Genomic DNA, 124263 nt, shown 5'->3' with positions numbered 1-124263 from the left:
CCTCTCTCTCTCTCTCTCCTCATCCCTCCCTCTCTCTCTCTCTCCCATCCCTCTCTCTCTCCCCATCCCTCTCTCTCTCCCCATCCTTCTCTCTCTCCCCCATTCCTCCCTCTCTCTCTCTCTCTCTCTCTCTCTCTCTCTCTCTCTCCCCATCCCCTCTCTCTCCCCATCCCTCTCTCTCTCTCCCCTCTCTCTCTCTCTCTCTCTCTCTCTCTCTCTCTCTCTCTCTCTCCCTCTCTCTCTCCCCATCCCTCTCTCTCTCTCTCCATCCCCTCTCTCTCTCTCTCCATCCCCTCTCTCTCTCTCCATCCCTTTCTCTCTCTCTCCCCATCCCTCTCTCTCTCTCTCCCTATCCCTCTCTCTCTCTCTCCCCCTCTATCTCTCTCTCTCTCTCTCCCTATCCCTCTCTCTCTCTCCCTATCCCTCTCTCTCTCTCTCCCTATCCCTCTCTCTCTCTCTCCCTATCCCTCTCTCTCTCTCTCCCTATCCCTCTCTCTCTCTCTCTCCCTCCCTATCCCTCTCTCTCCCCACCCCTCTCTCTCTCTCCCCCCACTCTCTCCACTCTCCCCCCACTCTCTCCACTCTCCCCATCCCTCTCTCCACTCTCCCCCCACTCTCTCCACTCTCCCCATCCCTCTCTCTCCCCATCCCTCTCTCTCTCTCCCCATCCCCCTCTCTCTCCCCATCCCTCTCTCTCTCTCTCTCTCTACCCAACTCTCTCTCCCCCAGGTGTTTGAGAAGCTGAAGGACCACATGTTGATCCCAGTTTCCAACATGGAGAAGGTGAAGGTGGATGGAGCCCTCACCTGCTGCTCTGTTCTCATCAACATGAAAGCCAAAGTCTGATCTGAACATGCTCCTTTTGGGGTCTCTCAGGCAGACCTGGGTTCAAATACTAGTTGAAATCTTTCACATACTTTGATGTGCCAGGTTTGCCAGTTTTGGACTATACTATTGGGCCATTAATACGCCAGGCAAACTCAATCAAGCACAGACAAAGTATTTGACTTGATTTCGAAAAGTATTTTAACCCAGGTCTTCTATCAGGGCAGGGTCGGCCCACTGCTGCCACCTTGCCCGGTTGAGAACCCCAACTACCTAGCCTGGGTGCAAGTCTGTTTCTGGCCAGTCTGTTTCTGCTGTCATGCCCCCGAAAACAAATTGGCATCAAGGTTACCAACCCCCCTCCACCTTCTGAAAGTGCTCATGTGTCAATCAATCCCTCTGCTTACTGGTCAATGTTTACAACCCTTTAAAAACAACCACTTCTACTATAACACAGGAGAGATAAAAAGGACAGTCTGTTTCATAGAATGGTTTGAAGGTGGGGCTACATAATGTTACGGTATAGTTAGTACAGTATATGCATAGTGCAGTATCCAGTTTATAAAGAAGATAAAACACAAATATATTTACAATCAAATGCTGATTACTCTATACATATTTGTAATTATTTATTTTTAGATTCAATTCATCATGATTCATGCCACGTAACAAGTATGCGTTTTTATTGAGGGGGAGAAAGGAATTCAATCAAATCTACCTAGTTATGTTCAATTCCATGGTAACGGAATTACGCTGAGACTCTGATTTTTCACTTTTAAAATGTATATCAAACAAAAACCTGACTGAAAAGTGTAATGAACCACATAACTCTATACACAAGGACTACTTTTAACAATTTACACACAAAATCTTACAAAAACATATTTACAAGTTAAACTGTAGATACCGATCGGTATCGAACCAGGATGTGTCACAGCCGGCCGCGACCGGGAGACCCATGAGGCGGTGCACAATTGGCCCAGCGTCGTCTGGGTTAACTGAAGGGTTTGGCCGACTGGGTTGTCCTTGTCCCATCGTGCTCTAGCGACTCCTGTGGAAGACCAGGCTTAATGCACGCTGACACGGTCGTCGGGTGTACGGTGTTTTCTCTGACACATTGGTGCGGCTGGCTTCCGGGTTATGTGAGCATTGGGTTAAAGAGCAGTGCGGCTTGGCAGGGTCGTGTTTCAGGAAGGACGCACGGCTCTCGACCTTTACCTTACCCCTTTTTCTCCCCAAGTTTGTGATATTCAAAAATGTATAAAATATCTGTGTAATAATCTGTGCTGGTACAAAGTTTAGTAACCGTAATGCTGTCCCCAAACTTTGCATACGGATAGTTTTTCAAGGTAAATGTTTACTTTTTTACTGTGTAAATTGTTCAAAGTAGTCATTGTGCATAGAGTTGCATGGTTTGTTGAACTTTGAAATCCATGGTTTTTATTTGGCATACATTTTAAAGTGACAAATCAGAGTCTCAGTGTAATCCCCTAACTGTGGAATTACCCTTATCTTAATCATATATAAATAGTGAGCTTGTTCTCTCTGTCTGCCATGGAGACCTGAGTTCTCTTACTTTACATCATTGTTGATTGAAAATGTATTATTATTGATTATTGGACATGAATGTTGATTGATCCCTAGCAGTGGGGGGGGGGGGGGGGGGGGGGGGGTGCTAGTTATTCCACCTGGCTGATCAAGGGGTTATTTCTGTGATTCTGAAATGAACTACAAAATTCCCCTGAAAATAAACTGTCAAAGGATGCGAAGTAAAAGTGAATTTCCTTCCCTGTCTTAAACTAAGCTGTGCCCACTTTATAAAAGACTGAGCACACTGTGTGACGTATGTTTAATTATGACCAATTGGCTTGTCATTACTCATGATATACTCTCAGAACTTTTAACATGCCTCAATCTGCTGTGTGCCTCCATTGAAAACCAAGTGGCTTAAATAACTACTGCTCTATACTCTAGTCAAGAAGCCTTAATAGCAGATTTCAATGGTTTTTGTTGAGTTTTTTAAGCCCATTGTCACTGTGTTGACTACTGATACTGACCCTGGTACTTCCTTCCTGTTATGCTCTTTCTGTATGAGAGCATGTTGGGAAATCAACATGAGACTGTTCCTCCAGCTGGAGAGATGATACACACTTAGTAGGGTCTCGCCACTAACCACCTCTAATCTATCCTGCTGTGTTTACATTGCACAGATAGCCTTTAGTAAGATCTTTGAAGTCTGTTGACGACATAGAAATACATGTATAAATACTAAAACGGGATCTCCCATTCAAGTCAATGGACCGTGATCGTTGGACTGGTGGACATATGGAGTCTACATATGAGGGTGCAGACTTTTTCACCATTCTAGTAATTCTATTTCTATGGTTAAGGAGCTCTTCCCAACGGCCTCATCAGATATGAGCGTATACATCTCCAGCAGAGGTTTATGAACATACAGATGGCTACCAGCATCTACAACCAAAGCCTATTGCAGAGTGTGGCAGATGATGCTGAGCAAGAACCTGAAAATGTTTGCTTTCGTTTGACACTTTTTCTTTCTTAATAATCTGATGCAGATGAAAACTATTTCATCAAAGGAAGTGACGTCTTGCAGTAAGGAGCACAGCTAGAGACTCTCAGCTTGACGTCCAGTGCTCTGGCCTGGAGTGATGTATAGCCTAGTCTGTGGCCGTTCAGGAATGGGCGAGCAGAATCATTGTGATGAAACACACAGCCTGTAAATACTCACTCTCTCTTAAAATGTTCTCTCTATAATTCTCTCCCCCTCTTTATGTATATGTATATATCTGTATGTATACATGATCCCTTTCCCTGCTATTGCCTCATACAAATTTCTGGAGTAATTTATGACAATGATATCATACAGTCTGGCAAAAGGGTGCAATGGCCTGCAGTTAAAAAACATAATTTGTGACACTAGCAGTATATTTTACAGGAGGCCCTTGGCAGGTCCACTGATGATACCATAGTTGCTGTGTATCCAGCACAGACCAGAGCTGACGCAGTCAGTGGCTGTTTACATCCCAAATTGCACCCTATTCCCTACATAGTGCAATGCTTTTGACCAGAGCCCTATGGACCCTTGTCAAAAGTAGTGCATTTTATAGGGAATATGGTGCAATTTAGTATGTACAATTTTTATGGAGGCCAAAACACCTGCTGCAGTTGTAGCCAACTGCTGAAAGTTAGAATAATCACAATATCCCACCAATCACACTGGCTGTTGCTTGTGATAATCTGAATTTTAAATCAAGTCCCCAAAATACAAATCTATTCAATCTTCCTTCAATTTGAATATTTTTTTCTTGATCTATCATTTTTTCTATTGGTGGTGACAACTTTCATTAGTGATAAATGTACTGCTCCCACTGCCAGCAACATAATGTGCTGTTCCACATGAGAAAGTGTTCCACTGGTAGCCTAGGTTGAATTCCTCATAAACTACAATAACATTTTAAGATGGACCTTTTGAGTGACCCTGTGTATCCCATAGAAGTGCTGTGAATTGTCAATTTTGTCTCAGGTTTCTTGGTTTTAGTGTATTGTAGATGTTAAATTGTGTGGTAGCCTACACTGCATCTTGATTTGAGCTTTTCACCCACTTTCTACAATAAACTTCATTCTAACATCAAATTGAAGGGTTAATTTATTGTGCATTGTATGGGTTTATACTGCAGACTAACCAGGTTTCCATCCAACCATTTCATGCGGATGAATTACCTGACGCAGGAAAAAAGTCACAACTGTGCTAATGGAAACAAACAGGATATTCCGGTATCATTTTATATAAAGACACTGCTCGTTCGACATGGTGGGATGTTTTTGTTAATTATGCGAGAAATAGCGGTGGAAGCACCTTTAATGTGCAAATATTGATATAATAACCATCATATCGAAGTCAACTTGGAGTCACGCGAAGACATTTTGTGTGGTCCTCCCACTACAGGGTGGTGAAGGTGCAAGTTGATGAGCTTGATACACCTTTCCAATAAATATTGCGAGGGTCTTATTATGGTAACATGATGATCGGTGCTTGGCTGACGTTTGACAAATACAAAATAATATCATAATGTAGATAGCCTACCCGCACTGTATCTGCTAGCTGTTGGCTAGAGCGCATGTTTGCTATATATCCTAACCAACAGTTTTTGTGACAAAACCATCAGGAGTTGAGAATGTACGGAATGTAGTGTAACGACCCTGGGTTTATAAGCGCGGAAATCGACTCTGCCGCTTGAGCATGCTTTTGCGGCACAGTCGATAACGCGCCGGACCTCGGGCACGAAGATCGAGGGTTCGCTCCCTGCTGTTTCATTACACTGGTGTCAGAAGTGGGATGTACATGGGAATTTATCAGCAAAAGTATTTATGTGCACTATGTCATTACACATATACTTTTATCCGCAAAAAGTCAATTTGATGGAAACACAACTTTTTTTAAATGCACATATGGTTTTAAGCAGATTTTAGAATGTTCGATTCAAAATCTCGCAAATTGGATGGAAACCAAGCTAGTGATTGGGCTGCCCAATCAGTCAATTGCGTCACACATTCCAAATGAAGTGTTATATCGCCACATTGTGGTCGTATATGGGATAATAATTATAAAAGCCTTCCACAACTCAGGGTTGCAAAGAGGAACATGAGCACAAATTTTATGGAAAATCTGTTAGGTTTTAGTTATATATAAAAACACGTTGAGTATGATAAATAAATCATCAAGGACCTGAGCCACGGCCTAATCAGAAGGACGGGGTTCTACTAAGCTAAGCTAATATATGAAATTGTTTTAAGATGGTCATACCAAGGATCATTAAGCTAATTGATTATGAATTTTAGGACCCTTTTTTGTAGGTATAAAAGTGTATACTGAACAAAAATATAAACGCAACATGCGACAATTTCATTGCTTTTACTGAGTTACAGTTCATATAAGGAAATCAGTCCATTTAAATATTCATTAGGCCCTAATCAATTAATTTCACATGACTGGGAATACAGATATACATCTGTTGGTCACAGACACCTTAAAGAAATGGGTCTCGTAATGTATTTTTGTGCATTCAAATTGCCACCAATAAAATGCAATTGTGTTTGTTGTCTGTAGCTTATGCCTGCCCATACCGTAACCCCATCGCCACCATGGGGCACTCTGTTCACAACGTTGACATCAGCAAACCGCTCGCCCACACAACGCCATACACGTGGTCTGCGGTTGTGTGGCTGGTTGTATGTACTGCCAAATTCTCTCAAAACATTTTGGAGGTGGCTTATGGTAGAGAAATTAATGTTAAATTATCTGGCAACAGCGCTGGTGGACATTCCTGCAGTCAGCATGCACCCTCAAAACTTGACACATCTATGGCACTGTGTTTTGTTATGAAACTGCACATTTTAGAGTGTAATTTTATTATCTCCAGCACAAGGTGCACCTGTGTAGTGATCATGCTGTTTAATCAGCTTCTTGATATGCCACACCTGTCAGGTGGATGGATAACGTTGTCAAAGGAGAAATGCTCAATAACAGTGATGTAAACACATTTGCTCACAAAATTTGAGAGAAACAAGCTTTTTGTGCATATGGAACATTTCTGGGATATTTTATTTCAGCTCAGGAAAAATGGGACCAACACTTTAATTGTTGTGTTTATATTTTTGTTCAGTGTATACATAAAAAAATATTTGATGAAACATTGAATTTGGCGCTACTGCTATTAGCCCATAGAAATGCATTGAATAACAGATAGTAAAAGAAAAATCAGAAGGATTTGGTTTTGAAGTGTCTGTATCTGAGAGATATAAGAAAGATCAGGAAATTATTTTAAAACATGTTGGACACATATTTGACCCCTGTTTAAGGCACTGAGTCTTGTGGGTGTCCTCAGTTGCAGCCTCGGCATCCTAGATCAAAACAACTGACATGTACCGTCGTGGACAAAAGTTTTGAGAATGACAAATATTAATTTCCAAAGTTTGCTGCCTCAGTGTCTTTAGATATTTTTGTCAGATGTTACTATGGAATACTGAAGTATAATTACAAGCATTTCATAAGTGTCAAAGGCTTTTATTTACAATTACATGAAGTTGATGCAAAGAGTCAATATTTGCAGTGTTGACCCTTCTTTTTTAAGACCTCTGCAATCCGCCCCGGCATGCTGTCAATTAACTTCTGGGCCACATCCTGACTGATGGCAGCCCATTCTTGCATAATCAATGCTTGGAGTTTGTCAGAATTTGTGGGGTTTTGTTTGTCCACCCGCCTCTTGAGGATTGACCACAAGTTCTCAATGGGATTAAGGTCTGGGGAGTTTCCTGGCCACAGACCCAAAATATTGATGTTTTGTTCCCCAAGCCACAAGATGCTCCATCATGCTGGAAAAGGCATTGTTCGTCACTAAACTGTTCCTGGATGGTTGGGAGAAGTTGCTCTCGGAGGATGTGTTGGTACTATTCTTTATTCATGGCTGTGTTCTTAGGCAAAATTGTGAGTGAGCCCACTCCCTTGGCTGAGAAGCAACCCCACACATGAATGGTCTCAGGATGCTTTACTGTTGGCATGGCACAGGTCTGATGGTAGCGCTCACCTTGTCTTCTCTTGTCTTCCAATAGAAAAGGGGATTCATCAGTGAAAAGGACTTTATCCCAGTCCTCAGCAGTCCAATCCCTGTACCTTTTGCAGAATATCAGTCTGTCCCTGATGTTTTTCCTGGAGAAAATTGGCTTCTTTGCTGCCCTTCTTGACACCAGGCCATCCTCCAAAAGTATTTGCCTCACTGTGCATGCAGATGCACTCACACCTGCCTGCTGCCATTCCTGAGCAAGCTCTGTACTGGTGGTGCCCCGATCCCACAGCTGAATCAACTTTAGGAGACGGTCCTGGCGCTTGCTGGACTTTCTTGGGCGCCCTGAAGCCTTCTTCACAACAATTGAACCGCTCTCCTTGAAGTTCTTGATGATCCGATAAATGGTTGATTTAGGTGCAATCTTACTGGCAGCAATATCCTTGCCTGTGAAGCCCTTTTTGTGCAAAGCAATGATGACGGCACTAGTTTCCTTGCAGGTAACCATGGTTGACAGAGGAAGAACAATGATTCCAAGCACCACCCTCCTTTTGAAGCTTCCAGTCTGTTATTCGAACTCAATCAGCATTGCAGAGTGATCTCCAGCCTTGTACTCGTCAACACTCACACCTGTGTTAACGAGAGAATCGCTGACATGATGTCAGCTGGTCCTTTTGTGGCAGGGCTGAAATGCAGTGGAAAGGTTTTTTGGAGATTCAGTTCATTTGCATCGCAAAGAGGAACTTTGCAATTAATTGCAATTCATCTGATCACTCTTCATAACATGCTGGAGTATATTCAAATGTCCATCATACAAACTGAGGCAGCAGACTTTGTGAAAATGTATATTTGTGTCATTCTCAAAACTTTTGGCCATGACTGAACATGACTGGTCAAAAGTTTAAGTACACCTACTCATTCAAGGATTTTTATTTTTACTATTTTCTACGTTGTAGAATAATAGTGAAGACATCAAAACTATGAAATAACGCATATGGAATCATGTAGTAACCAAAAATAAGTGTTAAATAAATTAAAATATATTTTATTTTGGTATTCTTCAAATAGCTACCCTTTGCCTTGATGACAGCTTTGCACAGTCTTGGCATTCTCTCAACCACCTTCAGCTGGAATGCTTTTCCAACAGTCTTGAAAAAGTTCCCATATTCTGAGCACTTGTTGACTGCTTTTTCCACTCTGCAGTCCGACTCATCCCAAACCATCTCAATTTGGTTGAGGTCGGGGGATTGTGGAGGCCAGGTCATCTGATACAGCACTCCATCCCTCTCCTTCTGGTGGTTGAGAGAATGCCACGAGTGTGCAAAGCTGTCATCAAGGCAAAGCGTGGCTATTTGAAGAATCTCAAATATATTTTGATTTAAAAACTTTTTGGTTACTACGTGATTACATACTGTATGTGTTATTTCATAGTTTTGATGTCTTCACTATTATTCTACAATATAGAAAATAGTACAAATAAAGTAAAAGCCTTGAACAAATAGGTGTTCTAAAACTTCTGACCGGTAGTGTATGTGTTTGTGATAGTCACCTTTCCATAGGTGTGTAGCCCAAACTGTTCAGACGCTACAGGCAGAAGTTGGCAGACAGACAGTACCGATTTCAGACAAGTCCCGTGAAGCTTGTGGGGGTCGTAGAGCAAAACGGAAAAACACATTGTGTTTGTAAGTATCATCTTTCCATAGAGGGGTCATAGTTTCTAGGCCAAACCGTTTGGAAGCTACAGACATTTTCGGGATGTCACATGGTCTGACAAACACACTCTCTCTGTCACCTTTCACAGCAGATGCGGAAGACAGACATGGATTAATACGCAGCCCATGCAAAAAAAAAAATCCCAGATTACTCTCAAACAGAGCTATTATGCTGACTAGATTTCTGTGGTCACAGACATCGACTTTAGGGGGTTTAAATAGTTACCACTAGCCGGCCTCTGCCCAATACCCTGCCCTGAACCTTAGTCACTGTTACTAGCCGGCTACCACCCAGTACTCTACCCTGCACTTTAGAGACTGCTTTGCCCTATGTACATAGAGTAATTGAACATGGGTCACTTTATTAATGTTTACATACTATTTTATCCACTTTATATGTACACTGAGAATACAAAACATTAGGAACACCTGCTCTTTCCATGACATAGCTTTCACCTGATCAGTCTATGATCTCTTTTTCATGTCACTTGTTAAATCCACTTTATTCAGTGTAGATGAAGAGGAGGAGGTTAAAGAAGGATTTTTAAGCCTAGAGACAATTGAGACATGGATTGCGTATTTTCACACTCAAAAGTTTCCCATGTGTATCAAGAATGGTCCACCAGCCAACTTCACACAACTGTGGGAAGCATTGGAATCAACATGGGCCAGCATCCCTGTGGAACGCTTTCCACACCTTGTAGTGTTGTCCATGCACTGACAAATTGAGACTGTTGAGGGCAAATGGGGAAGCAAGTAAATATTAGGAAGTGGTTCCTAATGTTTTGTACACTTAGTATATGTACTGTATTCTAGTCATGGCTCATCCTTCTAGTCATGGCTCATCCTTCTAGTCATGGCTCATCTTATATAACTGCAAGTGCACGTCTGAACATTTTCATAACAACTCATTTTGAAATGCTTATTTTAAAATGATTGTAATTTGAAACCTAAGGGATCAAATTGATCAGTCTTTCATCACCTGTTTGTTAAAATGTCTTCACTATAGTGTCATAATGGTTATGATCCAGGCCTACAGTTATAACATGACAGACAGCTAGAGCTCAGTCAATTAACTTTTCACAGAGGTGATGAGAGCCTTCTCCTTTTGGGTTACTACTACTTTATAGAGTTAATCTGCACCTTGCCACTTGAGAATGGAGGAGAGGAGTACTGGGAGAGAAACGCAAGCAAGCAGAGTGATTGATTGCTCACAGTTTCAGGTAAGAGCTGTAAATAGATACAAATAGTCCTAAAGCCTAGAATAGATGTAATTCGATCCGCTGAAGATCTGCTTTATAGCTGCTTGACATTTAAAGGTAGCCTAATTGTTGATTGAGCCAACATATGCTGCATTTCGCATACTGTGTATGCGGGAACATTGCCTTTAAAATGTGCATCCCGGCCTAAATATGGAGGCATGGCAGGCGGGCTTGATAGGTCTATAACAAAATAGTCTACTCTAGTATCCTTTGGGCGGGGCAACTGCCAATAATGTTGCCAAGCACGCGCACCAGAGTGTGCCTTGCAGCCTACAGTTGTCCTCTTGACCCCGCCAGTTAAATGGCCTGTAGATGTAACATTTGTATTTATGAGACTAGTCTAGAGTAGACCTAAGAGACTACAGTGATATCATAAATATTCCCTATATAATTACAGTGATATCACAAATAGGGCCCTATATAATTGAGTCTCTCGAAAAATGCCTACCTATTCTGCGCAAGTTGCAACAAAGCAATTTGCAAGGTTGATTACCCCCGGACAACACCCTAAGTGCAATCAATCACCAAAATATGTCTGTGTCCCAAATGGCACACTATTCCCTAAATGGCACACTATTCCCTATAGGCCCTGGTCAAAGTAGTGCACTATATGGAATTGGGTGCCATTTGGGGAGCAGACATCATCATAAAATAAAGGCCTGAAAGTGAAAGGTCACCTAATTTCTGTTGTTGATTCAGTTATGAAGGGCAAGCTCATTCAAGCGGACCTAAAAACACTTTAGATGTGTCCTCACATCTTCAGTGTGTTCTCCCCTTTGTTTGTCCCGCGTTTCTCCAGTGTTTCCATTCCTATAGGTCGGTGGTAGTGTCAGTCGCACTGGTGTCACAGGGGCTCCTGTGACCTTGACAAAAGAGAGCCTGAACCAGGATGCTTCCGAGGCCACTGACCTCCACGGAGGTCAAGGATGTACCTGCTGAGGGAGTAGGTGGAGAAGGAGGGAAAGGAGGCCGAGGAAGAGTGGCAAAGAAAGATTAAGGAGGCCGAGCTCCGGCCCTCTGCAATGGAAAAGGACTTGGAAAGTGAGAAGACCAGGGCCTCCTTGCTTGAGAGGGAGCAAGAGGACACAAAGTACAGTCTTAAAAGAAGTGAGGTAAGCAGGGCCTTGCATTTGAGAGCCATTGAAGAGGGACAGAGGAAGGTGGACAAGGTGGAGGTCAGGGTATCTTGGAGGGAAAGAGGCCTGTAAGAAACATCTCTCCAACTGAAGAAAGAGCAGAGCTGGAGACAATGAAAGTTAAGAGTTAAGAGCAGTGAGGACTCTGAGGCCAGGCCCTAGAGATGGAGAATGTTAACACCAGAGTGCAGGGCTTCAAAGCTGGCCAATGCTCTGGAGGAGGAGAAAAGGGTCAGAGGTCAAGGGAAGGACCTCTGGCCGAAAGAGAAAAGGAAGATGGAGCTTGACATCAATCGAAAGATTGAGGCAATCGGGGAGGTTGAGGAGAACATTAAGAAGGCTAGCAAGGAGAGCGAGGAGGTGGTGAAGAAGAAGAAAAGGACAATTCAGAACCCGTGGGAGGTCCTAAGGAAGAAGACTGTCAAGGTTGAGGAGGACATTAAGAAGGCTAGCAAGGAGAGCGAGGAGGTGGTGAAGAAGAAGAAAAGGACAATTCAGAACCCGTGGGAGGTCCTAAGGAAGAAGACTGTCAAGGTTGAGGAGGATACCCGAACACTTGTGGCCAAGAAAGGGCGAATGACAATAAAATGTCAACAATGAATAAACAGCTAGAAAGGACTGAGGAAGAAAACAACGCCCTCAAGGACAACATTAAGGTCCTTCAGTCTAAGATTGAGAAGGATGAGGAAGACAGAGGGGCGGAAAGCACTGCCTACTGTAAGTTTAGGAGTGAGATAGGAAACATGGAGGAGAGAGGGGCAGAGAACATCACCTACGACCAGCTGAGGAGTGAGCTGGAGAAAATGGAGTAGGAGAGGCAGGAGGAGAAACTTTCCTTCAACCAGCTCAGGACTGAGCAGGAAAACAATCTGGCAAGAGAAAAGATTGTTTTGGAAAGGGCAACCCAGCTAGCACATTTGGTACCTCGGAAGTTCTGTGAACGTATGTTTTTGGTTTCCCATTGGTTCTGGGAACGAACCCATACGTTTCCTGACTGGTAAAACTAAACGTTTTTTAAACATTCTGAGAACAGAAGTGACCATTTTGCCTGTTCTGGGAATGTACATTTTTAGGTTGCAGGGAGGTTCTGATAATGTTTTACTATGGTTCCCTGAAAGCTTTCCTGGGAGGTTTAATTCATGCTCAGAGAATGGAAATTATTGGTTATTTTGAGTTTTTTTTTGTTATAACTTGCTTAACTTTCACTGAATGTTTCAATAATATTTTTAATCATGCAAACACATGCATTTTTATTGTGACACACCACCACCAGGATGGAGCTAGCATGCCATGTTTTTTTTACACATACAAAGCTGTTAATTTTAGTCTATTTAAACAGTCAAAGGAAACAAGCAGTTTTTTATCCTATCAGTATCGAAACATGGTCCAATGATGCACAACGACCATTCTCTCTGTGGGGTGTTTTGGGAAACACATGATACATATTTGACTGTTGTAGGAAAGATGCATTGTTAAAACATGTGTAAGCCTAAATTCCATCGCTATCGGGAAACCGGGCCCAGGTTAGGTGTACGTGTATCACCTTTTCAGTTCAAGAAACGGGTTTCTCTGTCCGAGTAGAAGAACGGAGAACTTCCAGCTCAGGGGGAAAGATGGCTGAAGCAGATGATGAAGTGGATTCTGAATACAATGGCTGTAAAATCAAGGAGAATTGGAGTATTGTCCAAAAGAATGGAAAACGGAGCAAAGTGGTGTGATGAGAATGACCCTTCGTATCTAGTAGTAGTACGGTTTGTTAATGAGGAGCAGCTGAGCAGAGTACCAATCTTTAGAAACCATTTGAGTTCTGAAAACTGGTGGAGGGATTGCTGGGTAAAGGGAAGGCTGTGAGGATCACGAGAAGCGGGCTTGTTTTGATTTTTGGTGCTTATGTGGATCAGAAGGAACATGCGTTGTGTCTTAACCAGTTTGAAGTGTTGTGTATGCCTCTCCGGAACAGGGCACCCCTCAAGGGGGCTATATCAGGCGTCTCGTGGGAAGTTGATTTTGAAGAGATGAAAAATATTCCTGGAGTAATTGAAGTACGTCGAATGAATTGTGCGGTGAATGCTGAAAAAGTTACATGTTGCAATTGCGGTGGGAACCATGAAGCCACATCTTCAAATCAAATCAAATCAAATCAAATTGTATTTGTCACATACACATGGTTAGCAGATGTTAATGCGAGTGTAGCGAAATGCTTGTGCTTCTAGTTCCAACAATGCAGTAATAACCAACAAGTAATCTAACTAACAATTCCAAAACTACTGTCTTGTACACAGTGTAAGGGGATAAAGAATATGTACATAAGGATATATGAATGAGTGATGGTACAGAGCAGCATAGGCAAGATACAGTAGATGGTATCGAGTACAGTATATACATATGAGATGAGTATGTAAACAAAGTGGCATAGTTACGGTGGCTAGTGATACATGTATTACATAAGGATACAGTCGATGATATAGAGTACAGTATATACGTATGCATATGAGATGAATAATGTAGGGTAAGTAACATTATATAAGGTAGCATTGTTTAAAGTGGCTAGTGATATATTTACATCATTTCCCATCAATTCCCATTATTAAAGTGGCTGGAGTTGAGTCAGTGTCAGTGTGTTGGCAGCAGCCACTCAGTGTTAGTGGTGGCTGTTTAACAGTCTGATGGCCTTGAGATAGAAGCTGTTTTTCAGTCTCTCGGTCCCAGCTTTGATGCACCTGTACTGACCTCGCCTTCTGGATGATAGCGGGGTGAACAGGCAGTGGCTCGGGTGGTTGATGTCCTTGATGATCTTTATGGCCTTCCTGTGACATCGGGTGGTGTAGGTGTCCTGGAGGGCAGGTAGTTTGCTCCCGGTGATGCGTTGTGCAGACCTCACTACCCTCTGGAGAGCCTTAAGGTTGAGGGCGGAGCAGTTGCCGTACCAGGCGGTGATACAGCCCGCCAGGATGCTCTCAATTGTGCATCTGTAGAAGTTTGTGAGTGCTTTTGGTGACAAGCCAAATTTCTTCAGCCTCCTGAGGTTGAAGAGGCGCTGCTGCGCCTTCTTCACAATGCTGTCTGTGTGAGTGGACCAATTCTGTTTGTCTGTGATGTGTATGCCGAGGAACTTAAAACTTGCTACCCTCTCCACTACTGTTCCATCGATGTGGATAGGGGGGTGTTCCCTCTGCTGTTTCCTGAAGTCCACAATCATCTCCTTAGTTTTGTTGATGTTGAGTGTGAGGTTCCGAATGCCCCACAGGGGTGAAAGAGAATGAGGTGGCCAAAGTCGGGGTTATAAAGGGCATTTCATATGCAGTAGCTGTGAAAAGGGTTGAGGGTTTGAATGGTGCACCAGAAGAGTCCTTGGTAGTGGATAGGCCTACACTGTATGATGCAGGGGTTGAAAGGCACCAGCAGGATCCTGAAATGTTAAAGGTTAAGAAGGTGGACTTTGTGGCATTTATAGCTATGGTAATTAATGGGACTGCCAAGGTGGAGAGAAGGTCCAGGAAGATATAAATCATAGTGATTGTGGTGTAGCGGTTCCTGGGGCTGAAAGATTTCACATCAGAGGAGTTACATGGAATATTGGCACAATTCATACCACCCTCTCAGGTCCTAGAGCCTGAGAAGGGAGACATGGAGAACTAAATGAAGGAAAAAGTGGGAGTTGTTTATTTTGGCTATGTAATATTTTTATTAGGATGGATTAAGTTACTATCAGTATTACGTATGGATTTATTTATTTTTTGGTTTCAAACCGTCCAGTTGGTGGCGGCAATACAACGTTTTGAGTGTAGTCCACCATAAAACCCACAGAAGAAGAAGCAGAAACAAGCACTTGTTAAGGTCAGGTGTGGCCAATTATTGGGTGCAGCAAACACATCTGAACACACTTAACAAGACAGATCATGTTGATGACGCATAGAACAGAATGGATGTTTTAAATAACATTCTTAGAACGTTCTCTGAACGTTACTAAAGTTTTATTGTGGTCTTTATGGAAAGTTTTCCCGTTCTTGGAAAACGATTGGAGAACATGACTTTAAATAAAACCCTGATGAAACCATGGGTCCGGGTTAGGGTTTGGCTGGGGTAGGCCGTCATTGTAAATAATCATTTATTCTTAACTGAGTTGCCTAGTTAAATCAAGTTCAAATAAAAAATTGAGCATGACGAAAATAACTGCTCATAAAAGTTGTCGCGTTTGAAAAAATGGACTACTGCTCCTTTAAGAAAATATTTTTACGACCATGTTTTTACGTCATTGTGTACTCTTTTACGGCAACAGTCAATCAAAATGGAGTAACCAGCAAAAACATCAAGCTTGCTTGCTAATTAATTAGGGGCGTCATCTTATCTCTAAAGTTAAATTCATCGTATTACTAGCTGAGGTAATAATTTTATCAGTATGGCTGATAAGAAGAAACCGGACTCTTTCCATTACTTCATGAGTTACGATGATTTGAGTGACAGTAGCGATAGTAACAGCAGCGATTCTGATGAAGCGGGCCAGAAGAAATCAAGGGGGAAGGGGGGGACCGATGCTACTGGAAGCGGTAGCAAATCCCCCCAACACGGGACCAAGCGGGCTGCCAGTGGAGCTCCTCTACCAAAACCCGACGAGCTCTTCAAATCGGTCTCTAAGCCGTCCTTTCTGTACAACCCGCTGAATAAACAGATCGATTGGGAGAGCCGCGCCGTGAAAGCTCCAGAAGAGGTACTGTGTTTAACCAGCCAGCTAGCGTTCGTCCATTAGCTAGCTGTTGTCGTAACTAGTTGTTGACCAAGCTAACTAACGTTAACTACCTACTTGCTATGTATACTGAACAAAAATATAAACACAACATGTAAAGTGTTGGTCCCATGTTTCATGCGCTGAAATTAAAGATCCCAGAAATTGTCCATAAGCCCAAAAAATTTGCTTTTCTTTCATATGTTGTGCACAAATGTGTTTACATCCCTGTTATTGAGCATTTCTCATTTGCCAAAATAATCCATCCACCTGACAATGTGGCATATCAAGAAGATGATTACACAGGTGCACCTTGTGCTGGGGACAATAAAAGGCCACTCTAAAATGTGCAGTTTTGTCACACAACACAGTGTGCAATTTGTATGCTGACTGCAGGAATGTCCACCCGAGCTGTTACGAGAGAATTTAAGTTATTGAATCATCAACACATGATACATCTTCGACTGTTGTAGTGTAACAGTATAACTTTAGACCGTCCCCTCGCCCATACCCGGGCGAGAACCAGGGACCCTCTGCACACATCAACAACAGTCACCCACGAAGCATCGTTACCCATCGCTCCACAAAAGCCAAGCAAAAGCAGAGCAAGGGGAACTACTACTTCAAGGTCTCAGAGCAAGTGATGTCACCGATTGAAACGCTATTTAGTGCGCACCACCGCTAACTAGCTAGCCGTTTCACATCCATTACAGTAGGAAAGATGCATTGTTAAAACATGTGTAAGCCTAAATTCCATCGGGAAACCGGGCCCAGGTTAGGTGTACGTGTATCACCTTTTCAGTTCAAGAAACGGGTTTCTCTGTCCGAGTAGAAGAACGGAGAACTTCCAGCTCAGGGGGAAAGATGGCTGAAGCAGATGATGAAGTGGATTCTGAATACAATGGCTGTAAAATCAAGGAGAATTGGAGTATTGTCCAAAAGAATGGAAAACAAGCCGTCATTTTAGAGAATTTGTCAATACGTCCAACCGGCCTCACAACCTCAGACCATGTGTAACCGTGCCAGCCCAGGACCTACACATCCTGCTTCTTCACCTGCAAGATAGTTTGAAACCAGCCACCCGGACAGTTGATGAAACTGTGGGTTTGAAATTTCAGCAGAAATGGTCAGAAACAGTCTCAGGAAGCTCATCTGCGTGCTCGTCGTCCTCACCAGGGTCTTGACCTGACTACAGTTCACGTTGGAACTGACTTCAGTGAACAAATGCTCATCTTCGATGGCCACTGGCATGCTGGAGTAGTGTGCTCTTCACGGATGAATCTCGGTTTCAACTAACGGGCAAATGGTGTCATGAGGGCAAGTGGTTTGCTGATGTCAATGGTGTGAACAGTGCGCACCATGGTGGCGTTGGGGTTATGGGCGAGCCAGAAATCTTGCTTGTTTGTAGGTGACCAAATACTTATATTCCACCATAATTTGCAAATAAATTCATTAAAAATCCTACAATGTGATTTTCTGTATTTTTTTTTTCTCATTTTGTCTGTCATAGTTGAAGTGTACCTATGATGAAAATTACAGGCCTCTCTCATCTTTTTAATTGGGAGAACTTGCACAATTGGTGGCTGACTAAATACTTTTTTGCCCCACTGTAAATAGGGGAAACCTATAATTTTTCAATTGAAAAGATGAGTTACTTATAATTAACTTTTCCTGCAGCCTGCAAAGGAGTTCAAGGTGTGGAAGACTAACGCGGTGCCCCCTCAGACCTACGCCGCGGAAGCGGAGAAGCTCAAGAAGGGAGCTCCCCCAGGGATGGACATGGCCATAAAGTGGTCCAACATCTATGAAGATAACGGAGAAGACGCTCCGCAGCCTCACACCGGCAATGCTGTCTTCCTGCCCACAGAGGAACAGCCATCAGATTCCGGTAGGGAGAAAAGTGTTACCCGTGTGACTGACCGCATTCTGCCTGCTTAGTATTACATCTTCCTCCCTACAAAGGGTAGTGGTACACTGTCCATACATCTGCTCGAACCAGAGCCCTCTGCCTCGCAAACACACATAACTGCCCGCTTGACGAGGTACTAGCCGCTTGCGCCACCGAAAAGCTAGCAGCTATGCGACGGGTGTGCAGACATTTCAAGCTGTTGTGTGGGCTTACGGTACCAGCTTTACCTCTATCTGCTTATGCCTGCACATCTCTCAATTATTTTCAGGCAGAAAATGATTGATCTCTCTCCTCTGACACACAGTAACTTGATATTTACAGCAGGGGGGGGGGTCGGTGCTGGTTAGGCAGGATACAGTACGCAGCTGTGCATTCCCAGTTCATTTCTGAATGATTATGACGTGTTGTTTTCTCCCTGGTGTAGACGAGGACGGAGACAAGGCCTCTGCGAAGAAGCGTAGGGTGGAGAGCTTCCAGCAGAAGGAGAAAAGGAAGAGGGATCTGGGCCAGGCCACATCTGACAAGAGTTTCGTAGAGGAAGAGAAGAGGATCCTCAGGCAGAATGCGGATTGAGGCCCAGATCTGGTGTGAAGCTCGGGTCTGGCTGCCCTAAGCCTCTGACTGTCCTGCAGCTTTACCCCAGACACCCAACACTTTCCCTTCTTCTCCTCTGTGTCCAGCCCCTGGTTATGTGAATGGTCCAGTACTCGTCTACCTAGGACACATGATATAGATGTTATTGTTCTGAAAACATTTGGACTGTTATTTTTAATCCCTTGTTATATCTTTGAGCATATTATCCAAACACTAGTGGAAAACGCACGTATTACTGAGTGTGTCTAGGTATTGATCAATGTTTCGTTGTAAATACACGACCACCTGATCTACATAATATAGTCTGGATTTGGATGAATGTCTCTGGACTGCGTTGGGCAAATCAATGTGTTCATCTGTTTGGATCATGAGCAGATTTATTTTTTTAAATGGCAACTTATTTTTGAAAAGCAAGAAATGTATGGTAAATACATTTAGATTATTACTGTCTCTACATGTCTCTGTTGGTGAGACATTAGGTCAAGAAAGACTGCATTTACTAGAGTAATAAACTGTTCCTCAACATGTAATATTCGCTAGATGGCAGCATTGGGCCACATTTGGTACACAACCTTTTCACTGGGGGGAGTAGTATCTTAAATGTTGCCATGTCTTTTAATGCGTCTTTACAATATGTATACAGTTAACCACACACTGACAGTTTTGTCTGTTTTGTAGTAAATTCCGTTGTCTTACACAACTGATGCAATAAATGGAATGTGAATATAAGGCTTGCTGATTGGCTCTGTCTTATCTTGAACTTAGAAATCAGCATTGATGTGAGAGTACTAGTAACACAAGCATAACTCTACTGAACAAAACAAAATGGTGTGTTTTGGATCTTAATGCTCAAAGTGCTATATTTAAGCAATAAGGCACGTGGGGGTGTGGCATATGGCCTATATACCACGGCTAAGGGCTGTTCCATTATAAACTGGTTACCAGCGTAATTAGAGCAGTTAAAATGTTGTCATACCCATGGTATATGGGCTTATATAGCATGGCTGTCAGCCAATCACCACTCAGGGCTGAAACCACCCAGTTTATAATGTGAAAAGTGTGTGGCTTTTGTTGTCGAGAGTAACTTAAAACTACTTTTGGTCATTCTGTTACGGCAGTGTACTTCAGATAAGTCAAGGATGTTTCTCATTACATGGAAACACCTGAGAAGTTATTCTGTCAAACATTAACCCATGTTCTGGATTTTTTTTTTAATGACTAAAAGTCCTTTTATAGCTACTCATTTAAAATGAAACTACACCTTGGTGATATGGGCATACTGTTAATGAATACAGTGTTCCTTTGGTCTTACATTGACTTTGTTCATATTAAATTCATTGACTTGTTTTTATAACCTGGATTTCTGAGAATGTGCTCTGATTGACATGCATGAAATGTGAATTCCCTATTTAAATTTCTTTAGTAGTAAATGGAGCAAATATGTTTTTTTAGCCCAAGAAAAAAAAGCTGTGTTTCCGCAACGCTTCTGTGATCTGAGGAATTCCTACCATATCAGTCATCGACCGCTGACATGAAATACTGGCAAATATGCTTTTGATAACATTCCACCTCCAGGTATGTGCCTGGCCTTGCCTGAAATGCATACCTAATCCAGTTTTGGAAGAAGAAACGTTGTTATTCCACAATACTAACTTAATTAACAGAGTGAAAACAAATACCTGCCTGCTTTCCACCAGTGGAGGCTGCTGAGGGAGGACAGCTCATAGTAATGGCTGGATTTATCAAATCATTTGGCCTTTATTTAACTAGGCAAGTCAGTTAAGAACAAAATCTTATTTACATAGGAAAGGTGGGTTAACTGCCTTGTTCATGGGCAGAATGACAGATTTTTTACCTTGGGGATTTGATCTTGCAACCTTTCGGTTAGTAGTCCAACACTCTAACCACTAGGCTACCTGCCGCCCCAGAATGGAGTCAATGGAATGGTATCAACCACAAACACATGGTTTCCATATGGTTGATACCATTCCATTGACTCCATTCCAGCCTTTATTCTGAGCCGTTCTCCCCTCAACAGCCTCCACTGCTTTCCACCAGACACTGGGAAATTAATTCACCTTTCAGCAGGACAAAAAACACAAGGCCAAATCTACACTGGAGTTGCTTACCAATTTGACAGAGCTTGAAAAAATGTGAAATTAATAATGGGCACATGTTGCACAATCCAGGTGTGGAAAGCTCTTAGAGACTTACCCAGAAAGACACACTGTAATTGCTGCCAAATGTGATTCTAACATGTATTGACTCAGGGGTGTGAATACTTATGTCACTGAGAGGTTTCTGTATTTAATTTGCAATACATTTGCAAAAATGTTTTTAAAAAAGGGTTTTGAGTGCCTTAGACCATGTGTCTTTCCACCGCTCTGCTCTGGTTCAGAACTGGTTTCAGCAACATCCACATTTCACCTGTTCTATATCTTCCACCATACTCTCCATTCCTCAACCCTATAGAATATTTTTTTCTCGGCATGGCGGTGGAAGGTATATGATCTCCGTTCCAGGCTAAGGTAACCCTCATCCAAGCCATGGAGGAGGGCTGTGACCATATGGAGGTAGCAGCAATGCAAGGATGGATTCGTCATTCAAGACGTTTCTTTCCAAGGTGTCTTGCTAATGACAACATTGCCTGCGATGTTGATGAAATTCTCTGGCCAGATCCAGCTAGGCGAAGAGACAATGTCTAGTTATTTTTTTATTTATTTTTTTGAACTTACAATATGTAAAGTGACGTTTGGTTACAGTATTATGAATCTCCATGTCAACATTTTGGGCGTGTTGAGAAATAAATTAGTTTCTTCAGTCTGCAACATTGGTCTTGTGTAGTGTTTGGTGAATTTACATTATATTTGGACTTTGTTGATAGTAGCCTACTCTGCTCCACCCAGGAGGCATGTCCAAACTTTTGACTGGTACTGTAATCTCTATTAAACAAAACAAACAAAACAAAAACAGATCATTCTGGAGTTCTATTTTGACAGTAAAATATAGCAACTGTTGTCTAATTAGCAACCCCAAATTCATGACAATCACTGGAATAGGTTGCACAAAATATCTTGAGTCATGCATTCCTGCTTGGACGTGTTAGATGAAACAAGTTATTTCTTGAATACGTCAGTAGTCTATTTATTACACTTCCTATAGAGCACTAATAGAGCAATCTTACTTTATAAGATGATTACTCATTATCTGACCAAATCATGGACTGGTGCCACCAACTGTAAAAGTTAGTTGCAGCAGTGATACCAGAGGAAAATGTTAGTCTGGAGCCCTGTAATAATAGTAATTAACACTTAGGGTAGGGTGTTGATTCAGGGGTACAGATATGCCAATTTGCCACTGATTTGCAATATATCTTAATTCTTTGGCTTGGCTTTTATAACTTATAAGGCTTAAGCAGACAGGCAGACAGACAGACAGACAGGCAGTGCAGCAGATAACATGCTGATAGAGATGGACAGGCAGACAGACAGACAGACCGTGACAGCAGAGAAGATGCTCAGACAGACAGACAGACAGACAGACACAGACAGACAGACAGGCTGACAGGCAGAGAAGATGCTGAGACAGGCAGTGCAGCAGAGAAGATGCTGATAGAGATGGACAGACAGACCGTGACAGCAGAGAAGATGCTGAGACAGACAGACAACGACAGCAGAGAAGATGCTGAGACAGACAGACAACGACAGCAGAGAAGATGCTGAGACAGACAGTGCAGCAGAGAAGATGCTGAGACAGACAGTGCAGCAGAGAAGATGCTGAGACAGGCAGACAGACAGACAGGCAGAGAAGATGCTGAGCCAGACAGACAATGACAGCAGAGAAGATGCTGAGACAGATAGACAACGACAGCAGAGAAGATGCTGAAACAGATAGTGCAGCAGAGAAGATGCTGAGCCAGACAGACAACGACAGCAGAGAAGATGCTGAGACAGACAGTGCAGCAGAGAAGATGCTGAGACAAGCAGACAGACAGACAGGCAGAGAAGATGCTGAGACAGACAGACAACGACAGCAGAGAAGATGCTGAGACAGATAGTGCAACAGAGAAGATGCTGAGACAGATAGTGCAGCAGAGAAGATGCTGAGACAGACAGTGCAGCAGAGAAGATGCTGAGACAAGCAGACAGACAGACAGGCAGAGAAGATGCTGAGACAGACAGACAACGACAGCAGAGAAGATGCTGAGACACATAGACAGCACAACAGGGAGGCTAACAAAATGGCTAGAGCAGAGGCATAGTTATAGTGGTACCTCCAGTAGAGTGGTACATCCTCTGAATGTAGTTTGTATTTGTACATCATTACGAGTGAACTACTTCAAGTGTAGGAAACCTATTACATACAGGTTTGATAACAGGCATGAGTTGATACGTTTACTGTAAGGTCAAATGTATGTCCTTTATAAATGTCATGCATAAGCGGGGTTGGGTAGGTTACTTTCTAAATGAAATCCATTACAGTTACTATTGACTTCTCCAAAATTGTAATCAGTAACATAACTTTTGGATTACCCAAACTCAGTAATGTAATCTGGTTACTTTTAGATTACTTTCCCCTTAAGAGGCATTAGAAGAAGACAAAAATATATGTTACCAACTGATCGACATCTATTGCAGGATAAATCAATGTTAAAGTTTACATAGCTGGCCTTATATGGATGTTACATTTTACTTTATGGGTTGGTTATGTAGGCTTCTTCAAACCCATCGCTTTCTACTCCATATAATAATATGATTCAATTATATCTTTACATTAAAAACCAAAGTCTATCAGAATTCCAGTCATTCCAATAAATGTTACACCCCTTGATCTTCAAGAACAGGACTTGGAAATATTGAAGTACAGATTAGCCAAATTGTTTTACCTGAGCATGACCCCAAAACTAAGGATTTATTAGCCAGCCCTACTCTGTTGGTTTTGATTTTGTTGTCATGGAGAACTGATTGAGCTCATTGAGTTGAGTTGAAAAATAAATGCTGCGCTCATGGAATTGCATGCTTTGAGCACTACTGAAAAGTGTTATTTACACGTAAAAAATGAATGTCATATTTGCTATAGGCCTATTGTTTACCTTTTTGTTGGTGGCACTTTGATATGCTAATAATATGCAGCTGTTTAAAGAGAAAATCCACAGATGAAACAATAACAAAACGGTTTTGATAAAAAGCTGAGGGATGGGCCTGGAGAAATGTAACCACTCTCAGATTAATACACAGAGCTACGGATGCAAGGACTGACCCTCCATGATAGCCACATATGTGTTTTAACCATGTTATGAGGCTATACAGTGTTTGTTTACAAACATTGGAGAAAACAAGCTTATATTTAGTGTTCTGATGGAGTGTGACAGTTGAACTAAGCTCATGAAGCATTTATAAGTTATATTCTTCAAGAATCAATGGATAAACATAATTTATAAGTCCAAAAATGGATGTAGCATAAAGCCCAGCTCTGTGGAGTGTACTGCTTAAAGTGGTCCTATGGACAGATCCTCCAATCTCCTCTGTGGAGCTTTGCAGCACCTTCAGGGTTATCTTTGGTCTCTTTGTTGCCTCTCTGATTAGTGCCCTCCTTGCCTGGTCTGTGAGTTTTGGTGGGCGGCCCTCTCTTGGCAGGTTTGTTGGGGTGCCATATTCTTTCCATTCTTAGATAATGGATTTAATGGTGCTCCGTGGGATGTTCAAAGTTTCTGATATTTTAGGGGCTTCATAGCAAAGGGGTGAATACACATGCACGTACCACTTTCTTCTTTGTTTTATTTAAACAAGTCATTTGTTTAATTTCACTTCACCAATTTGGACTATTTTGTGTATGTCCATTACATGAAATCCAAATAAAAATCTATTTAAATTACAGGTTGTAATGCAGCAAAATAGGAAAAACGCAAAGGGGGAGAATACTTTTGCAAGGCACTGTATATGCCTGATAAGTGAACTACTCCATGCGTGATGTATCATATGCTCATGAAATGGGTTGTTCCACGAAAAGAGTGTCTTTTGCATCCCTTTGATATTTTAAGTAGGACTTGGGCACCAATATTGAATTTTAAATAATAAATTCAGCATTTTGACATGTCCCTCCATGCACCCTCTGTGACTTCTAGGAAGATTTTAACTTCGCGAAATGTTGGGGTTAAGTGGGATTTCACTATCATTGTAAAGCCCTAGTTATTTTGTTGCTTTGGCAAATTCCTTTCTGAAGATGATTATTTATTTTATGTGATTAGTGATTCATTTAAGTCTGTCCCTGTTACATTCCCTTTAAAATATTGGAACATCTAGAAGTCAAATCATAGTGTAAAAGCAGGTGAGTTGGTTCTACTCTTTGGCCATTTTCTGGTGTTTTGTGTTGGAAAACTGAGTTGGTCGAACATAACAAGTCAACCCTGTTGTCAATAGATAGACAGGCTAGACATTTTTTAAAGAACCTGTGCAATCGAAATTCAGTTTATCCTGTTTTATCATATTGTAGAACAGCTGATGAAACTAACACTGTAAATGTTTTTATTTTATTTTGTCAGTGTTATTTCCTGATAGTTGCTGGTTGAAAATACAATCTACACAGGACCTAATCAGCAGGTTCGCGTCGGCGGAAGTTTCGGCTTGCAATGGTGACATCACCATTCAGTAAATTGGTTAATAGACCAATATCAAAAAATTCCAAACCTCTCTGCCAATAATAGCTAGTTTTTTTCCCCCTTCCCACTCAGACCACTCCCAGACATCCTTTTTATCCACGCCAAACTTGATGCAAAACCACGCCCAAGAGTAACCTAACAACATTCAAAGCCATGCTGATTGGTCAGAGTTTGGATGTTCTCTGTGATGAATTAAATGCGTATGAGAGAGTAAGAACTCTAGAGAGGGAATCCCCGTGAACGTGGAGTTTGCTCATGCCTGCCATGCCACAAACCTTAGGAGATGTGCAGTTTCGTGGCCTCATTTAAAATGAGCTAAACGAAAGGCAAGCAACATGTGACTCTGTAGATCAGTGGTTCCCCAATGCTGGAAGTGGGGCCCCGATTAAAAAACTGTGATTGTCAGTTCCCCAATGCTGGAAGTGGGGCCCCAATTGAAAAACAGTGATTGTCAGTAATAGTGAATCAATGGAGCTAGCTTTGCCCATTCAGCTAGAGTTATCTATGCAGCATCTCTTTTAGTTGCCAACTAGCACAAATGTCAAGTATCTCAATAGTCCTTTAGTAAACAACCTAAGCTAACACTAGATGATGCACACTGCTAGACAGCTTCAGTCCAATCGGCGTTTTCAATTAGCGATAACACTTTATATAATTCACAGCTTACTTACCTCTAAAGACAATGCAATTATCCATGATGTCGATGCTATCCATCTGGTCAGGCTGGCTGCAATCACTCAATAAAAAGCTACATAATTTAACTCAATTTCATATACAAATTCGGGAAAATGCTAAATATGGATGGCAGTGTTTTGTTTTGGTGGGGATTCCGTCTCTAGCGTTCTTCCCAGTGTTGTCAACTCCTCAGTAAGGAAAGTAGCTATTGGCTGTCCTAAAAGTTGCTAGAAGTCGCTAAATGACAGCATCACCTAATTTACATAATTGGCCATGTGCATGTAATTGTGATGGACGCTGTAGGAGAGAGGAATAACATCGTGGGAGTGACAAAAAGTGAGTAAAAAACACCCTAAATATGTTTAGAACTACAAATGAGCAAGCTGCAGAGAGCGGCACACACAGCGAATAAGAACCAGATATTTGAGGCCATACTCCTCCTTCAGTACTTTGTGGACCCCATTGTTAATCCCCGTCATAACAGAGGCATTGTCAGTTCCTATCCCCAGGAGTTTCTCTTTTTTAAGACAACACTTCTCGAGGAAAGCCACAACAGCACGGGCTATAGATTTGGCATCTCCTCCCTCCAACTCAACAAGTCCCAGAAATGTTGATACAATTGTCTGCTTGGTGTCACTAAAGTACCTCATCTCAACCCCCAGGTACTTAGAAACACTTACATTCGTGGACTCATCGAGGAGGAGGCTGAAACGTTGGTCACCCACATCTGCAACCAACTCAGAAAGTATGGTGCTAGAACACCATTAATCATTTCTGTACACTTTGTCCTGTGCATTTTGAAGTGGGTAGCAGCTGAGAAGTGGTTAGCAGCTGAGAATGCTTCTCCAATGGGATCACATGCCAACATGGAACAGTGTTCAGCGATAGCTAATGCCATGGTGGCCTCAGCCTTTTTTGCAGAGTCAATTATTTTAACCATGAATGGCAGCTCAAAAGGCTTAGCCTTTCAGAGTATGTTTTTGAGTTTACGTGTTTTTTTACATCACTAAAAACTAGAAATCAGCCTTACAATACAGGCAGTATGCCCATGTATCATCTCCAATAAACGGCTTCAACCAGCCTTTGAATTCAGGGTTTGATTCCTACTCCTTTCTGTATTTTTGAGTGTACAGTTTAGACTGAGACATGATGAGCTAACCAGCTAGATGTTTAGCTTATGTCACAAAGAGGCACACACACAGTGTACAAGCCGAGTAAGTGACTGAGGCTGTGTGAGTCAAATGCAGTGATTTATTTTAGACAAAGAACATTTTACATTTACATCCCGCCCTGAATGTAAGCCAGGGCGGGATTAGCCAGCAGAGGCTTCCCTCATGCGCAATTCATTTGCAGTCTGGACGGGGAGGGGTGAACATCTCCTGCTCTGACTGCAGCTGGGAGGGACTGCTGCGCGAGGACTGGGCCGCCTGTGAGTGCTTTGGAACGGGGTGGGGCCCACGGCAGCACCTGCTGCTCGTTGAGAAGAGTAAGAACGATACCTGCTTTCATGTCAGAGTCTCCAAAAGTCTCTAATAACACCAGAAAAAGTCACTAAATTTGTCGCTAGTAGATTTTTTGAAAATGTGTCGCTAGACGGGTCTGAATACTCGCTAAATATAGCAACAGGGTCGCTAAGTTGGCAACAACGCTCTTCCTTCTCTCTCGCGCCTTAACTTCTCACAGGGAACAACAGAACTCTGACCAATCAGCGCGGCTTTAAATGTTGCTAGGTTTCTCATGGACGTGGTTTTGCATCAAGTTTGGCATGGATATAAAGGACACCTCCCAGACAGTCCTAGCAAAATTCTTGCTTGAGAAATAGTTGTGTGCTAAAAAGCTATTTTTGGCCATTTTAATGGAAATCTATTACAGTACTTAATCTATTAAGGTACTTCATTCAGAAATTATTTGATATTGATATAAAAATGGCTGCATTGGGCCTTTAACAAAGCACTTTGTTTTGTGAAGCTTGCATTCAATTGATTTAAGTTGAAATCATCATATCTGTTACTTTATTTGACACTTAACAGGCACTAGCTATAGTATTATTATTAATTTTTTTATCTATTGAGATGGGAAATCATGTTTTTTTTAGGTTGAAAATTAGCTCTTTATGACAGAATGTTAGCAGTTGGTGAAATCAAAGGTTTTCTTTTGACAAAGTTACACTTGGTGGAAGTTACACTTGGTCCACAGTTGGTGGAACGACCACATTTTGTACTGTATTTTATGTGTCATATAACTAGTAAAAACAAGCCTTTAATGATGATGTCCAAGCATGACAAACAGAGTGCACTCTGGGACAAGACCTATTTAATCCATAGCTCTGGCTGCTACTGCTCTGCTCTTAAAAATCCTTAACTACTCATTTCCAGTGAAACTGTACCTGTGTTATGGACATACAGTTAAAGTCGGAAGTTTAGGTTGGAGTCATTGAAACTCGTTTTTCAACCACTCCACAAATTTCTTGTAAACAAACTATAGTTTTGGCAATTTGGTTAGGACATGTACTTTGTGCATGACACAAGTAATGTTTCCAACAATTGTTTGCAGACAGATTATTTCACTTATAATTCACTGTATCACAATTCCAGTGGGTCAGAAGTTTACATACACTAAGTTGACTGTGCCTTTAAACAGCTTGGAAAATTCCAGAAAATGATGTCATGGCTTTAGAAGCTTCTGATAGGCTAATTGACATCATTCGAGTCAATTGGAGGTGTACCTGTGGATGTATTTCAAGGCCTACCTTCAAACTCAGTGCCTCTTTGCTTGACATCATGGGAAAATCAAAAGAAATCAGCCAAGACCTCAGAAAAAAAATTGTAGACCTCCACAAGTCTCGTTCATCCTTGGGAGCAATTTCCAAACGCCTGAAGGTACCACGTTCATCTGTACAAACGCAAGTACAAACACCATGGGACAACGCAGCCGTCATACTGCGTCATACCGTCATACTGCTCAGGAAGGAGACGTGTTCTATCTCCTAGAGATGAACGTACTTGGGTGCAAAAAGTGCAAATCAATCCCAGAACAACAGCAAAGGACCTTGTGAAGATGCTGGAGGAAACAGGTACAAAAGTATCTATATCTACAGTAAATCGAGTCCTATATCGACATAACTTGAAAGGCCGCTCAGCAAGGAAGAAGCCACTGCTCCAAAACCGCCAAAAAAAGCCAGACTATGGTTTGCAACTGCACATGGGGACAAAGATTGAACCTTTTGGAGAAATGTCCTCTGGTCTGATGGAAAAAAATATAACTGTTTGGCCATAATGACCATCGTTATGTTTGGAGGAAAAAGGGGGAGGCTTGCAAGCCGGAGAACACCATCCCAACCGTGAAGTATAGGGGTGGCAGCATCATGTTGTGGGGGTGCTTCGCTGCAGGAGGGACTGGTGCACTTCACAAAATAAATGACATCAGTTAAAGCTCAGTCGCAAATGGGTCTTCCAAATGGACAATGACCCCAAGCATACTTCCAAAGTTGTGGGAAAATGGCTTAAGGACAACAAAGTCATGGTATTGGAGTGGCCATCACAAAGCCCTGACCTCAATCCCATCAAAAATTTGTGGGCAGAACTGAATAAGCGTGTGTGAGCAAGGAGGCCTACAAACCTGACTCAGTTACACCAGATCTGTCAGGAGGAATGGGCCAAAATTCACCCAAATTATTGTGGGAAGTTTGTGGAAGGCTCCCTGTAATGCTACCAAATACTAATTGAGTGTATGTAAATTTCTGACCCACTGGGAATGTGAAGAAAAAAAAAAAAAAGCTGAAATTAAATAATTCTCTACTATTATTCTGACATTTCACATTCTTAAAATAAAGTGGTGATCCTAACTGACCTAAGACAGGGAATTTTTACTAGGATTAAATGTCAGGAATTGTGAAAAACTGAGTTTAAATGTATTTGGTTAAGGTGTATGTAACCTTCCGACTTCATCTGTAGTTAATGAAGACATTTTTTTCCATAATGTGCTAGTTGCAGTATCAAACCCAAATTATGATGGTACATCCACTTATAATTTCATCCCATGACTCTGGCCACGGCTATTATCTAACTGCTGGTGAGCTGTGTGGTGGTCTGTATTTACACCCTGAGGACTGCTAAGTGCCAGAAAAAAGGGCTGTCAGGCTGTCACCAAGGCTCGCTGGGAATGCTAGGTGGTGGGTGCTGTGTAGAGGAGCAGACCTGGGTTCAAATACTATTTCAAATTTCAATTACATTATCTGTCCTTGATTGAGCTTGCCTGGCCAATAGAATTGTCCAAAACCTGCAAACACTGCCCATCTGACAACTCCAGACAGGCAAGAGCAAGAGCACAAAGTATTTGAAAGATGACGAGTAGTATTTAAACCCAGTCTCCTGAGTGCAGAGAGACGTGTCTTGTGTTGTCTCTCTCTTCCCACTGCCAGCAGGGGCCACAGGCAGATATTTCTTAGAAGTTACTTTTCACACCACTGGCCGGCCCATACTGACAAACAGATGTTGCACAGTGGAAAACACGGAATAACAGCTAGTAGGGACAAATCCTTTCTTAAATCTGTCATTAAATGCTTAATGTAAGGCAACATAAGCAGTGGTAGAAAAAGGCCCCAAATCCTGGTAACCTCACATAGGTCTTATTTCAGACTAAAGGGGAATATTAACTTGTGTAAATCAATTGTATCTGCTGTGTAAGTACAGGTAGTAACATACGGAATATATATGTAATGTACGTAATGTATGTATGTATATGTATGTATGTAATATAGAATGAAAATACAGAAATTGTAAGGCATAAATGATAAGAACTCATTCAAAATCAATTGTTTTACTGTTGATTGATGCAGGCACGCAATAGGCTACTTTGTAGACATTAGAGTTTATTCATTCATCCTTCTCTGTGCTTTTACTCAGTGGTGGAAAAAGTACTTTATTGTCATACTTTAGTAAAAGGAATGATAGTGTACCTTAATAGAAAATGACGGAGGCGGCTTAGGGTAGAGAAATTAACATTAAATTCTCTGGCAACAGCTCTGGTGGACATTCCTGCAGTCAGCATGCCAATTGCACGCTCCCTCAAAACTTGAGACATCTATGGCATTGTGTTGTGTGACAAAACTGCACATTTTAGAAAACTGCACATTTTATTTCAGCTCATGTAACATGGGATCTGCACTTTACATATTGTACAATTTTCTTGTTTTTTTAAGTTACGGATAAAGGGCACACTCCAACACTCATAATTTACAAATAAAGCTTTTGTGTTTAGTGAGTCCGCCAAATCAGCGGCAGTAGGGATGACCACATGTTTTCTTGATAAGTACGTAACTGGACCGTTTTCCTGTTCTGCTAAGCATTAAAAATGTAATGAGTACTATTGGGTGTCAGGGCAAATGTATCGGACTAAAAAGTAAATATTTTCTTTAGGAATGTAGTGGAGTAAAAGTAAAAGTTGTAAAAGAAATATAAGTAGTAAAGTACAGATAACCAAAAAATTACTTAAGTAGTACTTCAAAATATTTTTACTTAGTTACTTTACACCACTGAACGTAAGGCAACACGTTGCTGTTGCAGATGTACATCAGACGTGTGTTAGTGAGATGTGTGTGTGTGTTTTCATTACATTTCTTTACAGGTAGTGTTATAAACCTACACTGAGGTTACAAAACAATAAGAAAATCTTCCTAATATTGAGTCAACAGCCTCAATTTGTCGGGCATGGACTTTACAAGGTGTCGAAAGCATTCCACGGGGACGCTTTGCCCATGTTGACTCTAATGCTTCCAACAGTTTTGTCAAGTTGGCTGGATGTCCTTTGGGTGGGGGACCATTCTTGATAAACACGGGAAACTATTGAGCATGAAAAATCCAGTAGCGTTGCAGTTCTTGACACAAACCAGTGCGCCTGGCACCTATTACCAGACCCGTTCAAAGGCACTTAAATATTTTGTCTTGCCCATTCACCCTCTGAATGGCGCACACATGCACAATTCATGTCTCAAGGCTTAAAAACCCTCCTTGAACTGGTTTCCTCCCCTTAATCTACACTGATTGGAGTGGTTTTAACAGGTGACATCAATAAGAGATCAGAGCTTTGACCTGGATTCACCCGGTCAGTCTGTCATGGAAAGAACAAGTGTTCCCAATGCTTTGTGCACAGTGTATAGTAGACCAGAGCATTTCGTTGAGTGGTATTGTGAGTGATTTTAAAGAGGAAAGACAAACACACACACACAGGCCATGGCCCCATTCACTTAATAGAACCTGGACAGGCCTGAGATCAATGATGTATGGCAGTAAAGTGGAGCCAAACCCAGAGAGGAGAGATTGGTGATGAATGGTGAACAGAAGCAAAGAGGTAGACAGGAGACAAAGAGTCTGACTGTGATGATAAACATGTCAGTGGCTGTCTGTTGATAAAGCCAAGCAGAGGGAAAGGCAGGGCAGGAGGGCTAGCCCCAACCCACTGAGCCCAGCCAGGCCCTAAGTGGCTAACGGTAGCTAATAGGCTAATAGGAAAGATGTGTATCTCTACATCTCTGTAAAGGTCTTGTCCTGCATCAAGAGGCTTAAGTGGCCGGAGCAGGTCGAGTAGCAAACACATGCACTGGATTGGAGGCTTAGAGATAACACTGCCCTGGTCTGGGTGTGTCAATTTGTTGGTGAGTGTGTTGTCTAGATGCTTAACAGTGTGTACTACTAATAAAGCTGTGTCAAGATTTTAGGGAAGGGGTTGTGATGTGATGTCAACATATTGTTTGGCAGTGGTTGGAGTACAGATTAATGTCTGCATTTCAATGTATAAACAAATAAAACATGTTCACTTTAGGGACAATATCACAATAAACTGTCAGTTTGACTGCTACTGTATTTTCCCAGCCTCACCAAAAAAAAAAAAAAAAGTATTATTCACCTCAAATCTGAAATCCACAATAGAAGCTAGCCAGTTTACTGGCTAACGTTTGTATTCAGCTAACCAAGGTTGGTGGTCATCAGCTATCCTTTAGCTCGAAAAGCTATCGCCAGTTTTGTACAACGTGACTCAGACCAGAGCCTACCGGACCTAATTTCTCTCCATATCCCCGGCTTTCAACCGCAAGCTCTGGACATTTACACCTGGATCTTGCAGCTAGATAGCTGCTATCCAAGTGACTATTGGCTTACATTGGTCCCGGAGCAAACATCAATTATTCCGGAGTTAGCCAGCTGAAGAGTTCCATCAGCCACTCCTGGGCTACAAACACCTATCCGGACCCGTTTTACTGCCGATGCGGAGCCCCACAGGGCCTTCACGACGGTACTACCGACGTTATCTGCCCGAGGGAGTTATCCAAATGGCCTCTCCGTCGCGACGTTACCTGAACACCCATCTGCGGCTGTCTTATCGGCTGCTATCTGAATAGGTCTATCGGACAATTTTCTTGGGTCACTATAACTATATCTATTTTGCCAATTGGATTGGTCCCCTCTACCACACGGAACCCCACTAATCTACCGACGGAAACGCACGAGGTGGCTAAAATAAGACCTCCATCCTATGCTAGCTTGCTACCGAAGGCCCGGCTAGCCGTCTGAATCGCTGTGACCCCAACCAACCTCACTACTCACTGGACCCTTATGATCACTCGACTAAGCATGCCTCTCTTGATGTCAATATGCCTTGTCCATTGCTGTTCTGGTTAGTGTTTATTGGCTTATTTCACTGTAGAGCCTCTAGCCCTGCTCATTATACCTTATCCAACCTTTCAGTTCCACCACCCACACATGCGATTACACCTGGACCTGGTTTCAATGATGTTTCTAGAGACAATATCTCTCTCATCATCACTCAATGCCTATGTTTACCTCCACTGTATTCACATCCTACCATACCTTTGTCTGTACATTATACCTTGAAGCTATTTTATTGCCCCCAGAAACCTCCTTTTACTCTCTGTTCCAGACGTCCTAGACGACCAATTCTCATAGCTTTTAGCTTTTAGCCGTACCCTTATCCTACTCCTCCCCTGTTCCTCTGGTGATTTAGAGGTGAATCCAGGCCCTGCAGTGCCTAGCTCCACTCCTATTCCCCAGGCGCTCTCTTTTGATGACTTCTGTAACCGTAATAGCCTTGGTTTCATGCATGTTAACATTAGAAGCCTCCTCCCTAAGTTTGTTTTATTCACTGCTTTAGCACACTCTGCCAACCCGGATGTCCTAGCCGTGTCTGAATCCTGGCTTAGGAAGACTACCAAAAACTCTGAAATCTCCGTCCCTAACTACAACATTTTCACACAAGATAGAACGGCCAAAGGGGGCGGTGTTGCAATCTACTGCAGGCTATTCTGTTCAGTTCTGTCCTACTATCAAGGTCTGTACCCAAACAATTTGAACTTCTACTTTAAGAAATCCACCTCTCTAAAAACAAGTCTCTCACTGTTGCCGCCTGCTATAGACCACCCTCTGCCCCCAGCTGTGCTCTGGACACCATATGTGAACTGATTGCCCCCCATCTATCTTCAGAGCTCGTGCTGCTAGGTGACCTAAACTGGAACATGCTTAACACCCCAGCCATCCTACAAACTAAGCTTGATGCCCTCAATCACACACAACTGATCAATGAACCTACCTGGTACCACCCGAAAGCCGTAAACACGGGCACCCTCATAGATATCATCCTAACCAACTTGCCCTCTAAATACACCTCTGCTGTTTTCAACCAAGATCTCAGCGATCACTGCCTCATTGCCTGCATCCGTAATGGGTCAGCGGTTAAACGACCTCCACTCATCACTGTCAAACGCTCCCTGAAACACTTCCGCGAGCAGGCCTTTCTAATCAACCTGGCCCGGGTATCCTGGAAGGATATTGACCTCATCCCGTCAGTAGAGGATGCCTGGTTATTCTTTAAAAATACCTTCCTCACCATCTTAAATAAGCATGCCCCATTCAAGAAATTTAGAACCAGGAACAGATATAGCCCTTGGTTCTCTCCAGACCTGACTACCCTTAATAACCAACACAAAAACATCCTATGGCGTTCTGCATTAGCATCGAACAGCCCCAGTGATATGCAACTTTTCAGTGAAGCTAGAAACCAATATACACAGGCAGTTAGAAAAGCCAAGGATAGCTTTTTCAAGCAGAAATTTGCTTCCTGCAACACAAACTCAAAAAAGTTCTGGGACACTGTAAAGTCCATGGAGAATAAGAACACCTCCTCCCAGCTGCCCACTGCACTGAGGATAGGAAACTCTGTCACCATGCTTTCCACCTGGCTACCCCTACCCCGGTCAACAGCACTGCACTCCCCACAGCAACTTGCCCAAGCCTTCCCCATTTCTCCTTCTCCCAAATCCAGTCAGCTGATGTTCTGAAAGAGCTGCAAAATCTGGACCCCTACAAATCATCTGGGCTAGACAATCTGGACCCTTTCTTTCTAAAATGATCTGCCGAAATAGTTGCAACCCCTATTACTAGCCTGTTCAACCTCTCTTTCGTGATTCCCAAAGATTGGAAAGCAGCTGCGGTCATCCCCCTCTTCAAAGGGGGGGGGGACACTCTTGACCCAAACTGCTACAGACCTATATCTATCCTACCCTGCCTTTCTAAGGTCTTCGAAAGCCAAGTCAACAAACAGATTACCGACCATTTCGAATCCCACCACACCTTCTCCGCTAGGCAATCTGGTTTCAGAGCTGGTCAAGGGTGCACGTCAGCCACGCTCAAGGTCCTAAACGATATCTTAACCGCCATCGATAAGAAACAATACTGTGCAGCCGTATTCATTGACCTGGCCAAGGCTTTCGACTCTGTCAATCACCACATCCTCATTGACAGACTCGATAGCCTTGGTTTCTCAAATGATTGCGGCAGGGGTAGCCTAGTGGTTAGAGCGTTGGACTAGTAACCGGAAGGTTGCAAGTTCAAACCCCCGAGCTGACAAGGTACAAATCTGTCATTCTGCCCCTGAACGGGCAGTTAACCCACTGTTCCTAGGCCGTCATTGAAAATAAGAATTTGTTCTTAACTGACTTGCCTAGTTAAATAAAGGTAAAATAAAATAAAAATTGCCTAGAGTGGTTTACCAACTACTTCTCTGATAGAGTTCAGTGTGTCAAATCGGAGGGCCTGTTGTCCGGCTGTCTCTATGGGGGTGCCACAGGGCTCAATTCTTTGTCCGACTCTCTTCTCTGCATACATCAATGATGTCGCTCTTGCTGCTGGTGAGTCTCTAATCCACTACGCAGACGACACCATTCTGGCCCTTCTTTGGACCCTCCAGATGAGCTTCAATGCCATACAACTCTCCTTCCGTGCCCTTCAACTGCTCTTAAGTACAAGTAAAACTAAATGCATGCTCTTCAACCGATCGCTGCCTGCACCTGCCCGCCCATCCAGCATCACTACTCTGGACGGTTCTGACTTAGAATATGTGGACAACTACAAATACCTAGGTGTCTGGTTAGACTGTAAACTCTCCTTCCAGACTCACATCAAACATCTCCAATCCAAAGTTAAATCTAGAATTGGCTTCCTATTTCACAACAAAGCATCTCTCACTCATGCTGCCAAACATACCCTCGTAAAACTGACCATCCTACCGATCCTCGGCTTCGGCGATGTCATTTACAAAATAACCTCCAATACCCTACTCAATAAATTGGATGCAGTCTATCACAGTGCCATCCGTTTTGTCACCAAAGCCCCATATACTACCCACCACTGTGACCTGTACGCTCTCGTTGGCTGGCCCTTGCTTCATACTCGTCGCCAAACCCACTGGCTCCAAGTAATCTACAAGACCCAGCTAGGTAAAGTCCCCCCTTCTGTCAGCTCGCTGGCCACCTGTGGCATGCGGTCCAGCAGGTATATCTCTCTGGTCACCCCCAAAACCAATTATTCCTTTGGCCGCCTCTCCTTCCAGCTCTCTACTGCCAATGACTGGAACGAACTACAAAAATCTCTGAAACTGGAAACACTTATCTCCATCACTAGCTTTAAGCACCAGCTGTCAGAGCAGCTCACAGATTAATGCACCTATACATAGCCCATCTATAATTTAGCCCAAACAACTACCTCTTCCCTTACTGTATTTATTTATTTAGCTCCTTTGCACCCCATTATTTCTATCTCTACTTTGGACATTCTTCCACTGCAAATCTACCATTCCAGTGTTTTACTTGCTATATTGTATTTACTTCGCCACCATGTCCTTTTTTGCCTTTACCTCCCTTATCTCACCTCATTTGCTCACATTGTATATAGACTTATTTTTCTACTGTATTATTGACTGTATGTTTGTTTTACTCCATGTGTAACTCTGTGTTGTTGTATGTGTCGAACTGCTTTGCTTTAACTTGGCCAGGTCGCAATTGTAAATGAGAACTTGTTCTCAACTTGCCTACCTGGTTAAATAAAGGTAAAATAAAATTCCAGATAGCGGGAGGATACAGCGGAAAACATGCAAAAAGAATAGTCACTCTTGATCATAGAGGAGGCCCTTGGCAACGCTGCAGTTCTGATAGTTAGGGATCCAGTCTAATTTATACCCAGAGAAAGACTCAGTGTCATGGACATACATTTAGTTGTGGTGCACACTGAGAAAGGGAAAGGCCCATAAAATAAGCTAGGGGGAGAGACTGGGAACAATGGTCAGCCATCAGGACAAGCGCTCCAGCAGCTGCAAAGCCCTCTTTCCAACACACACAAACACACACTCCCTGACCAGGCTGGCCTGAATGGGGGCCAGCCAAGCAGATGTTCTGCTTTTCCATCTCAAAGAGGAAAGCGAGTGATTGAAAAAAGAAAAAGAAACGTCCCGTTCTTTGTTCTTTCCCTGCTGTATCAGGGAGTTGTAGAAAAAGCTTGCAGAGTAAATTGCAATGTGCTCTTACATGTCCAAGGCACTTGGAACAGGCTAAGATGCTCTCACTACTTGGCAACGCTGGTTGTTGCACAACTTTAATGTTACTAAGATACTAGCATTCTACTAGAGAATGTAAGGAATGTTGCTTTGCCATGTGACTTCACTGACAATGTTGTGCTTTAGGACGTAAAACTAAACTGACATGTCTGTGTTTTATAGGTTAATCTATGATAGCCTTGAGTAGTTATCCTGTAATGTTGATGGTATAAAACAGATCTATTACACAGTAGTAACACTGTATTTCTCTCTTCACTATTTCAGATCATTTGAGTCATCCACTGCTCACTTCTGTGATTATTGTTCATAGTTGTTTAAGTAGCTATCCTCTTTTACTAGTATAAACATGTAGCCTATATCAATCAATCAAATGTATTTATAAAGCCCTTTTTACATCAGCAGATGTCACAAAGTGCTTATACAGAAACCCAGCCTAAAACCCTTAACAAGCAGTGCAGATGTAAAAGCACGGTGGCTGGGCAAAACTCCTTAGAAAGGCAGGAACCTAGGAAGAAACATCCTCTTCTGGCTGTGCTGGTGGAGATTATAAGAGTACAGTGCCTTCGGGAAAGTATTCAGACCCCTTGACTTTTTCCACATTTTGTTACGTTACTGCCTCATTCTAAAATTCATTCAATTTTATTTTTTTCCTCATCAATCTACACACCCCATAATGACAAAGCAAAAACATATTTAAAATAACCCCCAGAAATATCACAGAATTCAGACCCTTTACTCAGTACTTTGTTGAAGCACCTTTGGCAGCAATTACAGCATCAGGATTTCTTGGGTATGACGCTACAAGCTTGGCACACCTGTATTTGGGGAGTTTCTCCCATTCTTCTCTGCAGATCATCTCAAGCTCTTTCAGGTTGGATGGGGAGCGTTGCTGCACAGCTATTTTCGGGTCTATCCAGAGATGTTCGATCGGGTTCAAGTTCGGACTCTAGCTGGGCCACACAAAGACATTCAGAGACTTGTCCTAAAGCCACTCCTGCATTGTTTTGGCTGTATGCTTAGCTGTCCTGTTAGAAGGTGAACCTTCGCCCCAAGGAACTCTCTATACTTTGCCCTGTTCATCTTTGCCTCGATCCTGACTAGTCTCCCAGTCCCTGACGCTGAAAAAGATCCCCACAGCATGATGCTGCCACCACCATGCTTCACCGTAGAGATGGTGCCAGGTTTCCTCCAGACGTGACGCTTAGCATTCAGGCCGAAGAGTTCAATCTTAGTTTCATCAGACCAGAGAATCATGTATTTCATGGTCTGAGAGTCTTTTAGGTGCCTTTTGGCAAGCTGCAAGTGGGCTGCCATGTGCCTTTTACTGAGGAGTGGCTTCCGTCTAGCCACTCTACCATCAAGGCCTGATTGGTGGAGTGCTGCAGAGATGGTTGTCCTTCCAGAAGGTTATCCCATCTCCACAGAGAAACTAGAGCTCTATCAGAGTGACCATCGGGTTCTTGGTCACCTCCCTGACCAAGGCCTTTCTCCCTCGATTGCTCAGTTTGGCCCTAATGGCCAGCTCTAGGAGGAGTCTTGGTGGTTTCAAACTTCTTCCATTTAAAAATAATGGGGGTTACTATGTTCTTGGGGACCTTCCATGCTGCAGAAATGTTTTGGTACCCTTCCCCAGATCTGTGCCTCAACACAATCATGTCTCGGAGCTCTCCAGACAATTCCTTTGACCTCAAGGCTTGGTTTTTGCTCTGACATGCACTGTCAACTGTGGGACCATATATAGACAGGTGTGTGCCTTTCCAAATTATGCCAATTAATTGAATTTACCGCAGGTGGACTCCGATCAAGTTGTAGAAACAGCTCAAGGATAAGCAATGGAAGCAGGATGCACCTGAACAAAATGTAGAGTGTCCTAGCAAAATATCTGAATACTTATATAAATAAGGTATTTCTGTTTTTTATTTGTAATAAATTAGCAAAAATGTTTTAAAAAACTGTTTAGCAATAGTAATAACCTGAACCTGGTTATGGCAATAACCCATGGTCCCATTTCCAGGCTCCTGCTTTCCATGTTGCAAGTAGTTGTGCAATGAGACATCTTTCACATACAAAAATGTTCACTTATGCCGTGTGCCATAAGTTATGCACAGTTGTTGTTGTGGTGGTCTGCATATAGAATAAAATTACCTCTCTTTCTCTCTCTCTCTCTGTCTCTCTCTCCCCCTCTTTCTCTACCTCCCTCTCTCTCTACCACTCTCTCCTCCCCCATCTATCTCTCTCCCTCTGTCACTCTCTTCCTTTCCATCTCTCCCTCGTCTCTGTGCCTGCCTGTAAGCTTTGACCTGTAAATATCAAATCAAATCAAAGTTTATTTGTCACATGCTCCAGATACAACAGGTGTAGTAGACCTTACAGTGAAATGCTTACTTACAAGCCATAACCAACAGTGCAGCTTTTAAACAAAAAATAAGAGTAAATAGCTGCCCAGACAAGGTCTAATCTATCAGTGAGGCACGTAAAGGTGACAGGTCTGCATGGCTCTGCAGCAATAACAGATGCTTATCATAGTGTTTTACTTGGGGGTGCATGCGATCATTACAGACATTGTACTCTGTTTTATTCTCCTAAAGCTGGATTCCCCAACTGGAAGCACGCAGACCGAATATGTCCCGCGAGTGATTTAAAAAAATTTTTTTTATTGTTGAACAGACAAGACTGTAAAACACCAGCAAATCAGCTCCAAGTAATTTACATTTTGGAAATCTGTTCCAAAGTATTCCCACGCATAATAGAGAGATATACACCTGCGTGTACAAAACATTAAGAACACCTGCTCTTTCCATGACATAGACTGACCAGGTGATTCCAGGTGAAAGCTATGATCCCTTATTGATGTCACTTGTTAAATCCACTTCAATCAGTGTAGATGAAGACAGGTTCAATAAGGATTTTAAGCCTTGAGACAATTGAGACATGGATTGTGTATGTGTGACATTCAGAGGGTGAAGGGGCAAAACAAAATATTTAAGTGACTTTGAACGGGGTATGGTAGTAGGTGCCAGGCGAACCGGTTTGTGTCAAGAACTGCAGCTGGATTTTTCACGCTCAACAGTTTCCCGTGTGTATCAAGAATAGTCCACCACCCAAAGGACATCCAAACAACTTGGCACAACTGTGGGAAGCACATTGGAGTCAACATGGACCAGCATCCCTGTGGAAAGCTTTCGACACCTTGTAGTCTATGCCCCGACGAATTGAGGCTGTTCCCGAGGGCAAAAGGGGGTAGGTGCAACTCAATATTAGGAACGCGTTCCTAATGTTTTGTATACTCAGTGTATATGATCATATACAAATGTAAGCCGTGCCTGACTTGGACTGAAATTGGTGCCGGTACTGGTTATATTTAGGTGCAGGAGCTCCACAATACTTTTGAGCTAATATTCTACAAGAGGAACTGGAGCTCCTAAAAATCTGCCCCTTTTGCCTGTGGTCAAGTGAGTTTTGGATGACGTTTTTGGCTGATGTTAGCATGATGAGAAATCCTCTTTAACATAGAAAGGATAGAGAGACTGTGTTGTTATTCCTCTAAATATGGAGTCATACTGAGGAGGAGATGTCTCCTGAATGGTTCCGTACACACCCACCATGATTATCCAGACTTTGTTCAGGGCTACTTGCATAGAGGTAGGGGTGCTAAGGATTCTGCAGCACCCCCTGAAAAATCTAAATAGTTGTGCACAGTTAATGTTGTGGTGGTCTGCATACAGAGTCAAATGCCCTCTCTTTCTCTCACTCCCTCTCTCCTGAAAATTCATCAGACCAATATAGCTGTCTGTAGCGCAGGCAAAAAATAAGTTAATCATATTTATCTGTATGGACACTCTGTCCAACATGATTCCCTCTGTGGCAGGCAGAAGACAGATGTGTCTCTCTCTGCTGAAATGCTTCACAGCTATCTACCAGTGAAGGTGTTGATTTAAAACCTGATCAGAGGCTATTTACTGCTCATGGTCCTGTACTTTCATTAAACATGTCAGGACTGTGATTTGAATGTGAAAAAGGATTTTCACTTAGAAAGAAGGAATTCCATAGGGTGGCGCACAATTGGACCAGCGTCGTCCAGGTTAGGGTTTGGCCGATGTAGGCCGTCATTGTAAATAAGAATTTGTTCTTAACTGACTTGCCTAGTTAAATAAAGGTTAAATAAAAAATCAAATTAAATCCTGGCAACCTCACATAGGTTTTATTCCAGACTAAAGGGGAATATTAACTTGTGTAAATACATTGTATCTGCTGTGTAAGTACAGGTAGTAACATACAAATATATGTAATGTAGACTGAAAATACAGAAATTGTAAGGCATAAATGATGAGAACTCCATAAGAAATCAAGTGTTATACAGTTGATTGATGCAGGCACGCAATAGGCTACTTTGTAGACATTAGCGTTTATTCATTCATCCTTCTCTGTGCTTTGGTGGAAAAAGTACTTTATTGTCATTTGAGTAAACGTAAATATACCTTAATAGAAAATGTCAAGAACAGATCTTGAGATTGACAAACAAGTTGCTAATAAACACTTATAAATAATCACAGTTTAAAATATTATAGCTATCAGTTGTTATAGATTCTGGACTGGCTTATTACTTAATATTATCATGTATTATTATTATTATTATTATTATGCCTATTTTGACTAGACCTATATGGACTCAGTGGGGATTTATTCATGCGTTTATAGCTTCACTGGAATGTAACCAGTGATTTGCTAATCTGTCACATGTTGCCTCTAGGATACAATGGCACATGTTGTGTCAGTGGCATACTAGGCTGCGTTTACACAGGCAGCCCAATTCTGATATTTGTCCCACTAATTGGTCTTTTGACCAATCACATCAGATCTTTTCACAGCACAAGCTCTTATTCAAAGCTGATCTGATTGGAGAAAAGACCAAATAGTGAGAAAAAAATATCAGAATTGGGCTGCCTGTGTAAACGCAGCCAAATGTTGACAAATTCTTAACATATTGTCGTGAAGTTCTACAATGTAGCAGGTAGCTAAATATTATACTGCTTGCGTACGAGTTTGCGCAATGCGCCTATCACCCCCGCCAGAAAATATTCCAAATATTTGAACAGCAAGCGCAGAGAGGAAGGGGGGTCGGAGAGAGCAGAGAGGAAGGGGCCGGAGAGCGGAGAGAGAAGAGAGAGAGGCGCAGTTGAGCAAGTGAGCTAAGTAGCTAAAGCCAGTCAGTGAGGCCGAGGCAGACCGTTTTGAGGTGACAGTGGAGAATGGGGAGGACTTTGCACGCCCGGCGAATTTTGTCCGCAGAAAGGGTGCTCAAACTCGATCTCTACCCATCTGAGAGCGTGTGCTGAAACTGGAGAAACACCGGTGGACAGGAAGGAATGGCTGATCCTCTGAGGAGGAATTTATTAGCAAAACTTCGGGGGAAGAAATCTAAGAAAGGGACGCCGGCTGGTGGATACGGCGCTGCGACTAATGGGGGCAGAGCAGGTAAAGGAAAAGTTTCTCAAAACCCAGACGGCCAAACTCGTCCAGTAGTAATGTTCGCAGAGTTGCATTGTCTGACAGACAACATCATGAGAGGTAACGATAGTTACGTTAACGACATTGTAGTAAACAAGGTTGGATTAGATCAAGAGCAGAGCACGGTAGGAGTTGTTGAGACGAGTGAGTTTCCCCAGCAGTACGAGGCTTCAGCTAACATGCACATAAACACTAGCCGGGGGCCGGGGGACAATCAGGGTAGCGGGTGCTCCGGGATTAGGGGTCGAGTAAATGAGGAACTCTTGGGGGTCTCACTTCAAAGAGCAACTCAGTACGAGGGGAACGATAGAGACGAGATGATCAGAATCCATAAACAAGGGCCCGGCTACTTCTCTGGACAATTACAACAAGGACACATAGGTAGAGCGCACGAACAGAGAAAACACTTTGTCCCCATTCCGCGACAGTATAGCGCAGGGGATTCAATAGGGTTTGGGAGCAATAGTCCTAATAATCACATTATATACCACAGAAGGCCTGATGGGGTAGTTAAAATGACAAATGGCCACTATCCTGCTTCAAAGAGTAATGGAACAAATGTCTGCTTTGACAAAGATCTAAAGACTCGAGTAAGCCACGGGCAGACAGACGACTCCTGCCATCAAACTGTGTACAACTACAAGGCAGACAACGGGCAGAGGTCTATAAATGATTTCAAAGTTACTGCAAACGTGCATCCTGGCCACAACCAAATATTAAAAACCAATGTTACAAATAACGGGACGCAAATGTGTCCGCCGGGTATCCCGTGTGCGCATCATCCGGACCGTAATTACACCGAGGAAAACATTGTGATTAGAAACATAGAGAGTTACGGGAGCTCGCCTGAATTTACAGGGGACAACATTAGGGTGACCCATTTGCAGAGCCCGACATTTTTCCCCACTGAATTAGAGATATGCGACGTTAATGTGGCCTCCCACTTCATATGCGCAAGAGAAGGAGCACTCCGACACTACTCTCTAGATAGCGAGGATGATGATTATTATGATAATGTAATTCTTCCCTTTTATGTATCTGAGTCGTTAGGTCCAAATGATAGAAAAAGCTCAGATAAAATAGAAGCCATAGAGTCGGGAAAAGATGTTCCCAAAGGACAAGTCATTAGCGACAGTGTGCAGGAGACAGACAGACTGCGGAGCCAGTTGAAAGAGGCCTATTACCTTCTTATAAACACCATGCATGATATTAGTTTTGATGGTCAGGTCAGTGTCAACGGTTTTATAGATCAGGCAAGTTCCTCCAGTCACTCTCGGGACAGCATGTGCTCACGGTTGTCCATCAAGCACGTGGACAGTGATGCTTGGTCGTCGGGAGAGCACAGTGTCCAACAGGTGTCTGACACAGACTCCATCCTGTTGTGCCTGCTGAGTGAAAAACGAGTGGATCCAAGTCTCAAAAAAAATGTCATTAGCAAGAGCCTCGTGAATCTATCTGCTAGCAGGATTGGGCCTCCCTTACTGCGTTCCACTAGTGACAGAGCTATCAAATACCGCAGTGGTGCGCACAATGCGCCCTGCATCCAGGCCCTCGGTTCCCAAAGCCCTGCCTGTGAGAATGGGGATGGAGCAAGTAGGCCACAGGCTGTTGGAGCCTCTGACCCGTTTGAGAAACAGGCCAGCTACAATGGTGACACGAGCAGCGACGACCTGCTTCAAGACACCGGTGAAGACTTCAAGTTGAACGAGAGTAGTGGCTCGGTCAACAGCCTCACTGGATCGTCCGACAACGCAGACACCCAGCAGGGTGGTAACAGCAAGCGAGATGGAGAGATGAGCGCATGGGACCGGGGAGGCTCTGCCAAGCCCCATGGAGTCACCGTCAACAAGATGCAGGAGTGGATGCACAAAGGCCGTCTGTTGTCTTCGGAGATGAAGCAGCGCATCGCGGGGTCTACGCCCCAAGCCCATGCCACCCACGGTGGCCTGGATAGTGCACCACGGCCCAGCCAGGGCCAGGCCAGCTCAGTTCCAGGTGGATCTAAACCAGCAGCCCTGACGACCAGAGTTCACGGGGCCATACCCGCCGCTGTGGTCCCATGCCAGAGCCAGGCTTTGCATCAGTCAGGTAGGAAGGGAGGTGGTGGCCCCCCCTGGTGGAGCCACTCTCCGGTCCAGGGAATCTCCCCCCTGTCGTCCTCCTCCATCCTCCTTCACCCATATTAAACTACTCCGTCTGGTCTGGTGGTGGTGGTCTCACTTTCTCTCCCTCTGGATGCAAAGCAAAGGGACGGAATGAATAAATGCCTGTCTGACCGGCCCCTTTGCTTTCCTAGTAGGATTCTCTAGTCTAACTGGTGGCGGGTTCTGGTTCTTCTTCTTCACACACTAATGTAGGTTCCATTTTAACACTGAATAGCACATTGGTTATAGTGGGCCACACTGTAGTAGTAACAATAACCACTAACTCACTCTGTAGTCTCATGGTGTTGATAACAGTGATCATGGTTGTGGTGGGTATGAACATTACTCTTGAACAATGAAATGTATAATGTGTATTAATGTTTGTTTGAGACCATAATTTGAGATGAAAACATCTGTATCATGAAACACAAATGGATATCCTGTTTTGATATTACCATGTTATTATGGTATTACCATAAAACCTGTCCTTTCATCTGCTGACCTATTTTTTAAGGAAATGGGATACATATCTACTTTTGCAGGTTGTAAGGTTTAGCTGGTGAGGTGACATCTCTTTCTTGTCGTTTCCCTGTGATATTTTCTATGGTTGGTATGGATGTGTGTGTGTGTCAGGTTGGTGTTCCATGGTATGTGTATGACTGGTGGGTTGAGCCTCATCCAGGGTAAATAGGGTGATAGGCCACATGTACCGGGTGCTGTTGTTGACTCTCTGGTGCAGGGCTAGAAATAGAGTGTTATCTCCAGACTGCAGTGGAGAGGGAGAGAAATAAAGAGGGTGAGAGAGGAGGAGGGAGAGGGGGAGCATGGGGAGGGAGAGGGGGAGAGAGTGAGGGGGAGGGAGGGAGATGGAGGGCAGCTGTTGGCTCTTCCGAAGATGGTTTGGCTGCTAACTTTCTACTTTCTCTCTTTTTCTCTCTCTATCTCATATCTTTGTCTCTGTTTCTCTCTCTCTGTCTTCATCTCTCATGTCTCTGTCTCTCTTTCTCTCTATCCCTCTCTTCATCTCTCATGTCGCTGTCTCTCTTTCTCTCTATCCCTCTCCATCTCTCATGTCGCTGTCTCTCTTTCTCTCTATCCCTCTCCATCTCTCATGTCGCTGTCTCTCTTTCTCTCTATCCCTCTCTTCATCTCTCATGTCGCTGTCTCTCTTTCTCTCTAGCCCTCTCTTCATCTCCCATGTCTCTGTCTTTGTTTCTCTCTCCCTCTCTTCATCTCGCTCTGTCTTTCCCTCTCTGTCTCTCTATTCATCTTTGTCTACTCTACTCTCTTCTTCTCTCATCAAAGAAAAGTTCAGCCTCTTCTGCACTTTTCCACTGTCTAACCATACCTGTTGAAGTCGACAAACAGGAGAAGACAGGGAAAGAGGGGACAGAGAGACATAGAAGCCACTAGGTGTATGAAAAGGGATGTACAGTGGGGCAAAAAAGTATTTAGTCAGCCACCAATTGTGCAAGTTCTCCCACTTAAAAAGATGAGAGAGGCCTGTAATTTTCATCATAGGTACACTTCAACTATGACAGACAAAATGAGGAAAGAATATCCAGAAAATTACATTGTAGGATTTTTAATGAATTTATTTGCAAATCATGGTGGAAAATAAGTATTTGGTCACCTACAAACAAGCAAGATTCCCCCCCCCCCATAAGTTCCATGGTAACTTGCATTTTAAAAGGACCCTTGGAGTGAATATTTAGAATGCCAATCCTGTTGTTTAACTTGTTTGCTCCCTGTTAATTCCTTAGTATGAATGAACAAAATGGGCAGCGATGAAGTATTTATTAAGGTCAGCCCCAGAGCTTATCTTACCCCTGTGGATCTCTCTCTCTCTAGATCTCTCTCTTTCCCCTCTCCCTCTCTCTCTCTCTCCTCTCTCTCTCAAGATCTCTCTCTAGATCTCTCTCTCTCCTCTCTCTCTAGATCTCTCTCTCTCCTCTCTCTCTCTCTAGATCTCTCTCTCTCCCCTCTCTCTCTCTCTCTAGATCTCTCCCTCTCTAGATATCTCTCTCTCTCCTCTCTCTAGATCTCTCTCTCTCTCTAGATCTCTCCCTCTAGATCTCTCTCTCTTCTCTCTCTCTCTAGATCTCTCTCTCTCCCCTCTCTCTCTCTCTAGATCTCTCCCTCTCTAGATATCTCTCTCTCTCCTCTCTCTCTCTCCCTAGATCTCTCTCTCCTCTCTCTCTCTGTAGATCTCTCTCGCCTCTCTATCTCTCTCTCTCCTCTCTCTCTCTCTCTAGATCTCTCTCTCTCTCCTCTCTCTCTAGATCTCTCCTCTCTCCCTCTCTAGATCTCTCTCTCTCCTCTCTCTCTAGATCTCTCTCTCTCTAGATCTCTCCCTCTAGATCTCTCTCTCCTCTCTCTCCTCTCTCTCTCTCCTCTCTCTCTCTCACCTCTCTCTAGATCTGTCTCCTCTCTCTCTCTAGAGCTCTCTCTCTCTCTCTCTCTCTCTCTCTCCTCTCTCCCTCTCTAGATCTCTCTCTCCTCTCTATCTAGACTCTCTCTCTCTCTCTCTCTCTCTCTCTCTAGATCTCTCTCCTCTCTCTTTCTGCTCCACAAAGAGCCATTTAAAAAAAGTAATACCAAAACCTCTCAAAGCGTGACTATAAACTTAGACTATAAACGTTCCTTTTATAAGCGCTCTTTTAATTTATGCAGATGTTTATATGTGTCTTGGCTGACACGCTAAAAGTGATCCCCATTTATCCCCCTCCTGGTTTATTTATTGGAAATTAGAACTCACTTTGAAGTCATAAATATAATGCAGTTGATTAGGAGTGTAAAATAGATTTGACGACAGTCCTTTTAAAGTGTCTGTATGGCATCTTTGTACTTTTATAATTAGTGTGAAATCCCCCTGCATATTCATCACCCACAATGTGCTATTCACAGTGATGTGTGTGTGACTGAGTGTCTTGGGAAGTAGGTTAAAATAGAGTAGTGAGAAGTTGTTAGATGGCTCATCGTGTTTGTGCGTGTGCATATGTGCATATGTGTGTGTGTGTGTGTGTGTGTGTGTGTGTGTGTGTGTGTGTGTGTGTGTGTGTGTGTGTGTGTGTGTGTGTGTGTGTGTGTGTGTGTGTGTGTGAAGTGGGACCACCACGATATTGTTGATGGTTAAGAAAGATAGGGAAGATCTAGAATGGTACGCTGGGACAAACACTGGCTGAGTTGTGTTGAGTTCAGTTATCTCCCGGTGTCTACTACCATGCAGGCAGTAGGTCTCTACTCAGTATTTTTGTTTTCGTCAGTTTGGGGCTCAAAGGAATGGGGATAAATCAAACCTACTGTAGACCAATAGCCATGCCAGCCAGTAGGGTGAAAGGCCCACCAGACTGCTGTTTGAACTTTGAAGATTTGATTTTCTCTTTTTCTCAGTACCTGTAATGGCTCAGTCTGATCCCCTCGTGAGAGAATAATAACCAGCCTCTGTCTGCATGCTTTGGATATTAACCTTATTGGAAGTCACACACCTGAATTGGGATTATGGGTAATATTTGTCAGAGGTCACAATATATAATTTACAAGGCGTAAAGGCTTCATAAACCCGTAAATGGCTGACATATATGCTTCACAAATCATTTATATGCAAATGTCATACTTTCTGCAGGTGATATATCTGGTCTTATAGGGACATTTTAAAACATGTCTACTCTTTATTCATGATGTCCAGCACCACGCCAACATCAACATACTGTGAAAATGGCACATTTCTGTGTAAAAAAAGACACAGGAAGATAAGTGATTCCAGTGACATCAAACAATTAGTAGTCAATGCCTCCTCATCATTGGTTAAAATCACTGATGCTTTCCAAAATTGTGGCGTAACCCTTTTGCTGTAACATATAACCCAAGGTAAAGTGATCTCCCCTGCTCTTGTTAATGTATTAAAGTGGCTACAATATCAAATAGGCAGGAAATATTCAATCTGATCCTCTTTGCCAGCTTCCCTCCACTGTTAAGACTGTGTCGCTCTCTGTGTCTGCATCAAGCCAAGTCTTGTTACTGAGCTGCACTGTTTTCTCTAATAAACACACGTAGCACCAGTTCCAGATTACCAGGTACAATGCTTCCTCCTGTCTGCTGTTTGTGATACTAAAGACAGATCAGATGATGAATGAGATAGAGGAAGCAGCATCATGGTAGTAGAGCCAGACATCTTTATGTAGAGGGTGAGTCAAATACTAATCATAATACGATATTCTCTCCGAGTTTGTCTGTTGACTCTGCCAAGTCAAAGTCAAGCACCAGCATCTTCATTTTCATGTGATGTCTCAGGCAGGAAGTTATGTTTTTTTATGTGTTTTTCTAGTTTAAGATTCCAAAGAAAAGGAGATAGCAGTATGAATGAATAGGTCGGAGAGAATAGGAACAATGATAAGGTGGAATTCTTGTTGTTTTTTCTGTTGGTATTCTATGTGACCGGGAGAGTGACACCATTTCCAATTCTCACCCCTGCAACAGGGCGGCAAGGAAGAGGACTGACTGACACACTCACACAAACACACACACTGCATTATTTGCCCAGGCCATCTGTTACCCCTAAGGTCTTGGGTGTTCATTGGGCAGGCATGCCACTCTCACAGGTCTCAGTCTGCATTACTTTTAATTGGCTGTGTGTGTGTGTGTGTGTGTGCGTGTGATGACCACTGTGGACACTATTGGTGAAGGTTACCGGACTCTCATGCCAACTAGAAGCCAAGGGCGAAGCAAGGCTCAGGTCTTGACAAGCTGTGTCAATCAGCGCAGAGTGCACTAAAGTTATCTCAGGGTCGGGCTAGGGCACGCACAAACACAGCGCACACACACATTGCGTTCCCACAGATTAGGTTTATAAGGGCAAAGTCATATGTCTCTATCAAGGAAGTGTTGACCCAGTTTAAGTGTTTTTCACCACTGCTTTAGTTCTCACACAGTTTACTATGAATTAACATGTTTAACTGGAATCCCAGGACATTCCTGGGAACTCTTCACATCTCATCAATAAAATGACCTGAGAAATTACATTTTCCCCCAATATGGCACTAATGCAATTCCTCAAAATGCACAACATGTCAGCAGTAGATTAGCACAAAAAACCCACTAGAAAGTGACCATTCTGGATTATTTAGGACCAATGCCGATTTTTGGGTGTCAAGGAGGCTGAAGGCCACTAATACATAACAACAAAATGGCAATCATTTAATTTGAATGGTAGATGTCTTGATAAACTGGGTAAATGAAGATGGCATAGGCCTATTCACAATACAGGTGAATGCATATTAAATAGGAGTGTGTGCATGCATTGAGTTATTGAGCTTGTTTTGGGTGATCAGTGGAGTCTATGGTGCTACAGATGACAAACAATCTGTTTGTCTTCCATTTGGGACTTAATATTATCCTACTGATCAACAACATTTGCAAAGAAGCACCACTCCTGCATGTCACGCCTATATGGAAGGACATTATACAGGCACTGCTGTTAGTTTGAAGAACATCTATGGGTCCAAAGTCATTTCATGATTTGATTTGTGATCGTGATGTGTGATCACTAGGGATGCACGCTATATCGGTGAAGATATCGGAATCGGACGATATTAGATAAAAATGCCAACATCAACATCAGCCCGATGTCTAGTTTAACGCCAATGTGCAAAAACCGATGTCAAAGCTGACGTGCATACATACTTAGGTAAAGGACGTAATGACGCCACGTAAAATCTGGCACTGAGGAAAGTCGTATTTCATGCTCATGAATGTGCTGGTTATGCTGGTTTCAATGGCATTTGAGAACATGTTGGAAACTTGTAAACATGAACACACTAGCTAGCTCCTTTCGAACAACTGACTCGAGAAATAAGCTCATAATTTGCGCCTGCAGCAGACGTGATACCCTCTTATGGCATTGAAACGCCTGCTCAACAAAACTGCCGACCCAGGCTGTGAACAAGCGGTTCGGTGGCATTCTCTCTTTACTGTGTCACCACCATGCTCAATGCGATGTACAAGGACCACTACTTTGATGCAGACAAGAAACAGGGCTTACGTGACATGTTACATACACAGTTGGACAAGATGGAAACAGACACAGTGACAGTGCGCACCGAGGAAAAGAGGCCATGGACAGACAGAGCTGAAACTTCACTGCTTGACATGTATGGTGAAATCCTGGTTGAGAATGAAACGACTGAACAAATGAACAACAAAACAGCACAGCAAATAAGTGAAAGAAATAGGTTTTGGTTATGTTTTACTGGTAATGGGGACATACGTAAATGCTAACAAAATAACTTTTTGGTCAGTGTGGTGTGTCTGTGTATAACCTTTATTTAACTAGGGAAGTCAATTAAGAACAAATTCTTATTTACAATGACGGTCTACCCCGGACAACGCTGGGCCAATTGTGCGCCACCCTATGGGACGCCCAATCTTGGCCAGATTTGATACAGCCTGGATTCGACCCAGACCCTGTAGTGATGCCTCTTGCACTGAGATGCAGTGCCTTAGACTGCTGCGTCCATGTGTGTGTTAACTATTTAACTGTACTAGAATGCTTAAAAGGCCGCAAAAATGTTAAATATCGGTTATTGGTATCGTTTTTTTTTTTTGGTAAGGAAAATAGCAGATATCGGTATTGGCCAAAAATGTCATTTTGGTGCATCACTAGTGATCACAAATGCTTATGAAACTAGTATTTTCTTCTCATTATCTTTGACTAGGATTTTTTATATTTTTTTCAGCTGTCAGGACGCATCTCTTAACAGCTCAGCTGCCAGGACGAAATTCTAAACAATTCAATTGGCTAGTTCAGCTGTCAAGAAATTGCACGTTGTAACTTGATCCTACTGCTACGATGGGATAGAGCTAAACTGTAACTCCCTTTCACATCTCCTCACATCTCTCATATCACTTACTGCTGTTTATTGCTACTATGAGAACTAGTTCAATAGCGATGGCATTTTCTTATCAAGCTATAAATGGGCATAATATCTAACAAGGAGAGCGATGGTAGAAAAAAAAGATGACACAATGATGCAAGTTCTGTCTGAACGACTCAAATATTCCCATAGTTTGCAAAGTGAGAAGGTACACACACGTGCTGACCTACAGCTTTTTTGGTCCATAAGCATGCAGGAAGATTCTTAGGTAGCTACACCCATTTCCAACCTTTATTTAGGCATTTTAAAACAGTTCCTTCTTTCTCTATTATGACAATCATCTAATCCAACTATTAACTGTCAATTTACTGATACGATTGTGGTTGGTCAGGTCAGCACACCAGTAAATAGCTAACATTACACCGCAAGTCAGATGGCTCCTTGCCGGAAATGGTGCATGTTCAAAATGATAACCCGCTAACTATGTTGGCTATTAGCTCCTATCTGATATATTAGCACCATGTTTATCTAGCCAGCATAGTAGCTAATATAGATAGCTATCTAACCCCACAGATGAAAGGGTTAGTTCTCGTAATCTGTGCTAACAGGTCGCTTAGCTAGCTAGCATATTGCATGCATGTGCGGGCACGTCAACACAAGCCTTATTATTAGTGAATTAACTAAACTAATATTTGCAACAGGAGTTGCAACAGGATTTTGGCCACTGTGTCAATTCATGCATTTCTCAATACTGCAACTTTCTGTTGGAGAATGATTTATCTTGCTGCTGCTGATTTTCCCAGTTAGACATTCCTCCGCATTGTGCAGTGCTCGTGGCTCAGGCGGTAAATTGCGGCTGGCCTAGCAGCAGTTTTGCTATGTAGAGGGACTATCCGCAAAGCCGATAAAGAAGGACCCAATATTTTGGCTCGGCCGATTATCGCTTGTTCTCTAAATAGCACATTATCCAAATAGGCTGTCGCATGGTAGCCTTTAGCCTAGAGTATTTACTTCATACAAAATCGGCATACATTCAAAGTACACGCATAATTGACACTGCCGGACTGCACACGTGACCTGAATGCAGTTAATAAACCCTACAGGAAACCATATAGCCTATAAAATAACGTATGCCTCTTTGAGCTGCTATTGTGACTGCAGACAGTCACAAATTTGATAAGCCTATGCAGAGTTCACTACATAGGCGTCTCTGTCACAGACAATTAAGTCGGTTAACAATTCATAGAGGCATGAGGGAAAATTCTATATGTTCCTGTCCTAAAGCCTGGGCTATTTTCCTATCCAGTCCCAATTCCACTGAAACCCAAAATCCTGTCGTGCATGACAATTCCTCATTTTATTCTGCAATCAATAGGTTGCATTATCAAAGCATGTCTCTTGCCAATGCATGTCAAAATAGCGATATAACATTTCCCCCGCTTCTCTGCGCTGTCTCGTACTTGCTGCCCATATGAGAGCTTCGGTAGAGAATATGTGATCGATAAACGGTATGAGAGTAGATATGGATATTTTTTAAACAGGTTAAGATACCTTGATATTTAAACTATTTCCACTATTTAAACTGGTCTGCTATATGTATAACCATCAACCCGATTTTGCCAAATATAGGAGATATTCTGTCATTATTTGATGGAAGTTATTTAGCAAGTTTAGCAACTTTGGTCATTTGACTTTTGTTACTGCCGTTACAAAATGTGTATGATTCGACAACGATATACTCGAGGGACGCTCTGTGCTTCTTGAGCGCGCTCTGTGTCGGGATAGCCTACTGCTGAAATGCACTGAATTGAGGAACATAACGTTCCAAATTGATGAATTGTCTGTTTCGCAATTCACAACAGTGTCATTGGCGATCAAAGACAGTTACTCTATCATTACTAAATATCAGTTTAATTTGCTCTGAAATCTTTACATAGTGGCACAGCACCCCTCTTATTTAGGGAGAATCCTGGCATAGTGACCATACAGAATCTTGGTTCCAAACACTTTAAATGGACTTCAGATTTTCGCGGTATTTCCCGGGACAATGTGGATAAATATGAATTATTCCCGGTATTGAAATTTGGGTGATTTTCTGAAGAATATTAATCCCTACAGTTTACCTAGTTGATGTGTGATTGGAGTAACTTTTTCATATGTCACTGGTGTTCTAGAACCCGCACAAGTTATTTTTCAGTTGGTTCTTTCCACTACTTGAGGCTCCATGGCAAAGGTTGTGACCTACATCAAGAATATTTTTTGTTTTCAGGGCATTGATATGAATGGCATATGCGCCCTACCTGACACCCTAGACCCACTCCAATTTGCTTACCGCCCAAATAGGTCCACAGACGATGCAATCTCAACCACACTGCACACTGCCCTAACCCATCTGGACAAGAGGAATACCTATGTGAGAATGCTGTTCATCGACTACAGCTCGGCATTCAACACCATAGTACCCTCCAAGCTCGTCATCAAGCTCGAGACCCTGGGTCTCGACCCCGCCCTGTGCAACTGGGTACTGGACTTCCTGACGGGCCGCCCCCAGGTGGTGAGGGTAGGCAACAACATCTCCTCCCCGCTGATCCTCAACACTGGGGCCCCACAAGGTTGCGTTCTGAGCCCTCTCCTGTACTCCCTGTTCACCCACGACTGCGTGGCCACGCACGCCTCCAACTCAATCATCAAGTTTGCGGACGACACAACAGTGGTAGGCTTGATTACCAACAACGATGAGACGGCCTACAGGGAGGAGGTGAGGGCCCTCGGAGTGTGGTGTCAGGAAAACAACCTCACACTCAACGTCAACAAAACTAAGGAGATGATTGTGGACTTCAGGAAACAGCAGAGGGAACACCCCCCTATCCACATCGATGGAACAGTAGTGGAGAGGGTAGCAAGTTTTAAGTTCCTCGGCATACACATCACAGACAAACTGAATTGGTCCACTCACACAGACAGCATCGTGAAGAAGGCCCAGCAGCGCCTCTTCAACCTCAGGAGGCTGAAGAAATTCGGCTTGTCACCAAAAGCACTCACAAACTTCTACAGATGCACAATCGAGAGCATCCTGGCGGGCTGTATCACCGCCTGGTATGGCAACTGCACCGCCCTCAACCGTAAGGCTCTCCAGAGGGTAGTGAGGTCTGCACAACGCATCACCGGGGGCAAACTACCTGCCCTCCAGGACACCTACACCACCCGATGTCACAGGAAGGCCATAAAGATCATCAAGGACATCAACCACCCGAGCCACTGCCTGTTCACCCCGCTATCATCCAGAAGGCGAGGTTTACAGTTTGAATGTGATGGTAGAGCTACCTTATATAAAGATACGCATACGGAAATTGATGGATGTAATACATGTATCACTAGGTGTTGGAGGATCTAGGCCTATGGTGTACCATCACTCATTCATATATCCTTATGTACCATGCATGATGAAGGTGTGAGAGGTGTTGAAGAGAAAACTGTCAATCTAGAGGAGCTGTGGTCTGGAATGTCCTACATGTGGGAACACGCTACCTCTGTTATGGAAGACCCCTTAAAGGAGGCAGCTCTGCAGTGACCAGCTCAATTCACGCTAGGCTATACGACAGCAGCCTCTAATTCAACTTGAGCTAAGGCTAGCACTAATGCTAACATGCCATCCCCATGCTAAGAGCCTATTCTCATTGACGAAAGTTTAAGCAGAGGCACTACGACAAGATTTAATTTGACATAATATGTACATCAACTGTTTCAATATACATGACATGCTTGCCTTACATTTCGTTGAGGCTGGCAACGTGGCATTCTTGCTCTGCAGCTCCAATTTACCGTAAACATCACAGTAGCCATTAGCAATGCAAACTATTCAACAATGCGAGTTTATGGTAGGTAGCAAGCTAAACAAAATTATTTCTGCATTCTCCGTAGTAACATCATAATAGCTGCATTAGCTAGTTAGCCGAATGCGGATGTTTGCTAAAACTGGAATTGCTTTGAGGTCGTCCCTAAAAAATTATAATAATGTACAATAAATTAAGATTACAGATTATTGAATGGGATAATATACATTTTTTTTTGAGAATGATAATTTGAAACATACAGTTTTAATGAGTAAATGTATTTATACATGTTTTCATTTTGATAAGAGATTAAACAAAGTTATTTGTTGATGTAAAAATCTAAATGTACCGATTTTAAGGTTGTGCCATTAGATTTGGGGTGAGGTGGGGTCACGGAAAATGTTTGGGGGAAAAAATGGGGTCTCCAGTAATTGTCTGAAAAAATGGGGTACCCACTGAAAAAGTTTGAATACCACTGCCAGGCTTAATTTTATCAATATCATAGAGCTTTTTATATGAGGTAAAAAGCTAATGTGCACGTACGCACGCACGCACACACACACTCACACACACACACACACACACACACACACACACACACACACACACACACACACTGTGCCTTTAGGGCCCATGTCAATAAAATCAGCCAAGCAAAAAAGAAACTTAGTTTCAATCTAGTGAACTCGGAATAGCTTCCTTACACAACTTTACAGGCCATGTTCCACTAATTTGATTGCACTAGTTAAAAATAAACTATTTATTCTGACACGCTGGTACTTTTTAATAGTACACTTCTTCAACCCTGCACACACACCAACACCCAACTCTGGACCCTATGTATTTTGTTTTATAAGTGAAAACATTCTCGGTATCCAGTCTGTAATTTGGTGGTTGTAGCGCAGCTTGCAGGAAATCTGTTTCCTTAAGAAAAAGAGAGCTTGTCATTAGCGTCTACTGTGGAGGGGCTCGTCTGGGCTGAGAGGAGAATTTACGTATCAAAACAGTCTTTACAGAGAAAAGACTGCCATGCGATGCGTGTTGCAACAGAACCCAGCCCTCATCACTCAGATCCAGCCTGTCTGTTTCCCTCTCTCTTTCCCAGCAGGCAGCATCTGCTCATCAGTCCATGGCTTGTCAACACTGCCTGCGGAAAAACAAGACCTGTCAGACAAACAATCTTTGCATGATTTGCAGGGTTACTTGCTTTGCGATTTGTAAGAGATTTGGCTTCTCTTTTTATTATCTGTTAGGTAAACTGTACACACAGAGCTGCGAACTGTACAGACACACAGAGACATCTCTTGTTGCGTTGAATGGGGATGGTACTTTCTGAACCCTTTGAAAAATGTCAAGCCAGAAGCTGCCTCATCACCACATTTTTTATCTGCCCCTATTGATGCTCATATCGCCACTGGTTTTACTTATGTCAACTGACCAAACCATCCTCCTCACCCTCCATCCCATTTGCCTCATCCCTTCATCCCATCATCCTCACCTTCCATCCCCTCCTCGTCCTCCTGATCCCTGGCACCTCTATTTTCACTGCTGTCACGATGGCTGTGATTTTTCAGATTTTTCCCCTGCTTTGTTTAAGGGAGCTCTGACTCTATCCCGTCTCTCTCTATGTGTGATTTTCCGTTAGGTCTGAGCTCGCACATTCCCCAAGCTGACATTCCAGAGATGGGAAGTCATTGGAGGAGATGTGCCAGTGTTGCGAGGTGTTTGTGTTACAAGGGGCCTGAGTGGCCTGCCACGTAGTAATGACGGTTTGTGTTTTAGTCAAAATATAGCAGAACCAGCAGTGGAGAAAAATACCAAAAAACACATTTCTCATTCTGTCTATCAGAGGTGAAATACAGACGTGAAGAAAGATGATGTGTTTGGATTTTGAGTAGCGTGTGTGGTTGTATGTGAGCGTGAGAAGAGAGGGGGAAGTCCCTCCACATTTCACCATCCCAAGGCCGGGTAAGTCACTGTTGGTAAGTCACCTATGGTTTCATGATACAGATGTTTTCATTTAAAGTAACGAAGGCACAACGTTATCCTTGCAAGGCAAATATAATCAGGTAATCAAATGTTGGGTTTAGAAAACAAGTGGGAGGCTATGATTCAACAGGTTATAAAACATCCCCCACTGTTTCCATGGTGATAGTTGCCAGAAGATCTCTTTGTGTCTTAAGGCTCCTGTATGATGGGATACAGGTGAGCAGATGGTGGCAGTGAGATATCAGTACAAGAATGCGTCCAAAATGGCACCCTATTCCCTACATAGTAGTGCTTTACTTTTGACCAGATAATAGGATGCCATTTCAGATACAGCCTCAGTCTCTCCTGCTCTGCAGTCTGACACGTCTCTCTTTCTCACACTCTCTCTCCTGCAGCTCTGATAGAGAATGTCCACTCCTCCGACAGGCACGAGGTTGGCGAGGGCAAGGCCAGCGAGCTGTCATTATGGAGACCCCCACTCAACACCATCACCGTTTCCAAGAAACGCAACTGGCTCCAGCAGAGCTCTGGGAGGCCGCATCACACCACCCAGGATGACTCCCAGTGCATTCTGGGAGCAGAGGAGGACAATGGACATGGACATACACCCCGACCCCCTCCTAGCCCCTCCCCGGAGTACCTAAAACCCCCCGGACCGCCGCCCTCCCGGCCCCTCCGCCTGCACCTAGCCCAGGTGAGCATGTGCCACGCCCGCGTTGGACCCCAGCCCAGGTGTGTGGACCCGGCCGAGGAGAATGATGCGGATGACGAGGGGGAGATCTGGTACAACCCCATCCCTGAGGATGAAGAACCAGAGCTACCTCACATTTACAGACCCACCGCCATCCCCCAGGTCAGACTGATGGTCCCTACACGGCCCCAGGAGCCCCAAGCCCCCCAGATCCAGAGGAGGCCCAGCCGGGAAGGGGTGGCCGGGCGGACCCTGGAAGGCTGCAGCCCTGACCTGGAGGGTGTGGAGGAGAGCCTGGGTGGCGGAGGTGGAGGTGGAGAGGGGAGTCAGCAGGGGAATGCTGTACATTCCATGGAGCCGTCGGTACAGCTGCACAGACAGATGCTGCACACATGCAAACCTCAGGAGGAGGGGCCAGCCAGTTCCAGCAGAGCCACAGCTGCAGGTAAATAACCTTTAGAACTACGTCTATCCATCTCCCTCCTCCTAGTCTTACACTCTTTCTAATCTACTCTCACTCACTCTCTCCTTTTCTTTTCTTTTACTATCCCTTTCTCCTCTTTCTCTGTACTCACCTCTTTCCCTTCCTCAACTTAGTGCCGGCGGCTGTCTGTCTGTCTCTCAGTCAATCAGTCTTTCAATCAGTCTTGAGACACCACGCACACACACATACCTCTCCTCTCTCTAATCATATCTCTACATAGTGGTGTCAGTCATTAGGTTAGCTAAACCCAGCCAGACATTAGTTAACCAGGTGGAATTAGTTGGCATTCCTGAAGGGAATAAATAATGTTTTCTTTGTGATTGAAGCTCATTCCCGGGATTAAGCAACGCTGTAGACTAGGGCTGTCTGTCTGACTAGGGCTGTCTGTCTTTTTGTAATTTCAGTGCACAATTTGTTTATTTATTGCGATTAATTGCAATGTCTGAAAGCATTCAAAATACACTGGGTGTGTGTGGGTGGGTGGCAGGCCTGGAATTTTTTGATTTTAGTGGTAAGGCCATTTGGCCTTAAGAGGGTCCCAATCTACCAGGGTACCAAGGCCATCTGCTAGGGCACCAAGGCCATCTGCTAGGGCACCAAGGCCATCTGCTAGGGCACCAAGGCCATCTGCTAGGGCACCAAGGCCATCTGCCAGGGCACCAAGGCCATTAACCAAAATAGCCAATTAAAATGCTTTGAAAACAGAAAAACAGTAGCCATTCTTTAAAAAAAAACACGTCTATGTAAATGTACATAAATAATTAGCCTACAGTACATCTAAAGTGTGCCCCCCTCATGTCAGCACCAGACCGATGCTGACATGAGGGAGGCGCCAGAAAATGTAGCCACACTTTAATGAGACTTTAAATTACATGTACTGTATATACACTGCTCCAAAAAAATAAAGGGAACACTAAAATAACACATCCTAGATCTGAATGAATGAAATATTCTTATTAAATACTTTTTTCTTTACATAGTTGAATGTGCTGACAACAAAATCACACAAAAATTATCAATGGAAATCAAATTTATCAACCCATGGAGGTCTGGATTTGGAGTCACACTCAAAATTAAAGTGGAAAACCACACTACAGGCTGATCCAACTTTGATGTAATGTCCTTAAAACAAGTCAAAATTAGGCTCAGTAGTGTGTGTGTGGCCTCCACGTGCCTATATGACCTCCCTACAACACCTGGGCATGCTCCTGATGAGGTGGCAGATGGTCTCCTGAGGGATCTCCTCCCAGACCTGGACTAAAGCATCCGCCAACTCCTGGACAGTCTGTGGTGCAACGTGGCGTTGGTGGATGGAGCGAGACCTGATGTCCCAGATGTGCTCAATTGGATTCAGGTCTGGGGAACGGGCGGGCTAGTCCATAGCATCAATGCCTTCCTCTTGCAGGAACTGCTGACACGCTCCAGCCACATGAGGTCTAGCATTGTCTTGCATTAGGAGGAACCCAGGGTCAACCGCACCAGCATATGGTCTCACAAGGGGTCTGAGGATCTCATCTCGGTACCTAATGGCAGTCAGGCAACCTCTGGCGAGCACATGGAGGGCTGTGCGGCCCCCCAAAGAAATGCCACCCCACATCATGACTGACCCACCGCCAAACCGGTCATGCTGGAGGATGTTGCAGACAGCAGAACGTTCTCAACGGCGTCTCCAGACTCTGTCACGTCTGTCACATATGCTCAGTGTGAACCTGCTTTCATCTGTGAAGAGCACAGGGCGCCAGTGGCGAATTTGCCAATCTTGGTGTTCTCTGGCAAATGCCAAACGTCCTGCACGGTGTTGGGCTGTAAGCACAACCCTCACCTGTGGACGTCGGGTCCTCATACCACCATGGAGTCTGTTTCTGACCTTTTGAGCAGACACATGCACATTTGTGGCCTGCTGGAGGTCATTTTGCAGGGCTCTGGCAGTGCTCCTCCTGCTCCTCCTTGCACAAAGGCGGAGGTAGCGGTCCTGCTGCTGGGTTGTTGCCCTCCTATGGCCTCCTCCACGTCTCCTGATGTACTGGCCTGTCTCCTGGTAGCGCCTCCATGCTCTGGACACTACGCTGACAGACACAGCAAACCTTCTTGCCACAGCTCACATTGATGTGTCATCCTGGATGAGCTGCACTACCTGAGCCACTTGTGTGGGTTGTAGACTCCGTCTCATGCTACCACTAGAGTGAAAGCACCGCCAGCATTCAAAAGTGACCAAAACATCAGCCAGGAAGCATAGGAACTGAGAAGTGGTCCGTGCTCACCACCTGCAGAACCACTCCTTTATTGGGGGTGTCTTGCTAATTGCCTATATTTTCCAACTGTTGTCTATTCCATTTGCACAACAGCATGTGCAATTTATTGTCAATCAGTGTTTCTTCCTAAGTGGGCAGTTTGATTTCAAAGAAGTGTGATTGACTTGGAGTTACATTGTGTTGTTTAAGTGTTCCCTTTATTTTTTTGAGCAGTGTATATAGGCTAAACACCAGTTATGTTTGTCAAATATAATCTAGGATAATTTTTAATAAAGGCTTGATTCTGTCGACATACAGTGCATTCGGAAAGTATTCAGACCCCTTGATTTTTTACACATTTTGTTATGTTACAGCCTTATTCTAAAATATATTATAACATGATTCCTCATCAATCTACACACAATGCCCCATAATGATGAAGCAAAAACAGGCTTTTAGAATTTGTTGCTGTCCCGTTTTTTTCCTCCATTTTATGAGCCATGTTCCGACCATAGGAATGTTAAGGGGATTATTTTATAAACACTTCCTCCTATGTCATTGAAACCAGTATTTCTTTCATGTTGTCAACTTTCTTTCATTGTCCAGCAGCCAAAGGCACAATCCTAGTCATATTACCAACCCATGCTAGTTTTTGAGTCTTGTCCCGAAGCCGCTCCTGCGTTGTCTTGGCTGTGTGCTTCGGTCGATGTCCTGTTGAAATAGTTTATCAACATTTTAAGCTTAAACCTTCTGATCTGTTGCATCAGCCTCATTGCTTTTAAAAGTTTTTATTTTATGTGCAGGGGTTGTATTAATTTGGGATCTATCGCGTCCCAGAACTGTCCCAGAGTATGTTTAGAATATTTTTTTCTCGCACAGAAGGACAAGCTGACCAATAGAATATGTCAATGTTTGTACATTGACATAGACTAGTGCTTTTGCTGTTCGTTATTCTTCTTGTTGGCTGACGAAAAGTAAATGTGGACAATAACATCTTCAATATGCGCCTCGGATTTGGATAAGAAGGATGCGCACCTTTGCATCCCCGGTGTGTCTTCACTTGTAACCTACTTCTGAGTGGGGATGCCTGTGAGAAGGACCCGATCATGTGACGGGCATTGGCTAATAAGAATTTAGATGTTTGAGAGACCCATGTGAGTGAGAGGTGCTTCGGAGCATGGCGATTGGCAGCCGGGAGAAAGGAAAGGAATTATTATATTCAGCCCAAGGGCACAACAGCCACTTTGGCCACAAGACATGAATTATTTTAGGCTTCATTGCTGGGAAATTTGAGGCCTGGTGTGTGTGTGTGTGTGTTTCAGTGTTGAGACTGCGCAGCACGATTTTAGCTATTATGTAGGGTGTCCAATCAAAAATGCATATTGTGACCAACTTCTTATCTCTATCATAATCTGTCCAAACTGTTTTGAAGTTTTTACCCTTGTAGCATGGGCCAGAATTAGGGTGACTAAATCAATGGAGGAAAGAGACAAAAGTGGTAAAAAAAATCAGGAAAATTGCTTTGCGTCAGTAAGGCTGGATTCTGTACAATAATGGCTACCTGACAGGCTCATCTTTCTTCTCGAATCCTCAGGACATAAAACAATATAGAGGTAAGAGGGATATCGATTTAGAGACATGACATGTAGTATTTTCATATTTTAGTATACGTTTCATTTGACATTTCTGTTCTTTTTCGAAGATTGAAAAACCCCACTGAACGATTCAGAACATAAAAAATTATATTTGTCTTCACATAAGGATTTAAAATTTCATCACCAAAGTGCGTTTCACCCACTCTGGGCAGAGAGGGTGTACCCCCTATATTGTGATGACAGCCCCTACACAACTCTCTTAGTACGTTGTATTTTTAATTTTTTTACTTCTTCTTTTGACTGCTCTGATGTGGCAACACGGTTGTTTGGACATTTTGACAAATCTTGAAGTGAACCCATAATTATGACTTTTAACTACTGTCTTCTATGGCACGCAAAAGAGCTTTCTGGTTGTTGAACACAAAGCGAAGCTGAATAGCAAGGATATACTTATCCCTTCCGCATAATTGGCAGCAGCCATAGCAACAGAAGTTCTTTATGAAAGTCATAATAAGCCTGACATGTGCACTGGTGTTGCTCACTTCACTTTGACTAAATGTATTAGTGAAAAGAGAAAACTACCAGATATCTATTGGTAATACTAGTTGGTTAGAAGTTTTAAAAGTATTAAAACACTTTTTACATTTGTCTGAGTGAACAACAGCAAATGTTTTGGAACCTCCTTCATCCTACATCTCCAGTCTTGTCTTGGGGACATTCCCTCCAAAACAATGTGTTCTGAGGGGACATTCTCTCTCTGAACCTTTTTTGTGAGAGTGAGTGACATAACACAAGCGTGATTGACAGGTAGCAGCCAACAGCTAGAGCTCGGCCAATGGGTAACAACAAAGCCCCGGCTCACAGTGACATCACATGCTGAGTGGCCAAAGTCTCAGTCATGAAAGACTTTACATGCAGGATCAGGATTAGCCTTAGGCCAGCGCCTGAGTGGGGTCTCAGTGTTCCAGCACATGAATGCTGGAATAGCCACAGACACTGATTATAACCAATTAAAACTAAGCTATTTTCTGCTCTTGTCATTTGATATGGTACAGTGTGAAATTCCAGATATTTCCCACAGTCTTTCATGGTTAAACGATGAAAGGGGAAAGCACGTAGAAAGACTCCTCTGTGTAGAGAGAAGTTGCATGATTATTATGTTGGTTTATCAATCTGTTCTTATTCTGTGAACTGTGTGTGAATTATGTGTGATTGATCTGTGACTGAGACAGAAAGGCATTTACAGGAACTTGTGTCATAAATGAGTCAGTATGTTGTTGTGTTGTGTGGAATGTGGAGTCCTTGTGATAGTGTAGGTTGCCTAGTTATCTGGGAGGTGTTCTGTGTTGTGCATGGTGGGGAGTGTTCAGTGAGTGTTTTGTGTTCCAGTGTTCCACTCCGGAACTCCCTGCTCGTTGTTGACTTTGCGGTCGGCTCCTGTGGGTTAGCCGACGCCACTCCACACTTCAACCCGTGTCTCAACAAAAAAGAACCTACCGCATTACGTGTCCTCAAAGAGAAAGTGTGTGTGTGTGTGTTACTACGTTGTGTGTGTGCCAGCTAGGCACCCAGTGAGAGGTGACGTTACCTATTTATCCGTCAGTCACAGTGGTTGTGAACGGTGGTGAGCCCTATAATAATAATAATGATGATGATGACGATGATGATGTATGTGTCCAGGTCTCTGTAATGTGGTAAAAATACTCCCATAATCCTTTGGGATGTATCAGGAGCTGAGTGCTACGTCTAAATGAGACGCTGTCACGGCAGGAAGTGGCAGGGTGACAGGCCGTGTTTTGGGTTTGCAGGAGGACAATGTATCAGACATGTCCCTGACTTAACCCTTGTGTATTCTTAACATTCTGTATACTCCCCTTGACCTAAGGGTCCAAAATGCCCCGCCTTCACTAAACCCCTAAAATAAAGCAGCTTAATTGAATTTTAAACCCCAAATCTATTTTGCATGAAGAAACAACCTGCCATTCATCACAAACTTTGTGAATATCTGGGTTTTCCCTCTTCACAATGCAGAAAGACTGCATTTAATCAGTGGACACCACTCATTTTTATTACAACACACCTGTCATAATTGTTTTCTTTACTTAAGTAGAGGTTTATTATTATTTTTGCTAAAGATACTGTATAGGTGTAAACATATTTGTTTTAGCAAGAGATAGCACTTGTATAGCCTAAGAAAGTATAGCCTAAGAAAGTATCAGAAATGTGCAGAAAGTAGTTTTGAATGCATTTTATTGAAGGGAAGCAATAACAGTCTTGAACTTTTGTGGCAACATAGTGATATATTCTTATATACTGTACAATGTGGAATTCAACTACAAAATACTAGTTGTCTCCCATTTTTTGAGCCATTGCCCCCACCCACAAGGTGTATAAACATCAACAATAAATACGAATAAAATAAGATAATACATACAAAACAAAAACGTGAAGAACATAAATCAGTCAATTCTAATTAGCACATGTAGGACAGTGTGCAAGTGTGTGTGCATGGACTTTGCAGATATTCTCACATGTGCAGCACATAGTATTTATTTTACAGTCCTTCTTTGGGGGGCAGAGTTGGCATCTCCCCCTCTTGCCTGCCCCAGCTGCAGCCTCATGTGGATCAGGACAAGATTCAGCCCCCTGAACAGCTTTCACAAGCGCTGCAGAGGCTGCTGTGCGGGGAGGCGCTCACTTCTTTAAATGTGTGGGGTTACAAGTGCCTTTCCCAGCTGCTCCAGGAACACCCTCCTCTTGTTCTGCTTATCAGGCAACCAGGTAGGGTTGATCTTGTTCCATATCACAAAGGCATTGTATGAGGACACATCAATCATGTTATGGAAGATGACCAGGGGCCAGCGGGCAGTCATCCTCCTGCAGCTGTAAGTCCCAATCACATTGTCAACATTGTCCACGCCTCACGTTGTCCACGCCTGTGGTTGTAGTCCAGGATGATGGCTGGCTTCCTGTCCTCACGATCACTGATCTCAGCCGTTTTGTGCAGTGTGCTCAGGAGGACCACATTCTTGTTCCTCTTTGGAAGGTAAGAAACTAGAGTGGTGGTGGGGGTGAAGGCAAACTTTGATGAGAAGGCCTCTCTCCCTCTTGTTGCAATGAGTGCAGGTGGGGAGCTCAGGCTTGTTCTTTCTAACTGTGCCAACCATGGTGATCTTCCTCTTCAGGAGGTGCTGGCTGAGTTCATAAGAGGTGAAGAAATTGTCACGTGACATTGTGCTCCCTTAGTCCATCTGGTTCTTCACCGGGCCTCCACTGGTCGGCTTCCCTGTGTAGACTTGCATCTTCCAAGCGTAGCTGGATTGTGCATCACAGACCACCCATATCTTAATGCCATACTTTGCTGGCTTGCTGGGCATATACTGCCGGAAAGGACAGCGACCTTTTGACAAAAGAGATTACTATCAGTAAATAGTATCAGTGTCACAGAAAACAATCACATAAATCACTGATATTACAGAAATACATAATAAAATGAACAGTGACAATCACTTACATTACAGATATGAAAATAAAAATGTACCTCTGAGTGGAACTAGTTGCTCAACACTGTTACTTCAGGGTCGTAGAGGTACGGCTCCACCCACTTCTCCCAGACCTCTCTTGTCAAATCGTAGCATTCTTGAGAAAGTGTGAAAGACTTTCAGTGGCATTGTGGCACGGAAAATCGACCTTCCACTCCCTGCATCTCAGAGACTACATGTAGCCTCGCCTCGGGACCTATACACACCCGCTAAGATTGTCTCCATATTTACGGAAACCCTCCAAGTTTGTCATCTCCAGGATTATTTTTTTCTATGACTGGTGTGATGAACATGTAGAATGTTGAGGTGATGTCCTAGGCATGGGCAACTGCATGTCTTGTGGGTCATGGGGTCATCCTTATGACTTTTTGTGCTGCCATCCTGCCCTGGTTGTCATATGGTGACAAGGACCATGTTATTTTGCTGTTCTTTGACAAAAATGTCTCTCTTTCAGCTTGGGGGATTTCTTCTTCATCTGACCCCATCCTCTTCTTCAGATACCTCCTCCTCTTCTAAATCATTGTTCTCTTGTTCCCCCTGGACATCTGAAAAAATCTGATCTACGACCTGTTGTGCACTGAGAATCATGGCTTCAGCTTAGAGAGAACTGGGGGGACTGTCATCTGCAGCACCTTTATAGCCTCTGACTACATTCCCCATTAGTAAACAATGCTTTCAAGAAATTTTTATTTTGTCTGAAATTTTGTTAATTTTGCCTGTGAACTTGAGTCATGTGTGGGGTCGAGGAGGGGAGATGCTGCACATGCACAAAAAAGTTGTAGTTTTGTCTGAGTTCATCAGTAGCACGTATAATCTCAATTTCTCATTGTGTGTGTGTGTGTGTGTGTGTGTGTGTGTGTGTGTGTGTGTGTGTGTGTGTGTGTGTGTGTGTGTGTGTGTGTGTGTGTGTGTGTGTGTGTGTGTGTGTGTGTGTGTCTTTGTTGTTTTTGTGGTGTGTAAATTATTTTATAACTGCTGGGTCAAAAATGACCCTAAGACAATCTTTGTACCCTGGTGGTGTACAGCTTTCACGGAAATATGAACAAAGGCGATGTTTCACTTTTTCTAATGTTGGGGTCACTCTAGGAAAAGTAATCAAATTTCAAGCTGAAAAAATATCATTTAGAGGTTTTTATCTGCTGTTAAACATAGTGGGGGGGTCATTTTTGACCCTTAAGTTAAGCAGGGTGTACTATTAGCTGGTTGGTGGGGTTATTGGGAGGGGAGGTAAGGTTGATAACTTAAGTTTAATGGACAAATGTCTGCTGTGCTGTGTGATTTGGCCTTCTAGTCGTGAGTGACTAACTGACTGACTGACTGGTCATGGAATTGTTTCACCCCTCTCCCCACAGGGAGTAATTGAGACCTGTCACTCAATCTGCTTTCCACAGACTACAGGGAGGAACAGACATGGGGGTAGTATGGTCACTGCTTTCAGTAATGCCATATTGTCTACATGCAGCCTGTAAAAGAAGGCCCTAGATTAGAATAAAAGGGGGATAGTAGAATGGAGAGGGGAACTATAGTGTCCTACTCCTTTTTCAGGTTTTTGTGATGCCTACATCCTATCACCCTCCTCCTCTTCTCTTCTCCTTTATAAAGTCTCAATCCCCTCTTCACTACGAGCCAAACCCGCTAGCACAGAGGGCTACTTTATTACAAGTGGCTAAAAATGGATAACACTTTGTTACTGGCTTTGAATAATAAGAGTGTCTGTTGAATAATAATTAATTTATGCACGTTAGATTAGAATGCCCCAGTCCAACACTAGACCTTCTATCTCTGTCTGTCTGTCCGGCTGGTTGGTTGGTTCTTTTTCCTAACCGGATACACCCTAGACTCCTCATAGGGATGTCATTGACTGCTCCTTTGTCTGGCTGAATGCTGTGTTTGTATGGAGGATAATGACGGATGGACTATAGAGAGCATGTAGAGGCAGGTGTGTGTTCCCATAGCGCCTGGACAGGAAATCTGGAAGTTGGGCCGTTGGGGTCAAATGTGGTCAGAGCTATTTTTATGGTTGTTTGGATCGGATCAGCCTGCGAAAGTGAAGCGCTGCAGTAAATGAAGGATCACTTCATTAATTTTGACTCTGGGGATCACAAGAGTGAAAATACACACACACACAGACACACACACACACACACACACACACACACACACACACACACACACACACACACACACACACACACACACACACACACACACACACACACACACACACGCACGCACGCACGCACGCACGCACACACCCACCCACACACACACACACACACACACACACACACACACACACACACACTGTTGTTGGAGATACAGAGGATCTCTGGGCTGAGTTGGAATGCCTGTGGCAGTAGCCTTAGTCTACATAGAGAGCAAGACAGACTGCGTTGGCAGGTAGCCATGTTGTTGTGCTATTGGGAGTATAGAAAGCATAGGGCCTGCCATGCCTGGCTATGTGTGCATCCCAAATGGCACCCTGTTTCCTATTTAGTACACTATAAAGGCCATAGGGTACTGGTCAAAAGTAGTGCAGTAGTGCACTGTAGGGAATAGGGGACGTATACTATATTTGGTCACCATTGTAATGAAACACCTCCCGTGGCTGCTGTGGCCTCTGAAAGGATTCCAGCACTGAATGATTTAGGCCCCAAGGAGAGGAGAGCCACCAATACAGTGTCTCTGTCTGTGTCCCAAATTGCAGCCTATTCCCTATACAGTGCACTACTTTGATCAGAGTCCTATGGGCCCTGGTCAAAAGCAGTGCACTAGAGAATAGGGTGCCAGAGAACAGTGCACTAGAGAACTCTCTTTCCTTCTCTGTTTGTGTCTATAATGAGTGTGTGAGTTTGCAAGGGAGAGGGCAGTTTTTCACTTTAAAATGTATGCCCCCAAAAAAACAATGATTGCAAAGTTAAAGGGATATTTTGGGATTTTGGCAATGAAAGCCATTATCTACTTCCCCAGAGTCAGATTAATCCGTGGATACCATTTTTATGTCTCTGCGTGCAGTTTGAAGGAAGTTGCTAACTAGCGTTAGCGCAATTGCGGGCTGTTAGCATTGGCTCGCAAAACTACCTCTAACTTCTTTCAAACTGGATACAGAGACATAGAAATGGTATCCATGTAGCAACAGTCATCAAAATTGTTAAAATGTTTTAAAAACAATTGTAATAAATGCAACAGTTGGACAATATATGGAGATACTGTCGTTCTGTCCCTGAACAAGACCCACTGTTCCTAGGCCGTCATTGCAAATAAGAATTTGTTCTTAACTGACTTGCCTAGTTAAATAAAGGTTAAATAAAAAAGTAAAAAATGAAATCCATCAGATATTGACAGAATTATAGCATATTCAACATTTTACTGGCATGGATAGATAATAAATGTTCAGGAATTTTGTTGGGAATTCAGGTATTCAATATAATGTCAAATATCACTTTTTCTTCTTAGAATGCACTCATATTTACATTTTCTAATGCTATCAGGTATTTTTTTATATATATTTTGTGTTAAAATAAAGTAATATGTGCAGCATTTGCATAAATACACTGCACAATACATTTGCATGTATTAATACATTAACATAAAGGGGTGGAACAGGGTTGCAACACCAACAATGTGCTGTCTGCATTGCCCCACACACACACACACACAGTCTCTCTTTATGCCCACACATATACACACACACACACACACACACATACACACACTCCTTCCACACACATACACATACATATACTCTCTCGCTTAGCACCTGTCTGGGCCCAGAATTTTTTTAAAGGCAATCAAGGGCCATAAATTCCTTTTCTTTGTTAGAGGGGTGTCAGTGACAGTCTGCCCGGGGTGGGCCTTGGGGGTCATAAGGGAGAGGGGGGTGTATGGGGGCGACACTGGTCACCCAGCTCCGGTTCCAACGTGCGGAATGCTACCCTTTGCCCTTTGACCCTATGAACATCCCCTGTGGGTTAAGTATCAAACAGTTCCCCTGATCCTCAGGTAGAGGGTGTCGAGTGTCTGTCCCTCTCTTTCTCTCTGACGTTGCTGTAGATGTTGCCACAGGGTAAATGGCTACAGAATAGTGAGGGAACTATGGAGAACAGCACAGTAGTCATTGGTAATGTTATTCTCCTTGGTAAATGTTATATCCACCAGATTTAACTCAGTTGGATGTTGTTGTGGATGAGGGTTCTGTTCATACCATTAGATTTAGGATGATTGCCAAATACATTTCCACATCATGTACTCATCTGAAAACGGACATACATTTGCTTTACAAGTAATTTACCTTTATTATAGGAGATTTTGAAAGTTGATTGGTCAAAAATGTGTTCCAGTGGTTTCAGTTCCTTCTGAAGGCATGTGAGTTTGGCCAAACCTAAACCTCAGTATCTGGGACCCACCGTAGATGTTGTTTGGCACTTCTTCCAGAGGTATTTTGCACTTTTGGTCCGGCTCTCTTCCCCTTTCCCCCTCTGTGTGCTGGTATTTGTTATTGTCAGGAACCACTAGCTAACAGGGATTTATATTCAGCAGCCTAAAGGAAAGAGAATGGAGGCTAAACATGGTTTATTATGGAATGTCAGATAACACCCCCTTTCACTGGCCAGGCCTCTGATTCGCAGTACAAGGAGTGCCTTTGTCCCCCCCATACCCCCTTCTCCCCCCCTCTCGTCTTTTCTCTGCCCCACTTCTCTTCTCTCTGCCCCACTCAACCCACTCTGCCCTACTGCTGCCTCCATCTTACCCCTTCGCTACACCCTCCAACACCTCCTCTACCCCCTCCCTGCCTCCCTCTTACCCCCTTGCTAAACCCTCCGACACCTCCTCTACCCCCTCCCTGCCTCCCTCTTACCCCCTTGCTAAACCCTCCGACACCTCCTCTACCCCCTCCCTGCCTTCCTCTTACCCCTCTCTCCAGAATAGCACAGCAGGCCCCTCTGAAAATAGAGCAGGGGATGTTGGCAGGTCATGCTACCCTCTTCTGTGCTCTCTCTCTCTTTCTCTTTGCTTTCTTTTTCTCTTCCTCTCACTCTTTAACTCTCTTTCCCTCTATCTCTCTTTCTTCTACTTTCTCTTTCCTCTCTTTTCCTCTCCTTCTCCCCCTTTCCCTCTCCTTTTCTCTCTTCACAATGAATAGCCAACAGAATCACTCCTTTGTTTCAGCAGTGTGGAGGAACTTGCAGTTTGAAAACAGAAAACTGAAAATGATACGCAAGTGATAACTGTAAAGAGAGAATAAGCACATTGTAGTGTGTTTTGGAGTGATTTAATGTCTTATATTCAACTGTGTGTTTTTTTCCTTGAATTCTGATTGGCTGAAAGTCATGGTATATCAGACCAAATACCACGGGTATAACAAAAGTTTTAGTTTTACTGATCTAATTACGTTGGTAACCAGTTTATAATAGCAATAAGACTCCTCTGGGGTTTGTGATATGTGGTCAATATACTCAGCGTTATGTCGTGCATAAGAACAGCCCTTAGCCGTGGTATATTGGCCATATACCACACCTTCTCTGGCCTTATTGTTGAAATATTCAACTGTGACAGAATTGTGCTCAAAAAGTAACTGAATGTTGAAGAAATTAAATCAAGTTTTTGTTGTACTAGTTACTGACTTATTGTCTTGGAAGGCCATGAATGTAGATACTACTAGTACTGCAGTGCACCAAATCATAAAGTTCTCTTAAAATGGTGGTGATGCAGACTGGTTCTGTACAATATATAAATGAGTTACCTCAGCCATGTTACATGTTTTGGACATTCTGTCCCTTGAAGCTGATGGTATTTCCCTGTGATGTGTGAAAAGGGGAGAGGATAGAAAAAGGGAAAGGTTAGCAAAAGAGGAAATCCTATTAGGAAAGGGAAAAGTGCTCTTCTCTGTTTGAAACGGGCTCAAGAATCCCATCGGGGGACCAGCGGGACACTTCAGTCATCTAAACTGTAGCTGGCCTGGCCTGAGGCTGGAGGGTGAGGGCTGTCCTGTCCATGTCCTCTCTGTCCACCGCACCTGGTGCTGGCTCGCTGCTGGGGCAGGCCAGATGGATTTGGTTAACCTGACAAACTTCTACTGAAACAAACTAATAGAATAGTTTGTCGCAAGAGGGGTGGGTTGTTGTTGTAGAAACAGAGTATGGCTGGATGGATGGATGGATGGATCATGGAAGCAGGCAGAGCCCACTGAAGGACAGTGCCTTGGGGGAAAGATTCTGAGAAGGAGCTCCCAAATTCAGTCCCACTTCATAGGCTTTCTTTCGACTAGACTCTCACTCTGGCCCCAGGCTACTGGTTCAGAGGCTTTCGACTCTCACTCTAGACATAAGACTACTGGTTAGGAGCTTCTCTCCAGGCTCTAACATTCCTGAGTGTAATTTAGGCAACTTGTAGATGCATACCATTGAATGGATGTGTTAGTAATGGGTTCTCCCTTCAGTAACGTTAGCCCTGAGCCCTGAAGCAGAAGTGTCTAATTCCTCTTTGTGTAACAATTTGCTTCAGAGACCTGGCTCGCTCACACCTTTGCTAATAAGATCTACCGTAATCTAGAATTTACCTAGCATTTCATTTAGTTAACCACATCACAGGAGTTCATTCTTAGTTAACAACTGACCTATTTTTTCAGTGGTGAAGTTTGTTACGGTCTGGTCTTCAATGCAAGCTGTTGCTGATGGTGTAAAGCAATTGAATTTAGTCCCATATTAGTCTCATGTCAACCCCTGTCTAACTGTCAGCCGTCTAAAAACTATGACATATACATAACTAAATTTAGATTTGTCTAGCCTTCAACAAATCTTCCCAGTGCCCTTCTTTAGTATCTAAATGTTGAGTGTTGTGTCTATCTTTGTGTATTTTCTCTGGTGACCTCTGTGAGTTTCAACATGGTCTCTCTCTCTCTCTTTCTCTCTCTCTCTGTCTGTCCTTGTTGTTCTCACTGCAGCAGAAGGCCCTGACCTGGCCACCCCCGGCTTCTCGCCTCCCTCCAGCCCCAACCCTGCTAAGAAGGGAAGCTCCCTCAACTGGTCATTCCCGGACAAGATCAAGTCCCCGCGCACCGTCAGGAAACTCTCCATGAAGATGAAGAAGCTTCCGGAACTCAGCCGCAAGCTCAGCGTCAAAGGGATCCCTAGCAACAACAACAACACCAGCGGTAACGGAGCCAGCGTGAGCAGCCAATCAGAGACAAGGACCCAGTGTCCCAAAACCAATAGTGGGTCAGAACCAGGCTCAGCTCCTCCCAGGTTGTCCCCAGGGGGCGGGCAGGGGGCGGCCGCCAGCCATAATGTGATCTCGAGATATCACTTGGACAGCAGTGTGTCGACACAGCAAAGTTACAGCAAGAAGAAGAGCAGCGGGACCTCCATGTCGGCTAGCAAGGGGGGCTACCTCAGTGACGGGGACTCCCCAGAACTGGTGGCCAAGTCTGGGAAGCACAGGTCCTCAGAGGGCAAGGGAGGCAAGGGGAAGGAGAAAGAGAAAGACCCAGCCACTGGAGGAGGAGAGAGAACAGGAGCAGGAGGAGTAACAGGAGGAGGTGGCAGCTCCAAGCTGCACGGCACAGAACTAGACATTGACGCGTTCCGTCACTACGCCTTCACAGAACAGCCCAAGTGCACCCAGTACATCTCAGGCCTGATGAGCCTGCACTTCTACGGCGCCGAGGACCTCAAGCCGCCACGTGTCGACTCCCGGGACGTCTACTGCGCCATCCAGGTGGACTCGGTCAACAAGGCGCGCACTGCCCTGCTCACCTGCCGGACCACCTTCCTAGACATGGACCACACCTTCAACATCGAGCTGGAGAACGCCCAGCACCTGAAGCTAGTGGTGTTCAGCTGGGACCCCACACCCAAGAAGAACCGGGTGTGCTGTCATGGCACTGTGGTGCTACCGGCTCTCTTCAGGGTGACCAGGAGTCATCAGCTGGCTGTGAAGCTGGAGCCACGAGGCCTGATCTACGTGAAGCTGAACCTTATGGAGCAGTGGCAGAACTCCCTGGACGGAGGCTACGATGGGGACCGGGAGCGACAGATGTTTGGGGTGGAGGCCTGGAGGGTTGTGGAGAGAGAGAACTCAGGACTCATGGTGCCCCTGCTCATCGAAAAGTGCATCACGGAAATTGAGAAGAGAGGCTGCCAGGTGAGTTCAGCTCATGAGAGTTCATGTTTAATGTTTGTTTAGATTTAGCGGATTCATCTCTATGGTGGTAGACTTGTGTGAATTTGATGAAATGTCATATTCTTAAAAAATGTAGTTATTGTAGTTATACAGTACTAGTTGTATGTTGCAGAAAACCATGTGAAAGTTATTAGTTTGGCATGATACTTGAAACTAGCTAACTTAACATACTGGATAGACTTGCTGAAATCAGACATAATGCCCTCTACCTCCTCCAACTCCTCTTCTTCTTCAAAGGAGAGAGACTCCAGCTTTGGTTTATTTTAATTAGTTGAGACTCCGCCCAGCAGTAAAATTGTCTGGCTACAGCCAGGGGGAGGGGGGGGTGCCCTGAGAGGCTACGCCTTGGTGGGGGGGCAACCTCCTTGGGTCTTTCGCCATTACTTTCTCCGGTCCTCTCCACAGCTAATCTATCAAATGGGGGAGTACAAAGAAAACAAGTGGCCTGAGGTAAGGTCTGGCCAAAGTGCTAATGGTTTTAGCCACTGGCCAAGTACATTTATTAGTTGCGTTTTCTTTGTACTCCTCCATTTCTCTCTCTCTCCCCTCTCTCTCCCCCCTCTCTCTATTTCTCAATTTCTCTCTCCCTTTCTCTGTTGATTCAAGAGACAAACATAACTCACAGACTTGGTAGAGTTTGTGTGGGGGAGATGATTATCACTAGATGCATAGATGCAGTTTGGAGCCATCTTTACCTGGGTCCCCCAGGGGCCCCGTTTGAGAGGGGTTAGGGGGATCTACATCAGATTACACAGGAATGTATAGGACGTGTCACAGAGGCATGCAGAGAGAGCCAGACACACAGCATAGCATGTCTTTAGAAATAATTATGTGTATCCCTAGATGGAGACTACTCTCATTTCAGTGTCTCCATAAATGCATGGCCTTTGGGGCTGTAAAGCCTTTAAGGTACTGGATGAATGTGGCTATTCTGAAACAACTGCTGATTGGTGTCCCAGAAGCGAGTTATGTGTGTGGGGTTGCTGTAAGGCGTGTTTTTGTATTTGTAAGAGACAGATGCCTTTTCAGAAAATGTATCTGTCTGATATAGTCCGGTGTGGTTCAGTTGGTAGAGCATGAGGCTTGAGGAGAAAATGAAAGTATGAAATGAATGCACTCACTACTGCAAGTTGCTCTGTGTAAGAGTGCCTGCTAAGTGATGAAAATGACATATGTTGAGACAAATAACTATCTGATATCAGCTCCACTAGTTCTATTATCTTTAGTAAAAAGTCAGTGAATTTTAGTGCATTGTTTTCCTAGAAGGGGGTCAGAAGTTTGTGAATGGTGCAGGTGCATCCATCTATTTGCTATCTGTCAAGATCGCCTAATCTCATCCCTACTGATTGGCTTAGTTAGGGGTCCAACAAGCCTGTGTGTGTGGCTGGGTGTGTGGGTGGGTGGGGGTGCATGGGTGCCTGCCTGTCCTCATGCTCACTCATTCAGGAAGTCTCTGACTCACCACAGGAAACCATTCTGCTGTTTTTAATTAAGGCAAGGACAGACCATTGTTTCCTATTGGTGTATGTGTGTTGCTCAGCAGCAGATAAGGCCAAGGCCTCTTCACCATCAGCTGTCACACTACTGCCTGTCTGTGTGCTCTCTGCTCTCTCCTCTCAGAGCTGCTACTCACCCTAAACTAAAGAAAGAGCTTTTTCTCAATAGGCTTGTTGTTCATTGTGCCCAGTGACTTCTGTTTACTCTTGCACTAAGCTAAATCCCTGCCTAATCTGCCCATTTTTTACCCTCTCGTGTGAGTGAGTGGGGTTTAGAAATGTTAGACAGAACAGAGAGCTCTCAGTCACAAACAGTGTGGCTAGTGGCCTGTGTAGACATTAGTGGCTGTAGTCTGGAGGCCTGTTAAAAGTAATAGATAACCAGCTATGTACCAAGCTAGGGTCTGGAGCCTAGAGGCCTGTTAAAAATATATGGTGCATTTGGAAAGTATTCAGACCCCTTTACTTTTTCCACATTTTGTTACGTTACAGCCTTATTCTAAAATTGATTATATGACATTTTTTCCTCATCCCTCTACACAAAATACCCCATAATGACAAAGCAAAAACAGGTTTTTGGAAGTTTTTGCAAATGTATTAAAAATAATAAAACATAAATACCTTATTTAAATAAGTATTACCCTTTGCTATGAGACTTTGCTATGAGACTCGAAATTGATCTCAGGTGCATCCTGTTTCCATTGATCATCCTTGAGATGTTTCTACAACTTGATTGGATTCCACCTGTGGTAAATTTAATTGATTGAGCATGATTTGGAAAGGCACATACCTCCCTATATAAGGTCCCACAGTTGACTGTACATGTCAGCGCAAAAACCTTAGAGCTCAGAGACAGGATTGTATTGAGGCACAGGTCTGGGGAAGGGCACAGAAACATTTCTGCAGCATCGAAGGTCCCCAAGAACACAGTGGCCTCTGTCATTCTTAAATGGAAGAAGTTTAGAACCACCAAGGCTCTTCCTAGAGCTGGCCGCCCGGCCAAACTGAGCAATCGGGGGAGGTGAGTCTTGGTCAGGGAGGTAACCAAGAACCGGATGGTCACTTTGACAGAGCTCCAGAGTTCCTCTGTGGAGATGGGAGGGCCTTCCAGAAGGACAACCATCTCTGCAGCACTCCGGCAATCAGCCCTTTATGGTAGAGGGGCCAGATGGAAGCCACTCCTCAGTAAAAGGCACATGACAGCCTGCTTGGAGTTTGCCAAAAGGCATCTAAAGGACTCATTTAATCCATTTTAGAATAAGGCTGTAATGTAACAAAATGTGGAAAAAGTCAAGGGATCTGCATACTTTCCGAATGCGCTGTAGATTTCCAGCTATGTGTCCCGAGCTAAGGGCTGGAGCCAGGAGGCCTGTAAACACCATAGATATCCAGCGATGTGCCGAGCTAAGGGCTGGAGCCAGGAGGCCTGTAAACACCATAGATATCCAGCTATGTGCCGAGCTAAGGGCTGGAGCCAGGAGGCCTGTAAACACCATAGATATCCAGCGATGTGCCGAGCTAAGGGCTGGAGCCAGGAGGCCTGTAAACACCATAGATATCCAGCGATGTGCCGAGCTAGGGGCTGGAGCCAGGAGGTCTGTAAACACCATAGATATCCAGCTATGTGCCGAGCTAGGGGCTGGAGCCAGGAGGCCTGTAAACACCATAGATATCCAGCTATGTGCCGAGCTAGGGGCTGGAGCCAGGAGGCCTGTAAACACCATAGATATCCAGCTATGTGCCGAGCTAGGGGCTTGAGCCAGGAGGTCTGTAAACACCATAGATATCCAGCGATGTGCCAAGCTAGGGGCTTGAGCCAGGAGGCCTGTAAACACCATAGATATCCAGCTATGTGCCGAGCTAGGGTCTGGAGCCAGGAGGCCTGTAAACACCATAGATATCCAGCTATGTGCCGAGCTAGGGGCTGGAGCCAGGAGGCCTGTAAACACCATAGATATCCAGCTATGTGCCGAGCTAGGGGCTGGAGCCAGGAGGCCTGTAAACACCATAGATATCCAGCTATGTGCCGAGCTAGGGGCTGGAGCCAGGAGGCCTGTAAACACCATAGATATCCAGCTATGTGCCGAGCTAGGGGCTGGAGCCAGGAGGCCTGTAAACACCATAGATATCCAGCTATGTGCCGAGCTAGGGGCTGGAGCCAGGAGGCCTGTAAACACCATAGATATCCAGCTATGTGCCGAGCTAGGGGCTGGAGCCAGGAGGCCTGTAAACACCATAGATATCCAGCTATGTACCGAGCTAGGGGCTGGAGCCAGGAGGCCTGTAAACACCATAGATATCCAGCTATGTACCGAGCTAGGGGCTGGAGCCAGGAGGCCTGTAAACACCATAGATATCCAGCTATGTGCCAAGCTAGGGGCTGGAGCCAGGAGGCCTGTAAACACCATAGATATCCAGCTATGTGCCGAGCTAGGGGCTGGAGCCAGGAGGCCTGTAAACACCATAGATATCCAGCTATGTACCGAGCTAGGGGCTGGAGCCAGGAGGCCTGTAAACACCATAGATATCCAGCTATGTTCCGAGCTAGGGGCTGGAGCCAGGAGGCCTGTAAACACCATAGATATCCAGCTATGTACCGAGCTAGGGGCTGGAGCCAGGAGGCCTGTAAACACCATAGATATCCAGCTATGTACCGAGCTAGGGGCTGGAGCCAGGAGGCCTGTAAACACCATAGATATCCAGCTATGTGCCGAGCTAGGGGCTGGAGCCAGGAGGCCTGTAAACACCATAGATATCCAGCTATGTGCCGAGCTAGGGGCTGGAGCCAGGAGGCCTGTAAACACCATAGATATCCAGCTATGTGCCGAGCTTGGGGCTGGAGCCAGGAGGCCTGTAAACACCATAGATATCCAGCTATGTGCCGAGCTAGGGGCTGGAGCCAGGAGGCCTGTAAACACCATAGATATCCAGCTATGTACCGAGCTAGGGGCTGGAGCCAGGAGGCCTGTAAACACCATAGATATCCAGCTATGTACCGAGCTAGGGGCTGGAGCCAGGAGGCCTGTAAACACCATAGATATCCAGCTATGTACCGAGCTAGGGGCTGGAGCCAGGAGGCCTGTAAACACCATAGATATCCAGCTATGTACCGAGCTAGGGGCTTCAGAATGTATTCCTACCCCTTGGCTTATTCCACATTATGTTGTTTTACAGGCTGAATTCAAAATGGATTAAATCGATTTTTGGCACTCATCTACACATATATACCCCATAATGACAAAGTGAAAACATGTTTGTAGAGATTTTTGCACATTTATTGAAATGAAATACATATATATCTAATTTACATACAGTACCACTCAAAGGTTTGGACACACCTTCTCATAAAAAGTTATTTTTTTTTTCCTTTTTTTTCCTATATTGTAGAATTATAGTGAAGACATCAAAACTATGAACTAACTCATATAGTAACCAAAAAAGTGTTAAACAAACCAAATATATTTTATATTTGAGATTCTTCAAAGTAGTCACCCTTTTCGTTGATGACAGCTTTGCACACTCTTGGCATTCTCTCAACCAGCTTAGTGAGGAATGCTTTTCCAACAGTCTTAAAGGACTATGCTGAGCACTTGTTGGCTGCTTATCCTTCTCTCTGCAGTCCAACTCACCCCAAACCATCTCAATTGGGTTGAGGTCAGGTGATTATGGAGGCCAGGTCATTTGATGCAGCACCATCACTCTTCTTCTTGGTCAAATAGCCCTTACATAGCCTGGAGGTTTGTTTTGGGTCATTGTCCTGTTGAAAAAACAAATTATAGTCTAACTAACTGCAAACCAGATGCGATGGCGTATCGCTGCAGAATGCTGTAGTAGCCATTCTGGTTAGGTGTGCCTTGAATTCTAAATAAATCACTGACAGTGTCACCAGCAAAGCACCCACACACCAGCACACCTCCTCCTTCATGCTTTTTGGTGGGAACCACACATGCAGAGATCATCCGTTCACCTACTCTGCGTCTCACAAAGACACGGTGGTTGGAATCAAAAATCTCCAATTTGGACTCATCAGACCAAAGGACAGATTGCTCGTGTTTCTTTGCCCAAGCAAGTCTCTTCTTCTTATTAGTGTCATTTTGTAGTAGTTTCTTTTCAGCAAATCGACCATGAAGGCCTGATTCACACAGTCTCCTCTGAACAGTTGATGTTGAGATGTGTCTGTTACTTGTTGCAATCTGAAGAGCAGTTAACTCAAATGAACTTATCCTCTGTGGCGGTCCTCATGAGAGCCAGTTTCATCATAGCACTTGAAGGTTTTTGGTCTTTTACCAAGTAGGGCAATCTTTTGTATACCACTCCTACCTTGTTACAACAAAACTGATTGGCACAAATGCATTAAGAAGGAAAGAAATTCCACAAATGAACTTTTAACAAGGCACACTTGTTAACTGAAATGCATTCCAGGTGACTACCAGTTTCCTACCTTTTCCAACTGCCACCTGCATCCTCCGTTTTTGGGGTAATGCTGTAATCAATTAGTTGTAATCTTGGATTGAGCAGACCTTGCCATACAATTCGGATTACTCCATGAAAGACAAAACTCTACCATTTCAATTTACAATATCATTTATAAACAGAATACCCTTTTCAAACATATTTTCCATAAATACAGGTATTTTATGCTTGTTGGTGTTTAGCTAGCTTCCAATTCCAGTTGTGAGGAGTCCAGTCAGTGCAGTACCCCTCTGGGTTATGCAAGAGAACGTGGTTTCTGCATTGTACTCATTAAACCTATTGTTTAGTAAGAAACAAAGCAAAGAGGCTTCGTACCACCCAGAACCATAGATAGGTGCTGCACTACCTGGAACATGGCAGTTCCCTGGCCGGAGATTAGGGAGCTGTATCATTGAGCTATTCATAACAGTTCCAAACAGTTCATAACAGTGTAATTAAGTGTATATTGTGATCAGCCAGTACACACAGGCTCCGTGTTCCCATGGGTTTTCCATGGTGGTTTCACTGGTCATGTAACTACTCTGTTGCTACTCTAAGAGGTTGTTTACAGTGTGTGACTGCCATGGTTTGAACTGACAGCTGTGGGATCCTTGCTAGTCATTAGTGCTGAGCAATTAACTGACATTTCGGTTTTCAAACAACTAATTGACAGACATCGGTTAAATTATTTGAATTCCGTTTTGTAAAAAATTATTCTGTCAGCTCAATGCACACGTTGTGCAGTTTCTGTAGAGATAAATCAGATCATGCCCGAAGTCTGTGATGTAGTAGGGAGATGTAGTTTCCAACAGGCCAATATTCTACATAGTTTAGCGCAGAAATAATGTTAATTAACTACAAAGACCATAATCCATTGCACGCCTACTTGTCCGATCTGTTTTTTTTACACCTGTTTTGTAAAAGAGACAGAAGAATGTGCCATAGCACGATTTGAGAGGGATGGAATACATGATCTAAGCCAAGGTTTCTCAAATTCAGTCAAGTGTTTATTTATATTTGACACTTTTAAAGGAATAGTGCCAGATTGTGGCAATTAAGCCCTTTTTATACTTTCAGAGTTGTTTAACCCATGGATACAATTTGTATTTGAAGTGCCAAAATCTTATACTATCCCTTTAAGATCAGAGTGACAAATTACAACATATATTTGTAGCAAACATAGCAAGCAGTGGCGTGAATGAGAGCCACGAGCGTCCAGTCACAGCTTGCTCCTCATCATTTCTACAGTGCAGTGGTGCACATCAGTTATATTTCAGATGTTGTCAACCTCATATCATTTTTATGCATTTTGGAATAGAATGTATTTTTAAAAGTCACCAGAAGTGCCTCCCTCCGCCCGTCCACTATCTGCTGAAAATCCTAGGGGAAACGCTGTTGTATATAGATAATGGTATAACCCTAATGGTATAATGACTCATGTTAGAGGGTCTGCACTCTGTATTGGGGACGGTGAGTATTTAACCTAGTCATGTGAGTGATTTTAGCAGGTTTTGTCTTTGTGTTTGACCTAGTTGTGTGTTTCTGCAGGTTGTGTGTTTCTGCAGGTTGTGTGTATTTAACATGGTTGTGTGTATTTAACCTGGTTGTGTGTATTTAACCTGGTTGTGTGTTTCTGCAGGTTGTGTGTATTTAACCTGGTTGTGTGTTTCTGCAGGTTGTGTGTATTTAACCTGGTTGTGTGTATTTAACCTGGTTGTGTGTTTCTGCAGGTTGTGTGTATTTAACCTGGTTGTGTATATTTAACCTGGTTGTGTGTTTCTGCAGGTTGTGTGTATTTAACCCTGCAGGTTGTGTGTATTTAACCTGGTTGTCTATGTGTTTCTGCAGGTTGTGTGTATTTAACCTGGTTGTGTATGTGTTTCTGCAGGTTGTGTGTATTTAACCTGGTTGTGTATGTGATTTTACAGGTTGTGTGTATTTAACCTGGTTGTGTGTATTTAACCTGGTTGTCTATGTGTGTTTGCAGGTTGTGTGTATTTAACCTGGTTGTGTGTATTTAACCTGGTTGTCTATGTGTGTTTGCAGGTTGTGTGTATTTAACCTGGTTGTGTATGTGTTTCTGCAGGTTGTGTGTATTTAACCTGGTTATGTGTGTTTTTGCAGGTTGTGTGTATTTAACCTGGTTGTGTGTGTTTCTGCAGGTTGTGTGTATTTAACCTGGTTGTGTATGTGTTTCTGCAGGTTGTGTGTATTTAACCTGGTTGTGTGTGTTTTTGCAGGTTGTGTGTATTTAACCTGGTTGTCTATGTGTTTTTGCAGGTTGTGGGCCTCTACCGTCTGTGTGGTTCAGCGGCAGTAAAGAAGGAGCTTCGGGAGGCCTTTGAAAGGGACAGCCTGGGTGTGGAGCTCTGTGAAAACACCTACCCTGACATCAACGTCATCACAGGTAACATTACACTGCAAATAGCATCAGAACCTCTGTCCTGTAACACCTATTAAAACTATTGCTGTGTGTGTGACATGTACAGTGCCTTTAGAAAGTTGTTTCCAACAAGGCACTAAATTAATACTGCAAACAATGTGGCAAAACAATTCACTTTTTGTCCTGAATACAAAGTGCTATGTTTGGGGCAAATCCAAATTCAATACAACACATTACTGAGTACCACTTTCTATATTTTCAAGCATAGTGGTGGATGCATCATATTATGGGTATGCTTGTGATCGATAAGGAGTTTTTGAAGAAAAAAGAATGGAGCTAAGCACAGCAAAAATCCTAGAGGAAAACCTGGTCCAGTCTGTTTTCCACCAGACACTGGGAGATGAATTCACCTTCCAGCAGAACAATAACCTAAAACAGAGTTGCTTACCAAGAAGACAGTGAATGTTCCTGAGTGACCAAGTTACAGTTTTGATTAAATCTGCTTGAAAATCTATTGCAGGACCTGAAAATTGTTGACTAGCAATGATCAACAACCAATTTGACAGAGCTTGAAGAATTTTGAAAAGAATAATGGCCAAATGTTGTACAATCCAGGTGGGCTAAGCTCTTAATCGCTGATAAGATGTAATCGCTGCTAAAGGTAATTCTAACATGTATTGACTCAGGGGGTTGAATAGTTATCTAATCAAGATATATTACTGTTTTATTTTTCATATATTTTTTACAAATGTTATAATTTTTCTTCCACTTTGACATTACAGAGTATTTTGTGTAGATCTTTGACCAAAAACGACAATTCAATCCATTTTAATCCCACTTTGTAACAAAACAAAATGTGGAAAAAGTCAAGGGGTGTGAATGCTCTCTGAGGGCACTGTACACACATGTGTCTGTGCATGTGTGTGTGCGTTTGCATTTACAGTGCCTTGCGAAAGTATTCGGCCCCCTTGAACTTTGCGACCTTTTGCCACATTTCAGGCTTCAAACATAAAGATATAAAACTGTATTTGTTTGTGAAGAATCAACAACAAGTGGGACACAATCATGAAGTGGAACGACATTTATTGAATATTTCAAACTTTTTTAACAAATCAAAAACTGAAAAATTGGGCGTGCAAAATTATTCAGCCCCCTTAAGTTAATACTTTGTAGCGCCACCTTTTGCTGCGATTACAGCTGTAAGTCACTTGGGGTATGTCTCTATCAGTTTTGCACATCGAGAGACTGAAATTTTTTCCCATTCCTCCTTGCAAAACAGCTCGAGCTCAGTGAGGTTGGATGGAGAGCATTTGTGAACAGCAGTTTTCAGTTCTTTCCACAGATTCTCGATTGGATTCAGGTCTGGACTTTGACTTGGCCATTCTAACACCTGGATATGTTTATTTTTGAACCATTCCATTGTAGATTTTGCTTTATGTTTTGGATCATTGTCTTGTTGGAAGACAAATCTCCGTCCCAGTCTCAGGTCTTTTGCAGACTCCATCAGGTTTTCTTCCAGAATGGTCCTGTATTTGGCTCCATCCATCTTCCCATCAATTTTAACCATCTTCCCTGTCCCTGCTGAAGAAAAGCAGGCCCAAACCATGATGCTGCCACCACCATATTTGACAGTGGGGATGGTGTGTTCAGCTGTGTTGCTTTTACGCCAAACATAACGTTTTGCATTGTTGCCAAAAAGTTCCATTTTGGTTTCATCTGACCAGAGCACCTTCTTCCACATGTTTGGTGTGTCTCCCAGGTGGCTTGTGGCAAACTTTAAACGACACTTTTTATGGATATCTTTAAGAAATGGCTTTCTTCTTGCCACTCTTCCATAAAGGCCAGATTGTTGTCCTATGGACAGAGTCTCCCACCTCAGCTGTAGATCTCTGCAGTTCATCCAGAGTGATCATGGGCCTCTTGGCTGCATCTCTGATCAGTCTTCTCCTTGTATGAGCTGAAAGTTTAGAGGGACGGCCAGGTCTTGGTAGATTTGCAGTGGTCTGATACTCCTTATTATATATATTATCGCTTGCACAGTGCTCCTTGGGATGTTTAAAGCTTGGGAAATCTTTTTGTATCCAAATCCGGCTTTAAACTTCTTCACAACAGTATCTCGGACCTGCCTGGTGTGTTCCTTGTTCTTCATGATGCTCTCTGCGCTTTTAACGGACCTCTGAGACTATCACAGTGCAGGTGCATTTATACGGAGACTTGATTACACACAGGTGGATTGTATTTATCATCATTAGTCATTTAGGTCAACATTGGATCATTCAGAGATCCTCACTGAACTTCTGGAGAAAGTTTGCTGCACTGAAAGTAAAGGGGCTGAATAATTTTGCACGCCCAATTTTTCAGTTTTTGATTTGTTAAAAAAGTTTGAAATATCCAATAAATGTAGTTCCACTTCATGATTGTGTCCCACTTGTTGTTGATTCTTCACAGTTTTATATCTTTGTGTTTGAAGCCTGAAATGTGGCAAAAGGTCGCAAAGTTCAAGGGGGCCGAATACTTTCGCAAGGCACTGTACGTGTGTGTGTGTACGTGTGTGTGTGTGTGTGTGTGTGTACATGTGTGTGTGCGTGCATGCTTACTTGCATGTTTTTGTTTGTTGTAAAAGCATTCCAGTCAGCATACCACCAGCATGTGAGTGTATCTGAGAGGAGAGCCCTCACATCAGCCAGCCAACCATCCAGACCAATGTGCATTTAGGTCATTCCTTCATTTCCCTTCCCCAGGTTTAGACATGCCACTCGCTCTGACCACCCCCGCTCTGACACACACACACACACACACACACACACACACACACACACACACACACACACACACACACACACACACACACACACACAGACCCCTGAACATAATTCACGCACTGAGGGTTACCATTATTTACACATTAAATAGAGGACAATAACCCAGTTTCACTACACTTGAAGTAATGTAATTCCTCACTGGTTTCTATCATTATCAATGACAAACTAGGACTAAACTGTTCTGCTTGGCCATGTTGGGACTGGAGTGAATGTCCAATATTCTCCTTCGCTGCAGCCTGCAGAAGGATGTTAGCCTGATCAAAATAGCTAAACAACACCAATGATCTGTTAACTTCCAGAGTATGTCTGCCATGTCACTTGTTAACCAATAAGTACAGATTCCGGGAATAGACAGGGGAGGGGCAACAGTTAAGAGAAAAATAATAAATAAAAATACTTGCTCACAGATTATTATTTTCTTCCCACCGAAAAAGAGGAAGACCATGGAAGCCCCTTGGCATTGTGGGAGCTGCTGTTGGTTTTGGAAAGAGGCCCATATAGGCGTCCTCGTATCATGCCTGCTTTGATCCAAATGCATTAGCATGGCAGGGCAAAGAACACAGTTAACAGTTGAGCGGGTTAGAAAAAAAGGGCCAGCACCAGTGTGGATTGTTGGTTTTTGCTTGCTGTCTAAATTTACTCTGCCGAGCGTGTGGCTGTTGCAGATGGGCTGAGGGAGTGAGAGGGAGAGCGCGGGGGAAGGGTGGCTGGGCTGAGAGCAGTGATAGATAGAGGGGGGTGGGGTATGGGGGTTGGTGGTTTGAGTGTAGTCAGGTCAGCCAGAGAGAGAGACAGAGAGACTAGCTAATAAGCAGGCCAAATGGATGAGCTAAGAGGTGGCGGCGAGGTCTGGGTTGTCACCCGGCTCATTTAAAAGGCAGAGGTATTGAAAGGGATTACCCCGTGTCAAAGTTCAATCCAAAGCTTGCAAAACATGTGAACTGCCTAGCCTTACTTTGTTTCAAACCATGATCCCAGACAAAGGAAACAACTCATCATGATTGTCATGCTCTGAATAGAGAATAGTTATGGTAACATACATGAACTGAATTTAGCCAATGGCTCTTTTTTGTCTCAGGCAGCGGAATTTCTGGGTTAGATTTTTTTATTGCGATACAGTATTTTTAGGTACAGACTTTTTTGGTATTAACATTAAAACTTGTCAGTACATTCAGAAGTTGTATGTAGGTTAACATGGATGACAACAGGAGTCTAGATGGTGTAGGTCTCTACTGTAATTGAATTAGTGTTGACAGCTGGGATGTGACTTAAATCAAGAAGGGTGGTGGAGGGGGCAGGAGCTCTCTCTCTCTTTAGCCCCCTTTGACTCAGAGACATTCCTCCGGGGCTGTGAGGGCTTTGGCAGGACCCCGTGTCCACAGACCCGCCCCCCCCAGCCCCTTCAGTCAGGAGCACAGATGGAAGGACAAGCTGCTCATTTTAGTTTTAGTCATGGTGGTGTGCTTCGGTCACCGGCCAGGCATTACTTCAGACTTCTCTGGTTCTGATCTCAGAGAACGCCATGCTTTACACAAGGAGGCTTCTGAGAGGCCGACTAGGTCAGTCACAACATCTGCCATTTTTAAGTTATTATTGAAGTATTGTATATTTCTAGTCTATGTAACACAGCAATGAGACTGTACGAGGATCATTTTAGATGTAACTGATGTTGTTTCTCCACCTGGTAGCTAATGCATGGACAGTTATCTGAGAGTCCCATCTATCAACCTTTTCTTGGCAGGAAGCCAACACAACAAGAAGCCTCAGTGATGCGTTCTAAATGAAATAGAGCAAGGGTTGATGGTGAATCAGTGTAATTTCCCTCTTCTCAGTGAAAGGGAAGATAGTGGTTTGGGCTTAGTTAGAGTCTGTATGTGTGATGAGCTGCTAGTTGCTCCGACAAAGGTCATTACAAACCGAAAGTTTGAATCGGAAATTGCATCTGATTTAAGAGACTCCCTTTGTTAACAAGGATAAAGAGTCTAGTTTGTAGTCCAGCTAGCTGCCCTTCCAGTCCTCCAGTCCAGCCCTCCCCATGCAGTGAATACATGGAAAGTCATTAATAGTGCTCTCTTTGATGCAGAACACACAGATGGTATTTGGTTAAGTGGAGGCATGGTGGCTTAGCTGAACTCTAGGCCGAACAGGAGGCAGGAAGGGCCCGTCATACAAACACCTACAGTCCTTGTCCAGTGTGAGTGGGTGGGTGTCAGAGAGAGAAGCGGGCAGGGCAAGGCAAGGCCCCGCCCCCTGTCCTCTACAGCCCCTCTGACTCTCTCTCTACTGGTCTGGGAGTGTGAGGAGAAGGCAGGTGTTGGAAGGGGAGAACAAGCCCCTATTTGTTTCTTTAGGGCAGCATCGACCAACGGCAGCAGTGACCTGTAGTTTTGTTTGAAAAAGGTGTTGGACCATTGCCATATGGGTCTTGTAGTGTTTCTTGTAGATATTCTGCACAAGTCTACAATTTCAGTTGTGAGAAACCGTATGTATAAGATTTGCCTGTCAATGACTAAACTTTGGACCAAAAACACAACACATTTCTCTATCAACTCAAAGCTCATTTCTGCCACCAATTCCCCTATAGGAAAATCCCAAAACAACTTCCCTGAAAAACACAAACACCTTCCCTGAACAACAACATTCCTCATCTCCATGATATGTTTGTTGCCTAACACATCACAGGCTGTGAAAATAAAGGCAACACCTGAAGAGGAAGGCCACCTGTTCCAAACTGAGCATGACCTTGCCTGGTGTGTGTGTGTGTGTGTGTGTGTGTGTGTGTGTGTGTGTGTGTGTGTGTGTGTGTGTGTGTGTGTGTGTGTGTGTGTGTGTGTGTGTGTGTGTGCTTGTGTGTGTGGCAAGCCCCAAAAGGGGTTAAGGTACTCCAACGGCAGAGTAAACACAGAGCTGTGTCATAGCAGGCTAATCATTTACCCCACACATAATGGCTGCATTCTCTCTGCTCTGAGTCACTACACACGCACACACACACACACACACAAACACACACACACACACACACACACACAAACACACACACACACACACACACAAAACACACACACACACACACACACACAACACACAAACACAAACACACACACACACACACACACACACACAAACACACACACACACACACACACACACACACACACACACACAAACAGGGGGACCAGTGTTTATATCAAAACTACTGCGGAAGGGAACATAGAATCTTGGTGTGTATTGAGTTATAGGTGTGTTGTGTTCACACAGAGGTCATTAAGGTGGTATAAGTGAGAACCTATAATCTATAATTATTTGCTCAGTAGTAAAAATAAAAAAAAAAGGTTATTTTCATTGTCACATTGCATTTCAAACTTGGTAATAGTACAGCCCTATGTTAGTTGGCGATGGAATAACTAGATTAAACTGAAGTTGATGAATCTATTTGTTTCTGTGAGGACTGATAGAACACTGTGTTTTGGTTTTGCTGGAGGATGTTCACAAACACTGCTTCTATCTGTCTGGGAAATCAGCATGTCTGAGGAAGTATCCAGAGAGCTAGAAGTAAAACCCTGTTACATTTATCTCTCCTTTATCTGTACTTATCTAACACTGTACATTCTGAACATCTCTTTAATACCTGGTACCTCTGAGTCAAATGGGGAAAAAAATCATCAATGAAAAAGCAAACAACATTGTAGCTGTTTGTCAAATGTTTCAAAAGCTCAATAGTAAACCAGGTAGAGTCTCTGCCCAGACTGTTGTTAAAGAGGGGCAGGTTGACTGACTGGCAGGCTGGTTGGAGTGCTATCTATCACCAGGCTCCCTGAACAAAAATTTCCTTTTCATATCTGCTGTTTTCATCTAGGCATGCAGTCCTCCAGTCTGAACAGAGACCTGTCATCATTGTAGATCTACCTAAGCGAAAGGGGGAGAATGGTGGGGGGCTGGGAGAGGGGAGAGAGAGAGAAGAGAGAAATCACAAAATGTGACAAACACCAAATTGAGACTGCATGCATAATTCTGCAAAAATATCCTCTGTGTACAATTTAAAGCTCCAAATAATGCCTGCAGAGCAGAATTAGGCCGATACCCGCTAATTATCAAAATCCAGAAAAGAGACCTTACATTTCTACATTTCTTCCTAAAAGGAAGCGATTCCCAAACCTTACATAACAAAGCCATTATCTACAGAGAAATGAACCTGGAGAAGAGTCCCCTAAGTATGCTGATCCTGGGGCTCTGTTCACAAACACAAACAGACCCCACAGAGCCCCAGGACAGCAACACAATTAGACCCAACCAAACCATGAGCAAACAAAAAGATAATTACTTGACACATTGGAAAGAATTAACAAAAAAACTGAGCAAACTAGAATGCTATTTGGCCCTAAACAGAGAGTACACAGTGGCAGAATACCTGACCACTGTGACTGACCCAAACTTAAGGAAAGCTTTGACTATGTACAGACTCAGTGAGCATAGCCTTGCTATTGAGAAAGGTCACTGTAGGCATACCTGGCTCTCTAGAGAAGACAGGCTATGTGTCACGCCCTGACCTCAAAGAGCCGTTTTATTTCTCTATTTGGTTAGGTCAGGGTGTGATGTGGGGTGGGCATTCTATGTTTTGTTTTCTATGTTTCTTTATTTCTATGTTTTGGCCGGGTATGGTTCTCAATCAGGGACAGCTGTCTATCGTTGTCTCTGATTGGGAACCATACTTAGGTAGCCCTTTTTCCCAGCCCTTAAGCTTCACGGTTGTTTGTATTGTGTATTGTTTTTTGTCGGTGTCGTCATCCTAAATAAAAGGAATATGTGCACTCACCAAGCTGCGCTTTGGTCCTCTTCATTCGCCGCCCGTGACACTATGTGCTCACTGCCCACAAAATGAGGTGGAAACTGAGCTGCACTTGCTAACCTCCTGCCAAATGTATGACCATATTAGAGACACATATTTCCCTCAGATTACACAGACCCACAAAGAATTAGAAAACAAATCCAATTTTGATGAACTCCCATATCTATTGGATGAAATACCGCAGTATGCAATCACAGCAGCAAGATGTGTGCCACAAGAAAGGTCAACCAGTGAAGAACAAACACCATTGTAAATTGAACCCATATTTATGTTTATTTATTTTCAGTTTTGTACTTTAACTATTTGCACATTGTTACAACACTGTATATGGACATAATATGACATTTGAAATGTCTTTATTCTTTTGGAACTTGCGTTATTGTAATATTTACTGTTCACTTTTGTTTATCCATTTCACTTGCTTTGGCAATGTAAACATATGTTTCCCATGCCAATGAAGTCACTTGAATTGAATTGAATTGAGAGAGAGACAGGATGATGCTTTAAGTGCCTACCATGATGGCTTGACACAGCAAACGTAGTTGTTTTTTAGTAGAATTAAATCTGCAGCACCACCATGGCTATGTGGTGTAGGAATGCACAAACGGCAGACTGTCCTCTGCACTGCTATGTTGAGGCATGTTGGGTCTTGAGTACAGTTATGGAGGGGGCTCAGATTCTGACTCCTGATGTGAAAAACAGACCTGAGTTAGGGACAGAGGAAGGGAAAGAAACGGTCACACCCCTGAGTTTTATGTACTGTAGGTCAGGAGCGATATATAGGAGGGAAATCCTTTCTTACACAGCAACAACTTTAAAGAGCATACAGTATGTATAAATCTTTAACATAGGGTCCTACTATATATATTTTCTTTAGATTTGATTTGTAATCAGTCTTACCACTAGACTATGCTCTTGACAGTGTGTTTGAAGCTAGAATCCTTAATGTTGAAAAGGCCATGTTGGTTTGTGATATTACAACAACAAACAAGTTACTGAAAACAATGGACACTGTCACCTCGGACATCATTGCACTCGCGACTGAAGAGCACAATATGTACTGCAACAACAACAAAATCTCAGCTCGACAACAAAACCTATAACAGCTGTAGTGGGACAGCCAGTGGCGCTGTTTCCCCTACTGCAGATCCCATCCTTAAACTGCAGGAGTCTGGTGATGAGTAAAACACAACTCAGCCTGATGGGCATCTGGGAGTTTTCAACAGTGGACTAAATCTACATCACTCTGTCAACAGAAGTCCACCTACTGCATTCCCGCCAGACTACATGTTCTGGATGTAGAATAGAATAGTACTTTATTAGTCCATCTCTGGGGAGGAAATGCTGGTTATTCCACATACTAAAAAGCAGCCTAATCCCAGATTCCCAGTATGATTTCGGTCTGCTCTTTGTTTCATGCTTGTTTCTATCTGGACTAGAGGGTAGCATTGATAGAGATTATACCAGGCAGTCTGAAAAAGACGGGACAGCATTAAGTTAATGACTCCCTCTTCCTTAAGTGAACAACGGGATTGGACAGGATTAAAAAGTGAACATTGATTCATGCTCTTATTTCTCCTATAAAGCTGTTAGGCAAGACGACTAGACCGTGAGTTGTAATGTAGTATGTTAGAAATAAAATATGGGTAACAATTTACATAAAGTTCTTCTTATACCGTTGTAGTTATACTCTGGAGAACTGTTGTGAAAAAAGCCAAAACCCAATTAAGTGTACTGATTGTACTGGTTATATGCCATGCTTAATTGATTAAGCAGCTCTATTTACAGCGGCTTAATCTGGATGTTATTGTCAATCTAGTCACGTACATGCGTCTGAACTGAAGTTGTCTTTGTATGGTAATGGACCTGTAGTAGTTACTAACTGAAACAGCCTCAGTCTCTGTCTCCAAATCACTGAGGACCCACTGACTGCCCAACTCAAAGTTCTGCTCTGAAAAGCGATAGCTAGTTACGCACAGAAAAAAATATAAAAATATTAATCCATTCCACCGCTGAAAATTGACACGCTGCCAAGACGTCTTTCTTTATTTCCATATTTGTCTGTTATTTTTTCTCCTCGCCTTTGAGGAAAATAAAATACTTTTAAGGGGGCTTAGTGGAGACAGACAGTGTGGGTTTCATGTTTGCTCGCCTCTTTTGTCTGGGCCTGTTGGAGGCTGAATGTGGCTGGAGTTACAGGTTTAAAAGTCTCCACCATCACAGAATCGAGTCCCCCCCACCCCCTCTTCAACATTCTCAGGCTGCCATGTCACGCCCGATTCCAATCAGGCATTGCCCTAGATGCCCCCAGAACAGAGCCCACCACAACAATGGGTCCTAAAATCCTTGGCAGCCAGCAGAGTGTGTACCAGGCCCAGCCTGCTGTGTAAAAGTAAGGGAGAAGAAAAGCCTTTGATTTCTCAATAACGTCTCTTCATAAAGATTATATTGTTAGCAATTTGTCAGGTATTTAAGCTGTCTTGTGAAGTACATAAGAGGTAGTGTGTTTCACTCGATTGAGCTGTGAAAAAAGCATCTAAAGCCCAGCTGATCGAGCCTGAATCAGGTCCAGATGGCACAGACAGACAGTGGTGTTCTTCATGGTCTTCTTTCTGGTGAAAATCTTTTCTGCCCTCTGAAGTAACATCTGGTTGCTGTCATCATCGTTGCCAGAGTTGTTATAATCAAAGTTTATTATTCTGTTCATTCCATAAAGGGTTTCTCATGTTCTCCTTCTCCCCCCACCCCTCTCTCGCCCCCTCTCTCTCTTGCCTCTGTCTCTCTCTCCCTCCCTCTTTCTCTCTGTCCATCCCTTCCTCTCTCCAGGTGTGCTGAAGGACTACCTGCGTGAGTTGCCGTACCCCCTCATCACTAAGCACCTGTATGAGGCTGTGTTAGACTCCATGGCTAAGAGGCCTCTGCGTATTGGAGCAGGAGGATGTGAGAACGACCTGGCGGACACAGAGCAGACTGTCAGCCTGCTGGAGAACCTGCCAGAGGTGGAGAGGGTAAGGAGAAGATCCTTTTAAGGGCTTTTCACACTACTGAGCCGTACCTGAGCCAAACCAAGCTGTACTGAGCTGGCCTGATTACGAATCCTCCCTGTAGTTTCTGGAACCATGCTGTAAAAAGAGAAAATATCTGAGGCAGCGCAGTACAGTTGTGTTAGCCTGCCCTGACCCAGCATGCTCTCTGTCTGTGTGATCCCAGTTGACCCTGCGGAGGCTGCTGGACCACCTGAAGCTGGTGGCGTCGCACCACGACGTCAACAAGATGACGTGTCAGAACCTGGCAGTGTGCTTTGGCCCCGTGCTGCTCAGCCAACGCCAGGAGGCCAGCTGCCATAGCAACCGCGTCTTCATCGACTCAGAAGAGCTGGCCAGTGCCCTGCACTTTAAGAAGCACATCGAGGTGCTGCACTACCTTCTGCAGCTATGGCCAGGTAACCTCCACCATAGAAATGCAATATTACTAGAGTGACCTATGTCATAAACCTTCATAACTCTAGAATGTAGCAGATAAAGGAAGCCATCTTGGTCAGGGATAAATGAAAATCTAGTCAACTTCATCCTTCATCCATTTTTTATAGTTCATTAATGACTAGCTTAATTACTAGGTACTTTATCTTGCAGTGGATGTATGAGGCTTTAAGATCAGGCAATCTGTGATTATGAACATCCTGGGCATTGTGAATCACTGAGCCAACAACTTAATAAACAACTAATTACATTTACTGACTTTAAAAAGCACTCACCCAAAAGCAAGACATTTCCTAGAAGGGCACTATGTTGGTGGAACTGCTTTCTAGTGCAAATTGCTCCTAGCTCTGTGGTTCTGTTCCAAACCTGACTTTAAAAGGCTGGGCTGGCGCTTTGATCTCTGGTGGTTTGGCTTGGCTGACACACACACACACACACAGCAATTAGCCATTCGCTGCCATCTGTTCGATCGTCATAGATGAAATGCTCCACAGAGTGCTTCATCATATTGGGAGGGCCAAAGCCTTGTTGTTGTTATGGTGAGTGAATGAGGACCCAAAAGCGAACTAACTTAAACAGAGCTTCTTTAATAACCAAACATAGGTAGGCTCAGATAGACCGGCAGATTCCGACAGGACAGGACAAGGTTACAGCAAACATGACGATAGTCTGGCTCAGGCATGAAACACAAACAAGAATCCGACAAGGACAGGAACAGAAACAGAGAGAGATATAGGGACCTAATCAGAGGGAAAAAGGGAACAGGTGGGAAACGGGGTGAATGGGTAGTTAGAGGAGACAAGGAACAGCTGGGAGAAAGCGGGGGAGAAAAGGTAACCTAACAACGACCAGCAGAGGGAGACAGGGTGAAGGGAAAGGACAGAGACAAGACACAACATGACAGTACCCCCCCACTCACCGAGCGCCTCCTGGCGCACTCGAGGAGGAAACCTGGCGGCAACGGAGGAAATCCTCGATCAGCGCACGGTCCAGCACGTCCCGAGAGGGAACCCAACTCCTCTCCTCAGGACCGTACCCCTCCCAATCGACAAGGTACTGGTGACCACGGCCCCGAGGACGCATGTCCAAAATCCTGCGGACCCTGTAGATGGGTGCGCCCTCGACAAGGATGGGGGGGGGGGGGGGGGAAGACGAGCGGGGGCGCGAAGAACGGGCTTAATACAGGAGACATGGAAGACCGGGTGGACGCGACGAAGGTATCGCGGAAGAAGAAGTCGAACTGCGACAGGATTAATGACCCGAGAAATACGGAACGGACCAATGAACCGCGGGGTCAACTTGCGAGAAGCCGTCTTAAGGGGAAGGTTCTGAGTGGAGAGCCAAACTCTCTGACCGCGACAATATCTAGGACTCTTAGTTCTACGCTTATTAGCAGCCCTCACAGTCTGCGTCCTATAACGGCAAAGTGCAGACCTGACCCTCTTCCAGGTGCGCTCGCAACGTTGGACAAAAGCCTGAGCGGAGGGGACGCTGGACTCGGCGAACTGAGATGAGAACAGCGGAGGCTGGTACCCGAGGCTACTCTGAAAAGGAGATAGCCCGGTCGCAGACGAAGGAAGCGAGTTGTGGGCGTATTCTGCCCAGGGGAGCTGTTCTGACCAAGACGCAGGGTTGCGAAAAGAAAGACTGCGTAAGATGCGACCAATAGTCTGATTGGCCCGTTCTGCTTGACCGTTAGACTGGGGGTGAAAGCCGGAAGAGAGACTGACGGAAGCCCCAATCAAACGGCAAAACTCCCTCCAAAATTGAGACGTGAATTGCGGACCTCTGTCCGAAACGACGTCTGACGGAAGGCCATGAATTCTGAAAACATTCTCGATGATGATTTGTGCCGTCTCTTTAGCAGAAGGAAGCTTAGCAAGGGGAATGAAATGGGCCGCCTTAGAGAACCTATCGACAACCGTAAGAATAACAGTCTTCCCCGCTGACGAAGGCAGTCCGGTGACAAAATCTAAGGCGATGTGAGACCACGGTCGAGAGGGAATAGGAAGCGGCCTGAGACGGCCGGCAGGAGGAGAGTTACCGGACTTAGTCTGCGCGCAGACCGAACAAGCAGCCACGAAACGACGCGTGTCATGCTCCCGGGTGGGCCACCAAAAACGCTGGCGAATGGAAGCAAGCGTACCCCGAACGCCAGGGTGGCCGGCTAACTTGGCAGAGTGAGCCCACTGAAGAACGGCCAGACGAGTAGGAACGGGAACGAAAAGAAGGTTCCTAGGACAAGCGCGCGGCGACGGAGTGTGAGTGAGCGCTTGTTTTACCTGCCTCTCAATTCCCCAGACAGTCAACCCGACAACACGCCCCTCAGGGAGAATCCCCTCGGGGTCAGTGGAGGCTACTGAAGAACTGAAGAGACGAGACAAAGCATCAGGCTTGGTGTTCTTAGAGCCCGGACGATAAGAAATCACGAACTCGAAACGAGCGAAAAACAGCGCCCAACGCGCCTGACGCGCATTAAGTCGTTTGGCAGAACGGATGTACTCAAGGTTCCTATGGTCAGTCCAAACGACAAAAGGAACGGTCGCCCCCTCCAACCACTGTCGCCATTCGCCTAGGGCTAACCGGATGGCGAGCAGTTCGCGGTTACCCACATCATAGTTACGTTCCGACGGCGACAGGCGATGAGAAAAATACGCGCATGGGTGGACCTTGTCGTCAGAGAGGGAGCGCTGAGAAAGAATGGCTCCCACGCCCACCTCTGACGCGTCAACCTCGACAACGAACTGTCTAGAGACGTCAGGTGTAACAAGGATAGGAGCGGATGTAAAACGATTCTTGAGGAGATCAAAAGCTCCCTGGGCGGAAACGGACCACTTAAAGCACGTCTTGACAGAAGTAAGGGCTGTGAGAGGAGCGGCCACCTGACCGAAATTACGGATGAAACGACGATAGAAGTTCGCGAAGCCGAGAAAGCGCTGCAGCTCGACGCGTGACTTAGGGACGGGCCAATCAATGACGGCTTGGACCTTAGCGGGATCCATCTTAATGCCTTCAGCGGAAATAACAGAACCGAGAAATGTGACGGAGGAGGCATGAAAAGTGCACTTCTCAGCCTTCACAAAAAGACAATTCTCTAAAAGGCGCTGGAGGACACGTCGAACGTGCTGAACATGAATCTGGAGTGACGGTGAAAAAATCAGGATATCGTCAAGGTAAACGAAAACAAAGATGTTCAGCATGTCTCTCAGGACATCATTGACTAATGCCTGAAAGACAGCTGGAGCGTTAGCGAGGCCGAAAGGAAGAACCCGGTATTCAAAGTGCCCTAACGGAGTGTTAAACGCCGTCTTCCACTCGTCCCCCTCCCTGATGCGCACGAGATGGTAAGCGTTACGAAGGTCCAACTTAGTGAAAAACCTGGCTCCCTGCAGGATCTCGAAGGCTGAAGACATAAGAGGAAGCGGATAACGATTCTTAACTGTTATGTCATTCAGCCCTCGATAATCTATGCAGGGGCGCAGAGACCCGTCCTTCTTCTTGACAAAAAAAAACCCCGCTCCGGCGGGAGAGGAGGAGGGGACTATGGTACCGGCGTCAAGAGCTACAGACAAATAATCCTCGAGAGCCTTACGTTCGGGAGCCGACAGAGAGTATAGTCTACCCCGGGGGGGAGTGGTTCCCGGAAGGAGATCAATACTACAATCATACGACCGGTGTGGAGGAAGAGAGGTGGCCCTGGACCGACTGAACACCGTGCGCAGATCGTGATATTCCTCCGGCACCCCTGTCAAATCACCAGGCTCCTCCTGTGAAGAAGAGACAGAGGAAACAGGAGGGATAGCAGACATTAAACATTTCACATGACAAGAGACGTTCCAGGAGAGGATAGAATTACTAGACCAATTAATGGAAGGATTATGACAAACTAGCCAGGGATGGCCCAAAACAACAGGTGTAAAAGGTGAACGAAAAATCAAAAAAGAAATGGTTTCGCTATGATTACCAGAAACAGTGAGGGTTAAAGGTAGCGTCTCACGCTGAATCCTGGGGAGAGGACTACCATCCAGGGCGAACAAGGCCGTGGACTCCCTTAACTGTCTGAGAGGAATGTCATGTTCCCGAGCCCAGGTCTCGTCCATAAAACAGCCCTCCGCCCCAGAGTCTATTAAGGCACTGCAGGAAGCTGACGAACCGGTCCAGCGTAGATGGACCGACAAGGTAGTGCAGGATCTTGAAGGAGAGACAGGAGTAGTAGCGCTCACCAGTAGCCCTCCGCTTACTGATGAGCTCTGGCTTTTACTGGACATGAAGTGACAAAATGACCAGCAGAACCGCAATAGAGACAGAGGCGGTTGGTGATTCTCCGTTCCCTCTCCTTAGTCGAGATGCGGATACCTCCCAGCTGCATAGGCTCAGCTCCCGAGCCGGCAGAGGAAGATGGTAGTGATGCGGAGAGGGGGGCAACGGAGAACGCGAGCTCCTTTCCACGAGCTCGGTGACGCAGATCAACCCGTCGCTCAATGCGAATAGCGAGTTCAATCAGGGAATCCACGCTGGAAGGGACCTCCCGGGAGAGAATCTCATCCTTTACCTCTGCGCGGAGACCCTCCAGAAAACGAGCGAGCAAAGCCGGCTCGTTCCAGCCACTGGAGGCAGCAAGAGTGCGAAACTCAATAGAGTAGTCTGTTATGGATCGATTACCTTGACATAGGGAAGACAGGGCCCTGGAAGCCTCCTCCCCAAAAACAGATCGATCAAAAACCCGTATCATCTCCTCCTTAAAGTCCTGATACTGGTTAGTACACTCAGCCCTTGCCTCCCAGATTGCCGTGCCCCACTCACGAGCCCGTCCAATAAGGAGAGATATGACGTAGGCGACACGAGCAGTGCTCCTGGAGTAAGTGTTGGGCTGGAGAGAAAACACAATATCACACTGGGTGAGGAACGAGCGGCATTCAGTGGGCTCCCCAGAGTAACACGGCGGGTTATTGATTCTGGGCTCCGGAGATTCGAAAGCCCTGGAAGTGGCCGGTGGATCGAGGCGGAGATGGTGAACCTGTTCTGTGAGGTTGGAGACTTGGGTGGCCAGGGTCTCAACGGCATGTCGAGCAGCAGACACTTCCTGCTCGTGTCTGCCTAGCATCGCTCCCTGGATCCCGACGGCTGAGTGGAGAGGATCCGAAGTCGCTGGGTCCATTCTTGGTCGGATTCTTCTGTTATGGTGAGTGAATGAGGACCCAAAAGCGAACTAACTTAAACAGAGCTTCTTTAATAACCAAACATAGGTAGGCTCAGATAGACCGGCAGATTCCGACAGGACAGGACAAGGTTACAGCAAACATGACGATAGTCTGGCTCAGGCATGAAACACAAACAAGAATCCGACAAGGACAGGAACAGAAACAGAGAGAGATATAGGGACCTAATCAGAGGGAAAAAGGGAACAGGTGGGAAACGGGGTGAATGGGTAGTTAGAGGAGACAAGGAACAGCTGGGAGAAAGCGGGGGAGAAAAGGTAACCTAACAACGACCAGCAGAGGGAGACAGGGTGAAGGGAAAGGACAGAGACAAGACACAACATGACAGTTGTACCAAGCTCATTGGGTAGTGGCACTTTTATATAAATCACTGTCCAGAGAAAATATGGCACCCTATTCCCTATATATTGCATTTATTTTGTTCAGAGCCCTATTGGCCCTGGTCAAAATAAGTGCACTATAAAGGGAATAGGGTGTAAAGTGTCGAATCAAAAACGCATCTTTTGACCAATGGGTAACATACTATGTTAATTGTGTAGATACAGTGCATTCAGAAAGTATTCAGACCCCTTGACTTTTTCCACAATTTGTTACGTTAAAGCATTATTCTAAAATTGATAGTTTTTTCCCCCATCAATCAACACACAATACCCTATAATGACAAAGCAAAAACAGGTTTTTAGAAATGTTTGCAAGTTTATTAAAAATAAAAAACTGAAATGTAACATTTACATAACTATTCAGACCCTTAGTACTTTGTTGAAGCACCTTTGGCAGCGATTATAGTTTTGACCTCGAGTCTTCTTGGGTATGATGCTACAAGCTTGGCACACCTATATTTGGAGAGTTTCTCAAATTCTTCTCTGCAGATCCTCTCAAGCTCTGTCTGTCAGGTTGGATAGGAAACGTTGCTGCACAGCTATTTTCAGGTCACTCCAGAGATGTTCAATCGGGTTCAAGTCCGGGCTCTGGCCAGATCTAGGAAGAGTCTTGGTGGTTCCAAACTTCTTCCATTTAAGATTGATGGAAGCCACTGTGTTCTTTGGGACCTTCAATGCTGCAGAAATGTTTTGGTACCCTTCCCCAGATCTGTGCCTCGACACAATCCTATCCCGGAGCTCTACAGACATTTTCTTTGACCTCATGGCTTGGTGTTTTGGTTTTTGCTCTGACATGCACTGTCAACTGTGGGGCCTTATATAGACAGGTGCCTTTCCAAATTGTGTCCAATCAATTGAATTTACCACAGGTGGACTCAAATCAAGTTGTAGAAACATCTCAAGGATGATCAATGGAAACAGGATGCACCTGAGCTCAATTTCGAGTATCATAGCAAAGGGTCTGAATACCTATATAAGTATGACGACCACCTGGATTCGGTCTTATGTAGAAAAATTTGAAATTGTGTTTTTTACATTGGATTAAAGTAGAGACTCAGGGCTAGAAAATGGTATATGATACACTGCAATTGAGGAACAATGGGAACGTAATTATGTTTGAAAGTTGATGCATTTATAACCCCACATTTGAGAAAATGGCCCTTGAATGTTTTGGTACTGGAGAGCTCTTCTTTGTCTACACCCATTCAGCATCGTTCACACCCTCTTACGTCTTAGCCCCACCCATCTCTTTAAGGATTCACATGTGAGGCTATGTGGTAAACACACGCTATGTCAAATAAAGTTTACGTTTATTTGTCACATGCACAGGATACAGAAAGTGTAAACGGTACAGTCAAGTGGAACCTTGCATAGTAGCGATATCAAAACAGAAAGTGTCCTGATATTTTATCATTATTAGATGACGCTTACCCGCCACACTTGTCTACATTGATGGGTCATGTGAAGGAAATTCTATAACCATCCCTCAGCCACAACTAGCTAAGTGGATGGGTCACTATTGTCTAGACATGTACACATGTTCATGAAATACAATGGATGGCCACATCCACCCCCAGACACACCTGGCTAATTTGATGGGTCATGTAATAATCTGGCCGAAGTGGAGTCTTTTGTTTAGACATTTAGCTAGATAAACAATGAACCGGCATAATCCAAACACATACTAATACCAATGCAAACATTGTCACAGCTGTAGTATGAATCTGCAGGTAGCTAAAGCTAACAAACTAGGTTCAATGTTAGCTAGCTAACATTAGGCTATAACTAGCAAATGGAATTTCTGATTCAAATAATATTACTACACAGATCATACACGTAACGTTAGCTAGCAAGTCAGCAAGCTAATGTTTACTAACTAACTTGCAGTAAAAATGACTTTCTGACCAAATGAGAAATGTAGATCTGAAAATGTAGCTAGACTCTTACCCGTATACATAAATGAACGGTTCACGGTAGATTGGGACCATTTAACTTCGTTTTGCTTGTAGCCTCATCTCGTTTTACCTGTGTTGTGTCAAGTCGGTTTGGTTCACACTAACTGTGGCGTGTGCAGAAAGTAGGCCATTACTTTTTCCAACTGATCTGTCGATAGCGCCTGCTAAATAACGCATTTAGATTTTTTTACATTATGTTTACGTTCGAATGCCGCTCCTGTGAAGTAGTAACGTGCGACAAACGCCTACTTTCCTGAAACTGGTCACAATAAGGTATTTCTGTTTTTTATTTTCAATACATTTGCAAAAGTGTGTCATTAAATAAAAATCAAATGTTATTTGTCACATACACATGGTTAGCAGATGTTAATGTGAGTGTAGTGAAATGCTTGTGCTTCTAGTTCCGACAATGCAGTAGTAACCAATGAGTAATCTAACCTAACAATTCCAAAACTACTACCTTATACACACAAGTGTAAAGGGATGAAGAATATGTACATAAAGATATGAATGAGTGATGGTACAGAACGGCATGGCAAGATGCAGTAGATGGTATCGAGTACAGTATATACATATGAGATGAGTAATGTAGGGTATGTAAACAAAGTGGCTAGTGATACATGTATTACATAAAGATGCAGTAGATGATATAGAGTACAGTATATACATATACATATGAGATGAGTAATGTAGGGTATGTAAACATTATATTAAGTGGGGTATTGTGTGTAGATTGATGAGAAAAATAATTTAATCAATTTTAGAATTATGCTCTAATGTAACAAAATGTGGAAAAAGTGAAGGGGTCTGAATACTTTTCAAAAGGTCCAAACTTCTGGTCTCTATCCTAATCCGTCCAAACGTTTGTCAAGTTTTTACCCTTGTAGCATGACCAGAATTAGGGTGACTAAATCAATGGAGGCCAGAGAAACAAAGTGGTAAAAAATGTGGAAAATTGCTTCGCATCAGCTAGGCTGGATTTTGTGCAAGAATTAAAGATAAAGATACAATATAGTGGATATCAATTTAGAGACATGACGTGTAGTATTTTCATATTTTAGTATACGCTTTTCATACTAATTCGACATTCCTGTTCTTTTTCAAAGATTTCTCACAAAAATAAGCGTGTCTCTGTGAAATGTCAACGGCGCACTGAGCGTATACCAAGCTTTTTATTTTCAAAGCATTTTACATTTATTTCAGCTGGTGTCATGCTATTTTAGCTTTTTGTGACCCATGGAAGCAACTTTAACGACGACGACCACAATATGTAAAATCCTCAAAAGAGAAACCTGCACCACGATGTCAACAGAGCTCAGGGCTTATTATCAGATGTATTAGGTTACGAAATCTGACCTTTTATATATAGTTGAAGTCAGAAATGTACATACACCTTAGCCAAATACAATTTAACTCAGTTTTTCACAATTCCTGACATTGAATCCAAGTACAAATTCCCTGTCTTAAATTAGTTAGAATCACCACTTTATTTTAAGAATGTGAAATGTCAGAATAATAGTAGCGAGAATGATATATTTCAGCTTTTATTTCTTTCATCATATTCCAAGTGGGTCAGAAGTTTACATACACTCAATTAGTATTTGGCAGCATTTCCTTTAAATTAAATAACTTGGGTCAAACGTTTTGGGGAGCCTTCCACAAGCTTCCCACAATAAGTTGGGTGAATTTTGGCCCATTCCTCCTGACAGAGCTGGTGTAACTGAGTCAGGTTTGTAGGCCTCTTTGCTAGCACATGCTTTTTCAGTTCTGCCCACACATTTTCTATGGGATTGAGGTCAGGGCTTTGTGATGGCCACTCCAATACCTGGACTTTGTTGTCCTTAAGCCATTTTGCCACAACTTTGGAAGTATGCTTGGGGTCATTGTCCATTTGGAAGAACCATTTGCGACCAAGCTTTAACTTCCTGACTGATGTCTTGAGATGTTGCTTCAATATATCCACATAATTTTCCATCTTCATGATGCCATCTATTTTGTGAAGTGCACCATTCTCTCCTGCAGCAAAGCACCCCCACAACATGATGCTGCCACCCCCGTGCTTCACGTTTGGGATGGTGTTCTTCGGCTTGCAAGCCTCCCCTTTTTCCTCTAAACATAACGATGGTTAATATGGCCAAACAGTTCTATTTTTGTTTCATCAGACCAGAGGACATTTCTCCAAAAAGTACGATCTATGTCGATATAAAACTCGTTTTACTGTGGGTATACAGTGCCTTGCGAAAGTATTCGGCCCCCTTGAACTTTGCGACCTTTTGCCACATTTCAGGCTTCAAACATAAAGATATAAAACTGTATTTTTTTGTGAAGAATCAACAACAAGTAGGACACAATCATGACGTGGAACGACATTTATTGGATATTTCAAACTTTTTTAACAAATCAAAAACTGAAAAATTGGGCGTGCAAAATTATTCAGCCCCCTTAAGTTAATACTTTGTAGCGCCACCTTTTGCTGCGATTACAGCTGTAAGTCGCTTGGGGTATGTCTCTATCAGTTTTGCACATCGAGAGACTGAAATTTTTCCCATTCCTCCTAGCAAAACAGCTCGAGCTCAGTGAGGTTGGATGGAGAGCATTTGTGAACAGCAGTTTTCAGTTCTTTCCACAGATTCTCGATTGGATTCAGGTCTGGACTTCGACTTGGCCATTCTAACACCTGGATATGTTTATTTTTGAACCATTCCATTGTAGATTTTGCTTTATGTTTTGGATCATTGTCTTGTTGGAAGACAAATCTCCGTCCCAGTCTCAGGTCTTTTGCAGACTCCATCAGGTTTTCTTCCAGAATGGTCCTGTATTTGGCTCCATCCATCTTCCCATCAATTTTAACCATCTTCCCTGTCCCTGCTGAAGAAAAGCAGGCCCAAACCATGATGCTGCCACCACCATGTTTGACAGTGGGGATGGTGTGTTCAGCTGTGTTGCTTTTACGCCAAACATAACGTTTTGCATTGTTGCCAAAAAGTTCCATTTTGGTTTCATCTGACCAGAGCACCTTCTTCCACATGTTTGGTGTGTCTCCCAGGTGGCTTGTGGCAAACTTTAAACAACACTTTTTATGGATATCTTTAAGAAATGGCTTTCTTCTTGCCACTCTTCCATAAAGGCCAGATTTGTGCAATATACGACTGATTGTTGTCCCATGGACAGAGTCTCCCACCTCAGCTGTAGATCTCTGCAGTTCATCCAGAGTGATCATGGGCCTCTTGGCTGCATCTCTGATCAGTCTTCTCCTTGTATGAGCTGAAAGTTTAGAGGGACGGCCAGGTCTTGGTAGATTTGCAGTGGTCTGATACTCCTTCCATTTCAATATTATCGCTTGCAAAGTGCTCCTTGGGATGTTTAAAGCTTGGGAAATATTTTTGTATCCAAATCCGGCTTTAAACCTCTTCACAACAGTATCTCGGACCTGCCTGGTGTGTTCCTTGTTCTTCATGATGCTCTCTGCGCTTTTAACGGACCTCTGAGACTATCACAGTGCAGGTGCATTTATACGGAGACTTGATTACACACAGGTGGATTGTATTTATCATCATTAGTCATTTAGGTCAACATTGGATCATTCAGAGATCCTCACTGAACTTCTGGAGAGAGTTTGCTGCACTGAAAGTAAAGGGGCTGAATAATTTTGCACGCCCAATTTTTCAGTTTTTGATTTGTTAAAAAACTTTGAAATATCCAATAAATGTCGTTCCACTTCATGATTGTGTCCCACTTGTTGTTGATTCTTCACAAAAAAATACAGTTTTATATCTTTATGTTTGAAGCATGAAATGTGGCAAAAGGTCGCAAAGTTCAAGGGGGCCGAATATTTTCGCAAGGCACTGTAAACTTCTGACCCACTGGAATTGTGATACAGTGAATTATTAGTGAAATAATCTGTCTGTAAACAATTGTTGAAAAATGACTTGTGTCATGCACAAAGTAGATGTCCTAACCGACTTCCGACTTCAACTGTAATGTTAATGATATGTTAATGATATATTAGAGAAAGACCCCATTGAACTATTCAAAACATGAATAATCATATTTGTCTTGTTAAAATGTACTTTACAACATAAGGAAGTGAAATTTCCTCACCAAATTGCGTTTTCACCCACTCTGGGCAGAGTGGGTGGACACCCTGTAGGGTGCCGTTTGGGATGCAGACAGACACCCTGTAGTGTGCTGTTTGGGATGCAGACAGACACCCTGTAGGGTGCTGTTTGGGATGCAGACAGACATCCTGGACCAACTGTGGCTCTATGGTTGGTAATTTGTCTCCCTGTCCAACTGTTCTGCTCTCAGCAGCTGTCTTCTTTGTGTGTACGGTGACATGAGAACAGATACGCACCGTCGAGTACAGGGATAGAGGGAGGATATGAGAGAGAGAGGGGTATGAGTGTTGGGTTGCTAGGCGGTTCAGATGTCAAAGCCTGTGTTATTGTTTAAGTCTAAGGAGGATGGAGAATAGAAGCCTGTAAGGCTAAACCTGTCTGATCCCCTCAGATCACTAACATTCCAACTGCACTAACTGCATTTAACATCATAGTGTTGTTTACTTACGCTGCATGGTGTATTGCTTAAGCTTATACATGCAAGGCAAGCAGCTGATCTTTATACTCCTCGCTGTCCCTGCCCTCCAAATTGAATCCCATTCTGCTTATTAATATGTTAAAACATGACCTTTATTATTTTTTTTATACGATTTTATTTGATATTTTATCAGTACAAAACAAACATCATGCGAACATCAACTACATCACTCCTGCCCAGACCCACTAGCCCTCACCCCTATCTCCATCAACTACATCACTCTTACCCAGACCCACTAGCCCTCACCCCTATCTCCATCAACTACATCACTCCTACCCAGACCCACTAGCCATCACCCCTATCTCCATCAACTACATCACTCCTACCCAGACCGACTAGCCATCACCCCTATCTCCATCAACTACATCACTCCTACCCAGACCCACTAGCCCTCACCCCTATCTCCATCAACTACATCACTCCTACCCAGACCCACTAGCCATCACCCCTATCTCCATCAACTACATCACTCCTACCCAGACCCACTAGCCATCACCCCTATCTCCATCAACTACATCGCTCCTACCCAGACCCACTAGCCATCACCCCTATCTCCATCAACTACATCACTCCTACCCAAACCCACTAGCCCTCACCCCTATCTCCATCAACTACATCACTCCTACCCAAACCCACTAGCCACCACCCCATCTCCATCAACTACATCACTCCTACATAAACCCACTAGCCCTCACCCCTATCTCCATCAACTACATCACTCCTACCCAGACCCACTAGCCATCACCCCTATCTCCATCAACTACATCACTCCTACCCAGACCCACTAGCCCTCACCCCTATCTCCATCAACTACATCACTCCTACCCAGACCCACTAGCCCTCACCCCTATCTCCATCAACTACATCACTCCTACCCAGACCCACTAGCCCTCACCCCTATCTCCATCAACTACATCACTCCTACCCAGACCTACTAGCCATCACCCCTATCTCCATCAACTACATCACTCCTACCCAGACCCACTAGCCATCACCTCTATCTCCATCAACTACATCACTCCTACCCAGACCCACTAGCCATCACCCCTATCTCCATCAACTACATCACTCCTACCCAGACCCACTAGCCATCACCCTATCTCCATCAACTACATCACTCCTATCCAAACCCACTTGCCCTCACCCCTATCTCCATCAACCACATCACTCCTGCCCAGACCCACTAGCCCTCACCCCTATCTCCATCAACTACATCACTCCTACCCAGACCTACTAGCCATCACCCCTATCTCCATCAACTACATCACTCCTACCCAGACCCACTAGCCATCACCTCTATCTCCATCAACTACATCACTCCTACCCAGACCCACTAGCCATCACCCCTATCTCCATCAACTACATCACTCCTACCCAGACCCACTAGCCATCACCCTATCTCCATCAACTACATCACTCCTATCCAAACCCATTAGCCCTCACCCCTATCTCCATCAACCACATCACTCCTGCCCAGACCCACTAGCCCTCACCCCTATCTCCATCAACTACATCACTCCTGCCCAGACCCACTAGCCCTCACCCCTATCTCCATCAACTACATCACTCCTACCCAGACCTACTAGCCATCACCCCTATCTCCATCAACTACATCACTCCTACCCAGACCCACTAGCCCTCACCTCTATCTCCATCAACTACACCACTCCTACCCAGACCCACTAGCCATCACCCCTATCTCCATCAACTACATCACTCCTACCCAGACCCACTAGCCATCACCCTATCTCCATCAACTACATCACTCCTATCCAAACCCACTAGCCCTCACCCCTATCTCCATCAACCACATCACTCCTACCCAGACCCACTAGCCATCACCCCTATCTCCATCAACTACATCACTCCTACCCAGACCCACTAGCCATCACCCCTATCTCCATCAACTACATCACTCCTACCCAGACCCACTAGCCATCACCCCTATCTCCATCAACTACATCACTCCTACCCAGACCCACTAGCCATCACCCCTATCTCCATCAACTACATCGCTCCTACCCAGACCCACTAGCCATCACCCCTATCTCCATCAACTACATCACTCCTACCCAAACCCACTAGCCCTCACCCCTATCTCCATCAACTACATCACTCCTACCCAGACCCACTAGCCCTCACCCCTATCTCCATCAACTACATCACTCCTACCCAGACCCACTAGCCATCACCCCTATCTCCATCAACTACATCACTCCTACCCAAACCCACTAGCCCTCACCCCATCTCGATCAACTACATCACTCCTGCCCAGACCCACTAGCCCTCACCCCTATCTCCATCAACTACATCACTCCTACCCAGACCCACTAGCCATCACCCCTATCTCCATCAACTACATCACTCCTACCCAGACCCACTAGCCCTCACCCCTATCTCCATCAACTACATCACTCCTACCCAAACCCACTAGCCACCACCCCATCTCCATCAACTACATCACTCCTACATAAACCCACTAGCCCTCACCCCTATCTCCATCAACTACATCACTCCTGCCCAGACCCACTAGCCCTCACCCCTATCTCCATCAACTACATCACTCCTACCCAGACCCACTAGCCATCACCCCTATCTCTATCAACTACATCACTCCTACCCAGACCCACTAGCCATCACCTCTATCTCCATGCCCGTATCACTTTCCACCACATGGCCTCAAACTGCACGATTTTGTTAAAATATGACTTTTAGTACCCTCTCCACCTAGGATATTCCAGTCCTAACCTTAACCCTTAGCCCTCCTAGCTTCACCCAATCATTTCACAATCATTATGAGATATATCCAGCCTCTTCACGAGGACCACACCTTCCACTGCATTGTTGCATAGGCCTGGAGTGTGTGACCTGGGTTATGTGAATGTGTTTCTGGGGTTGTGTGAGTGTGTCTGGGGTTGTGTGAATGTGTTTCTGGGGTTGTGTGAGTGTGTCTGGGGTTATGTGAATGTGTTTCTGGGGTTGTGTGAGTGTGTCTGGGGTTATGTGAATGTGTTTCTGGGGTTGTGTGAGTGTGTCTGGGGTTGTGTGAATGTGTTTCTGGGATTGTATGAGTGTGTCTGGGGTTATGTGATTAGGAGAGTTGGCTTGTCCTCTGTACTTGCTATGTCTTCAATGGGGGAGGATGGTGTTAATGAACGGTGTGTGTGGGCAGATATGTGCCTGTGTATGTGACTGCTTGGCCTTAGTATTTGGTGAATTTCATAAGGAGGTGAAAGTGTGTGTGTGACACTTTGGCCTTGGTGACCGCTGTGCTTTTCTGGTGAGTGTGTGTGTGGGCGTGCTTGTGTGTGTTGTGTGTGTGTGTGTGCGCATGTGTGCTTGCGGGCGTGTGTGTTTGGGCAGAGAGCAGGTGGTCAGGGAGAGATCACAATATGGCAGAGTGGTGGAGTGAGGGGAGAGGAGAGGAGAGGAGAGGAGAGGAGAGGAGAGGAGAGGAGAGGAGAGGAGAGGAGAGGAGAGGAGAGGAGAGGAGAGGAGAGAGGATAGGGGAGAGGATGAGGGGAGGAGAGGATTGGAGAGGATGAGGAGAGGATGGGGAGGGGAGGGGAGGGGTGGGGAGGGGAGGGGAGGGGAGGGGAGGGGAGGGGAGGGGAGGGGAGGGGAGGGGAGGGGAGGGGAGAAGGGTGTGTGAGGCTCTGGATATTTTTAACTGGTCAGGGACAGCACAGTGGGAGCAGCCCTGGATTTGGAAGTGTTCAGGAGGGTGTGTGGCACAGGCAGGATGGGGAGACTGGGAGTTCAGGGGTTGAGGTGATGGGGGTTCGGGGTTATTTGCTTATTCTTGGATCAATGGCAGATGCCTCCTTGAGCCCTGAAATAAGAACGATCCTGCTTTTCATCTACTATACGCTGTAACAGTCATCATCTGTTCATCTACTACACGCTGTAACACAGTCATCATCTGTTCATCCACTACACGCTGTAACAGTCATCATCTGTTCATCTACTATACGCTGTAACAGTCATCATCTGTTCATCTACTACACGCTGTAACAGTCATCATCTGTTCATCTACTACACTCTGTAACAGTCATCATCTGTTCATCTACTACACGCTGTAACACAGTCATCATCTGTTCATCTACTACACGCTGTAACACAGTCATCATCTGTTCATCTACTACACGCTGTAACACAGTCATCATCTGTTCATCTACTACACGCTGTAACAGTCATCATCTGTTCATCTACTATACGCTGTAACAGTCATCATCTGTTCATCTACTACACGCTGTAACATTCATCATCTGTTCATCTACTACACGCTGTAACAGTCATCATATGTTCATCTACTACACGCTGTAACAGTCATCATCTGTTCATCTACTACACGCTGTAACAGTCATCATCTGTTCATCTACTACGCGCTGTAACAGTCATCATCTGTTCATCTACTACACGCTGTAACAGTCATCATCTGTTCATCTACTACACTCTGTAACACAGTCATCATCTGTTCATCTACTACACTCTGTAACAGTCATCATCTGTTCATCTACTACACACTGTAACAGTCATCATCTGTTCATCTACTACACTCTGTAACAGTCATCATCTGTTCATCTACTACACTCTGTAACAGTCATCATCTGTTCATCTACTACACGCTGTAACACAGTCATCATCTGTTCATCTACTACACGCTGTATGTAACACAGTCATCATCTGTTCATCTACTACACGCTGTAACACAGTCATCATCTGTTCATCAACAATTTCTCATCCCTCTCAGTCACGATACCCCGGCAAAAATCGGCATTTCATTTATCTGACTTTAATTTATCTGTATATCCAGCCCTTATATTTAGCCTCACAATGAAGTGTTTTAACATGTTATTTTCAGGACAACCAGGGCTACAAGTAGATCACAAATCAATTTGATATAAACAAATGCATTCATGATTTATTGACAAATGTCAATAAAAAAAGAAGGTCCGCCAAAGCAAAAACCTGATAAAAAATGAATTTATACGAATGTAAGTACAGAAATTGTTTGCTCACTGGGAAATGACAGTGACAACAGTTTGGAATTTGAGACAGGAACTATGTGAGCTTATTACAGTATTATAGACACTTTGTCCTGGGATTTCCTATGTAGAAGAATCCCATACCTTCTAACAACTCTTGTGTAGCTCGTGAAGTCATAGAGCAAAACATGTTACGTGTTCGTGGGAGTCTCAGCTTTTAATTAGTCAAACCATCCGGGCTCTACAGACGTTTTTGTCGAAATACCCGGCACACCTCGCCGGCATTACGGTGGGACTCATTGAAAGCATTCATACAGTATGATATCAAAATCAGCTGTTGACTTTGCTGTTCCACTGTGGGGCTTGTGTACTTTACTTTCTACCTTCTTCAGCATGAAATAGCTGTAACAATAAAGTCGAGTTTCAAGGTCGTTCATGTCAACTGGCTGCTTGACTGGTTGCTTTTTGTTGCTGTGAGTGGACATATCAGGTTTACCTCTGAAATGTGTTCTGTTTGTTTTGTTTTATTCCGCCACTGACTGTAGGAGGTACAGTGCCTTGCAAAAGTATTCGGCCCCCTTGAACTTTGCGACCTTTTGCCACATTTCAGGCTTCAAACATAAAGATATAAAACTGTATTTTTTTGTGAAGAATCAACAACAAGTGGGACACAATCATGAAGTGGAACGACATTTATTGGATATTTCAAACTTTTTTAACAAATCAAAAACTGAAAAATTGGGCGTGCAAAATTATTCAGCCCCCTTAAGTTAATACTTTGTAGCGCTACCTTTTGCTGCGATTACAGCTGTAAGTCGCTTGGGGTATGTCTCTATCAGTTTTGCACATCGAGAGACTGACATTTTTTCCCATTCCTCCTTGCAAAACAGCTCGAGCTCAGTGAAGTTGGATGGAGAGCATTTGTGAACAGCAGTTTTCAGTTCTTTCCACAGATTCTCGATTGGATTCAGGTCTGGACTTTGACTTGGCCATTCTAACACCTGGATATGTTTATTTTTGAACCATTCCATTGTAGATTTTGCTTTATGTTTTGGATCATTGTCTTGTTGGAAGACAAATCTCCGTCCCAGTCTCAGGTCTTTTGCAGACTCCATCAGGTTTTCTTCCAGAATGGTCCTGTATTTGGCTCCATCCATCTTCACATCAATTTTAACCATCTTCCCTGTCCCTGCTGAAGAAAAGCAGGCCCAAACCATGATGCTGCCACCACCATGTTTGACAGTGGGGATGGTGTGTTCAGCTGTGTTGCTTTTACGCCAAACATAACGTTTTGCATTGTTGCCAAAAAGTTCAATTTTGGTTTCATCTGACCAGAGCACCTTCTTCCACATGTTTGGTGTGTCTCCCAGGTGGCTTGTGGCAAACTTTAAACAACACTTTTTATGGATATCTTTAAGAAATGGCTTTCTTCTTGCCACTCTTCCATAAAGGCCAGATTTGTGCAATATACGACTGATTGTTGTCCTATGGACAGAGTCTCCCACCTCAGCTGTAGATCTTTGCAGTTCATCCAGAGTGATCATGGGCCTCTTGGCTGCATCTCTAATCAGTCTTCTCCTTGTATGAGCTGAAAGTTTAGAGGGACAGCCAGGTCTTAGTAGATTTGCAGTGGTCTGATGCTCCTTCCATTTCAATATTATCACTTGCACAGTGCTCCTTGGGATGTTTAAAACTTGGGAAATCTTTTTGTATCCAAATCCGGCTTTAAACTTCTTCACAACAGTATCTCGGACCTGCCTGGTGTGTTTCTTGTTCTTCATGATGCTCTCTGCGCTTTTAACGGACCTCTGAGACTATTACAGTGCAGGTGCATTTATACGGAGACTTGATTACACACAGGTGGATTGTATTTATCATCATTAGTCATTTAGGTCAACATTGGATCATTCAGAGACCCTCACTGAACTTCTGGAGAGAGTTTGCTGCACTGAAAGTAAAGGGGCTGAATAATTTTGCACGCCCAATTTTTCAGTTTTTGATTTGTTAAAAAAGTTTGAAATATCCAATAAATGTCGTTCCACTTCATGATTGTGTCCCACTTGTTGTTGATTCTTCACAAAAAAATACAGTTTTATATCTTTATGTTTGAAGCCTGAAATGTGGCAAAAGGTCGCAAAGTTCAAGGGGGCCGAATACTTTCGCAAGGCACTGTATGTAAAGGTGTACTGTGGGGGACACCGTGTAGTAGGAACACAGAGAGACAGACAGGTAAGTGGGCTGTGGTGGTTGGAGTGTTGGCGTGCTCAGTGTTCTGTTCATCTTCCTAGCTCAGACATGCTCATATAATGTGATTCCCTCCTACCCCTTCTTCACCCCACAGAAGGGACGTGTGTTAGGTTAGTTCACAGACATTTGAAGACTAGGTAAAATGTACAGCTGTAGAAGTGAAGTAGTAGTGTGTTGGAGTGGCTTTGGCATATTTCTATGCAGCATGGCATGGGTTAATGTCTAAACTGCCACCTTTAGACCGTGGCTGTACTCCAGGAGGACCTTGTGTATACAGTGTGCTTGAATGAAAATTATAATATTTTTTAATTGGTTTGCACCAACAGTGCTTGAAGAGCTTGTGCCATACACCAGGAGTTAACAGAGCTAGGACTATGGCACTGACTGAATAACTTCCTGTTTACTCTTTAACTAACTATTTCTTTCTCTCTCCTATGTCTTTCCATCTCTCCTTATAGTGGTGGACCCACATGGAAAGACCTCATCCCCCATCCTGGAGCACCCCGGCCCAGCCGACCAGCCTGCCGCTCCACCCCTGCGTCGGAGGAAAGAGCGTCCCCAGGTGCTGAACTTGAGTGATGCAGAGATGGCCGGGGTGCTGCGACCTAGGCCGGGCCGACTGGACAGCCCTAGCAACCGTTACGCCGGTGACTGGAGTCGCTGTGGAGAGCGCTACCTCCCTCCTCCTCTGGCCCAGGAGGAAAATGACTATGATGATGTTCCTTCTGAGGATATGGAGGTCACTGAGGAGGGACAGGAAGGAGAGGACAGGGGGAAGGAAGGGGGAGAGGAGCTGAGACAGGAAGGATTACTGGACAGTGGACAGGAGGAAGGACAGGCAGAGCCACCTACAGCAAAACAGGAACCCCCACTACTCCAGGAGGTGATGGAGGGACCTGTAGAGAAGGAGGAAGAGGAGAGAGAAGCAGAGGAGGAGAGCGATGTCTCCAGTGACGGTCAGCCATCAGACGATAGGGTGTGTGATGATGATGATGAGCGCATCCTGCCCCTCCACAACCCCAAAGAGCACACATACCAGGCTTACATGAAGATCCAGGACATCAGCCCCGTTCTCAGCAACAGAGTCAACCTGCGAGACCTGCAGGAGAGCATCGACACGCTCATAGGCAACCTGGAGAGAGAGCTGAACAAGAACAATCTCAAAGTTAGCTACTAACACAACACACATTCAGCCTCACAGGCTACTGACTCAAACACACAGCCCAACAGGCTACTGACTCAAACACACAGCCCAACAGGCTACTGACTCAAACACACAGCCCAACAGGCTACTGACCCAAACACACAGCCTAACAGACTACTGACTCAACACACAGCCCAACAGACTAGTTACTCAACACACAGCCCAACAGACTACTGACTCAAACACACAGCCCCCGAAGATGGAAAAGGCTTAGCTAATTCTAAGGGCTTCGAGACTGGAGAGTTGTTGGGGTTCAGGAATTTGGCTCCAGGGTTGCCGTGGTGACCTTTAATAAAGACGACTCAGTGGCACGTGCACCCGTGTCGTGCGCCCCTGCAGAACTCTGGTGTTTAGAACTCTGGTGCGTGATTGGCTGGACACTTCATTTAGCACCTACCCACAAGACATTATTAGATGTTTCATTAATGTTTTGCTTTTGATGACTTGTTTTTACATGTCGCTCATGTTCTGTTGTTCTTATCCGGTTGTTGTTGTTGTTGTTGTTGTTGCTTCTCTTCTTATTAGAAGAACCCATTGACCCCCAGGGGTGTAAACGGTGCCTTAATTGTGTGAAGGTGGGAGGGGAGAGGCAGGGGAGAGCTTTTCTATTGAGGTACGAAACATTATGACGTACAGCAATGCACTTGTGAGGCAGGCTTTAGTGTATAGTACAAGTCATTTAGGTATATGGTACATGCAGTATAGCTGGCTATGGAATGGGAGGAGAACCAGGGAGGGGGCTAGACCTCTGAACCCTCCTCCTTCTCGGGTACGAGTACAAACGTATCATACAGTCACATACATACCTGCTCCAATACCATGAAGAAACACATAAACAAGGAGATAATGGGTGATAAGTGTTTCTCTCTACCTGCTAGAACAGAGCAGCTAACCTGTAGCAACAAAGAGAGATAGAAAAAATAACTAAAGTGATGTCATGTATTTGAAAAATGAATAAGTGAATATGACATGGGTGAAAACCATTAATATCTGGTTTTCTTTTAGCCCTTCTTCCCCAACCTCCCACATGCTCTAGACCAGGGTTTGGTCTTAATGTGCACCCAGGGGTTCCCCAGAACCACACGTACCAAACTCATTCCACGGAGGGCCCAGGGTCTGCGGGTTTTTGCTCCTCCCTTGCGCTTAATTGATTAATTAAGGTAATTAATTAGTAAGGAACTCCCTACACCTGGTTGTCTAGGGCTTAATTGAAATGGAAAAACCAAAAAACCTGCAGAAACTAGGCCCTCCATGGAATGAGTTTCAGACCCATGATCTAGACAGACAGTGATCACCTGCGGGTTTAAAGAGGAACAAGTCAAATATGGGAAACTTATGGATGGTACATACTGACTGCAGAACAGCAGTTCACGTGTTTCATAGAAACAGTTACTGTGTGGAGAGGGCTCTGGCTAGTACGACATGTGAGTCCACTACCTAAATAGATAAAAGCAAGTTTTCAGAAATCCAGGGATTCAGAATGATCAGTATTTAACATATTTATGTATATATAAATGTATTTGGAGTATATATTTGATTTTTTACAGCTTATATATATATTTCCATACAGGCATATTTAAATGCTCACCATAACCTTGTAGTGTTGACCCATGATAGACTATATAGACGGATTGGTTGTTTAGCAACAAAACCAACACATGTGCAACTATGGGGTTAAACAGATGGGGTTGGCTTAGACTGTTGATAACATGTCAACTATATTTTGTTTCTAATGTTCATTGAAAACAAATACAGTTGCACAATGAGCACTTGTCTCTCAAATACATTGTTACAGTTGGTTAGCTAGCTAGAGAATATTCGCCATATTAGCATAGACGTGACATCAGTCAAAACAAGATAAAACAAGCTGAAACGAGCCACCTACAGTTCCCCACATGGCAGATTCTTGTCATTGTTGCTAGTTATCTGGCCATCCAGGACCACAACACACGGCCTTCTGCCCCATTGAAATGCGTGCATGGTTTTCGTGACGTTGTCACCTAGCCCGTCTATGTTGCTTTGTTTCCTCCCACTTAAGCTACCTGTACACATCTTAAACGTGCTGGACTAATGGTACAACTTCAGCTGTAATATATATGACATAGAAATACATTCTTGCAGAAAGAGAGATATTGTTATTTTTGTTATATTTTTTTGTACATATTTGGCATCTGTTTTGTCGCCGGTTGGTCTAATCTGAGTTCATAGTTGTGTTTAAAAGGTACTGATGAACATTGTTGCATGGTCAAAAGCTTTATTACTGACTTAAACAAGTATATTTCCCACCTGAGGTTATCGTATCATATTTATGTGTATATGGAGATTATTTTCTATTTGTTCCTATCCCACTTTTTTGTCATCCCTTTGACAGCTGCTGACACAGACTAACAACCAGGTTCAAAAGAACATTTAATTGAAAAAAGAAAGGAAAATCATTCAGCTAGCTAGTCCCTAAGGCGATTGCACTGCAGTGCAGTAGTTTCCTATGGTGATGGGAAACTATCCAGTGAAGCTTTCATTATATAAGGAGTTTTTTCTGGTTCTAGCCTGGCCCTTGTTCCTCTCCTCCGGGCCTGGCCTGGCCTCGCCCTTGTTCCTCTCCTCCGGGTCTGGCCCTTGTTCCTCTCCTCCGGATCTGGCCCTTGTTCCTCTCCTCCGGATCTGGCCCTTGTTCCTCTCCTCCGGGTCTGGCCCTTGTTCCTCTCCTCCGGATCTGGCCCTTGTTCCTCTCCTCCGGATCTGGCCCTTGTGCCTCTCCTCCGGGTCTGGCCCTTGTTCCTCTCCTCCGGATCTGGCCCTTGTTCCTCTCCTCCGGATCTGGCCCTTGTGCCTCTCCTCCGGATCTGGCCCTTGTTCCTCTCCTCCGGGTCTGGCCCTTGTTCCTCTCCTCCGGATCTGGCCCTTGTTCCTCTCCTCCGGATCTGGCCCTTGTTCCTCTCCTCCGGATCTGGCCCTTGTTCCTCTCCTCCGGATCTGGCCCTTGTTCCTCTCCTCGGGTCTGACCCTGTTTCCTCTCCTCCGGGCCTGGCCTGGCCCTGTTTCCTCTCCTCCGGGCCTGGCCTGGCCCTGTTTCCTCTCCTCCGGGCCTGGCCTGGCCCTGTTTCCTCTCCTCCGGGCCTGGCCTGGCCCTGTTTCCTCTCTTCCGGGGCTGGCCTAGCACTGTATCTATCAATGCATTCCTCCCTCTTCACTCTTTCTCTAACCCTCTCCCTCCTTCCCTCTTAATCAGTGTGTCACATGTCCACATTGTGTCTGAGCACGTGCACATCGTTGTTTGCGTGTACAGTAAGTGTCATACGGTCAACGTGTTTCTGTAATAGTTGTTTTGTTTCATCTCTGTCCTGTTTGTATGTCTGTCTTGGAAACAGAAAGCTATGATGAAAGCATCACTAAATAGAATAATACTTTGTACTGATCTTGAGAAATGTATGGTCATATTAAAGTATATATTTCACATGGCCTTGCGTCTTTCTGGTTATTACATTTTGTCAAGTTGATTCAACCATGTTCTGCTGCCAAATCCTCGGCCGGTAGATGAGAGTAAAGTGAAACACTCAAAGCATCCCATTTTGAGATGTAAGGTCTGTTATGTCTTTTTGCTATTCACTTTAGACCAGTATTAAAATGTCAAACATTAACAGTCATTAACAGTCAGTTGTTTATTGGGTCTTGGTTTCTACCGATGTTGCTTTCAGAATCCGCTACTGTGCTGCGACTTCCTGCCTTTAAGTTAGAAGGGATTTCAAATAAGGGTTTTCAATGTATTAGGGTTCAAATATGGATTTCCAAGGTGTTAGGGTTCAAATAAGGGTTTTTAAGGTATTAGGGTTCAAATAGGGTTTTCAATGTATTAGGGTTCAAATATGGATTTCCAAGGTGTTAGGGTTCAAATATGGATTTCCAAGGTGTTAGGGTTCAAATATGGATTTCCAAGGTGTTAGGGTTCAAATATGGATTTCCAAGGTATTAGGGTTCAAATATGGATTTCCAAGGTGTTAGGGTTCAAATATGGATTTCCAAGGTGTTAGGGTTCAAATATGGATTTCCAAGGTGTTAGGGTTCAAATATGGATTTCCAAGGTATTAGGGTTCAAATATGGATTCCCAAGGTGTTAGGGTTCAAATATGGATTTCCAAGGTGTTAGGGTTCAAATATGGATTTCCAAGGTATTAGGGTTCAAATATGGATTCCCAAGGTGTTAGGGTTCAAATATGGATTTCCAAGGTGTTAGGGTTCAAATATGGATTTCCAAGGTATTAGGGTTCCACTATGGATTCCCAAGGTGTTAGGGTTCAAATATGGATTTCCAAGGTGTTAGGGTTCAAATATGGATTTCCAAGATGTTAGGGTTCCAAGGTGTTAGGGTTCAAATAGATTTCCAAAGTGTTAGGGTTCAAATATTAGGGATTTCCAAGGTGTTAGGGTTCAAATATGGATTTCCAAGGTATTAGGGTTCAAATATGGATTCCCAAGGTGTTAGGGTTCAAATATGGATTTCCAAGGTGTTAGGGTTCAAATATGGATTTCCAAGGTATTAGGGTTCAAATATGGATTCCCAAGGTGTTAGGGTTCAAATATGGATTTCCAAGGTGTTAGGGTTCAAATATGGATTTCCAAGGTGTTAGGGTTCAAATATGGATTTCCAGGGTGTTAGGGTTCAAATAAGGGTTTTCAAGGTGTTAGGGTTCAAATATGGATTTCCAAAGTGTTAGGGTTCAAATATGGATTTCCAAGGTATTAGGGTTCAAATATGGATGTCCAAGGTGTTAGGGTTCAAATATGGATTTCCAAGGTATTAGGGTTAATCTATCTTTGCTATGGAAAAGTTGGAGCAAAGCAACAAAAGACAGGAAAGATGGGAAGTGTTCCTGGCTCTGCAGAGTTTGGGGAATATTTTTAGGATTGGCACAGCTTCGGGGACATTCCAGAACGACAGCCCTCATCATTTTAACTCTGTGGAGTAGCCTGCTACCTTTCTTTTCTTTCTTTTTACGCTCCGTAACACCAATTACCCCACTGAAGACATTCTTTTAAAAAGTATACTCTTCCATTACAGACTTTATATGGGCAAATAAAACTCATGGAATAAAATGGAAAGTTTTACGTCTTCCTAAGTCTGAGGGTGATTTAAAACATCCAGACTTGGAATTGTATCAACTCGCCACCCAAGGCTTTTACTACAGACATAGAGTTAAATGCACTAAAGAGGAACAATGGGTACATATTGAAGATGCTCATCCCCAGAATCTTTTTACGTGTTTGTTTTCAAAAGATTAAGCTAAGAACATTAACAACTTCATAGTTAACAACACTATAACAATATGGAAGAACATTAACAACTTCATAGTTAAGAACACCATAACAATATGGAAGAACATTAACAACTTCATAGTTAAGAACCTCATAACAATATGGGAGAACATTAACAACTTCATAGTTAGCAACACCATAACAATATGGAAGAACATTAACAACTTCATAGTTAACAACACCATAACAATATGGAAGAACATTAACAACTTCATAGTTAACAACACCATAACAATATGGAAGAACATTAACAACTTCATAGTTAACAACACCATAACAATATGGAAGAACATTAACAACTTCATAGTTAACAACACCATAACAATATGGAAGAACATTAACAACTTCATAGTTAACAACACCATAACAATATGGAAGAACATTAACAACTTCATAGTTAACAACACCATAACAATATGGAAGAACATTAACAACTCCATAGTTAAGAACACTATAACAATATGGAAGAACATTAACAACTTCATAGTTAAGAACACCATAACAATATGGAAGAACATTAACAACTTCATAGTTAACAACACCATAACAATATGGAAGAACATTAACAACTTCATAGTTAAGAACATCATAACAATATGGAAGAACATTAACAACTTCATAGTTAACAACACCATAACAATATTGAAGAACATTAACAACTTCATAGTTAAGAACACCATAACAATATGGAAGAACATTAACAACTCCATAGTTAAGAACACTATAACAATATGGAAGAACATTAACAACTTCATAGTTAAGAGCACCATAACAACATGGAAGAACATTAACACACCATAACAATATGGAAGAACATTAACAACTCCATAGTTAAGAACACTATAACAATATGGAAGAACATTAACAACTTCATAGTTAAGAACACCATAACAACATGGAAGAACATTAACAACTTCATAGTTAAGAACACCATAACAATATGGAAGAACATTAAACGGATTCTGCAAGAACCAATATCACTCCCAAAACACAACCCTATGGAACAATCCTTGGATAGCGTTTCAGAATACACCGATAATTTGGAAAACTAAAAGCATAGGAACCGTAAAATAATTGGTTTTAGGAAATACATTAAGTTCCATGACAGAATTAAAAAGACCAATGTAGATATTTTAAAATATATGCAAATTCAAAGTTTTGATTTTAAATCTTTTGGATATCAGAACAATCTCAAAATTCTATTTGAGTCAAAAAATGATACTCATATGATAGGTAAGATATACAAAACCTTGCAGAGAACCTATCCAACTGACAACCTCTTGGTTCAAATATGAACTATTTGAACCAAGACTTAAAAATGACTGATATCGGCACAAGTTGGAGGGAGCATAGCAAACAAAATTACAGCTAACAAAAATGTACGCTTAATCCCATGGATAGAATTTATTATACAAGAGACAAATAATTAATCATTATTCATTATTAATCAATTCTACAGCAAAACAGAGAGTCATGTCTTAAGTATAAGACTAACAATTAGTCAATAATCCATTATTTCTGGGAATGCTATGAAGTTGAAAATGATGGCCTGAGTAATGACAGTTGTTAATCCGTCTGTCCTCATATTTCAAGACATGTCATATGAGGCGGCAGTGAGACCCATGTGTTGGACGACACTCTTCTCATCAATTATCTTGAAAAAACATATTCTTAAAAACTGGAAATCAACCAATCCTCCATTGTTAAGACAATAGAAAAAGCAGATGCTTCATTATGTAAATATTGAAAGAGCATGGGCGACGAGGAGGAACAAAATGGTGCAATTTGAGGACATGTGGTGGAGAGTAGTGCAGGCACTGGAGATAGAACAGGTGGGTCTGGGCAGGACTGATGATGTTGTTGTGCGTCAGTATGTTATCTTTTGTATTTGTATGTTTTGTTTTGTCTGGTTTGAAAATACAGCCAGGGCACCCATAATAGAAGTCAGTATTAGATGTCCATCCATGTCTGAGGACGTGGATGGAGGACGTGGACGTGCAAACGTTCAAATTCCAAATTTCAGACGGGCCTGGACATGTACTGGGGTAAGCAGGGGACACGTCTGGCACTGCAGGATTTGAGTCCCTGGCGGCGTAGTGTGTTACTGATGGTAGGCTTTGTTACTTTGGTCCCAGCTCTCTGCAGGTCATTCACTAGGTCCCCCCGTGTGGTTCTGGGATTTTTGCTCACCGTTCTTGTGATCATTTTGACCCCACGGGGTGAGATCTGGTGTGGAGCCCCAGATCGAGGGAGATTATCAGTGGTCTTGTATGACTTCCATTTCCTAATAATTGCTCCCACAGTTGATTTCTTCAAACCAAGCTGCTTACCTATTGCAGATTCATTCTTCCCAGTCTGGTGCAGGTCTACAATTTTGTTTCTGGTGTCCTTTGACAGCTCTTTGGTCTTGGCCATAGTGGAGTTTGGAGTGTGACTGTTTGAGGTTGTGGACAGATGTCTTTTATACTGATAACAAGTTCAAACAGGTGCCATTAATACAGGTAACGAGTGGAGGACAGAGGAGCCTCTCAAAGAAGAAGTTACAGGTCTGTGAGAGCCAGAAATCTTGCTTGTTTGTAGGTGACCAAATACTTATTTTCCACCATAATTTGCAAATTAATTAATAAAAAATCCTACAATGTGATTTTCTGGATTTTTTTTCTCATTTTGTCTGTCATAGTTGAAGTGTACCAATGATGAAAATTACAGGCCTCTCTCATCTTTTTAAGTGGGAGGACTTGCACAATTGGTGGCTAACTAAATACTTTTTTGCCCCACTGTGTGTGTAAAATATATATATATATATATATATATATATATATATATATACAGTGCCTTGCAAAAGTATTCGGCCCCCTTGAACTTTGCAACCTTTTGCCACATTTCAGGCTTCAAACATAAAGTTATAAAACTGTATTTTTTTGTGAAGAATCAACAACAAGTGGGACACAATCATGAAGTGGAACGACATTTATTGGATATTTCAAACTTTTTAACAAATCAAAAACTGAAAAATTGGGCGTGCAAAATTATTCAGCCCCCTTAAGTTAATACTTTGTAGCGCCACCTTTTGCTGCGATTACAGCTGTAAGTCGCTTGGGGTATGTCTCTATCAGTTTTGTATATCGAGAGACTGAATTTTTTTCCCATTCCTCCTTGCAAAACAGCTCGAGCTCAGTGAGGTTGGATGGAGAGCATTTGTGAACAGCAGTTTTCAGTTCTTTCCACAGATTCTCGATTGGATTCAGGTCTGGACTTTGACTTGGCCATTCTAACACCTGGATATGTTTATTTTTGAACCATTCCATTGTAGATTTTGCTTTATGTTTTGGATCATTGTCTTGTTGGAAGACAAATCTCTGTCCCAGTCTCAGGTCTTTTGCAGACTCCATCAGGTTTTCTTCCAGAATGGTCCTGTATTTGGCTCCATCCATCTTCCCATCATTTTTAACCATCTACCCTGTCCCTGCTGAAGAAAACCATGATGCTGCCACCACCATGTTTGACAGTGGGGATGGTGTGTTCAGCTGTGTTGCTTTTACGCCAAACATAACGTTTTGCATTGTTGCCAAAAAGTTCAATTTTGGTTTCATCTGACCAGAGCACCTTCCACATGTTTGGTGTGTCTCCCAGGTGGCTTGTGGTAAACTTTAAACAACACTTTTTATGGATATCTTTAAGAAATGGCTTTCTTCTTGCTGGAACATTGGATACATTGTGGGAGTCAACCCGTCTGCCTAGGGAGACTAGTGTTCTTGTGGCATTTTTACGATTTGTTATGAACTAGTGAAGCTTTAGGGTACAGAGTGTATAGCACCGGTGACTGTATTACTGTAGCCTGTGGGT

General features: G+C 43.7%; 3 protein-coding genes across 6 annotated transcripts in view; 2 read left to right on the top strand and 1 right to left on the bottom strand.

Moving 5' to 3' along the window:
* Positions 1-11521, bottom strand: part of LOC139409775 (heparan sulfate 2-O-sulfotransferase 1-like) — a 42895-nt gene extending 31374 nt beyond the window's left edge. The window contains exon 1 of the mRNA XM_071155153.1: positions 11290-11521. Within this exon, the coding sequence (XP_071011254.1) occupies positions 11290-11521 (232 nt within the window). The remainder of the gene's footprint in view (positions 1-11289) is intronic.
* Positions 11522-15759: 4238 nt separating this feature from the next.
* Positions 15760-19477, top strand: LOC139409460 (UPF0690 protein C1orf52 homolog). The gene is made up of 3 exons (XM_071154636.1): positions 15760-16224; positions 17917-18127; positions 18573-19477. Exons 1-3 carry the CDS (start codon positions 15916-15918, stop codon positions 18719-18721), a joined length of 669 nt encoding a protein of 222 aa, XP_071010737.1. The 5' UTR covers positions 15760-15915; the 3' UTR covers positions 18722-19477.
* A 23660-nt stretch (positions 19478-43137) lies between these two features.
* Positions 43138-118560, top strand: LOC139409459 (synapse defective 1, Rho GTPase, homolog 2 (C. elegans)). Of its 4 annotated transcripts, none has more exons than XM_071154635.1 (7): positions 43138-43445; positions 58712-59452; positions 73803-75001; positions 83269-83395; positions 93866-94047; positions 94250-94481; positions 114362-118560. In XM_071154635.1, exons 1-7 carry the CDS (start codon positions 43337-43339, stop codon positions 115078-115080), a joined length of 3309 nt encoding a protein of 1102 aa, XP_071010736.1. In that variant the 5' UTR covers positions 43138-43336; the 3' UTR covers positions 115081-118560. The 4 variants fall into 4 exon arrangements, 3 of the variants coding, with proteins under 3 accessions (XP_071010736.1, XP_071010735.1, XP_071010734.1); XM_071154634.1 differs by having other exon boundaries at positions 43138-45566; positions 73806-75001; XM_071154633.1 differs by having other exon boundaries at positions 43138-45566.
* The last annotated feature ends 5703 nt before the right edge of the window (positions 118561-124263 follow it).

Source organism: Oncorhynchus clarkii, chromosome 5 (genome assembly GCF_045791955.1).
Source record: "Oncorhynchus clarkii lewisi isolate Uvic-CL-2024 chromosome 5, UVic_Ocla_1.0, whole genome shotgun sequence".
In the NCBI taxonomy this organism is placed as follows: Eukaryota; Metazoa; Chordata; class Actinopteri; order Salmoniformes; family Salmonidae; genus Oncorhynchus; species Oncorhynchus clarkii.
Note: the sequence above shows the minus strand (reverse complement) of the source record. Positions and strands in the feature narration are given on the sequence as shown.

Excerpts from the sequence above, each read along its gene's own strand:
- LOC139409460 (XM_071154636.1), top strand. The coding sequence starts at position 15,916 with ATGGCTGATAAGAAGAAACCGGACTCTTTCCATTACTTCATGAGTTAC. Across the intron at positions 16,225-17,916 it reads CCGTGAAAGCTCCAGAAGAG|CCTGCAAAGGAGTTCAAGGT; the intron begins GTACTGTGTTTA and ends CTTTTCCTGCAG. Across the intron at positions 18,128-18,572 it reads GGAACAGCCATCAGATTCCG|ACGAGGACGGAGACAAGGCC; the intron begins GTAGGGAGAAAA and ends TCCCTGGTGTAG.
- LOC139409459 (XM_071154633.1), top strand. The coding sequence starts at position 43,337 with ATGGCTGATCCTCTGAGGAGGAATTTATTAGCAAAACTTCGGGGGAAG. Across the intron at positions 94,048-94,249 it reads ACCTGCCAGAGGTGGAGAGG|TTGACCCTGCGGAGGCTGCT; the intron begins GTAAGGAGAAGA and ends GTGTGATCCCAG. Across the intron at positions 94,482-114,361 it reads CCTTCTGCAGCTATGGCCAG|TGGTGGACCCACATGGAAAG; the intron begins GTAACCTCCACC and ends CTCTCCTTATAG.